Source organism: Watersipora subatra, chromosome 10 (assembly GCF_963576615.1).
Source record: "Watersipora subatra chromosome 10, tzWatSuba1.1, whole genome shotgun sequence".
Classification (NCBI taxonomy): domain Eukaryota; kingdom Metazoa; phylum Bryozoa; class Gymnolaemata; order Cheilostomatida; family Watersiporidae; genus Watersipora; species Watersipora subatra.
The window spans coordinates 56,345,878-56,486,610 of NC_088717.1; the positions used below are offsets into that span (position 1 = coordinate 56,345,878).

Genomic DNA, 140,733 nt, shown 5'->3' on the forward strand with positions numbered 1-140,733 from the left:
TTTGTGTGTTACACTCTATAATACTAGGTAAGTTAAACCATATGCTAAAGTATAACATCTGTACTATCTTGTTCTACTATCTAAATGTAATAATAAAATTATATTATAAAAGAGTCTTTAATAGTAAGTGTCATAGCCTGTAACTTTGAACAACTCTATGGATAAGATGGCAGTGTTTCAAGGTAAGTACATGTACAGAGAGGTTTGATCTCCTGACTTTCACCATGGTAGACCAACACTTTAACCTCTGCACCAATCAACTACTTGTTAGTATTTCAGTATAAACGTGCAGCTAATTATTCTCTATTCTTTATTTATATACTGGAATTTGTTGAAATAATTGGCTCATCAACAAATATTTCCACACAACTGGTCAGACTTTACGCAGTGAGACAAATCTACTGAAGGAAAACTTTCTTGTTTGCACCAAGGATATTATCCTAAATATACCAAATATAAACTTATATTTTGTATAAAATGTAGCACATATGTAGAAAAATTTATATAGTTTAATAGTACAGTTTTTTCATTGCATTGGCTTATTTAGTCAGAATAATTGTAATTTATTTTCTCCCAGCCCGGTCCACATGGATCGATGGGATTGAGAGAGTGTAATAGGACTGATTATTCCTTGATGATGAATGAGTCAAGGCATAGGTGACAAGAGTCCAATGGATTGTTGTGACCATGATTTGTGCATATGCGCGCAGATAATTCCTTGCAAAATGATGCACTCCGCGCAGATGGAATCGTCCATACATACAGAGTACCCAGTTCTTAATACACAATTGAGCAGTTTGTATCATTTTCACCAGAGAGCTGTATAAGGAAGGTTGTAGTTAGAGACCTGTATTAACTACCAGTATAGACAGTACAGCTTGTGTGTTACACTCTATAATATTGGGTGAGTTAAACCATATGCTAAAGTATAACATCTGTAGTATGTTGTTCTACTTTCTAAATGTAACAATAAAATTATATTATAAATGAGTCTTTAATAGTCAGTCTCATAGCCTGTAACTTTGCATAACTCTATGGAGAAGATTGCAGTGCTTCAAGGTAGGTACATGTACAGAGAGGTTTGATCTGCTGATTTTCACCATGGTAGACCAACGCTCTAACCTCTGCACCAATCAACTACTTTTTAACATTTCAGTATAAATGGGCAGCTACTTATTCTCTATACTATATGGGCACACATGATGATCTCTCACAGCACACTAGACTGTCAGAGAGTTAGTTATCAATAAAAGGCCTCTTTTTCAAACTTTTTCTATATTATTACTAGTATGCTGGTAGTCTCGTGTGCCATGAGAGACCATCATGTGTAATAACTATGTATACAATTAGTCTTCAACACAGCAAGGTGGTAGAGTGGTGCAGTTGGTGGTATGCCTGGCTGTTAATCGGTATATGTGAGTTCAACTCCAGTTTGAAGCAATCTTTTTATCACTCTTTGCATAGTTTTGGGCACACAGACAGACGGATGAACCCAGCTCTTATCGTAGTAAAGATTGGCCTTTATCCAGCATCTGTTCACTTTTTCTGCCGTAAAACACAAAAACTATATTTTTCCATAATTATTCTGTTATACCTGAATGTGCCTGTTTAGTGCAACTAGTTAGAATGTTGCTGTAGTAACATACACGAGTTCAAACCCTACATAAGGTAATTCGTTTTTCATATTGGTTCAATTATTCTGAGGTTTCAGAAGGTGACCAAAAGCTTTGTGTGTCATTTTACTTATCCTGCAAGGATTTCCATGTTGTGTTCACTAAAACAGGCCCAAGTTGCGCACTGAGTCAATGTATGCACGCACTAAGCAATATTTCAACTATATGTACAACTGCGTTAGAGTGTCATTTGGTGTTATTTTGGTTAGTGTCTTGCAGGATTTAGTAAATTTAAAAAATGTTATCATCCCAGGTTTATATAAAACTATTCTTAAATGAGTCTGCTTCTAAAACAGTGTTCTAGATTCACTGCTCTCAGAGGCTCATCAATATAGAGTATGAGAGTTGTCCTACCTTGTTAAAAAACTAGAAAAACTATTTTCTTATCATGGTCTGCTCAAAGTGTAGAACTACTATGATGTCATCATAGCATCATTCTCTTAGTCTTACTAGCAGAACAGGGGAGATAAGTCTAGTTTTCCAGATTCCACATTCCTAGTCATCATTTTAAGGCTCTAGGATTGTTAAATAAGGATGGATTCTCACTGCCATCTTTTCTAGAAGGTTCTTTAATTCAACCACTGAACACTGGTATATTGTAGCTTATATTGTACTCACTACAATCTCCTGTCTGTATCATCTAACATGTCATTAAGTATAGCTATAAACTCACCAACTCAATCTATTGCAGAGAGAGAGGCAAGTTTGACATTCATAAGAAAAAGGAACATTTATATTTGAATTTAGCTGCACCATGTGCTACATAAACAACCATCTGGTGAGTTTAATGCATGTACATGTACATTTGTGCATTATATGTGCACTAGTAATGTTCCAGGAATTGGGTCAACTCTGATGACAGATCTTACAGATCAGCAAGTTCTTCCAGTTAACACTTGAAGCTCATATAATCTGAGTTGTAATTAGTTAGTTGTAGCGATTACATTTTTCTTTACAATTTGCTAAATTTGAATGTATGTAATATGGATTTGCCAAGTACTTCTATAAGGTATGTGTGAGAGATCTGACAGCATTCCTAGAGCGGCGTAGATATCATGTAATATTGTCTTGACGAGTCATCACCTACCATTCCTCCTCATCTTCTGCTTTAGACTGAAGTAATGCTCTTTGATCCTGCAACTCCTGAAGATGACATAGATGAAGAAACAGTTGCCACTATACAGCAAGCGTCCGACACACCTGAAGATGATGAACCTTGGTTCATAGAATAAGTACAGCAACTTCAACAGAATTTGTTGTCTAGTGTCAATAAGATGATACACAGTAAAGATTATTAGCATTTTATAAAAATATCTCATTTTTTTTCATCATGCCATTACATCACATTTACCTATTTTACATTGGTACACTTTCTACTTAACAGAAAGTCCATTTTACATTGGTACACTTTCTATTTATCAGAAAGTCCATTTTACATTGATACACTTTCTATTTATTAGAAAGTCTATTTTACATTGATACACTTTCTATTAATCAGAAAGTCTATTTTACATTGGTACACTTTCTATTTATCGGAAAGTCTATTTTACATTGATACACTTTCTATTTATCAGAAAGTCATGGGAATTTTGGAAAACTCTGGAGACTGCTTTACGCTTATAAGGAGTTATTTTCTCCACATATGTAGGTGTAGACAATAAATTGTTCCCTTTCTTCATTAATCATCTATTATCCAAATCAAAGGTCATGAAATATCAGCTCATGTATATACCGTAAAACCTCTACATGTAACATTCAAATAGAGGTTTTACGGTATATTGGACTCATTACCTTTTATACATAACTATCTATCTGTATTTGTTGCGATCATTGTTATCATAACACATGAAATGATGATGTACAAATGTTTCCATGTTGTGTATTAACTGCGGTTTATACTATTAATGAATATAGTTATATGTCATATTTAACAACTCAGTTTTGTGTCATAGTTTTTATAACATTCCACTATAAAGTAAATATTCACATTTTGCTAGTCTGTTCTTTGACTAATGATAAATATCATGGTGAGTTTGTTGTTAATTTCACTTCACCACATTTCCTAGATATAAAACAAACAGTTATTGTACAATAAATATTCTTCTAAAAACAGCTCTATTAAATAAATATTCTACTAGAGGAAATAACCACCAACATTATGAAAAGAAAGATGGTTGAGCAACTCTTATCAACCATGCAGAGCTCTAATTTAAAGGTTAATTGACAGCATTTTAAATTTACATCTATTCATAAAAATATAACCATAATATTTTACTTCTCAGTTATGGTATCAATGTTGGTCCAATGAAGGGCATTTGAGACAAAAACACCTCCATTGCCAGCTCCAAGCTGTGACATCCAGCAGTCATTTTTTCATCAAATTATAGACTTATGGATTACAATGTCATTGCTGATGATTAGCTAATAGGAATGTGAGACAACCATTTCTACTGGTCACCATTTGTCAACATTATTCTCTATCTAGTGGCCAGGCTACATGGTTATGGTTACCCAACATGCTAGATAATGATGTCAGATTACAAAACTTCTGAAATGTCTTTACCGTATTTGAACATCCTACATTAATTTTCAAGTGGTGGTTATAGACTTATATCCATTACATGTGCACCTTATCCCGTGGGGTACACTAACCAAAAATTCTTCTTTCATACAAATGTCGCCATCTTTTTCATAATGCTGGCTTAAGTTATAATAACATCTCTTATTATAGTAAATACTAGATTAGCTTAAGTTATTGAAATTGAGTGGGTAAAGAAAATTAGCCAATTAAAAATAAATTATTTATGCAAAAACCTTTTGCATTGGACTTCATTTAGTTCAATAATATTACTAGCATAGTTGTATATGTTAATCAAACAACAATGATGTTGCTACACAGCACCAAGCAGCTACGATGGCACACTAATCTCCCCTTTACCACCGGCCTTCACCACCATGGTGATACACGCCCATCGCAGAACTCCATCACCAATCTCAGGGCAGTCCCCACTGCCAACTTGTACGCAACCAAATATGCAGCCTCGCTGCTATATAGTAGACCTCTATGTCTAGACCATCACACACAGGCTTCCTGTCAGCAATGGCATGGCCACGCAGTAGTTTAGCTCACTTTCTCTCCTCCCTGACGCTTCTCTCCCAAAATATCTGGTTCCCGCCCAATTATATAGAGAGACCTGTTAGATAGTACCTACTGCTTAGTTTTCCTATGAAAACCCAGCTTTTCAAAAACCCTGGCTTTCCATGAAAGTCAGCCAGTGCATTACCAGCTAATCACAGGAGAGACTTGGATACTCACATATTCCACAGTATATTTTTGCTGCTACAAGGCAGCACCATCACATGATGGCAGCACCATCACCGATATCATCATAAGTTTTGATTTTGGTCAAAAGTTTTTTATTTAGAAAAGGGAAAAATTGGGATGACCTTCACACATGAGAATGTCAAACTAAACATTTTTAGATGAGATCTCAGGCTAAGCAATCATAAGAATAATTTTTCATGTATGTAGACTACTTCCTGAAAGTATAAAGTAGTATTTGGTTGCTCAGTCTAAATCGCGCTTTCGTAAACTAATTAATTATGTTGATCTATTCCTAGAGAGGCACAGAAACCTACTAAAAAGGAGTTCAAGTGTTGATAACAAACAATTTCTTTTAATTTTAAAGCAAGCCAAGTAACATGTTTAGAAATACAGAATGTACAAGATTTGAAGCAATCTTGGAAGTTAATTACCTTAAGTGCGTCGATCTGTTTAATTTAAAAAAAACATGTTTTCTTTCCTCAAGTACTTTTGTTCCATACCTGTTCAGTGCAAAAATTAAATTAACATTACCTTTAGTGTTGTGGCGGCTCCCCTGTTTCACAACTTGTTATCAATGAAACAATGTACAAGATATTTCTACACTAGTCCCCTCAGCGACTCACTCTCAACTTTTATGAAATTTCCCCCTTCTGTTTATTACATGGAGTATACACTATTTTCTAATAATATTTTGATGTAGTCTATGATTTTAATCCGAAGATCTGCACTGTAAGTGTTTCTATGAAACTCAAACCACTTGTATCCCTCCGTAATTGGTCTTTAGCCATGTTTTGTGCGAAGAAAGGGATTTACGGATAATCCTGCTGATTAAATTAGGAATTACCTACTCATGAACCTGACTTGTATTCATATAGATTGTCATTTTTATCAGTCCAGTATATAAGCCTTGATGAGATAAAATAATGCATGCATTATGATTGGTATTAATATGTTAAATCATGAAAATTATTTTCATTTGTAACTCGCAGGGTTCTGAGCCAAAATATGCAACACAACCATGTTACAAGAGCCAACAATAACCACAACTTTATAGCAATTTGCTATCGTTTGTGATATCAATATCATTAGTCTCATAATTTTAAACACTGGGAGATGAATAACACTATCTGCAATTTTGTATTGTAAAAATTTCTTTGGCATTTGTTAGACCAAAGCTGCATATAAACTTGAAAAGTGACAACAAAAACATCCTTTATGCTGTTTATTTAATATATGTTGTATTGGTTTTACCCTTCTAATGCAATGAAAACTGGACCTAAGTCTAAACTGAATGCCAACACTTAGCTATATTATGCTTATTCATACTGGAGTTGTCTACCTCTAATTGCTGAAAAAAACAATTATATAAAATAGGCTTAGGAATACCTCTTCTGAACATAAAATGACTGAGAAAAGTGGAAGAGCTCATAGACCTAACCAAAGAATACTTTGCAACTATTTAAACAGACAAGGGTAAACAAAGGTTAAACTTGCAACATATTTTGTATCTGACAGGAAAGTTGAGTTTAAAAATGAATTTACACAAAATTTTAGTGGATTTTATCAGAAAGTATCGGTATATTTTATCATTTGTGACTGTTTTTGAAGTTGGAGGTGATCTGACAACCAGGATGTTTCAAGGTTGGAATTAACAAAACTTGATCACGATTAAAACAGGCAGAAGAATATGTACCAACTATATGAATAACTAGTGATATCACTAGTTGCTATTGTTGCCATAGTTAATATCGGCTAATGAGTTAAATTTTGTGCATTGCGCCTCTATTCTGTATAACTAAAGGCAACATAATCATTGTAGTCCTAATAGGCATTGAAATCCAGGAACTGTATCATTTAACGATTTGTAATTTCTGCTTATATGAAGTGAATGAAATATTTAAAGACTGCGATATGTAGCTTTGGCTTGATTTGAGCATTTTAACTGAGATTTACATGTACTTTTGTTGATTTTAATATTGAAACATTCTGGTAGTCAAATCATATCAAACACCAAAAACAATCACAAATAAATGAAAATACTGATACTTTCTGTTAGAATCTACTAAAATCTTTTGCAAGCTCATCTTAAAACATTCTCAATTCATATTAACTCTTTGAATAACGTGGTATACATTCGGAATTGCCTTCCTACACGAGCACTTGAAAGGAATACAACTCCTTATGAAAAGGTGAACAACAGAAAACCGGATCTTGGGCACAAGAAATTTTTTGCATATCTGGCCCCAGGCCTGTACTCAGTGGTTGCAAGTTGGGGCGGCTAATGTTAGGCGACTAGTTATAAAAACCTAGGGTGTGAAGGGGCGGTGTAAGTCCCCAACAGGTTTTTCTCATGTAGGGCCTCCAGCCGGGCCTCTCGTGTGAAGTTTTAAAAAATTTTATCAGAAACTATCAGCATTTTTCTATTTTTTGAGATTTGTTTGGTTTTAGGTGATGTGACTGACGAGACGTTTTTAAATTAAAATAGGCAAAACTTGACTGCAGTTAAAACGTTCAGAAAAAAACATCTTTTTCTTTTGAGCGTTTTAACAAAGATCAATTTTGCGGATTTTATTTTAAGTTCATTCGGAGGTTTTTACGCTTTCGATGGGACATGGCCAAGCAAGTGTTTGGTAAAACTTGATCTTTTGCAAACCTTTATAAAAGTCGTTAACAAGAATATTTTGCCGCTGATGATGATAATAATGACACCTAACAACTACTAAAAGTGGACGTTTGGATATTCTACAGCGATAAAAACTGTGTCCATAGCCGTTGGGCAAATAACTTTTCAAATAAATGATGTTGAGGTCGAGTTATCTGAAGCAATTTATCATTGCGTTGGAACTGAGTAAACCTTGTGTTTGAGATGAAATGTTACATTTTATCCGAGGGCGAGTTATTCGAGTTGGACTGTACTTAGCCGTGAAAAATTCCCAAAATCAAAAAGTTGGGGCGGCTCAGCCGGTCAACCGCCCCAGAGAATACGGGCCTGTGACTGGCCCATGCCCACATACCTGATCAACTGAGACGTAAACTTGATGGGAAAGCAAAATCAATGGTGTTTGTGGGGAAAAGTCTTAGGTCTAAAGCCTACAGACTCTACGATCCTATCAATAGGAAAGTAGAGGTAAGACGTGATGTCACCTTTGATGAAAGCAAACTCTGTTTACCAAATCAGTCTACAAAAACAAGTGTAGACAACTCTGAAGTGAGTTGTCCTTCACTATATCGCCAAAGCAATATACACTAAGTAAACATTACAATGCCCTAAATAGTACGCTAGTAAACAATACAATGCACTAAGCACTACACTAGTTAATATTACAACGTATGAAGCAGTACACTATTGCAATGCACAAAGCACTGAACTAGCTAATATTACAACGCATGAAGCAGTACACTATTGCAATGCACTAAGCAGTACACTACTGCTCAGTCTCTTTTTGCCTAGGTGAACGTCAATGTACGGCAGTACCAATATATAACTCAGTGATTGACACCCATGTTTAAGACAGCAGTTGCACTCATTTCCATGTTTTCTAGTCATACTCATGGCCAAAGGTTGGAAAGAAAATTCAAATCTAAAACCTGGGATTATAAAGGAAAATGTCAATATATAAATTTGTGAAATCCTCATGCAAAGTGAAAATGAGAAAATGGGTCTGGTAAAATGATCAGGCTGTTGATAGATGTGTAGTCTAGTATTTATTCATGAACTAGTCATCTATGAAAGGTGTTATGGTAGCAATGACTAACTTGCATTGCCGGTCTCCAGCAAACCAAGCAGATGAACATTAAAAAATGTTTAAAAATCAAGACCTTTGAGTAATCTTTAAGTAAAAAAGTAGTGAGGGAATATAGCGTAACAACAGAAATAGATTGATCATCGACAGGTAGCAGCAAGTAGGAATAGCAATAGTTATAGTTGATAATAGTGATAGTTGGTAATGTAGACTATTATCAGTAGATGGATATAGACCAGTAACAGCAGGTGGGTGCTGACAAGTGATAGTTGGTACTGTAGACTAGTATCAGGAGGTGGATATAGACAAGTAAGAGCAAGTGAGTGCTGACAGGTAATAGTTGGTGTTGTAGACGAGTATCAGGAGGTGTATATAGACAAGTAACAGCAAGTGAGTGCTGACAAGTGGTAGTTGGTAATGTAGACTAGTATCAGGAGGTGGACATAGACAAGTAACAGCAAGTGGGTGCTGACAAGTGATAGTTGGTAACGCCGACTAGCTTTAGTAAGCGGGTATAGGCAAGTAACAGCAAGTAAATGTAAATGACCAAATCCTGTCCAAGAATGCAAGCAAATGTGAACTAGCGATACAAGATTCAAGTAGGGTAACTTTGGCAGCATTATTACCTAGATTAAATGTAAAATTTGCGTACATCGATTTCAAAAATTACAACTAAGCTTTCTGAGTCTAATGTATATAGCTCCTAAATCAAAAATTGTAAATTCCATTTTAGACCATATAAATCTATCTATAGACAATGCAAAATATCTCTAGATGTTTTTACTTATTAAAGAAATTTTTTTGAAAACATTTCAAAAGGTTTTACAAAGGAAAAAAGTAGATCACACTATCATCTCACACCTATTGCCATAGTTGTAGTAAAACATTTGCACAACACCAAAAACATTTTATCAGATATACTTGCTGCACTTTCTAATAGATGCCCCGTTGAAACAGTAAGCAATTACCACAGAATAGTAACTCTACGCTTGGTTGTTGTTCAGTACATTATGTAGAAGATGTACGCTAGAAGAAACACATGCCGTCAATCTGGCAGCGGGCTTTGGCTGCCGATGCTAAGCAAGCCTCAAATAGGTTCACACTCTTTGGCAAGCTCATCTAACTTTGATCTACTTCTTGTGTGTTTACACCTTTACATTTGTTTTCAATGTATTCCTCTTTTATATTCTGCAAAATAGTGATCAATTGTTTTCCTTTTCATTTCTGGTTGGTTTAAGGCGCAGGGTTATGGAAAGCAGAGGTAAACCAACCATAGCCAATAGTACAGACTATTGGCTGGCACAAGCTATCTATGCAAAGCCACGAGCAAGAACAGGCATTCACGGAACACTGCATGCAGTCTGCTGCCATAAATGCTGTATGAAGCTATTGCACCCTTGCTACCATGAATGCTGTATGAAGCTATTGCACCCTTGTTACCATAAATGTTGCATGAAGCAATCGGACACTTGCTACCATAAATGTTGTATGAAACTATCACACCCTGGCTGATCAGAAACAATTTTTTTCTAAGCTTCTCAAAAATATCAGTGTTTAGGAATGACTTCAAAGAATACATTCACTTACCTTTGTTTGACATTTCTATTTACCTTTTTTGTACCCCAATATTTTTTGTTGGAAGCATTTTGATCAAGAGAAACCACAAAATTCTTTTTATCTACTTCATATTTACACTCTTTATTGCTCACTGAGTGACAACTAAATTGCCATGCAAGTTTACAGCAAGCTTCTAACACTATAGCAGCTTTTAAGTATAATAATGACAAAAACATTGTCCAAAAGAGCTTAACATTTCTAGTTTGACTTAAAATTAAGACATTTTGGTAGCTACTGAAATATGATTTCTTATTACTCAGGAAATTCAGTTCTTAATTTTAATGAAAAATGTATAATTTCATTGATATTGAAATTAAAGTGTGTTCTACTTGCGAGCTATGTGGCAGACAATGAGCACTTAAAAAGAGGGCATACTCAGATGCTCATGAAACAAGAAAATAATTATCTGACACTGAAACTAATATTCAACAATATATTCTTGTATTTATTAAATAAAATTACTGATATATTTGCGGATACCTAGACATTACATATTTACAAATACAACAAAAAACAATATATAATATATATTCATATCTTGTCACTTTCATATTATACAAATTGTATAGTAACTAATGTACATGGCAATAAAAATATTAAAAATAGATCATCCATACAAGCATTTATAGACTGAAAGTTGGCGCTATGTAGGAAGGACAATCCCTGATTCAACTTTGGGTTTCTTACTGCTAGCCTGTAAAAGAAAGGCATGGAAAGTGAAGGTAATTTAAACCAACTACGTTTTTACGCAAACACACCTTTTCACGCAAACACAATACAAATTTATATTGCTAGGTACATTATACCATAAGCTTAATAACATTATACAAATACTTGAATGTCTCATGACAGATTTGTGTGCAGATGCAAGCTTCTTTGATAGCAAATATTTCATAGAGGTACCAGTGGTACAAATTGACACTTGGTAGCTGAAAAGGGGAGCCACGGTAAGGAAATTCACTGCATGTTCAATAAAACTTTTACTCGAATTATTTTCAAAATATTTGTTTGGGCAAGTAGTTGCGGTAAGTTTAGCGATTAACAATAGAAGATGACTATGAAATATTAAGAGTTATCCTCTTTTTTCTAATTATGATTCACATAAAAGAGAAAACTCTCATAGATCATATTATTTGGCTAGCAATGGACAATTTTAAATTTTAAGCAACATATTTGTAATTCATTCGTTGAACTCTTGGTAAATCTTTTCTAAATAAACTATGTCTTGAGTATCCGGTGAGCAGATTGTAAACATCGCTAACAAAACAACGTACCTGTTAGTGTAAAACAATGTCTACAAACGATCAAGCATCGATAGTGATAGTAATACTATCGACTATAAACTGATCAAGAAACAACGAAGAAGGTTTTGCAAAAACAGTTACTGAAAGTACACAACACGCTCTGTTAAATGACAATTTAAGACATGAAACTTGATGTAGGATGAAAAAGCTTAAACAAACCTGCTGTAGGCGTGTCAAAAGTTTGTTGAACTCTTGATGAAAAAAGACAAAAACGAGCTCACAATCACGTCGAACGTTATGCTCAGGAGGGTTGTACTTGCAGCAGTTGGAGTGAATAAGAACCATGTCAGATCTGAAGCTTTCCAGGTTAGGGTAAGAGTTTGTCTGGTAAATGAAATGAAAAATGCGCATCAATTGCAGACATTTGATTTTATGCACTTTCTGAATGTATGACAACATCTATCAATTGTTTTGTTCACTTGGGTTTCACGCGACAGCATAAATGCTGGTACAATAATTTTATCAGCACAAAACTCTTTAAATGTAAAACTGGCCAGGAGGAATGCCATGAGAAAGAAAAGCAAGAACAATATTTGTACTTGACAAATCTTGGAGTGAAAACTCCGGGTTTCAACAGGACTTTTGATATTGGTTTCGGTGTAAAACATTTTACAGTAAAAATTATGAATGGGCAATCACTCATGGTAGCTAGAATCTTAGAAAATTAAAATTTTCATTAGCGAAAAGATACCTCATTGGGCCAGGCATAAAAGAATGACTGCTGTTGTAATAGAGTCCTTTAAAGAATCAAAACTTTAAAGTGTGTTTCCATGCAACAAAGGACGCCAGTGAGGTCCAATGAAGCAAACGTAGACAGTATAATCTAAATACGAATAATTATCTTGAAAATGTGGAACATTTTACCTGATAAAAGTAACAAAACCAATCCCATTCTGCTGCCATACAAGCACCCTGTTGTTAAACGAGAAACCCTGCTGTCACACAAGACATCTTGCTGTCATTCGAGACACTCCGATGTCACGCACGATACCTCTGCTGTCACATGTGACATTGCTGTCACATATGACACTGCTGTCATGCAAGACACCTGCTGTTACACGAGACACCCTCCTGTCACATGAGACACCCTGCTGTCACATGAGAAACCCTGCTGTCACATGAGACACCACGCTGTCACACAAGCACCCTACGTCACACAAGCACCCTGCTGTCACGCGAGACATCTTGCTCTTGCAAAAGAGACCCTGCTATCACACGGACGCCTTCTGTTACAGTACACTCTAACCACAAAACCTATTGAAGGGTGTTGTGATGGTTACAAAATCGCTGCAGCTGCAATGAATTCATTATAGTATAACTTGTGCTTGATGTTTTCACCCAAATTTATTAGAGTCGTTTACATTTTTGGCAATAAACTGATACTAGTAGACGAACAGACAAAATGGCAAACACTAGCAATTTTTCGCTTATATCCATGACTTTTATCAATAAAAACCATCAAGGCTGGAAAGACTACAGGACTAATTAAAAAAATATTTTGAATTATCATACTTACAAATACAGTGTGATTTGAAGTATCGATTTTTTATTTATATCATTCATTTTGCACTATTGTAAAGACAGAAACATTAAAATAAAGGCTGGTATTTGAATCCATAACAGTCTAGCAACTATGGAAGCTGTCTAGCAACTATGGAAACTGTCTAGCAACTATGGAAGCTGTCTAGCAACTATGGAAACTGTCTAGCAACTATGGAAGCTGTCTAGCAACTATGGATGCTGTCTAGCAACTATGGAAGCTGTCTAGCAACTATGGAAACTGTCTAGCAAGTATGGAAGCTGTCTAGCAACTATGGAAGCCGTCTAGCAACTATGGAAACTGTCTAGCAACTATGGAAACTGTCTAACAACTATGGAAGCTGTCTAGCAACTATGAAAACTGTCTAGCAACTATGGAAGCTGTCTAGCAACTACGGAAGCTGTCTAGCAACTATGGAAGCTGTCTAGCAACTATGGAAACTGTCTAGCAACTATGGAAGCTGTCTAGCAACTATGGAAACTGTCTAGCAACTATGGAAACTGTCTAGCAACTATGAAAGCTGTCTAGCAACTATGGAAGCTGTCTAGCAACTACGGAAGCTGTCTAGCAACTATGGAAGCTGTCTAGCAACTACGGAAGCTGTCTAGCAACTATGGAAGCTGTCTAGCAACTATGGAAGCTGTCTAGCAACTACGGAAGCTGTCTAGCAACTATGGAAGCTGTCTAGCAACTATGGAAGCTGTGTAGCAACTATGGAAGCTGTCTAGCAACTATGGAAGCTGTCTAGCAACTATGGAAGCTGTCTAGCAACTATGGAAGCAGTTTAGCAACTATGGATGCTGTCTAGTAACTATGGAAGCTGTCTAGCAACTATGAACGCTGTCTAGCAACTATGGAAGCTGTCTGGCAACTATGGAAGCTGTATAGCAACTATGGAAGCTGTCTAGCAAGTTTCATAGTTGCTACAATACAAAAGTTGCTAGACCATGATAACTTCTTATTACTTATCGCAGCCATAAAAAAGCATTGCAATATGTTAACCGAGTATAAATTTAACCATATCTAAACCGCGATTGAGCCTATCTCTACTATAGCCATAACGAAACCACAGACAAATTAGCTGGAGTAGCCTATAAAAGAGTACAAGGCTTGAGAGAAGGTCCTGTCCACACTTCACTCTTCAGTAGCCACCTTAAAACTTGTAAAGATACAATGATAAATAATACAATAAAGATAAAATGAGACGGGCATGTAGCCATACCTCTAATTTACGTTTTATTGTACCAAAGTCCATTGGCTGTGTGATGACATCAGAATAGCCTGGAGCCTCATCGTCTGAGACTGGTTTGAGGAACCAAGCGGCAGCGCCATGCTCTCCCTTATTACGGTTTGAGCCTCGGAAAATCATAACTCTCTTGAGCAAACTTGAAATATAGAAAATAACATAATCAATGGGGAGCATAGGGAGAGTTGATGAGAAAGCATGACGATAATAGCCAGATCGTAGAATGACTAAAGTACCCAGTGCATGTAAACTATGTTTCTCATACATCTCCAAAGCCTCACGGAGTACAGTTAAACCTCGAGATATGAAGTAAACCCCATTTACTGTTTGCTTCTTACGTAGAAAATGTTGAATGTTAGTGCAAAGAATTTTTTTATAGAAATCTATTGCATTTTGCTCAATTCTTTCTACACCCCAAAAGCAGTGTAGCAATAAACAGTTAGTTAATGACATAATACCTTCAAAGAAATCGTGTTTTAAAGCCAAAAATTAAACGTGAAAAACTAAATTATATGTAAGAAACCAAATGAATTAACAAATGAAAAACCACTTTTGTAGTCACCTCGCTTTTACACAAAAATAGGCAAAATGAAACATAGCCTTTGGTGATACAGGAGATGGATGGTGTGTAGGTAGAGGTCCCGAAAGAAATAGAAGGCTAGTTTAATTTAGAGTAAGGGAACTTTATTTACAGTGATATTCTTTATATATTTGACTTTCATCATTAATTGTGACAGTTAGCCTCTCAAATTTGACTTGTTTCCAGCTCTCTTCCTCATAATATCTACCAAACAGCTGAGTAAAGTTTATGGAAGGATGCTTGCTCATTCTTTATTATTTGTCATCTTAATTAAAGAAAATCATTGACTTCTTCCTTTTTGATACTTACCATACACAAGAGCCTATTGGAGACCAATGATGTTAAAACTAGTGCTGCACGACAAAACAATACGATTTGATGTGACGATATATTTCAGTGGATGATTTTATATTTGGTCAGTTTTCAAATCGATATGAATATCAAACCGTTATGTTATCAAAATATCGGCTCGTTTTATTTGGCAAAATTGGAGTTGTCTATTCTCCTTATTGTAAAGAGTGGACCACTCCTTTTTTATTTTCCAACCGATATTAACCAATATCTTTTCATCTTTTCCTAACGCTATATGTCAAAAGAAGACAACTCCAATGTTCGATATTTTTCGATATTCAATATATTTAGAGACCAAATAATCAAATTTACATGCAAAGATATCGTGCAGCACTAGTTAAAACTAAAAACTAAAAAAAAAATGTGTGTAGCAATTTTTAGTATTATTCTACCAACGTAATAGCAAACTACCTCAAAAAGATTTGCATGCCTACCTGTATGTACTGACTAACAAAACTGCAATGGTTCAATCAAATTTGGAGTAGTATGTTGAGATAAATATTTGGCGAAATTTTACTTCATGTCAAAATATTCTATGATGATGTGAACTATACGTACATCAAATGTTGGTGCACCGTGCAAGGCTTGCATGACGAGTGCTTTATCTGAGCATTGCATGACAGGTGCTTTATCTGAGCATTGCATGACAGGTGCACCGTGCAAGTCTCGCATGACAAGTGCTTCATCTGAGCATTGCATGAAAGGTACTTCATCTGAGCATTGCATGACGAGTGCTTAATTTGAGCACTACACAGCAAGTGCTCATTTGAGCCTTGCATGGCAGGTACATATTCTTAGATTTTCATTGCAAGTGCATCGCAATGATACCTATATGCGACCAAATTAATTGTTTTATAAATCTCAATAACATACAATGTTGTCATTGATAACAGCATTGCCAATGAAAACCTGAATAAAAGCGTAAACTTGAGTAACAGTTTATAGGGGGAGGGGGGTAATGCGATGAGTTGCCCTTAGGACTGTGTTCAGTATCTTCAGTCCCACTTTTTGTGAGACACGGTATTCCATGGGTGATGGCGTGAGACACGGTATTCCATGGGTGATGGCGTGAGACACGGTATTCCATGGGTGATGGCTTAGGAGATGCATGAGAATCAAGCTTAATGTCTATGGTTTTGTCAACAATTCCATGTTTGCCATGTGAAACAATATGACTAGAAGAGCCAGATGCATACACAATCTTTCTAATAAACAAAAATTCGTAATCACAAATTGTTCAGCATAAACCAAGAAGCAGATTGCAGGGATACAAATCAGGTGCTAGAAGAATGGATTAGGTGAATGCATGCATACAATAGCCGAGTTTTATTCTGATGTGTAACCCGTGTGCGCCCTGTAACCATCATCTAAAAAAAATCAAAGTCTATTCCAAACTACAGTTTCACACCTGCTAATAGCAACAATTTTCTATCCGGCTATCAGTCGAGAAAACCAGAAAGGGTTAAACAGCCTGTTGAGGAGCATGCAAAACAGCTCATAAAACAACTGGATGTTTCACTGTCTTGCTGTACTGCTCAATGTATAAGAGCTTACCCGAGGGCCGCCTTTGACCAGGAAGGCGACTGATCAGATCGTCGACGTCTTTTCCTCCCTCGTCTCACAACCTTCTCTGTACCTTGATTTATTAGGACTGCCTCATTCGTACTTTCATCTTCATCACTCTCTTCCCCTTGACTTGTCTGAGCAGAAATAATTACTATCTAACTCACTAACGTAAAGCATTGAAGTTAAAATGTTGTTAGCATAAACTTCAATAATTTTCTGCCAACATGGCAAGAGTTGATGTTTATTGCCCAACATCCAACTCTGTTGCGCAATATTGAGCATTGCAACAATGTTAAATTAACTGTCCAAATTTCACCAAGTTTTCTATGCCTATGAAGCATTGTGCTAGGGAACTAATAGATTTTAGCACGATAATGTACCAGTAGAAGACTATGTGAAGGCTTACCGGGCCATTAGAGAAGGAATGACCACTGTCAGCTAACCAATCCTCTGCATCTTCCTTTTCCTGAGAGCACTTGCTACCATTGAGAATAGGAGAAGAAATTTCAAATGAAGTGTTTGTGATTTCCAACTTTCCCTCTTGAGATGCACTTGAACTAAGATTTACTGTGGAGCAATCTGTTGTGATTAACACAGTTTCTTCAGATCCGTTAGATTTGGATTGATTAGAAACACCAGAGTTTATGACAGATGCACTGCTTGAAGTTGATTCCGAATCAACAGACAACATTGCTGACAATGAACGACTGCTTCGTGGCCGATACACTCGCTCAAAGTTACGCCTTGCAATTAATGGTGGAGAAGAGTCCGACAAAGAATCGTCCGATTTTGTGTCAACGGTAGAGTATGTAAAAAATTCATGAGGGTTTTCACCGACAGCTTTGCCATCTTCGCTAATAGTTGCATTATCTAAGCTTGAATGGCTAGGAGAACTGACTAAAGACGTAGGTTGTGTAACATTTTTGTCCTCAATTTCAGCATTATTTGATTTTGCTTGGGGTACGGCAAGTAATTCATGAGACACATTGGTGCCTTCGTCTAAATTTTTGGATATGACAGTCACTGCGGCTATATCATCGAAAACATTAGACACCAGAGCGATATCCTTACTAGTATCTGTCATGGTAGGAGAAGCCACACTGGTAGTGATATCAGCTGAAACAGCAACAGATGTTTGATCCTTTGCATCTATAATGGCAGTTTTTGCTGGTGAAGTCTCCTTTTCTTTTGATAGTGAAGTCGGTTCTTTTACTTCGGACAATCTCGTGAAAGGTGCATCGGTATGTTTTGGACTGTTACTTAGCTCGCTACTGCTACACCGCTCAGTGTTACATCTATCGATATCTTGAGAAGCACTGATCATGCTGTCTGGTTCATGCATAGGATTTTCATGGATACTACCTAAACCAGCTAGTGCTACTGTTTCTTGATCATCAGATACACAATAAGCAACTGTTAGTGTCTTATTAGTCCCGCTCTCCGATAGGTCACTACATCCAGGAGATGTTTGACATTGATCTTTGATTATGCAAGTCTCAAGTTGTGAGGATTTTATGTCTTTGTTTTCAGTAGTAGCACTGCTGTTAGAATTTTCCGAAAGCTTGTCTGCGCATTCGTCATTTTTTGAAGAATTCTCATACTCCGAATGAGTAATATGTTTGTTGGACTGTAATTCATTTTCTCTAGATACTGTTTCACATGACGAATTACTACCAGTACCATCAGACTCTATATTAGTCGCTATTGAAGGGCTTTCTACTCTAGCATGATTGTTGTGTTGTTGACATGCTGAATGATCTAACTTTTGAGTTTTATCATCGGAGATATCCATGTGTTGTGAAATCTCTTGATATACACCATCTACATTACATGAAGCAGATTTGACCTCAGAAACTGACTCAGCAGAACATTCTGGACTTGACATTGTTGAAGATGAAGTAATATGGCCTGCAGAAGAATCAGTAGCAGTGGTAAGCATTTCAGATAAATTTCCAACTTCTTCCTCCTGACACGATGATGCTAGAATTTGGCTTTTGTTATGCAATTGATTTAGTGATGTGTCCAATGTGCGAGATTCCGAATTCGATTCAATTGTCCGATTACTAGTGAACAAAGTACTGATTACACAGGGTTGCTCTGAGGCAGTTTCGTGCACGGATAATTCTGAATTTGGATCAACTGATGCTGAATTTGTCAGAAAACCTGGCTCAGGGGAAATTGCAGGCATTTCCAGACATGGCTTGGAATGTGGACTCAGACTGAGTTGCATGAGTTCTTCTGCATGAGAGCTTTGAGGAAATGAAAAAATAGCCGAAGACTGACTGACCTCAACGCTGACTGGAAGAATTTTTGTGGACACCTCTTCTAATAAAGTATGAATAGTTTTCATACTTGTAGTTGTCATGTGACATGATTGAGTTTGCAAGGAATCACTGCTCTTTGAATTTGAACACGTAGCCAACTCTTTAGCATCCACATTTATTATTGGGGTATGTGACACGTGGTCAGAAATCAATACACCTACAGAATTGGAGGAGAGGTCAGTGTGAGTTAGATCTGCTGTAACGGTACATATCTCAGTTTCTATGGAAATTTTGGCAGGATCTGCTTTTGAATCAATAGCAGCTGATTGTGATGCAGTCGACTGTGACAAATCTTCAGTGCTACATTCAATTGAATTGCTGGAAGGTATTGTGGCTAAATGTGCTGTTGTTTGAGCATTTACCGCTGCATCATCCTTAAGCTGAGTCGCCTCTGGAATGGTCGACTCAGCTGATGCTATGTTTTTATTCGTTTCAATCTCCCATGGTAGAATATTCGATCGAGGTGTTAACTAAAATAGACAAACTATTATAGAAATTTCATTTTCATAAAACCCAATTCTCATGAAATATTATTTGCAAAAAAATCAACATGAAGAAACTGATCCTGAAAAACATCCTGCAAAACAAAAATATTTTCATGTAACGCCGGTAAAAAATATGTGCCATACTTACCAACTTAGAGGACTTGCCCTTGGCAAGAAAATCTTTAGGTTCAAGCTTACTGGCCTTCAACAGATTCTGTCTAAATAATTCTGTGTCTGACTGGATATTGTTGATGTTACATATTTTATTTGACTCTTCGTGAATGGACTCCGCGGTGGTCGAATTTGACAGAATACTTTTCATCTCTTTTCCAGGGGGAAGTGCATTGCATTCGGTTGCAGCTAAAAATGGCTGGTGGGTGGAATTATTCTCGCTAAGTGAATCAGGTGACTCAAAGTCTGATGACGCTTCAACGATAAGTGACTGCACTGCCGATAATTCTACATCGGCAGCAATTGTAAGAGATTCATGTTCTGGAGGAGCAACTGCAACCTCAGCGCTAGTTTGCTCTTGTTGTAAAGAAGCTGCTACTTGAGCAAAGTTAAGCAGTGATGTTGAGATTGCCGAGTCTGTAGGTGTTTGTACCAAAGAGTCAACGAGCTCTGCGGACGGTTCTTTAACTGGTGTATTTGGCTGTCCTATGCCAGGGGGTAAGATGAGTATTTTAGTATCAATAAATGGTGGAGATGAGATGCTGCTCACACGAGGCTGAATATCAACATGTTTAGGGTTAGTCTGAGTGCTCGGTCGAGATTTTATAGTCAAATGGGGTCGGGTGACCGATGCTGAGCTATTTGTGAGCAGACTAGAGCCACTTGGTGTTACAGGTAAAATTCTAATAAGCTCTTTGCCCTTGGGTAATATAGCTTGGGTACCTTGAGGTGCAAGAGGAGCAGCAGTTATCGAATTAGATATGCATGCAGTGGGTGTGTGCTCCCTTGTTGTCTGCGCCAACATATTGGAAGCTTGGGCAATAAGCGTGGTGGCAGTGTCGATAACCGAATTTTCTTTTGATAACGGCAGAGCGTATGACGATGATACAACATTGGTGCTGATAGATGTGGATGTTGGTAGAAAAGGCAACTCCCCACTTAATATTGCTGCACCTGTCCAAACAATACATGTCGCAAATATTACGTAAGAAACAGGAGTATGGTACTACCAGACTTTCCTTCATAGAGTAATGATGAAGATACAAAAAGTGTTTTTAGGATATAGATTAGAAAATAACCTTGTGAAAGCTGATAAACTCCCGAAGTGTTATCACCTCGATTGCTACTCCAAATGGGTGGCTCTTCAATAGATGATGTGGGAGTGGTCACCGTAGAAGCAACCACTGGCTCATCTTCATCTATGAACTCGTATGGATCCAAGTTGATGTCAGCCTCAGCGAGGGCGCTTGAGAAAATATCTGCAAGTGGTAAAGACTAGAAAAGTTAATGTGATATTTACACTCCTGATGATATATTATTTACATGCTGTGCTGGACATTAATAAAAGCAGAGACAATTTTCAGAATGCGAACCGATTTTAGGAGGAGAAGTAGGAGAAAGAGCAGATGCGGAGCTGTTAACTGTATTTGTAGAGACAGCAATTGTGCTTGCTGTAGTGAACACATCGCCGGTTGACTGTAACCAAGTCGGAGTTGTTTTTCCACTGCACGTAGCTGTAAAACCATTGAAACATAGATGACAGAAAAGTGGTTTTTTATCGAATGCTAACAGGTTTTTCCTGCAAACTAGATTTAGCAGCCATTTGGAAACCTTTTACTCTTAAGCAAAGTTTTTCTATTTACTCCTTATTTCCTTCTTTTTCTATTCCATACGGTACTCTCTTCAACTCCAGACTCTTTTCTCAACCCCACCCCATATTTCCATCTCTACCCCACACTCCCAACCGCACCACATATTTCCATCTCTACCCCACACTCCCAACCCCACCACATATTTCCATCTCTACCCCACACTCCCAACCCACCCCATATTTCCATCTCTACCCCACAGTCCCAACCCCACCACATATTTCCATCTCTACCCCGCACTCCCAACCCCACTCAATATTTCCACATCTACCGCGCAGTCCCAACCTCGCTCCATATTTCCATCTCTACTCCATACTCCCAACCCTACTCCATATTTCCATTTTACCCGATACTCACACCTCCACCCCATGTTTCCATCTCTACCCTGCATTCCCAACCCCATATTTCCATCTCTACCCTGTGCTCCCATCTCTTCCCATCCTCATGCTATATTCTCGTTTCTACTTATACACCCTTCCAACATACACAATCACCACTTGATTTTCCCTGCCTTTCTAGCCCAAAACTAGCTTTAAGACCTTGTGGTACAAAATACTCTGAACTTAAAAAAATCCCTGTCTTTTTCCTACCGGAGGTGGTTAATGAAGATTGCAAAATTTTTGGTTTGTCTGAAGAAGATATGGGAGTGACTATGACTTGACTATGACTCCTGTTTCCTCCAGAAATAAAGGAAGTTCTTGGGAAGAAATCTGAGCTCTATAACAGAACACCGAATAAACAAATTTTCATGGTAAAACAAGACTATTAGAGTGGCAATGAAGAGTACAACAATTTAAGAAGTCGTCTGATCTTACCCTAAACCATTAAAACTTCTCCATCAGAAAACCGCACTCAATCGTCTGATTATAACAGAGAAAACTGTGATATTCAACTGCTTCAATAGACGCATACTTTGGCTTTAAGATATGAGCAGCTAGATATTGGCAAACTATGCCATATAGATACACTGATACAGTGTACAGATTCTTCAGCTTTTGAGACTCAACCAGTTCACTTGAAAGCTCCATACAGAAGTTATAAAATGCTATGAGCCTTACTGTTGTTGTTCTGGAACTACCACTTGATTAAAATACTCTCTAAACATTCCAGGTGCATTTTGGAAGTTCAGCATCGATAATTTTACGTCGACAACTACTTTTGTTGGTCATTTGAAAGAAAACTATAGAATGATTAAACTATTCCTAGCCTTATAACTGCGGTATCATTTTGCACTTCATAAAACCAAATTGTACTGACTTACTATGCCCACGTCTGTTGGCATGATGCGTCACAACTCTAAAACTGTAGCAATAGTCACCTTGACAAATCAATGCTGATGCAAGCAGTTTTAGTATTGAAAATACGCAGCAGGCGGAGGTTAACAGCTCTGAGAGGTTTACCAGCAAGAAAATATTTTTTAGACATTGACCACTTTTGATACTGGTGCACAGGTAAATTGAAGTGTCACTATAACATATTTATGGGGTGCACTAGCTAATTGACCAGCTCACCTTGATGTTGACAGCGACTGGGCTGGTAGGCAGAGCCTTAATAGTTGTAGGAATGCTCGTGCCAGTACTTGACTTCTCACCAGAGCTTCCATGCTTTTGTATGAAGCTAACAAACTCCTTATTGCCCATGACACCACCACTTGCAGATTTGATGGTCGCTGTCTGGCCAGCTTGTTGCACGATAACAACATTCCCTAAAAAAACAAATTAACGACTTACTAGGAAGGTAACACAAAACCAAAAGATTTGGCAGAACTCTCTGAAAATGACCCTTTAATACATTCAACACAGATTGCAGTGGGGAACAGACAAGGTAGCCTGCCTTTTCTCATGAATATTTTGGTGAGATGTATAGTGTGACCTCCTATACAATTTTAATCCATTCCTGGGATGGCATTGTATAGCAAAAGTGTCTTATGTAGGGGCACAGAAACCTATTGTAACTGTATAATGCAAACATACCCTGGTAAAAATTATCGATAGTTCATACAAGTACGGTACATATTAAAAATAAGTAACCAAATAGTACGTTAACTTTACTAACTATAGTTACCTACGGTAACTTAAGTGTATTTAGTGATTATGATCTGCAATAAAATGTAACATTACAATGTACAACGTGTATGTGCAGTAGCAGCAGTGCGTACCATAGGGAGTTCTTACCTTCGAGACAGACATAACATAAACTTTGAATTCAACTTAAATGAATTTAACATACTAAACACATACTTGAAGCTAAGTTTTAGTAAGTATTTTTAACTATCTTACTGAACTTTAATTTTTTCATCGCTAAAATTTTATCTCCTATTGGTTCTGGGTTCGTTATCACTGTAACTTTCAGCCGACCTCGTTAAAACCTTTTTCAACCTTTTGACCATTTAATGGCCATTGAAAGGAAAAATGAAGTTTTATTACTGTACCTTTGGAGTGATGTGACTTGAGCTGGTACATGTAGTGAGTAGAACAGAGGAGGCAAAAACGTATCAATGCTAATTATATTCCTGTACACTTGAACATAAATTTAATACGCAATAAAGAGGATTTGCGTTAGCAGGCTAAGAGAAGTTGTCTAATCTCTGACCCTATGTTCATAGGAATCGCAACTCCACCTTTGCTACTGGTTTTAAAGGGAAAATATTATCACTGCGTTTGAGGAATGCTTAACTGAGAGAAATCGGTCATCGTATCTCTTTCAGGCGTTATGGGATTTTTGAGACTTTGGGAAACAGCATATCGGCATCTTTTTTATTCCGACGTGATACAAGTAAGCATACCGACTGCCCAATTTGAATTTTATGCAAAATTATTGTTCAATTCGTATGGCGACATAGGATTCGTGTTGCGAGGACAAAAAATCCTCGTGTTTTAGTTCGTAAGACCAAAAAATTATATAACAGCAACATCCTCACCCGAGAGTGCCCTGTACTCTCACAAAATTGAAGCCAGACTTGCCCAGTTCCCACAATTCAGAAAATATAACAATGCTCGTATAAAAAGGAAAATATTCATACAAGATAACGTATCACATGTTATTTGACTAAAATATTTGGTATTTTCGACTAAAATGCAAACTTTGGCTCACAAATATTTGAATTAACCAGCGCAGCAGTTGATGGGTTTGAAAAGGTAATAAGTAGAGCTACCATAGTTACCGTGTTATGTACATGATTAAATCAGTGAGAGAGTTCGCCAACAGCCATTTAATCGCTCTCCATGCGATGAAAGCCAGTAATAAATGCCCTTTGTCATTTTCAATACGATATGGCATCGAGAGGTCTGCAGTCTGGTGATTATATACAAATGACTCTGCTTTATAACCCGATTTGAAAATGGCTGAGGAACCCTTTTAGAAAAAAACTGTTCCATAGATTCTAAGGGCTACAACGGCACAGAGGTCTCTTAGATCAGTGATATCATTGCATTGAATTATGAGTCATGTATAATCATTTAAATAACTTTTTATTCTTGTTTCGAATTAAAAACATCACATCAGAATTTATGTAAAGCAAAAACCCTTGAAATTACATCTGGGTTGCCTATAGGGGTTGGTAATTCTAAATAAAACTTCGCGATATGGAGATTTAATTCTTTGGTGGTGATTTTGAAAGTAGACAAGTTGAAAATTAACACCATTTGAAGAGATATCACCAATCGTATAAATGATATAGTCATGTAATGGCGATTTATCTCACACCTGATGATTTTCAGAGAGTGAGAGATACTGTAACTAAAACTCACTGGCCTCCTATTCTTATAATAAGCTCATCTCATGGCCTTCCACGCACGGGCATTCATGAAATGTTTCTAGTTATCACAAACACAAAACAGTTTCTTTTCAAATTAAAAAATACAAACATACATTAACACAAATTTACAAGACTTTTTACATAATAATATCGCGATATATCATGAATCGTATATAAATAGAGGATTTGCTATATCGTGATTCGATATTGCAACTTGGCAATGAGAAAGGCATATTCGATTGAAAGGCGTATTGGATGAGTAAGAGCGCTATTAATTAAAAGCTCACAAACGCACCTGACTTGCCGGTACTAGTTGTGATGGTGTGACTAGAAACAGGACTCGAGCTTGACTTTATAATAGGAGAAGTGAGCTTTTGACCAATGGCTTTCAGGCCTACAGCCTTCTGACCAGCTGAAGCATTAATAAGTTTGCTACCGGTGTGGATGCTGATGACTTTGTTGTTGTTGATGGCCACCGCACCTGCCCAAGAGCGAACAACACGATATTTAATAGCATAAATCGACTGATGATCCACCAATAAATAACTGAGGGCTAAACTGAGGAAATCCTGAGCTCACCGGTTCCTGGTCGGGTGATGACCGTGTGTTTGTTAGGAGAAGGACTGGCACTGCTCATTCCGACATTGGCTCCACTAGATGAGGTCACAACTACAATTGGAGTGCTGTTTGCGGTTGACGACCTCGGCAGCAGCTTGTTATTGCTTGATGTTATTATTTTCATAGCTGTAAAAAATAATTACTCCTTGGATGAAAGACAAGGCATCACATGCGATACATATGTGATACACATGTGATTCATGCGTATAAGGCAAGTTACGAACATGGAGTTAACAATAACCAACAAATGAAGGTTTAGGATGACTACCTTTAAACATTTTTCAAAAACAGAACAAATCTGAAGTTCTACATCAAGCATTACCACCCAATGACACTGGCAAGCCATTAGAAGAAAGGTTACTAAGTGCACATGCTTGCTGAAACAAACAACTTGCTGATGCAAGTACCTACTGCATCAAATATAAACTAATTCATCTCGAATGGACAAAGGTGCCGATAATGACCTTGAAGACAAATGACCCCTAGTATGCAAGACTAATCCATATGATTGATATCCTACCTCCCTCTTGCTTCACATGAACACCCGTTCGGGGAGAAGAAATGGAGTTCGTACTAGCAGGGATGACAACTCCATGTCTGCTCACTGTGATTGAAGACTTTATTCCGGAAGTCATGCGAGGAGTTGTGGTGAGAGTTGCTTTAGCCCTAGGCTTTTGTATTGTTAAACCCTGTTGGGTATGTATAGTAGGCCAACCGCTTGTTGAGACAGAGTCACTACTCGTAGAGGCCGGGTAGACAACGGAAGTACGAGTGTGAGATATAATGGGAGTTATAGACTTTACGATAGGTACTGTACTGTTGGCTGCCGTTTTCTTTACACACGCTGTCGATGCTGTAGTTACCGTTTGACCAGAACTTGATTGAACTAAAATGACCTAAAATATCAGAATAATAAAACCCTAGCTCAAAAAATGTCTAGAAAAAAAGTTCACTATAGAATATCAAATTGAAAGTTGTCTCCCCACAACAAGTACTGTATAAAAGACTTATGGAGCAAACATGAGTAAATCTTCTTGTTGCAGATGTAACAGATGGAGACACTGGCGAGATGGCTGAGTTGACTATCATTAGTGAGTCAAATAGCTACAACCTCTAAATATGCTTTGGAAAGTGGAACATTGAACCATTCCCCTTTTTGACTGGCTAAAAGAGATAGAGAGAGCTTTTGTGAAGATAATTTAAGCATCTGACTGAAGCAACCTTTATGATTTATTTTATTCATGTTTCAATATGAAAGGAATATAAAAGTGAGAGGATTTTGACAACAAAAATTATATTTTCATCTCTTACTGAATCTCTTGCAGCGTGAATTGTTAGTCTCTAGTTATCATATTGCATAGCACTTGGCACAATAGGCTAATACAAACGCTATCTATGCCTATTCTTTTATATTCGCCTTGTAGGAGTGTGCTTTTCTGGAGTTGTCTCACAGCCACCAAATAGATGTTAGTGAATGACATGAGCAAATGACTCCAACATGTTTTAATTGTCAATTTTCAAAGTAATATGTTAGTGGAGTTACTGTTGACTAACTAGTCCATTCTTTCCTCCTCAGCACAATGATAAAACACTCCATTAAGTTTCCAACACAACAAAAGTAATTTCTACTTTGACGCCAAATAAAAGTCAGATTAATGAGCATGTTCTGTGTTGATCACAAACAGCTATAGCAATCTGTATATCAAGTCTGCGACTTTATTTGGGATTCTGCCATTATTATCATGTAAGTTATGGGCACACAATTTTAGAAACATCAATTCAAAACTACATGCCAGATATTTCTTATGCAAACACCTCACAGGTGTCTTTATAAAATACATCTGCAAAATCGCCTTGCTTTGTTTTAAAAACTGATTTTTATCAAAAACGTAATAAACATTGCAAAGCCTACACTCTCATTCATGAGACTGACGTGACAAAAAACATGGCCTTCTACTGACTATTCCTTTATTAATTTAGTTTTTACATACAATTTAGGTTTGCAAATAATTTTTTTAGTTTTATATAACAAACTTGTTTTATTGCCATATAGAATTACTTGAACTGTCATTTTTTGAGCTCTGAAAAATTGCTACAGGAATGTTCTTATAGCAATGTATTCCTATAACAACCTTTGCTCTAAAATATATATGAAGGTTTCGGCATATAAAACATTGCATTCATTTCCTTGAAGTTTGACAACACAAGCCTCATGTTGACTGATAGGCACTGGATACTACGCTAAAACTATGAACTATCCCATTTCAAGTAGAATATAGAAAAGAGACAGACCTTCTGAGAAGTGGATGTGACACAGGAAGATGTCTTGTTGCTGAGGGTGAGTTTAAGGGGTGGTGGCTGGCCCCTTCCAACTATTTGCTTAGTTGTGGCTAACGTTGTATCAGTTGAAGCAAGCCGTCTTCTTTTAGTTCCAGTAATATCCTCGTCATCTTCTGTCCCAACATTCCCTGTTACAAAGTGATTCTGACATCTTAATTTTTGACAATAATAAAAGTTTGTTTAAACTCAATAAAGTATTGCTGTTACTTCTGGGTATTCGAGGACCAAAAATATTTTATTGAATTGAAACCAGAATAACCAGGTGAAAAATGGTAAAAACCTTCTCATGTTTAGCAAAACTATTCCTGCACAGCAACACATTCTAATGATGAATTGCTAAACACCATTTGAAACAATTTTATTTTGGAGTTATCTTTACTTGCAGTACGGCATGTTAACACAAAGCTACCTTACATTAAATAACCTGGCAAGCAAACTCCAGATCGGATAGCTGTCTTAATAAGCAACTATGAGCTTTTTAAACAGTATGACCATAAGCTACCTTTAATGTGAATAGATGTACCACTGGGCAGTATGACTACATTAGTGTTGGGGCTCTGCGCGCGGCTGTACTTGGTGACTGGTGCAGTGCTTGAGAGGTAGTTAGGAGAGCTCAAGCTGGGACTCAGAGCTGCTGGATTGACTGGAGGAGGGCTGAGGAGAGTACCAGAAGCTGTGAACTGCTCTCTATTGCCTGTCTGACTAGGTTGAGGAAGCATTGAATTCTTTTCCACCTGATTAGAGGAGATGCTCGGTGAAGTTATACTATGAAACTTTGAGATAAAATGAAAAAAATCTTTTAAACAAAACGCTGAACGAGCCTGAATTCACTTGAATGAATGATTCTCCCCCTTATGAAACACCAGCCATTTCTTTATTTACGATGAGCATCTTGTACTATAGAGTAAAACAGAGATAAAAATTATACCTGAGCAGTAACTGCTTGATTGCTTGTGGAAGTGAAGGCTGTATGCAATGCCAACCGCTGTGCAAGAGGGGCCAAACGACGCCCCTCAATGAGCCATTCATTGTCATGATTGGGGCCAACCATACTACAAAAGACTAGTATAGTGTAGAAAGCAGAATGAGTGCTAATTGATTTGCTTCAGGATTCGTAAAGAGTAACTCTGGCAAAAGAGATAAGCTATTTGCTACCATCAAAAATAATACCTATAATGACTAGCCAATTAAAACAATTCTGATAAATAAGGATCCGTATGTTTTTATTCATGTAAAAAAGACTAAAACTTACTGATAAGCGATGGTTGTGAATTTCTCATCATTCACACACCTCCTTAGTTCTGCTCTGTGCCTCTCTGTGGTTACACTGAAAGAATGTTGGTTGAAGCATAACATCTTAGCAAACCCAAATTATGAAAATGAAAACTTTTAAAAATAAACTATATACTAAATTACAAACGATAGAACACATGAGAGAAGTTCTTGATTAGACTGATTTAAATATAACAACAGCAAATGTATTAACAGATGCAAGAGCATAGATGGGTGATGACTCACCCTAACAATTGCCGCAGCTGCTGTAACAAAGATCTCTTCTCAGGAGTAAGATCGCCTTGAGCTCGAAATGTGGCCACAAGAGAAGAATAAGCTGAGATTTCTAAAGACCGGAGGGCTTTTCTCGCACTGTCTTCACTCATGTCCAGCACCCGTGGCCATGAAGTATCAGACATTTTCCTTGTGTACAAGTCTACACAAAATGTTGTTTTGATATTCGAAACCTCATTATCTATTCAAAGAGAACAACAGTCACATTAGTGTTAACAAGTATATTTAAACAAGCATATGTGGATAATTCACTAATCAGTTTTAGTTTAAATAGCAAATTTGATTGCACGCACAACGTTTCTGTAATATATTCATAGTTAACACATACTATGCACACATGAAACACTACTTACTGAATTGTTCAAAAGCGCACTACGACAATAAGCGTTCCAAGTGAGCAACAATGTTAGTAGTAATTTTGGGATTGACTATAAGCTCTCTAGTTCACCAGAAAGTTAGAAACGGGTTAACCAAAAAACTGTTGGTCTTTAAACAGATAGTTCGTGTTAAAAAAAGAAGTACAAACAATTTATCAGCGTAAACCATCAAATATGCCACATTTGGACGCCACGAGAGAATAAAACTGCAACAGATAATTCGCAATATTACCAAGAACAAAAATCTGACACATTATAGTTTTTAAGCAATGCATTTCTACTGTGCGCCTATGTTCCAATATACATAGTTGACAAGCAACGCACAGCTAATTACCATGTTTATGTGGTTTTTGTTGTGTGAAGATGAAATTCGGTGCTAAATTCCTATTTGTCGGCCATGTTGCAATGGCGCCCTCTAGAAAACAGTGGGAATCAAGCTAAAAGCTGTATAAGATCGAATTTATATACATCGAAGTAACTCAAAAATATATTTCAATTTTTTTTGTAAATAAACGTTAATATCATTGTTGCTTTTATATGTTTGTACCCTAACGACATTATTCTGTTAAATATCAAAATGACATTCTTAAGTAACAGGGAAATTAGTTTCCGGTTTCAGTTCAAGAAGCAGGTAAAATGCAACCTTAGTGCCTTCGAAGATCTGCATGTCTCAAGAAATTGAAAAATGAATACAACAAAAATGCTTATGATATAATATATTTTTAATCCAACCTTTTACGTTATCTAACGATATTCTTAGCAATCCGAAATGGTAGACACATGCATTGTTGATTGGTAAAGGAAATTTTGATATTGCCGTTGATGGTAATTAACAGGGTTGGAAAAAACCACGATTTTTATGAAAAAATCAGGGATTTTTGGTTTAAACCGGTTTTTATAATTTTACCAAGGTTTTTGCAATTTTAAGTCTAATTAACATAACTTACTATAGCTGCATGATTGAGTATTGAACATACATATGTGGAATCATCTGTTAGAGATGGTACTGTGGGAGTTGTTATTTGAAAAAATTTGAGGAAAAAATTTCAGAATGAGTCTTACATCAACCATGATCGATGAATCACAGAGCAGAAATCTTATCACATAAAGTGAATATTTTACATGTATACAGCTCTATGCATAAGTAGGAATTTTAATCCAAGTGATTACTCGTGTGCTAGTGTAGAGCAGAGCATAATGCAGATGCATTGCTAGGGTTTGGAGCAGTGGCAGTTGACTCAACTTATATCACCTGAATATTAGCATCGCTGTCTAAATTGGTGTTTTCAGCTTGACATTTTGCTACGTGAGCTTTAAGCCTATCTGCGTGACCTCGCGTTACAACAGCACACCTATTACGTTTTGCCTTAAAACCTTTGCCTTTTGCAGTCCGAGTGACAAACTGCCAAATGGGATCCTGTTTGCGAGGCATGTTGGAAATTTGACGCACAACTTTAACTTTTAAAAACACAAAAAACTTGATAAACTGAATTCGAACAATCCAACTACATTGGCTGGTGCCCAATAAATGAAATATTAGTTTGCAAACTTGAAGCTTTTGCCCAAAATGATTTTATTGTTTTAATTTCTAATTATAAGTAATCCTTTCTGGCTGGCCAGACTTGAGAAAGTGTTCATTCATTATTAGAGACGATGATTGGATTAGTATATTTTACATGGTTTTTATATTTCATCAGTAAAGAGATCATCATATCACTTGATAAAACCAATTGAAAATTAAATTCACTAATTCATTGTTGTGCTAGGATTTCATGTAGTTTCAACTTGAGCTCTGCCATCAATTTACTACTGTGTCCTAAATAAACTTCCACAGCTGATAATTACATATAATTGCATTTTTACCGCACATGAACCACTAGGAGCTTAAAATATTATGTTTTTCACAAAAAATAATGAAAAACCATAAAAACCGTTTTTTTCGGGCTGGTTTAAACCACTCGGTTTAAACCATTGGTTTAAACCGAGCCAACCCTGGTAATTAAACAGTGAAAATTTGGGGAAAAGGCTGATGCGTTAAAAACTAACTTATAATTATATACTCTAACTTGTTAGAATTATTATTATACATTGTTATCGGATTTAGCGTGTGCGAAAAAGAGGTTGGGAGCCAGACCTGCCAACCCTGGAGTGGGAAAGGAGTGAGAGTCTATTTTGGGGGCAATGAAAACGCGAGAATTTGACAAATGGAGTAAATTTTCATAGCGTATAAAAACACCACGGCGAAAGATAATATCTATAACTCCATATAGAGACCACATGTCATGGAGGTTATTGATGGATGAGAATGCCACAAATAGGCCTATACATAGTTGTTTATTAGTAGTAAGTATATGATTACTACTTGAAGATTGTGGCAAAAAAACAGGTTTGCTTGGGTAAAGGGAGCAATTGCGTGACACGGGCGTGAGATGCGTGAGGCATGGGGGCAATTGCGTAAGGCTCACACCCAATGCGTGAGAGTTGGTAGGTATGGTGGGAGCACCCTATCTTAGTAATTAAGGAGAGTGGTTCCAAATAAGAACTCTGTTTAGATGTGTTTACGTCTTTTCGTTATTTCTAACTTTATCTGCATGTGGTTAATACTTTTCAAAATATTAATTTTTTTAGTGAATGACGCCAAGAAGACTGATAAAACAGATTGGCTCTTATACATGGTGTATAAGTGTTTGCTCTTTGACGCATAATATAACCTATGCTATCACACTACACTGAAAGGTAAAAATACTTTATCTTGCAATTTTATTTGAACATTTCTACAGGACTATGGCAAATTGTCTTACTTCAGTAAGCTCGTTGTTCATAGTGTGTCAGACTTGTCTTGCAGATGACCTTTTTTTCATAAATTTTTTTTTAAAAGGTCATGGTTTAAGCATCAGTACGTTGTTATTGCAAACATAAATAATAAACCTTAGGATTCAGAGGAAATGGCAGCTATCACAAATTTCACACTACTTTTGATTAAGATCGGTATAACGTTAATAACAGTTGCAACAGCAAAATGTTTTACTTGCTCTGTATGTTCTTGCTTAGTACGCTTTGAAGTTTTACAGAAATGTGCTTCATGAAAATATTTATCGCTGCAAATCTTGCTTATGAACTTAGTTAATAATTGTTAGCAAAACCGAATCGTCAAATGAGCAATCAAGCTTGTTGTTTTCCCTATTTTTTCTAAGACTTGAGGTGTCTAGTTGGGCAGTCATATTTTACATGTGTTAAGCATAGAGGAACACATTTTCGGTTTTTGTCCAGTTCGCAGTCAACTCTCGCCACTAGATTTGATGGTGGCTACTTTCACTGAAACCGAAACAAAAATGATCACTAGACGGAATACATTTAAAACAAAGTTCTAGTGGTTCTCAACAGATCTCATATAAAATTTTAAGATGTTTAAAAATTTATCACAGAAGGGTAGGAATGCATCATGTATGAAATCAAGTAATTTTCATTGCATCCCAGTGGTGGCTTGGGCCAATGGTGAAATAGCGTCATGTCATGCATCTCTTTTGTCAGCAAAGATGTTGAGCATTCTCAAGCGGTTTCGGCCACAAAACTAACTGCATGACTGTCATGACTGCCGTGTCAATAAAACCACAAAATATTTGTTGAAATTATATAGGCACATTACCATTATTTTTTTAATGTTGTGTGTGCTATAAATTTCTTAAGTAGGTGCGTGTTATTTCTGGTAACAAACTGATCAGAAGCACTATTAAAAGTTGACTTGCAGAAAAATTTACATTACAATTATTTGGTATCAAAAAGTTCACCATGTCTTACACTGTTGTGTTGTAGGTTTACAATATGTGAAAATGTGATTACAAGCTCTTAAAAGCTCAAGAACAAACAATTAAAAAAATGGCCGTAGGTTGGAATCCCTTTATTTTGATGACGTACTCAACTCGACGTGGTTGTTGTTTTGACACCTGATGTTATCACATGATATGAAATGCCAATAAAAGGCTCAATATAAGTTGCGTAGCACTAGTTTATGACGAACACTTCGGGTTCTACTGGAAAGCCCTCATAAATATAGATGCTCGCTACTTTACAGTTTCGATTCAGCCAGGTCTAATCATCTAGTCGTAATCTGATCATGTGACCCATATTTCTTGCCAAATGACGCGAACAATTTCTGCAGCATTTTTCGACCATCACAGGTGACCAACAGGCTCTTCATGGTTATCAGAGAATGATATGCACCCCTCAAGCTAAGGTTAAAAAATTAAACTAATTTTATGCTAGGTTTTGCAATATCAGTGCTCAAAGTGACAGCATTACAATGATAATGAAATAGTCGCGCAAGGACAGTAATAGACATGGTTTTATTAAATGCGTGAAGTATATTTGTGAAAATATTTCGACGAATGAGATTGCATGAAAGTGTAAACAGGAGCACACTGTGTTCAACTATGTCCCATTTTAGCCGGTTTGAGAGTGATTCCAACCTACGACATTTTCGTGGATGGCTGGGATTACGTAAATGTTCGTTATTGAGCTTTTAAAAGCTTGTGATCACATTTCTACATATTTGGAACCTACAACATAGCAGAGTAAGACATGGTGAACCATTTGATACCAAATAACTGTAATGGGAATTTTGTTGCAAGTCAACCTTCAAGGTTATATATAGACAGGTATTACATGCTCTTAATCTCTGATCTGCTTTTTCTTTTTTGTGAATAAAACAAAAAGTCTTGCAGCCCAGTACTAATTTCTAAAACTCTCAATTGTTGCAGTTTAAAAAACTGCGTAGATACTGTGTAAATAAACAGTAGTTTGAAATAAATTTAGCTTCGAATGAAAAAACAATGAGAACAACATAAAGACAAAAATTTATGACCTTGAATAAAAATTAATGTACATTAGAATAAAACTCCCAATATTACTGGAATAAGCATTTCTGGAATAAGCAATATGTTCCTCTATAATTGCAACCTTATTCCCAGATTTTTCTATATCGGCCATAATCTCCATTTAACTTCCCCACCATGGTACCTTCATGATAAACAAGTGGCTTAGGTTTGAATACTTTTTGCCAAAATATTTTTAAGTATTAATGCAACCATTAAGTTTACATAAGTAAAATATGTAGTTCAGATTAACAAATGATTAAAATTATTTTACAGCATGACTACATATCTCAACAATAAATCTACTTACTTTTCTTTCGTCTAAGAATATACATTCAAACCTTTTTGAAAGATTAATTTGTTCCAAGATTCACTACAAATTCTAAAAGGATTGTAAGTTGGAGCAATTATTCCAATAAGAATGCAGTCAAACTTTGTCTGATGATTGGTCACCCTGAGCTAACAAATTCTCAATATAAAGATAAAATTTACGCAAATACCTGTAGTTAACTCAAGATTCGAAGTAATTTACAAAATATATCATCTGAACATTCTTTACAAATATGGTTTTTAAAATTAGTACATTTGTACACGTTCTGTTTTACTGGTTCGGTTATATGTTCTATTAATATTAAACAGTATTTTATACTGTTCACTGACTTCACTCGTAGTTGTAAAAAGACTAGTAAGAGTGTCAGTAGAAGTGTTGGAAAAGGAAGAAAGTCATGCTTTCCTAAAATACAATGTAAAAGCGAGTTATAAAAAAAACTTTGAATAAATTCTTTACAAATTCAACTAGCTGTATACTTCCATGAAGCAGAAAAAGGCTCCAACAAGTGAATTTGGAGAGCTTTTTAAATACATTTTAGATGATATAGAAACAGTTCCTATTAGAGTTGCCCCGATTTTGGTATCGGAATCGGTATCGGTGCCGATATGATTGTCAAGTATCTGAATCGGTATCGGCCGATCTTTTCTTAAAAAATCTGAACCTTCCGATACTTTTTACAGATCAACCATTTAGCAGAAAACTGTATTTTAGCCTGCTATACTAATAAAAAATCATCAGCTGTAAGCTTCTTACTTTTACTTAATGAATTTCAGGCCTGCCACACAATTTATTTCATGTCTATAGCCTGATCAACACAGCGAAGGAAACTTTTTAGCCAGAACGTAAACAAAAAGTGTGGTATTTCCCAATTACAGCGATAGGTTTTATTGCAAGCAATCACGAACAAGAAAACAAAAATGGGAAACAAGAACGCAGTTTAATATTTCTATTTACTAGCATTACGAAAGTAATTTAAACAGTCGACGCATAAAGTTATATATCACTCTCTTGATCCTGACGATACAATGGATCGTTTGTATTGTACAAAAAACGGTGACCCCAGTGGCGTATCGGTATGTAGCCTGTCCTCCAACATCTGTTGCAAGGGAATCCCCCTTCAGTACGCTTGGCTACATTGATAATGCCGGAAGAAAAGAGACGTCTTACTGAGATAATTGAATCACTAACGGTTTTTAAAAGAAACATTGATTTGCTCTAAACTTGTACAGGCACAGCAGTTCATCCAACAATAGAAGAGGGACTTCGTTATCACAGATAGAACTGTACCACTAACAATAATTACCTTTATTTACAAATTACAAGAAACATGGACTGTTTTGTTACTACATGTACGGTATGTCAGTATGTGAATGTGTATATATTTTTTTCCACAAATGCAAACAAATAAATACAATAATATTCATGTTTTCTTTGCATTATGTTTGTATTTGCATAATAAAATGAGCTACTATCTATGCAACACAAAAGATCTGAATCGGTATCTGAATCGGATTATTTTTCAATTAGGATCGGTATATCGGATCGGTATCTGAATCGGCTGGTGAATTTAGAATCGGGGCATCTCTAGTTCCTATACATCTACTGAATCCACAGATGGACCCACTTAGAAACTAGACAGAATACATGATCTCCATAAAATAAACCCTCATTACATTATCGATGAACGACTATAATAATCAACATTCAGATTAAAACCTAGTCTAACCATCTCCAAATAATATTCAATTTTCTTTAATAATTTTTTGTATTCCAGGCATATGGGATTTAGTAACCACCATGGATGTGACAGTGAGGAAGTTGGGAGTCACCTTCAGTCCCGCTGCTTTGGTCATTACCTACAGCGATGGCTTGTCTGTGCGGAGGAGAACGATTCCTGTTCGTAATATCTCAAAAAATAGCAACATCCAAGACTTAATGGCGGAGATGAGATCTCTCAGCAACCATCGCAGGTGCCAATGCTTAAGTATGCAACAGAGTTCATATTCAGCTCTGGGCAAACATGACTGTTGTGAATACTGTTTTTGTAGAATGTTGAAGAATCTCCCCACCATGAGACTCGCTAACATTTGCTATAGTTTGTTTTTAACATTTTTAGAATAACAAACACAAAATAGCTATATAAGCAAATTAGTTTATATTTTAGGCCAAATCGAGTTCAGATGAAATATTATACATATATATTATACTAGCGGAATGCCCGGCATTGCACGGGTATTAAAAACAGCTTATAAACAGGGGCAGCTAATGTAGTTGCCTGCCATTGGCAACTAGCCTGGCACATTACCAATGGCTAAGTTGAGCAAGATAGTATCCGTATTGCTAAGAGCTGTGAGAGCAGGCTTTAGTGACGTTGCGTATCATAATGCAGAATCGCTATGTGGATTGTAACCTAGATAACCACTCATATCTTCCAATGAATCTAATGCATCTAGCGTAGCTCAGTTGATTGGCTTATTGCCTGGTAAAAAGGAGGTTCCGAGAACAAATCTTCTCCTATACGGATTCCTCATTCTAAGATTTTAATTGCTGTAGATAGGCAGATCGAATAACATGCCATACACAAAGGCTGAGCTTTATTTATGTAGAAGAAAGACTAAACTACAACAACCATTACCTTGCTGCCTAAATTTGTTTGCAATCGGACAGACTAACAACTACGAATTTAATGAAATGCAAACCATCCTTTCAAGGTGCGCTGCATGTGTTAGTCCTTTTTTATGAGGCTTCGCGACCCGTTTCTAAGTGTGTTCCGCAGATTCATGGTTGAATATCAAGGTCTGCAGGCATGTAATCCATATTACAGATACTTAGACCAAATAAGCCATCTTCAGCTAATGAAAATGCTCACACTCATCAAAGACCATCTGAATGGCCTGTCCCTTGATGACAGTCTTGCGAAGAGCAAACGCTTGGACCATATCGACCCAAACGAGGACTTGAACACGGTAAGGATATTAATAACTGACTTCTGTATAATAACATTGTATGAGTTCTCCCTAAAGGTATGTAGTTATGTACACATTTAATACTTTGAAGCCTCACCTTGTATACACAAGCGAGTCCCCTAATCATAGATCGTATCAACAACATTCCTTTTACTGTGAAGGCTTTAAGGATAGCATAATTCCATTTTGACTGAATATCATTTTAAAGCTCCAACCTTGTAGAACTCAATAAAAAACAGAAATCTAGTCTGGTGAATAGTTTTTCACTCTTTCAAGGATGTGATGTTATAGAGGTAACTGTAGAAATATGGTTGATATACACTGGCCTGATAGTGTGTACACACTTTCTAATATGGTTGATATACACTAGCCTGATAGAGTGTACACACTTTCTCTGAGCAGAAAAACAAAGAGTTCTGGTGTAAAGCTCTTTGCTGAGGAGACAAGTTCAAGTTTTGTCTATTTTTGATCTTCATTACTAAGACTTTCAATCAGTATGTCATTAGAAACTTATGTCCTGTTGGCAGCCATTTTACATTTCTCTGTCGGTTGGAAGTACCCTCGGTATTTCTGCGATATTTCAAGAAATCATTATCCAATTGACTTCAAACTTCAGAATTATACAGCAAATGTGTACGACACAATGTGACCCAAATTTTGTAGTCGTATGTCGACTGGAAGAACATAAATTCATAGCCAATCTACGAAGCCAAGTTTACTTTGACATATGACTAGGCGGGAATACATTTTCCTGAAATATTCCAGGTTTTGCAGTGTTAACAATATGTTGAAAGAAATAAGATCTCTTACACACATATGTGGCTGACCAATTGTAGTACATATGCTGTCAAGATATTGGGAAGGTTAGCCCAATCTATTGTCTTGTTAGCACAGCCAGCTGCTACACTGATGCACTCTGTGTATAGATAACACAGCTAAATATTTACCATGCAGATCAGTGAAATGTCAATGTATGCACAATGTTGTAATTGAAACCTCTGTCCAGGCTGATGATGAAACCTTGGATCGGAAAAAGGCTGCTATGAATGAGTCATTTGTTAAGAACCAGAAGAAGGCTTCAGATGCTGATTTCAAGTACGACATTGAGGTTGACTTTGGAACTAATGATGCTGTAGAGACAGTTAATTGGAGTGACGAAGATGACGACTTTGGATTTTGAAAAGACCGAGACACCAACCATATCATCCCTCCGCTAAACCCTCCAATATATTGACCATGTTGTTCTAGTATTGACAAGCAAACAATCAACATATAATCTACTGCAACATTTTTTGAAATATTTAGATGTTTTAATGAATAGGTAGATATATATATATATATTACTAGCTGTGGTACGCATATGTAAATATATTAGTTATATTCTTACAACTTTAATATTTGCTAACGCCTGACTAACTAGCAGACTGATGACAAACTGGAGAATTTTATTCACAAATATTTGGTTTAAGCAGCATTTGTAAAATAAAAAGAAAAATATTTATAAAAAATAAGATGAATTATAATATTGGAAGCATAGATTTATGAAATGTAAGAGTTGAACAAATTAATGCAAAATTCCAAGAAAATCAAAATTCAATGACTAGAGAAAATGTATTAAGAAATTGTCAAAAACTGTTCAAAAGGTTTATGTTATTCTCTCACAGCTCATCTCATCCTCTCCTTGCACTTTGATTCCGTTGATATGTTAGTAATGTAGTGTAACCAGTAAACTATTTGATGGCCAGATAAGTTAAAGGCTGCTGTATAGTATCAAGTGCATCGCAGCCGTGTAAATCAAATGCTTTCAGCAGTCCAGATCATAGAAAAAACTCTCTAGTCACCTTAAGTTAGCTGGGATAACGATGCTGAGAAGAGTGAGACATCGGTGTACAAGAGGTCAGCCTAACCCAAAACCAAAATTAGACAGTTATGATAAGGAGAGCAGCTGCTACGCCCTGCGCTTGCCCTTTCAAAAATAAATAAGACCGCTATTATACATGAAAGGTACAAGGGAGATGCGCATACAGTAGCTATGTACTATACAGTAGCTATGTAGCATACAATAACTATGTAGTACACAGTAGCTATGTAGCAAGCAGTAGCTATGTAGCATACCGTATCATCAGATGTAAAGTAGTACTGAAGAAAGGAATCATGCTTGAATTAGCAATTCAGTAGGTTTCAATAAATGACCACGAGACTGTCATCACCCAATCTTAGCCTAAAAACTGTTGTAGTGTAGAAATGAAGGCTAAAATTAATGAGCAGAGACCGTGGTCTAGGAATGGAGACAAAAGCCTTGGAGTCAAGACAATAAACAAATGTGGAGACTAAGGAACCATCGGATTAAGAACTACGGATGAGCAAAGACTATAGACCAGGCGATGAGCCATTTGATAAAGGTTCAGTGATAGAGTCTAGTTGTTTGAGCAAGTGCTGCGGCACAAACTCGCGAAGCTGGCCGATGAGAGTCAAGTGTTTGACCCTTTCTAGTTCGAGCTGTCTCATCTGCTTTGTCAGCTTAGCATGGGACTGTTGGAGAGCTTCTATCATCGTCTCCTGTTAAAAACCATTAGACGAAGTCATACATGTAACACAATGGCAATGGGGGAATGAGTACCACCCTTCTATATCAAAACATGTAGAAAACTTAAAAATAATGTATCAGCACAAAATAACCTTACATGCGCTTCTACATGGTAGTAGCTACAATTACTGTACATGCGCTTAGACAACCTTGACATGCTTTCCATAGCAGCTGACATAAACAACACATTCATGCGAAACCTGTTAGTGATATATTGCAGACACTGTAACTGGATACCTGGTTGTGTAACTTGTATGTATGTGCATTCAGCTTGTCTGCCAACTGAGAGTTCTTCTCCCTCAACTTGTTGTTGACTGCCTCGAGCTTGCTCTGTATATCCTCACCTCCCTCGATAGATGCCATCGCATCTTCCTCCATAACATGGTACTCAACCTGGTAGGTGTAGAGCTGGTTGGCTAGATCTAGTGAATTTGCCTGAAACAGATGAATACCTGTCTAGGTTATTAGGGCCCTACATAACATGAAACTATTCTTAGCTGTGACCATCTCGAGCTTAAACCAAATCCTACTGGCTGACAGCTAAAACTTCTACCTACAATTCGGGTGAATATTTGATTACCGGTATAAACCCAAAAAAAAATGTTCAAAATTCCAAAACAATCCAGTTTAGTAATGGAAAATGAAGAAGTCAAATGCGATGTAATGAAATTGTAATAAAAACTGAAACTAAAATGTAAAAATAATAAGAACATATGAACTAAATTTAAACTTCACCAAGTCCACATATATATTTGAAGAAGTTAAACGATGCATCTCTTTCCCCACCTCTAACTCCAACCCTACACATTGCGGGACACGATGTGTGCACTTTTGCTTGAATGTCTAAAACGTTACATGAAAAAAATTATTTTTATTGATTATTAACTTATTAATGTAGTTTTTTACATATAATTTTTACATGGTTTTACATGCGCAAGAATTAATAAGGAGTTATTTGTGAAACGAATTAACGAACTACAGTGTATTCTCACAGAAATATTTGTTTCAACATACCACAGTTTTAGCATATGAACAAATCTTTGAATGACATAATTTTTTATAGAGATCTGTTGGATTGTACTAAAAACATGGATGACAACATTTGATATGTCTCACCTCCTGGAAGACTTGCTCCATTTCACACGAAGTCATAGCGGGCAGGGATGTCTTAAATACATTCATGACACCCTCAAAGCTATCGCTGGCCATTATTGCATCATGGTGGACAGAGACAAGGGAAAGAGCAATCTTGAACACAGCGGAGTAGCCCTCCATGAAGAGAAAATCTAGATGAACGACCCACAAAATGAAAAAATACCGGTGAGTGGAATGCTATCAAGCCACATGTGGTGTTCCAAATATAAATTTACATTCAGCTGTATTGGAGCCTGCTCTGTCGGCAACAGCTTGAGTTGCAATTGGCAGCAGCTCTGGCAGCGAACACTTTAATATTCTATTTTGTATCGTTTATTAAAAAGAAATATTTAGACTGATGAAGTTGAGTTGTAGAAAGCATTACTGAAGCGCGACTGTTTCACGAAACACTGATGACTGAGTCTAAGGAGAATATAGTGTAGCATTCTTCACTGTCAACACAAGCTGCCAGTACAACTATGGCTATGAAAAAATATGGTATCAGAGGCTATCTTTAGTAATTTTTTTTTAAATAAGATAATAATACACAGATAAAAATTCTACCACAATAAACTAAACTCATAACAAAATTATTATCTATGAGGACACCCTTAAGAGAACGTGGATTGTTTAGCAAACTGAAACGACAAGCAGCTTTAACAACTTAATAGGAAAGCATTGGTCTTCACTTTACTCCAGTCTTGTTTTAGTAAATAAGTAACTAGCAGGAATATCTATCAATATCTATATCTATCAATATGTATCAATATCTATCAACAGGCAAGAAACTCAAATATTTGTTCAAGACTGCATCGAAGAAAGCTTACTGTAATTTTAGAAAATTTTGTCACCATACATTTTACAGGCAGCTGACAAGTAGCTATGTTCTAAAAACAACCTAAGAACATCACCTTCTAGGTGTACAAACATGAGTTGAGAGGTGTACAAACATGAGTTAAATGATAATCAATCTTGGGTATTATTCTCCAACTCTAAATAGCTGTGTTTACATTACCAAATTAATACCTGCATTGGGCTACAGCCAAGGCGTTAACTCTTTCCATAGGTGATTTTTCGTTGGCTTAGCCGTAATTAATTTTAAAAAACTGCCATTTTGGACATAGGCCGATACTTTTTACCATAATTTCAGAAGTATTGATCCAATCGCCATGAAATAAAAATGAGAGTGATCAGTACATTTTTCCTACAAGATGAACTAGCTTTAAAAAGTTTAAATAGCGGTAACATTATTTTAAATTTTTTTCTAAAATTAGAAATAAAAAAATTACAAATTTGCCATGAAATTATTTTCTCAATTTTACTTTCCTTAGAAACAATAGCTACAACAATATTGCAGTCACCAGCTGAATCATCAGATTCACTGCTACTTTTACTATTACATGAAGACTCAGTTCCAATGAGATAAAATACTTGCAGAATCTTGTTGAGACGTACTTTCTTCACGATCGGCATCCGTCTTGTTGAAAATTTTTTACTGAATTAAGCAATTTTATTTTTCATAATTTCCAGTTTTGAAAAGAACATAATAATTGGTCCGGTGAAATGGAGTTTTTTTGTAAAAAGATAAATTATAGGTCTAACCCTAGTACATATCAAGCGATACCACTTTTTTCGAACAAGACATTGAGCGTGTCCACATATTTAATGAATGATCCCGCATGTCACTGAAGTGGCTTGCTGCAGCAAAATATTTGAAAGGCTGACTGATGCCAGTAGCTGTTACGGTAAGGGCGCATAGTGTGAAAGCTCCAAATAAAGCTTTACAATCATACAACAATACATGTAACTTGTATTTTACGAAGTTAAAACAAGAACCCATTGTATTCCAATCTTAGCTTCATAACTTCTAGTCTGGCAGCCGCTACAGCGCTGCCCTCACTGTGGTGAGCACGACAGTTGGTAAGCGGAGCTCAAGCTAACGACAATATAATTAGATTACTGGTTTAGCAGCTTTGGCCTGGTGAATAGAGAAACAGTATTAGAAGTAAATTATTAAGAGTAACACTTTTGTGCAAATGCTGTATCATTATTAGATTCTCAGATGCAGAAATGTAAGCTAGTCTCGAGTTTACATGAACTAAAGTAAGTATGAGAACTTACCAAATACACGAGAGACAAATCCTATAGTAAATTGCGAAGAGAACAGCGTAATAAACCAGGGAGCCGCATATAACATAGGAGTGACATCTACATCTTCGAGGTGGGCATACAGAGTAGGGTGTTTATCCCTGAAAATCACAACAGAATACAATATTGTAAAGCAAAGCTAAGAGGTATCAATGAGTATTTATCTGCAATTAAACTATGACAAGAGTGTTTTTCGTGTTTACTAAAGAATACTTCAATTTGGTGATTTATCTAAAACTGTTTGGATTTGACTCCACTTGTATGGTATTCAATCGGCGCCACTTAGAACAAAAATCATATGTCACATAAGTCTATGTAGGAAAACATCACAGACAGTGATTCTCACGTCCCTTGTTGGTACAATACTTCAGCAGGAAATGTAAAACTGAGTTGATCTGTTGATTTCTCAAATGTAAAACAATTATAAAAATATGGGTGAACATGTAGCCTACTGGTTTACAATGGCATTGTAGTAGGACTTGGTATAACCAATACAGGAATAATGAGATCACAATGCGATAGCTGCAAACCATTAAAAAGCGAATAACATTAATATGTTACTTTTTGATTAACGGTTGACAGCCAAAATAAAAGGTCTATATATACCTTGAAAAAGAAAATCAGAAAAATTTGTTTGTTAGATAGACACAGATGAAAAAAATATCTGCAAATTAAAACCAAACCTTCTGCGGTACAGATTTTTTATTCCTAGATTCTAATAGCTATAGCTGGACATATACATAAACTTGGAAAAATACATATAAATGTATATATACATAAGCATATATATATGCTTTGAAAGTACTCTTTACTATAATATGACTTTTCAGTCTGTCCGACGAGCGTTAGGAAAAAATATTGTACCGCACATGAATCAAAAACCCAGATGCTTGGATTCCCAAGCGCGCTACGTCTGCGCCACTCAACCACCTTTCCATATCTATGCATAATTGTGCACATAATTATTACACATAAATACCTCTCACGGCGCACGAGACTGCCAGCGTACTAGTTTCACATAAACGTGAGCCTATTGGTTTGATTATCCACAGGAGACCTTTTCGACATTAACTGGTATGTGATACACTGCTCCCTCAACCTCCAACTAATCTTGTATATGAGAACATATATGACTGTTACACTATAATTCAGACATGTTTTGACTGACCTCATGAGCCTTGCCAACTGATACATAGAAACCTGCAGGCCAGCCATGTTGGGCTTGTAAAGTTTACGTAGCCCGAGTTCATACATCAGGTGACAGAGAAGCTCAAATGATTCCTCCTCTTTTATCTGCAAAAATTTTTTTACATGCTCGTAAACAAATTCAGCAATATTACGTGATTTTACAGTAAGGAGTCGTTCTCTCAATTCAAACGGACTGAGCAGACTACTTCAACAATTTCAAAATAACTTTAACTATGCTTTCCAATTTGCAACTATTAACGTTTAATTAATTGCTATAGCAAGAATATGGAATAAATTATAATATAAACTTTTAGTATCAACAACATCCAAAATAAGCTGTTAAACACATAATCATGCGTGTTGTCTCAAAGCATTGCATTCATGACGAACTAAGTTAATCATGAACTAAGTTTCATGAAATTTTTAAGAAACTGACATCAGCTGATAATTGTCTTTATTGAACAACAGTTAAGATAATGCATTATGGACTGAGGTATGAGACGTTCAGTCGGTACTATATTTATTTATAACTTAAATAAATGCAGAAATAGTGCAGACAACTCCAATTGAACAAAAATAAATTGTTCATTGAAAGAATAAAAAATATATTTAATGAATTTTTTAATAGGTTTGACAAAATGAGATAATTTTGGTAACTAGATAAAAGTAAATATTGTTACATGATATTACCAATTTTCCTAAACTGAAAATCAGTTGCCTGGCAATTACCTAATTGCAAAAAAATATTAAGCATTTCGAACTGAGGTCAGCTGAAAAAGAGAACCCGGTAAATAATGAACATTGAAAACAAGGGTCAGAGGATAACAAACATTTAGGTATAAAATGTATAAACAAATATCAACCTTTAAACCTTTTGTATTTCTCACTCTACGGCACTTGTAAACAAAACAACCTGCTCAGCCTGTCATACTTACATGCATTAACAAAATGCCAGCTACAAAGCCAAGTCCCTGGCAGTAACCGACTTCAGTGTCAACCAATGAATAAGCTTTCAGAATATTGAACAGAGCGAGCTGCCCAGCTCCGAGTTGCATCTTAAAATAATCGTGCTGTGGGAAGGTGCGACCTGCAGAAGACGCAGCATCAAACAAGTTTTATTAACAGAACAATTGAATGAAAGTGAAATGACCAAGTCCTTAGCGAAATGACCTTAGCGAGAGAAGACGACCCAACTACAGATGAAACAAATGGGTCCGAGTCTTACAGCACTTCCAGTAGAAAGAAACAAAGACTTTCCTATTTTAAGCATATATCAAGTTATGTATGATCAACTCATATTCGTAGAGTCAAGCTAGCTTCGTATTAATTCAATTTATTTATTCTAATTTCTAGTTTTATTTAATTTATTTTAATTTCTAATTTTAATTTATAGTATTTCAATTTATTATGCAATGGTATGAGCCAGAGAACTTTTGTATGCCAGATCTAAATTTCCAAAATTACATTATTTAGGACTTATATTTTGTGGGATGACCATCCTAGTTTACTTGGCAGTAGTAGGCCTACTAGCCCAGGCTAGTGTTTCGCTTCATGAGCTATCAAACTTACGTTACAACGAAACTAGCTAGGGCTAGAGTTGTTTGTCAGCCTCTTTAGAGGGTAAAGTCCTGCAAGATGAATGACTGTAATCTAATGTCAAAACTAAGATATAGATCGTGGCACAAAGGTCATACCGAGGTCAATAAGTATAGCGTGCTGGTGGGGGGTTAGGCCTTGCAACAAATCCAGGTACTGGGGCATGTTCGAGGGTCTCTCCTCAGCATGATCGTGCAAACCCTTAATGCTGATGTTGTACTGCTTGGCCAGAAGTTTCCAGATTTCTCCCCTCCTCTGTCTCGGTACTCCTATAACATGCCCAAACCAATCAAAATGATAAAATCAAACAAACAGCCCTGTGTTATATAAAAAATTATTGCCTTATGATCTAATGAATTATGATGGTAGGGGACATGGGGAGACAAGCAATCATATGACTTGAATAATTCCAAATCAATGTCAAAATGAGAACTTAAATCAGTGCAGAAATTAAGGCAGCGAAAATCTGATGTTCAGACATAACATCGCAGAGACAAAGCAATCTATATGAGCAACCTAAACAGCTTTCGATTAACATTGCGTGTCCCAAATATAAATAAGATTATGAGACAGAACCTATGAACAAAATTATTGTTGGAATACAAACCAGTACTGTATTTAAAACCAAAGGGTAAGATATCAAGAAACAATTAAAACATGGAAATATTTCAGTATACGCATAACCTACATCAAAGAAATGTAACAGGATAATAAAAAAGTTTGAAAATATATAATTTTACAACAGAGGTAGTTTGAAAGTAAATGTTGTAGTGTATAACATGCATGAAGATTCTCTTTACAACTCAACTAGCAGTTAGTTTATCCTGGCAGCAATGCTAGCAGCAATGCTCGACATCAGATGGCAGCAGCACAGGCAGTCTAAACTTGCCAGACTCATCTTACTAATATGTTAGTCGACCGACATAGGGAGTTGTTAGCTCATTGCCTGGCTGTTTATATCCCCTAAATCCTATGTAGACCAATAGCGAATACCCACACCTCAACAGCCACCTACCATGTTTTACCATGTCCCGTAGACTAGCAGGACCTGAATAGAAGAGAGTAATGTAGAAGCACTGCATGCAGGTTATTGACAGGTGGTGTGAAGGTGTCAACAAGAGTGCAAGCAATCAGCTTACGAATATCAAAGAATTATAATTGATATTTTCAAATGACAATAAAATGCAAACTTGGCCTTTGAGTGTCTCCGATGAACAGTTGGAAACAATTGAGCGTCTTCGATTGAACAAATTGGAGTTCCAAAAAAAATTTCAAGTTCTTTTGCTGCAGATGTTGAAGAAAAGTTTGAATCTCAAATTTATGAGGCATTCGGTATACCTGATATAACACAAGCTCTTTTAATATATAGTTTATAATGTAAAATAAAGTAAAAGTTCTTTAAAAATGTCTTTTTAATCTTAGAATGAATTTAAATTGTTTACATTAGTTGTAATGGTAAATACTTTTTTGTAATTTGAATGCCATTTTTATTGCAGCTAAAGGTGCAACACAGATGTCAAAATGGTATATTGTGTAGATGGTATAGAAACTAATATATAAATATACCTGAATAAGTGACAACGGTTAGCAAGTAGCATACTCACACATGTTATTGCCAAATGTCAATTTGAAGGTGTACATTTATTAATGCCAGCAGATTTAGAGACTACCCTAAAAGTCAACTATTAACACACTAAAAGTCAACTATTGATACCCTAGAAGTCAACTATTGATACTTCAGAAGTCAACTATTGATACCCTAGAAGTAAACTAATGATACCTTAAAAGTTAACTATTGATACCTCAGAAATCAACTATTGATACCTCAAAAATAAACTATTGATACCTCAGAAATCAACTATTGATACCCTAGAAGTCAGCTAATGATACACTAGAAGTCAACTATTGATACCCTAGAAGTCAACTATTGATACCTCAGAAATCAACCATTGATATCCTAAAAGTCAACTATTGATACCCTAAAGGTCAACTATTGATACCCTAAAAGTCAACTAATAATAGCCTAGAAGTCAACTATTGATACCCTAGAAGTCAACTATTGATACCCTAGAAGTCAACTATCAATACCCTAAAAGTCAGCTATCAAGACCCTAGAAGTCAACTATTGATACCCTAGAAGTCAGCTAATGATACACTAGAAGTCAACTATTGATACCCTAGAAGTCAACTATTGATACCTCAGAAATCAACCATTGATATCCTAAAAGTCAACTATTGATACCCTAAAGGTCAACTATTGATACCCTAAAAGTCAACTAATGATACCTCAGAAGTCAACTATTGATACCCTAGAAGTCAACTATTGATACACTAGAAGTCAACTATTGATACACTAAAAGTCAATGATTCATACACTAGAAGTCAATGATTGATACCCTAGAAGTCAACTATTGATACCTCAGAAATCAACCATTGATATCCTAAAAGTCAACTATTGATACCCTAAAGGTCAACTATTGATACCCTAAAAGTCAACTAATGATACCTCAGAAGTCAACTATTGATACCCTAGAAGTCAACTATTGATACACTAGAAGTCAACTATTGATACACTAAAAGTCAACTATTGATACCCTAGAAGTCAACTATCAATACCCTAAAAGTCAGCTATCAATACCCTAGAAGTCAACTATTGATACCCTAGAAGTCAACTATTGATACACTAGAAGTCAACTATTGATACCTCAGAAGTCAACTATTGACACTCTAGAAGCGAGTCATTGTTTAGCTCAATGTTTACCAGATTGTAACATAAAGATTCCATCATCTATATAAATCTGAAAGTCCATCATTCAGTCCAGCTATACCTATTTTAATAGGTATAGCTTAATGAATCGCCTAATGAATCCAATGGATTCATTAGGCGATATGAGTGGTTATTTCAATTAAAATGCTCATAGAACTCTGCGTTACGCAATGTCACTAAAGCTTGCTTTCACGGCTTTTATTAGTAACTTTAGCAATATGGATAGTAGCTTACTTAAATTAGCCATTGGCAATGTGCCAGGCTAATGGCAAGTGGCAGGCAACTACATTACCTGCCACTGTTTATAAGCTGTTTTTAATAACCGTGCAACACCAAAAATTCATCTTGTATTTCCATAAGTACAACAATAATTCAGGCAAGTAATACTGTATATACGTTGAAACTGCATGTAGCCCTAAAGCAATGTTACTTTTACATTTTCAGCAGTTTGTGCTAGTGTAAACCAACTGCCACACAATTTAATCAAATGAGAAGGTCAGCAGAAAGAGGACGCAAGGGAACAAAGGTCTGCTTAACAAAATCAACAGTGTCAGCATGCAGTACGCAGCTGCAGGCAACTGGAAACGTTTCAGCCAAACTTGCTTGCTAAGAAGTTTCAACCAAATAAAACAGTACCAGCAGTAAGGCATGCATGACCTACCATCCTTGACAAGGTTCCAGAGATCAACTTTAGGCATTTGTTTGCTGCTTGAATCTGAAGTCTTCAGTTTGCTGAGAAGTGATCTCCACCTGTTGACCACATCTTCCCGGCACGGTGTCACGTCCTGGTAATCAAGTTGCGATCGTTTGTGTTTCATCATCTCTTCGTGTTCTGTGCAAAAATTATAATGAAAGATGGAATTTGCGATCACTATGCACTACTATGTAAACGGAGTAGTACAATGATAAACTACTATTGACAGAGTTCGTAGAGCTATGCAGAGTGCCGACACATTTTAAAATGGAAGCAAAATGTTAGCAATTCAGGTCAAAATTAACTTTAGAATGTTTAAAAATCAAAACTAACAATAGTTGGCATTGAGGTCTAATATAAAACACAACCATGTAAGGATTAACTAAAGCATTCAGCTAACTGCTACATATACAGTACGGAGACATATACAGTACAGAGACATATACAGTACAGAGACATATACAGTACAGAGACATATACAGTACGGAGACATATACAGTACAGAGACATGTACAGTACAGAGACATATACAGTACGGAGACATATACAGTACGGAGACATATACAGTACGGAGACATATACAGTACGGAGACATATACAGTACGGAGACATATACAGTACGGAGACATATACAGTAAAGAGACATGTACAGTACAGAGACATATACAGTACGGAGACATATACAGTACAGAGACATATACAGTACAGAGACATATACAGTACAGAGACATATACAGTACAGAGACATATACAGTACGGAGACATATACAGTACAGAGACATGTACAGTACAGAGACATATACAGTACAGAGACATATACAGTACGGAGACATATACAGTACGGAGACATATACAGTACGGAGACATATACAGTACAGAGACATATACAGTACAGAGACATATACAGTACAGAGACATATACAGTACAGAGACATATACAGTACAGAAACATATACAGTACATAGACATATACAGTAAAGAGACATATACAGTACAGAGACATATAAATGCTAAAGAAACTACAAAATATGACTAAGAAAAATATCTTAATTGAAGTCCTTAGCTGCCAGTAGACTTGACAAATAACAGCAAATATTTCCCAATTACCAGTGCTACTCATCATCCAATTTAATCTATCACTGTATCAATATAGGACAAAAATAGACCGGAACAGCGATAATTACATTAACAATAATGGCAAGAATATGTATAAAAATGTTTATTTCAACCCTCAGGACAGCTCGGCTGCCCAGCCTTGGCAGCTGGACATCCTTGGCAGCCAGACATACTTGGCAGCCAGACAGCCTTGGCAGCTGGACATCGTCCATAAAAGAATAGTAAAGAAAATGAGAATGCGGTTAAGTTTCCAAAATTTTCGGAAGGAACTTTGAGTAAAATATTGCTTTAATAAGGAACAATGTCCTTGCAAAAGTTTAAAAATTCCACTCTTGTCTTTAGTCATAGATCCACCAAAGATTGGCAAACAAGTTTAGCAGTAAATACATGAGCTAAAAGATAACACACTCTCACGGACCCTAATACTTTATTTCCTGAATATATCAAGGCTTGTGCGCTTGGCTGAAGATCCTCAAGTTTGAATCAACATCTTCGTATTTCCAATAAAACGTTTTAAAACATTACCAAAGGAAAATGTTTGTTCACTCTTTGTCCACTTATATTTGTCCAATTTTTGTTTAAAAATACTCATATTAATCCTCAAGCTTGCTTTTTACATATTTTATGCTTTCAGTTCCAACATTATTATATTAGTTAGACCACTCATTAGTTTTTTATTTTGTACACTGCTTTTTAGTTAGTTTACTTGCTGTAGTACCTTGTGGAAAACTTATTGTTAGATATGACTATTGATTACCACAATAAAGATTGCTCATAATAATAAAATGATAGAGACACAGACCATTAGCTGACTTTGAAATATGAAAGTAATTAGAGTTTTAATATCTATGTTATATAAGCTTTAAGAAACATAATAGAAAGTGTAAACATGTATAAGTGATAACAATCGAACCTGCCATTAGACAGAAGGCCAGTCAAAGAAGACTATAAGTTTAAATTGCATTTTAACACACATGTAAATCAAAAGATGAATAATTAGCTAGATTAACCATGTAATATAACAAGAACAATATAACAATATAATAAGAACTACAATCTATAAAAAAGTGCAATAAAGGTCCACATATTAGACTTTGTATTAAAGGAATAAGTTGCAGTGCGAACTGGTTAACACTTATGGCCTAGTTGCAAATGTTAGCACTGTTAGTCATAAAATTGGGTAAATTGTTATTTTTCATATGCATTAATTCATGATAAACAACCTTAGATGTGATATACTTAAGGTAAGATATTTAAATCAATATGCAATTACCTTTATATGTTCATAAATTTAGCTTAAAATTGTTTAATCTGGTTTAAGTTGTTGGAACAGCTAATAAATCTACAAGTAAAAAACTACAGAATTCTTAAACTGCTAGTAGAAATACTTACAGCTAGTAGTAATACTCACAGCTAGTAGTAACACTCACAGCTAGTAGTAATACTAACAGCTAGTAGTAATACTCACAGCTAGTAGTAATACTAACAGCTAGTAGTAATACTCACAGCTAGTAGTAATATCCACAGCTAGTAGTCACACTAAGGCTAGTAGTAACAATGGTGTTTGTGTTCACTGGTGCACTTCCTAGAAACATCTAGTGCAGAAACCCGAATACTGTAATACAATTAAAATGTCACTTTCCTCACCTCTGAGATTTTTGTTCTCTTTCTCCATGCGGTTGAGAATAATAGTCTGTTCAATGGCTGATCTCCACATGCCCCTCAGCTCTTCCTTCCCAGCAGTTCTTTTAACGGAGACATGTGCCAGCGCACTCTAGAAAACCATACAGTCGACATCTCTTAAGCGCTACAAGGTTGCCAATCTTCCATCGTTGTTTTTATTACATCCACAGACTTGTCTTTCGAATAGGAAAACGAAACTCCTAAGGCCGCTGACACAGTTCCAGCAACTGCCACCTGATTAACCTGTTTTTTCCATGTGGCTATATGTGAAAGCGAACTGATTTTTAAATATCTTACAAACATGTACACGCACCAAGCAATCCTAACCATAGAAGCTGCATTTGCTAGCTGGAATGATATTGATAGGTCATAAAAGCTTCTTATCGGTTCTCGAGGTTTACCGTAACTTTTATTATAATGTGACCATGACCTCATGAAGATTTAAATGGATGACTGAAAATTATCGCAACAAATAATATTATCCACATTCAAGGACAATGCTCGCTCATTTCTGTAAAGCTACAAAGGTCAGTTAATTTACAAATAGCTTGGGATAAAATTTCAAAGTGATAAAATAAAACAACTCATAAACCAATTAATATGTCAGACATGGGCTAACTAGGCCATAACTACTTACCCTTTTTGAATTGCTGTTTGGCGTAGAAACTACACTCTCGAATATATCCCTACGCCATGAACTCACTCTACGGTGCTTCTTCCTTTCCGAAATCGGCCCAGCTATCTCTGCCAGTTCATCATCAGCCTCGACAGCGTTAAACGCAGGCATACTTGCCTTTCGAGTCGCCAGGGCACTAGTAGTAGAGCAGAAAGTAATTGAACTTTTGATATATTAGTCTATCTTCCAGGTGCTCGCAACAAACGCAAAACAACAAATGACTCAAACAACCACAGCGATGTCATGGCCAGTTGCCAAGAATGAATGAACTGTACTTTCTACAAAATCTGATAAAATAAAAAAAAGCATGACATACCTCGATGCCCGAGTGCATCAATGAATGTGTGATGCACAACAGACAACCGTTGTAAAATGACTAGAGGTGTGTATCCGTGCGTGCGCGGCTCATCTGAGAGCTCTCTTAACAACCTATTATTACCTATGACCTATGACTGCAGCTAGGAGGCTAATATATCAGCCAGCTGTCAGACACTAACTAATGATGTCACAGTAACGTATGCATAACTTAAACACCCATTCACATATTTTCCCTATTGTAATCAGTATTGGGCTTGATGAGAGGCTGCAGTTTCAAACTTGAGAGATTCTTTAAATAAACTTTTGTTTTCCATGTTATATTTTAGAGAAATAAATTTACAAGGAAGAATAATTCAACTTTATAGTTCAATTACGGCTGAAGTTACAGACACGCGTGTGCCACTTTTAAACATCCTAGTCAGGGTATCAAACATACGATGAAACTTATAAATAATGAGCAACAGATTTTGAACCTCTTGGCACTGGGTCATTGCAGATGTAGGTTGAACACAGAGTTAATATACATATCTTTCCAAATGTAATACACTGAAAACATGTCAACATCACAAAACTTGTTTGTAACATTCTGTGACAGAGTGATGGATGTAGTAAAAATGGGAGCTAACCACAATGGATTGCTAAATTTCGAATCAGATTAACTTATTAAAACCCAGTACAGACGATGTCATGCATGCATGAGGCCAAGTAATGAATAATATACCAGCATACTGGATAGACGACACACCGTGGTGACTGCTATTACATAGAAATATGACAAGCCCACTGTAGGGTTGTGGTGTGAAAGACCCACCGTGAGGTTGTGATGTGACAGACCCACCGTGAGGTTGTGGTGTAGCAGACCCACCCACCGTGAGTTAGTGGTGTGACAGACCCACCTTAATATGTGCATTGTCAACAATTTACGCAAGTACCATCTTTCATAAACTGACAAATCTAAAGCTCCTTGCTACTTCTTACAGAAATAATAACATTATAACCCTTATTTTGATATTCTGTAAAGATATTGAATGCTACCTGCTTTTATCTGGACTAGAATTTCTCTCCCCTCGAATAGCTTCCTCTAGACTGTGACCCATGCTGCTCAGTTTCTGTAGTATGAAGTGCTTGTCGGGGTCGGTGGATGTAATCAAGTCTATCAGTAGGTAGAGAAACTATGCTATATGTACATGTATGTATGGTAGGGCACTCATGCGACAGCTCATACATAGTACCTCCTTCGCTTCGCCTTAAAAACTGATGAAGCTCTGCTTCTGAACACTCTCTAGATTATATACAGCGACCAAGGTTGGACGACGCTAAAAAAATTTGCCACCACTTTCCAACTTACAAATGTGTTGCTGCCAATCATACTTATTTAAAATGAAATTATAGCATAAAAAATGTAAATAATTTATTTATTAGTGGACAAAAATAATTTAATTAAATACTAATTATAATCCAAACGATTAATGGCCAAATAAATAAAATAATCTTTTCTTTTTGTGACTGTAAAACATTTAATACAAATATAAAAGTAATATTTTAGTACTTTTAATTGCCTAAAACATTGTGTACAACCATATTCAGAAGCCAATCGTTTCTCTAGAATTGTAAGAAATATTTGGAAAGAAACAATACTTTATTATATTACGCTATCTTTTTTATTTACAGATATAATCAAGTAGCCTATCCCATGTAGGTTTAGCCAATATACACTTGTAAATGTCCATCTCTCAAAAGCCTATGAGAATTTTGTAAATAAATGCATGACGATACTGCTAACTTGACATTATTATGGCAAACTTTCGACAGAACTCTGTCTATTAGTAACACCATGTCAGCGAATAAGTTATGCTAAGGCTATAAACGAGTGAAGCTCACCTGTACAAAGCTTAGAATCTATGTCGCCTACAGTACGTGATCTCGGTCTACCAATCGGACTAGACAATGTTTCCCCAACATTAAAGGAAACTTTTGCCACGGGAGATGGAGAAGGCGAGGGTATATCACTAGTTGCTATACCCTACAACGATATAATTATACAAACATTGCACTCATTTGATTGAACTACAATTTCATAAGTTATCATTCCTCCAACTCTGAACTAACATGTTTTAACAAATCAGAATAATATTAATTATAGTAATAGCAACAATAATAACAATAAGCATAGAAATAGTAACCAGATCTCGTGTGTCTTGAGACTAACATCTGCAAAAGTCCTAGAATGAATATTTTACGAATCAGTGCAGTTGTGAACATGCGAAGCAAATATCTGCAATAAGGAAACAGCATGAACACATGTTGACCATTCAAACGCAGATGAGACACATGCAATAACTGCATAGTTGAAGAGTTGTCCTCTCATTTGTATAATGTAATCCAGGAGCATGTAACTCCAATAAACATAAAACAACAGTCAAAGCTTGGACATGGTCACAGAACTAAGTTGATATTTATTAAAAACCTTAATTTATATATAACAATGAGCCTCATCTGAAGAAAGTGATAAAATTTTGTTAAAACACTATGTTGAACACGAAAAGTCTAACTTGATAAATGGAAAATTTTAAATAAATTTGTTAAACAATGTAGTATGCACGGTAGTTGGTTACTTGATTAAACTTAAATAAAAATGGTGTCCTCTAATTGTATTCTCTAACTTGAATTTCAACTTTATTCCACATTCCTATAATAAATTTTTTGGCTGGAATATGTATTATTAGGAACACACACAATGTGAGATCGCAGCTGATAGGTCAGTTTTGACGTCTATGTTTTGAATCTTACAGTATGAACTAGCGGAAGGATGTGAAGTCCTTGTAGCACTTTATAGCCACCAAACAGGAAGTATGAATATATCTGTGTTTTTAAATCAACATTGTCACTCATTACTCTAACATGATAGCTTACTGTCTGTGTTGTGTGAGCAAACCCTCAGCATGATATCTGCTTAGCTTAATGCAAGCAGAGGCTGAGCATGTTTTAAGACCATGTTGCATAAACAATAGCGCTAAGATCTTGGTTAGACATGTCTATGTTTAGTTGCGAAGAAAGTTTGACGACTGGAGACATGCCCAGTTGCAGGGCACAATTTAATGTTGGATGTAATTCCTGTCACTATCAGTAGCCTTTCTTGGGAATTAAACCCCAACCTGTAGTTTGAAGGTCAGTCGCCCTAGACCACTAGGCCACAGCTGGTTTCGACTAGCTTATGGCAGACTATGTAAATACATAACTATGTTGAACTTCTTACAAAACCTTCTGCTTTCAACAAAAAATTGAAATTCAACTAAGTTAAGTTCATTTACGAGTTGAAAATGTATGAAAGATGCATAAATCGGTGCAGATGCTAGCAGATAAAATAGTAAACCTACGGATAGATTGAGATCTGGAATAGCTGTATATTCAGGTGGTTTCCACTCGAGCTCTTGGCTACGACCCTAAAAACGATAACAGTCCTAGTACGATGAGACCAGAAGTGACACTGGGCTGTAAATACTGTTCCATACACAGCTATACTGAACAGACGCATCGGTTAATGTTCTCAAAGACGCTTTGCCTTGCTGAAATTAAAAGATGTCTGAGATTTTAGAACTGCTAGGACAATATGTAATCACTTGCAGCCATTAAGACTAATTAGGGAGAAAGAGCAAGCACCTCTGAAGAGGTTAGCTAGACAAATTAATCCAATGCTATAGTAGAACTGTTGATAAGAGAAAAGATACGCGACATAGCCTCATACCCCTGCATGTAAGTCTCCATTGTGTAACGATAGCTGCTACAACCCACTCATAGGTCTATCAAGCCCTGTTTACATTTCTACTGACATATAAACTTAGGTCAGTTAGTGCTCACTGTTGGTGTGATTTCAGGCAAAATGATTAGAAAAAGCAGCAACTCGCCTGATTATCTGTGGTAATTGGTAGTGCATTACTATGCAATACAAAAATCGCCACATATCAGATATAAGAAAAAAGGATTGATTACTATCAGTAAACTGTATCAGTATTTTACTCAATGTTACCATACATAGCATTTATTTATTGATGACCTTTGAATAACATCAGCTGAGTTCCCAACTAAGAATAAATTAATTCCCGTACAAACATGTCTGTGAATAAGACTGGTATTAAAAGCGAGTTGGTTTACATCCTTGAAAGATAATAATAATAATTAGTGATGAGACTCCTCAGAATAGAAGTAATTAATTAAAAATCAAATATGTTTTTCCATGCAATGATGAAAAAGTTTCTATTTTTGTAAGCTTGCATATAGAAATACAAATCCAAAAAATGTGAAAACTCCAAGAATTATCTAAAGTCATATCAAATAGAGCAAAAGCTGATTGGAAGACAAGTAAACAAGTGAGCAGTTGTAGTTGTCATACCTTGCCGAACATGTCAAACGCCAGTGCCTTCTTCGCTCTGTTTTTGAATGCGTTCAGCTTCGATTGTTTACTGTGCAATATGTTAAACTGAAAATAAACAAAGTGAAACAATCGAAAGCTGCAAAAAATGTATTCAACTTACACAAGCCTCGACCTGGTGCAATAAACCTCGACCTTGCTGCCAAAAATCTCGCAAAAGTTTCAATAACATGAAAGTGATGAGTAATTTCAAGTCATAGTTTCAGGTGCCAAAGATCTGAAGTTGTTCAAGAAACCAATCAACACTGTTGGCTCGATTTGTTGATATGAGTTATTATTAACCACTTAATACTAACAATTAATTACTCGAACATCAAAGATGAGAAACACATCTCGTCGTTTGATGTTCGAGCAAAGTAATCATTTTGTACAACTTGAAAACCAATTTTGACAGACAAATTATTCTCACTTGTATGTGTTTACTAAAATACTTTATATACAAGTTATACATAATCAGACCGAGTGAATAACTTGGCTACCCGCTGCAATCAGCGCAGAATACACTGTAACATAAGCTATGATTATCACGCAGCGCGTGTAGAAGAAAGATTTCTCCTTTTGAAAATCAGAGGAATTGCACGAGCTAGGAAGTAATTATAACAGAAGACAATTATACTGCTAGTTGAAAGCAGTTTTAAACCTTGTTTAATAACAACAATATCATTAATGTGATAAACAGTGTAATAGTCAAATCATTAAGGAAATTGTGTATTTCTTGAAAAGAAGATATAAGACTATAATGAGTGAACTAGGTGAGAGAGATTAAAGACATATGCATAATTATTACTTACTCGTGCGTACGTCTCTCTCCCTACCTGAGAATGTACGCACAGAATATTGATATAAAGCAAATACAACGCCGAACAGATAACGCTACAGGAAGAGCTATGTTCATGAGATGCGCACCTCTGTCTCCTTTCCATGCACATGGTCCATCTGCCTGAGCTCACACATGATCCTTAGCTTTGTCATAAGCACATCATTAGCCTCCTCGTACGACCGACATTGTTCACTCTTTACTTTGTTCATCAGGTCCGTATAGTCAATCAGTGGCAGGTTTAGTATATGCGTCTGAACACAATTGTAAGCGCTCTCAAAGTCCTTGACTGTAAGCGTATCAAGGCCATGTCAGCCATATGTAACAGTGACGTCAACCATACGTAACAGTGATGTCAACCATACGTAACAGTGATGTCAACCATACGTAACAGTGATGTCAACCATACGTAACAGTGATGTCAACCATACGTAAAAGTGATGTCAACCATACAAAACAGTGATGTCAACCATACGTAACAGTGATGTCAACCATACATAACAGTGATGTCAACCATATGTAACAGTGACGTCAATCATACGTAACAGTGACGTCAACCATACGTAACAGTGACATCAACTATACGTAACAGTGACGTCAACCATACGTAAAAGTGACGTCAACCATACGTAACAGTGATGTCAACCATACGTAACAGTGATGTCAACCATACGTAACAGTGATGTCAACCAGATGTAACAGTGATGTCAACCAGATGTAACAGTGATGTCAACCATATGTAACAGTGATGTCAACCATATGTAACATTGATGTCAACCGTATGTAACAAGTGATAAGAACTTTACATAATTGACAATGTTAACAATATGAAACAAGTAATATTAATCATATATATATAACAAGCGATGCTAACCATATATAACAGATGATGTTAATCATGTATAACAGGTGATGTTAATAAATGTATAACAGGTGATGTTAATCACATATAAGAGGCAGGGTGTTAACCATATATAGCAGGTGGTGCTAATCATATATAACAAGTGGTGTTAATCATATATAACTTTCAGTGATAACCATATATAACAGGTGATGTTAATCATGTGTAATAGTGATGTTAATCGTATATAACAGGTGATGTTATCCATATATAACAGGTGATGTTAATCATGTATAACATATGACTTTTATTGCATATAATGTGTGATGCTAGCAACACATACAAGGTTATGTTAGCCAGACATTAAATTGTGTTAACTAATTAGACGCCAACTAGATGGTGTGCGACATTTCCTATACAAAAATCTATGTTCACTGTAAATTACTACATGCCATAGACACATTGCTTTACATGGTCAGATGGCCACCATTATAATGGTTAAGAGATAATGAAAACTTATAAGAATGCATATGTATAATCTTTTTTCTTGGCAAAAAAGGAAAATGAAATCACAAGTTCCAGATGGATGATAGTACCCCAACCAAACAACAACCTTTGATTGTTAGTGTCACATCCGCAAGTCCCCAATAGACAACCAAAACCCATTGCGGGTTCTGCCTTTTATTAGAACCTATCATCTGTCTAACTATTTAACAACTCTGTCTGCTCTATTCATATCCCAAAAATATGGCTGAATGATTACCAATATTTTTTTAGTTTACGGCTCTTATGCTTAAACGAGTACTCCATGATCACAGGCTAGACATAAACGAGTACTCCATGATCACAGGCTAGACATAAACGAGTACTCCATGATCACAGGCTAGACATAAACGAGTACTCCATGATCACAGGCTAGACTTAAAACCATGTACCCCACATGAGAGTTTAAATATGAATAGAGGTAATCATCGAGTCATAGACACGGATACCTACTATATGAATAGAGGTAATCATCGAGTCATAGACACGGATACCTACTATATGAATAGAGGTAATCATCGAGTCATAGACACGGATACCTACTAGATGTGAGGTCTTCACATAGTTTATGGTACTGTTGCATAGGACAGTGTTCACAGCTTTGGAGCTCAAGGTTGCGCTTGTGTACGGCGCTAAATGCACTACGCAGTGTGTCCATCACCTCTGTTATCACGCTATCCGATGCGCACTGAAACGAGAGCAAAATAATCATCACATAGAAGAACAGAAATGATATCCAACAGAAAACTTGGAAATTGCTTGACCTAGAACAACCTGAGATACATGATTTGCATAATTTCACAGCCAAAATCAATTAGCTCCTCAAGTTGAACTTCCCCAAACTTCAAGGTTTTGCCACTAGCGAACGCTCAAGTTTTAAGCTTTTAACCTTCTAATGTTTTCTCCATTTACAAAGACACAACCTGATCATTCATGCATCATTGTACGCTAAATACTTTGATGAAAACATATTTTAGAACACTCGTGGTGCTCACCAGCCAGAACAGTCATATGACTAGTAGGCTGCGCTGTTTCAAATAAGGAAATATGCTACACGTCATTGCTACTTAGGCTATTGACCACATGTCATCATTTGTTGTGACAATGACCGAAAGATCAAATATTTGGTAGCTAAAATAATAAAAATATTGATGTTAGGCAATTTGGATAGTAAACAAGCGGTGAGTTGACTCACAACACCAAACTTCTATAAGAACAGATCTGTCTGTCTGTCTTTCTAGAACTTTCCTAATCAGTGGCACAGCAAGGAACTAACTTCTTTTTTTAAACAGCAGCGATGTTTCACCGTGTGAGCCACATCCTGCCAACTGGGCTCTGAACCTCGCTTGGCTAAGCTATTGCACACACGGAGCTTTCATTAATGATTTTTAACGATGTATTCTTAATAATTATCTTGATGAAAAAATAAAATTCAATTATCATCATCGCATAACGAAAAACCAGTGCCTCCAGAAAGAAAGCTTGGTGAAATATAGCTTACCTGGAAGATATACATGACATAATGGTCAGTCTTGCCCTCTTTTCTCGCTTTGCTGTCAGACGATATGAATCCAAAATGATCACTAAACTGTTTCCCCTGCAAACAGCAACCAAAGACCTAAGAGAGTAACAAGGGAGTGAAGTGGCTAGATATCAAATCTAACCCTATATTGCATGATAAAAAGAGCTCACCCCGAAAGGTTCTCAAACCTGCAACTGAAACTAGAAGAAACAATAATGCATAAGTCTTAATGACATATTACCTTTAGTATGTGAAACAAGAAATAGTGCAGGTGAAAACTGTGGTACGAAACCACCAGCAGAGCACCCTATCAGAAAGAACCAGCACTTTGAGCCACGACTAACATTGCGAGCATCTGCAAGAGATATTCTCACCTACCACTATTGTGTGATCACTTACCTGAGTACAATATGATATCTCTTTGTGCGTTTTCTCTAGTATAATTGACTTTTTATCAAGGCTTATTATGGAAGTCCTGTCATCATCTATCTATAAATACAACAGCCAAGTCTTAGCCGAAGGCCTGACACACAACTGCAACAGTTCATGTGCAAAAACAAGAAATATCAACAAATGAATAAACAAGAAGGTATGGAAAAGGAGTTCACATGTATGACAGATGCGTCTGAAGACAAGCTTACAGCTAGTGAAAAAAGTGCCATGGCGACAGTCGTTGTGAATGACAAGTAGAAGCTCTATAACGGATATATGTGACGATAGAACATAGCATCCCTTTCATGCTATGTTCTGTTACAGAGGTATTCAGTTATAGTCTCTTTTGAGAGTAGTTCACATTTTTCAGATCCTTTCATTCACATAAAAAACAACCTTTACATAATTGGGTTACTCTCTTACCTAAACCAACTCTTACATAATCCTGAGATATTATGATAAAATAGCCTTAGTTATTGTAGTATCAATAATAGTATAGGAGAAACAGAGAGTTTGGAGGCGAAAGATTTTAGATTTTTGTGCATCTCTTTGAGGATAAAAAACAAAGTTTGTCCGACATTTCAGTCATTCTCATTTTACACAAATTCACTAATAGAAAAATTGCTATCTACTTTAACAGTGAAGTTTTCTGCTCACAAAATTACATACACAAGAGGAAATTAGCAAAAAGAGAAGACAACCGAGCATGACTACGACCTTTACTGGTCAACACATCTTTTTCATTTTAGGATGTTAAGATGGCTAGTATTGCTACAGGAGTCTTACGACTTGCATTAAACTAAGGGTATGAAGGAGAAAGAATGTACTATCTAAGATCACTACTAATGCATGCCCGAATACCTGAAATAACATGGTCTTGTTAGTATCTTGTGTGCTAATGAGGGTGGATCTCCTGGTGTCCCCTCTTTCATCAACTTCATCGAACACATCAGAGGTTACAGAGTTAGCGCTGGCAAAAGAGCTATGTCTTGTGGCATAATCCTCACTGTCCGACACACCTGCCATAGATGATACATATGCATTTTATATTAAACGTATAAATTATTACTGTCATTATTATTTCCTGGTTTAAACATTTTTATTATTATTCTACTGATTACGGCCCTAAACGGGTGTGATATCAGCAATGATTGCCATAGAAGAGACTGAATATCTAGTTGATTCAAAGCTAAAAGAAAACTAGAAGAGTTATTATTTTATTTATGATATCGACTTGTGGAGTCGACTTTCTAAAGAACGGCGTCTCCACAAGTCACTATCATCACCAAATAGACTCGGACTTCATTTGCAGGTTCGGTAGTTGATCATTCAACGATGTCTCCAATTGTTGTCTTTGTTAGCAATTCTCTTCATTTTTGAGTAATATTTACTCATTGAAAGTTCATGAACCAAAGTTACTAACATCAGAGCAGAAAACACGCACAGTCAAACCTTGACATACAAAGTTAATCCATTCTGACAACTGCTTAGTTTGTCAATACCCGGTGGGTTTTCGCGAAAATATTCTGAAAAGAATTCATTGTTTTTTGTTCAATTCGTTCCACAGACCAAAAATATTTTGAAAATTCATTCGGATGTCGAGGCAATATTTGCTCAAGCTTTATGAGGTGTGCTGAAAACTTGCATGTCAAAGTTTGAGTGCAAAATGCTACACACAAAATATCAGCAATACAGCTAACAATGTTTATTGTCCATCCAAACTCATGATCAACTTTAAACAATATCAACACAGATTCACGTCTCAACAGCATTTTGGTTGTGCTACTCATTAACGACTATAGACCGGCCACAATACTTCATGGTTGATAATTATATTTATAACAAGTACATGAAACAAATATGTAATGTAATAAGAATTGAATGTTAGGCATGGGCATTTTGCTAAATTGTTCCAGAAACTAAACTTCTAATATTTTCAAAACAGATTATTTAGACATTTTAGTTTATTCCATTTAAAAAATTTGAAGCAATGTCCTTCTACCATCAATAGCTGATTTAATATTTCATGTAGCAAGGTAAAAAAACATCTAATTTGTGACAAAAAACAGCCAGCAAAGTTTGAAACTGCCTATGAATCAGAAGGAACTTTTTAAGAACTAAAGAAAATGGATTATCAATTAAGGTCACACTTGAGAGGAGAAACCAGTAAAGTATCCAATATTTGATTGGTTATTAGTCAATTGAACATGATGGAGGAAACAACTCCTACTATATGGGAATATAGCGGGTAAGGAAGAAATTTGTTGAGTATGCCTGAGCGTAAAAGTGTAAACCTGTGAGCTATTGTAAATGCTACATGTAAAGATGGCATTTGATCCACTTACAACATATTGTAATTCATTTGACGGGCATGGTACCAAAACCATGACCGGTATGTTCGGTATAGAAATGAATGTATATGCGCATCCTGTCAGGCTTTATACACCCAGATCTATAACAGTAGGTTTAAGAGAAAAGACTGAGAAAGGGATTGAGTATACACTATCTAGCTGCGTTATAGAGCCGATGGAAAATCCTACAGATTGGTGTTCAGGGTTACCTATTGTACCTGAGTCAGGCAGTAAGATAAAAGCGTGTGTTGATCCTATGAACTTGAATAAGGGAGAATATCTGATATGTTATGTGAATTGTCTAACGGAGTAATGCTTTGGAGGTTACAAAGGTAGATGCTAATTTTTAGTTTTGTCCAGCTAGATCCTCAGTGTAAAGAGTTGACAACTCCCACAACCCATAGAAAATGCTCTGCCTTGGTTGTTTGTTGTATGGTATTTCATTAGCTTAAGAATATTTCCAAAGAATCATGAAAAATATTTCGAAAAGCTTAAAAGGTCCCATATGTGGTCCCATTACGGTAAGAATGCTAGCAAACATTGGTTACAGCTGACAAACTATTACAGTAGAAATCTCTGGGGCGGAGGCAGTGTCAGTGAGGCTTGTGGGTTCTGATAGAAGAGTGGTTCGAATTACTTGTATCTATAGAAAGCCTTCATCGGATATGGGTATGTTCTTGGCAGACCTGGACAGGTATTTGGCAATTTGCGGTGGTCGCGGTGGCAGCGGGATTAGTCATATTATCACGGGTGACCTTAACATCGATACTCTAAAATCAAGCTCATCTGACTATTTGGATATCATACACCAATATAATTTTTCTAGCATTATCTCTATTCCTACTCGTGTTACTAATACCTCTCAAACTTGCATTGACCATATTTTGATCAACTTCTCTGCCCCCAACTTAATGTGTGGAACCATTCTTTAGGATACCTCAGATCATATGCCCATTTTTGCAGTTTTTGATAATATTTTTAGCACTAATGAAAATATGCTTTTTACTAAGCGATGTTATAGAAATTATGACAGAATGCAGCAAACTTTAGGTAATGTGGATTGGAACCTCCTTGATTAACATTGCCTAGACCCTGACACTGCTTACAATAATTTTGAAGACAAAATTTTGGAAATCTTTAATCATTTTGCTCCAGTAAAAGAATTTACCATGTCTAAAATGAAAACATTTAAAAATCTGTGGATTAACCAAGCGCTTCTAAAAGAAATACGAAAAAAATGTGCTATTTCAAAAGCATAAAAATTACCCCTTTAGCCCGTTATTAAAACCTACAGTGGTGTGCATAAACTTGGAATCACATTGTTTTGTTCACTCTATATCGAATGGATCTTCCATTTGCTTTCTATTTTCCCGCCAATTATGATGCCATGCCAGATATTATATATCAATCTGATCAGCAGAAGATGTGCTTTCAAACAATGCATTGATTGATTTAACACAATCATTTCTGAGTGATTTATCTTAATCTTATTAAACAGATTAGCAATTTTATCTGGTCTTGTACGTAATCTGGTTATAACAGGTTAGCACAAACCTTCCCAGCTGAGAAAGTTTACTGCTTGTCAAATTTCAAAGAAAGTGAAATATCCTAAATCCCATCATGATAGCATTTCAGTTATGCAATTTGCTGACTGTTGCATATTTAAAGCAGGACACTTGAAGTCTTATTCATTCTCAGTTTAACTTTGAACTCAGTTTGACTTTGAACTTTACCATGCCTAAAGTGTTATCTACAGAGAGAAGAGCCATCATTCTGCACCTTCACAAACAGCAAAAGACCCAAAGACAGATAGCTGCGAAAGTTGGTTGTTCTCAGAAGGCAGTCTACACAGCAATCAAGACTTGGACCTCCAATGGCAGTCTTAAACCCACCTACTCTGCTGGACGACCCAAGAAGACGACTATCCGTGAAGATCGGTACCTGGTACGAAGATCCCTCGCTGACAGACATCTGAACAGTACTCAACTTTGTAAGGAGATCAAGGACAACAGAGATATTGAGATTCACCCCAGTACAGTGCGAAGAAGACTGCTTGCAAATGGTTTGAAAGGCTGCAAGGCGCAAGCCCTTAGTTTCTGAGAAACAGCGAAATGCTAAACAGAAACAGAGAAAATACTAATGCTCAGCTCAAGACACCTTACCAGTCCTGAAGACCAACAATAACCCAACGGCCCTTTTCAAGGCCACCAATTTGTATAAGAGTTTGTTTGTATCCTATTTTATCAATTTTCACTAACAACATTCATAGCCTGCAATAAGTCTGCCTTTCGGTAGATCCACCCCCAGCGATAAAAATCTGAGAATATTTTCGAATATTTGGCATCATCTTGTTCTTCAGAATTTTCCCTTTCAAATGATATATATATTGATGGGGTTGAGGCACTTAACCCCAAAGAATTTCTTAGACAACAGCATATAAACATACATATTTGAAGATTTAACTGGTGATTCCAAGTTTATGCACACCACTGTAGCTATATTAAACAACGAAATAAAGTGTCTAGCTTAATAAGACAAGCTAAAACTGACTATTACACTCAATTAGTAAATGATTTGACTGGTAATCCTAGAAAGCTATGGAAAGCTATTAATGAGGCTTGTGGACGCAAAAATAGCTGTCATTCGACTATTGAAAAGCTTATAGATAATGATAAACACACCCTTTGTGAACCCTTAGATATAGCAAATTCTTTTAACACTTTCTTTACTGAAATAGGGCCAAATCTAGCTAAGAAAATTCCATCCTGTCCGAGCTATCCATACTCTGAGCAAACGCAACATAAACCATTTACTTTCCATCTAATGGATGCTGACTTGGTTGCCAAACTCTTAAAAAATTTAAATTAGCACAAAGCTGAAGGTATCGATGGAATTCCTGCGAGGTTAGTTAGGGATAGCGCGGACTTCATTGCCGCTCCTTTAGCGCACATAATAAATCAATCTATCCTGGCTAGTTCAGTGCCTTCTAAAACGAAATGTGCCAAAGTTTTACCTATATATAAAAACAAAGGTAGTAAATCCAGTCTAACTAATTATCGCCCTATTTCCATACTCCCAATTTTTTCAAAAGTGTTCGAATCAGTATTAAACACCCAGCTACAATTGCACATTCAAGAAGAAAATATAGTATCTAGCTCCCAATATGGTTTCCAATCAAACAAATGTACTCGCCATGCTTTAATAGAATTTGTGAACAATGCATTTGCAGCGCTGAACTCCAGCTTGGTGATTATTGGTATATTTATAGACTTTTCGAAGGCATTTGATACCCTTGACCATACAATCCTCTTGCATAAACTTCAAAACCTAAACTTTGAATACAACTTTATTGATCTAATAAAACACTACCTAACTAATAGAACACAATGTGTAAATGTAAACAAAGTCACATCTCAGTCTCTGAACATTACCTGTGGGGTACCCCAGGGATCTATCTTGGGTCCTACCTTATTCCTCCTCTATATCAATGACTTAGTTCAAAGCGCAAATTCTTTTGAAACAATTCTGTTTGCAGACGATACCACTTTATTTTTTGAGAGTAACAATCTAAATAGAGACATGGCTCAAATCAACCTGAACCCAGAAAAGTTAAAATTTTGGTGTTTTGCTAATAAACTGACGTTAAATGTAGATAAAACCAATTATATGATAATTAAAAATCCCCAAAACAGATTTCAATTAAACGAAGTGGCTTATTTAAATGACAGACAACTGAATTACTCAGATAATGTTAAATTTCTTGGAATTATCATTGATAGCTCACTAAGCTGGAAAGACCATATTGACAGCCTCCGTTCAAAACTTAGACAAAGCTTAGGTCTGATTTATATAGCATCAGAATTATTACCTAGAAATGTTTTGATTTTGCTTTACAACAGTCTGATCAACAGTAAAATTATCTATTGTATTGAGGCTTGGAGAAATGCACCACGGAGTCACCTAAATAAAATTTTGGTAATTCAAAATCGACTATTGAGAGTAATTTTTAATAAACCCCCCACCTATCATACTTCTGATCTTTACAAAAAAGCAAATATTCTACCTATTCATGAATTATATCTTTTACGTATTTGCACACTGGCTCAATCTGAATTTAAAAGCTATATTAAATCTAAGCCGGATCCACCTGATACTAGAAACTCTCAATTTTCTCTTCCCTTGCCACCTTCGACCTCCGTTGTTGGCCACAGGCGTTGCGCTTACCAGCTGGCGGCTGCCTGGAACGGACTGCCGGTCGGATTAAGGTGGATTGGAAATCACGCTGTTTTTCGAACTTCTCTGAAACAATGGCTCCTTGACTCTCTGACATAGCTTTTTTTGCACTAAATGAACTTTTGTTTTTGTTGACTGTCTACCCGGGCTCTGCACCTCGACTAGCTACGCTATTGTGCATGTGGGCCCTCATTAAATATAGATTGATTTTTCTATTATGTTTTTTTGATTCTTTGATGAAAATACAAACAAACGTTTGCGTAAAACATTAGAAAGAATCGAACAGTTTGGTACACTGATATATCTATCATATACCGGTATATCTTACATTGAGATATATTTGATATATTATATATGTATTACATGTATATATGTATTACATATGATATATCTTATACACACATAAATAATATATACATCATATATATGTAGATATATGACATATATATATATACAGTCAAACATGGATAACTCGAACTTCACGGGACCGAGCGAAAGTGTTCGAATTATCAGAGCGTTCAAGTTATCAGAGCACTGTCACAAGTCCATGTATTTACTTATTTATTAGTAGATACATGTACATATACAAACTATAATATAAATCAAAAGCACAAATGGCTTGTTTCAAATTAAATGCTTCTAATGTAAAGTTTAAAACGTTTTTATCAAAAAGTATAGAGATTTTTCTATCACTTGAGATTGGTTTGTTGTTTGAGGTGATGTTATTGTCAGGACGTTTTTTAGATTGACATTGGCAAAACTTGACCGTTGTTGAAATGCTCAAAAGAAAAGACATCTTTTTCTTTTGAGCGTTTTACCCACGATCAATTTTGCCGATTTTTCTTGAAGTTTATGCCAAGATTACCTCACTTTACCTTGCTTCCGAAGGGCGATCGCTAAGCGGATGTTTGGTATAAATCAAATTTCGCCAAACCTTTAGAAAAGTCGTTGACAAAAATATTTTGCCGATGGTGGTAATAACGACGCTTATGAATTACAAAAAGTTGAGGTTTACCTCTATGGCTTGGAATAAAGTGATTTTCTAAAGCGATAACAACCGTTTCGGTAGCCATTGGGAAAAAAACAGTTCGAGTTAACAGTGTTGAGTTCGAGTTATCTATAGCAATTTATCATTACGTGGGAACGGACCAAAGAAACCATTCGAATTAACCATGTGTTCGGGCTATCCGTGGGCCAGTTATCCATGTTTGACTGTATATTATATTTACATCATATATATGTACATATATGTCATATATGTATAATATATATACATCATATATATGTATGTACATGTATATGTGGGTGTGATATTTCTTACAAAAAGCCCCGAAAGTTCTATTTTGGACTCTGTTCAACAAAGTAAAAAATCAGCATGTTTGTACTTGTCAGGAATCTTACAGCGCATGGATTGTTATCATATAGAGCATACAGCAAGATATCATTATCTACTCATGTTCACTTTTAGCAGCCTGATAAAAGTGCGAATTGAAATACTGAGTAAGATGGCCTGGTATACAGTAACTTTTCCATGAACCTTGGTCTAAATTATCAAAGTATCTAGTTACATTTACATGGAATAGATAAGATTATAGAAGCCTCCTAAATGCATGCCTCCTAAATGCATACAAAACTGACATTGGCAGTCATTCTCCTCACCCTATTTGATATGCAATGTAGATGACCTCCTAGCATAACTAGAACTGGGAAAAGACACATAAAAACAAAAAAATAAACCAAAGAAATAGTGAAAGAATGAGACAGAAAATTAAAATGAGAGCTGAAAAGAGGAACAAAACACGAAAAAGTGTACCAAGAAATGCCAGAGCGAAAGTAAAAAAAGAGCCTCGCATACCGCTATCGATGGTGGTAAGATTGTCTTCACTCCTGATGCTGCTAGCAGCGGAGTGACTGCTGCCGCTGTCATGGCGATCCCTTTCATCCCCCTCACTCAGTCTCCGCCCCCTTTTCTCATCTGCTGCCTGCTGAGCTCCATCTGTAGTATCTGAAGTAACAACGCTGTCTTTCCCTCCGTCACTAGAGTGACGCAAGCGTGGGTTCTTCACTTGTAAATGGGAACCTTTCTTGAGACTCTGCAACAAGCGGGTAACATGGAAACAATTAGTAATAACTACATTTAACCAGCAGCCAATCGGATTCATGGCAGCTCATCATCTATTGGCTCAGGTGGTCAGGTCATAGAAATATTCAGACAGGATAGGTAGATATTTATAAAGATGTGTGATGTTGTCTATTTGCAATTGAATTTCCCTTCTAAAAACATCATATTAAAAACTCACATAATTCTTTGACTATTTGTCCGCAAAGTTATTCGATACAAAAAGATAACCAATTGAAACATTCTAATTAATTCGAAGTATCGAGGACATAATAATCTTTACTATAATAAGAGCTGTCTGTCTGTCCAAAGTCACGCTTAGAGGCTAGAAAAGAGATTACATTGAACGAGATTCAAACTTGCGACCTTAAGCTTGGTAGACCGACACTCCGCCACATGCAGCAATCGACAACCTTGCTGCATTACAGAATATTTGTGCAGCTGGTTATTACACCTGATGACGATTCGCACCAGACCGCCAGGGTACTAGTGTTAGCAATGATAGCTGAAAGCTACAGATGACTGATCCGCATTGCAATCATCCAAACTGTTTACAATGATGTTGTCGAAGCAAAAGGTGGGTGCTTGCGTGTCCTTTAGTGACATGAAGCCTCTTCCTTTCGTGTGCTAAATAGCGGAAAGTTGAAACCATGACAAATCGACCAATCATTATTTCTTCTACCAAACCATTCAGCAAGTCCTTTGACATGAAGAATATGTATGAATATACTGCTTGGATGACTATCTTGAAGGAACTAAGACATGCTCTACCCATATACATATGTAAGACTCTCGACCCCCTATAGTATAGGTGAAGCATGGCTTAGTTCCTTGATGATAGTAATCCAGACAGTGTATTCATACATATGTATACTAAAAATTATAAATTCATATTCCTCATATATATAGTTATGATTCTCCAGCAACACGCACCATTCAGTATCTGAATTAGATATAATAACAGCTTGATTACCTCATGACCAATGAGATGAGCGTGCCTCTTGAGTAACCATCTATCAAGGAATTCTCCAGACTTGGATTTTTCTGTCAAAGGTATATGTCCTTGGTACCTTACCTACAACAGCAGGTGATGCTAACAAGAAATTAATTAGACATCCAAATAAAAGACAAAATGTCTGCAATGGTAAGAATTTCAACCCTAATTACAAAACCTCGGCTGACTAAAACTCAAACTGGTTAAAAATAGAAAAACCAAACTAAAAAACTATGCCTAGTACATCACATGTGCACATCCTTTTGCTAATAACCACTGCCAACTCCCAAATAAGAATACATATGATTAACGCTAAGCTTGGTGCATGAAATATTCATTTCTTTCCGCTAATTGCGGCAGCCAAATGTCTGATAAGAATACAAATGGTTAACACCATGCCTAGTGATGAAATATGTACATGTATTTGTTATTGCTAATCGCATCAGCCGATTGACAAATGATAAACTTAGTACTGGGAAATGATAACATTCGAGTTAAAACATGCAAACACTACCATTATAAGTCCGTGTAATATTTTTATATCACCCGTTGAAAATACTTCGCTAACGTAATCGGTGGATGTTACAAACGAAGAAAAGAGTGGTAAATACGACTAAGTGCTGCTCAGATAAGCGCACATTCAAGAGAGTTAGAGAAAGGTGCGCGAAAAGGTTGAGCTATAGATGGCTATAGATACCAGTTTGATAATGTTTGTTAGCGGTTGTTTGGTCACTGTCAGGGAGATTATCTCCGAATGTCTACAGACCGACGATAATCTGCCTTGTTGATTGCGTAACGTCTCTACTGTGTGACTGAGAAACAACAGTTTTTTCAATGGAGAGGGGATATAGGTTAATCCGAGTACATATATTCCTGAAGGGAAGAGTTAGCAACTCCTGACAACATACTCATCTATCAAGGCACTCTAGTGTAATTCCAGCAAAATAACTCTAAATTTAAAACTCCAACATGAGAACTGATGTTTAGAAATGCTCAATTCATGATGTTACTTCTATAAACTCTTGCAAAAGTTTTGAGTGTAATAAAGGAACACGGCCGCTGGATGCGGAAAAAATTTTTTTTGAGCAGTATTAGCAAAATAGCCCTAACACAAAAGCAGAGCACGATACTATTACATGTTTGGTAGATTTGGGACCTGCGCTTGTGAATGACGAGTCAATGTTCTAGAAAGCTATTCACTGCAACTCTGTGCGAAGTCGCAGGCCATCAACAGAGCTTAATTTCATTTCTGAACATTTTCAAGCTTATTATGCCTTTAAAAGCTCTTTGAACAGTTATGTAGATAACGCTAGTCTCTGTATTATGTAAAAAAAAAACTTTAACTGAAGTCCATGAAACAAAACTAGCTAAATTATGTTACCTTCTATCAAAGAAAGCAATAGCTAAATTGATTGGTTTGACAAATAATGGCAGCCAGGCTTGCCAGTACGAGCTGCACTATGCTTTTTAACAACATCCTTGACCTTACTGAAAAACAGATTTTCGCAGAGTTTGCTAAATGAACTGGAGACAAGTGCGGGTAGTTTTAGAATTGCGCCTCACTGTTGTAAGTTAAAATTGGCTGACTAATGGTCAGCCCTTGCCAAAGTTCTACGCATCTGCAACTTTTCTAGGCCATGTCAGCTAACAGCTGATATGAAAGTGAGTTAAACATCACTGATATGGTAGCAATCGGATAACGCACAGTAGGTACAACTTGTTCATTATGTTTGTACAAACAAAGTACCTCGGAGTACACTTGGCTTATTCTGACCGATGCCGTTAGGAATAGCAACCTATAATGTGGATGCTTGGTTGAAACAGCACATTGTTTCCATGTAAATGTGGAGAGTGAAAGGGTAGATTGACGCAGGCTGATTGAGATCCTGCAAGCCAACTCATACAGATTGGCCAGTAGTTGGATTTAGAACTTCCTCTTGAGAGGTAGCGAGTTCATGCGCTTGTAAAAACAACCGTTTCAACTAAAATGTTCAGACATTGTTGCTTGCTTAAGAAAGATTACCCTAGGACACTTATGTTTCGCTAGTATTTAGTTTCGTGAGTAGCTCGCAGACTAAAATTTCGGAGCAACTTAATTTCGCAGCTCTGATGAGTGTGAAAATATAGTGATGTGAAAATAAATGCAGTGGAACAAACATAATTAGATTCCTCAGGTTCAGTTCACCGATAAAAAAAAATTTCAATTTGCGACTAGGTTGTAATTGTGAACCGCAGGTAGAATGGTGTGGGCAAGGTCGATAATGCAATTTGATCGCTTGCTGCCATTTGTTTCTCGGACTATCAACAGGCCCGTTTTCACTGGGGCAGCTAGCTGGCCGGCTGAGCCGCCCCAACTTTTTGGGAATTTTTTACGGTAAGTGCAGTCCAACTCGGATAACTCGCCCTTGGATAAAATGTAACATTTCATCTCAAACACAAGGTCAACTCAAACGGATTTGTTTGGTCAATTCCAACGCAATGATAAATTCCTTCAGATAACTCGACCTCAACATCATTTATTCGAAAAGTTATTTGCCCAACGGCCATGGACACTGTATTTATCGCTGTGGAATATCACTTCATTCCAGGCCATAGAGACAAACCTCAACTTCTAGTAGTTCTTAGGCATCATTATTATCATCATCAGAGGCAAAATATTTTTGTTAATGACTTTTATAAAGGTTTGCAGAAGATTAAGTTTCATCAAACACCCGCTTGGCCATGTCCCATCGAAAATGTAAAAGCCTCCGAATGAACTTAAAATAAAATCCGCAAAATTGATCTTTGTTAAAACGCTCAAAAGAAAAAGATGTCTTTTTCTGAGCATTTTAACTGCGGTCATGTTTTGCCTATTTTAATTTAAAAACGTCTCGTCAGTCACATCACTTAAAACAAAACAAATCTCAAAAAATTACAAGTTATTGAAGAGGTGTCAGTGGTGAATCCAAACCTTTCCAGAGCCATGCTGCTTGTGTAGTACTGCGAGTGTCAGTGCATGTGTCTTATTTTCTTTCAACACACGGTGCTCACTGCATTGATTGATGTCCCCAGCAAACGATAATCTACTAATTCGTGTGCATTGACATCAAATTCCTATCGTTATAAATCATTCTTAATGGGAAAATAATCATAATTAATTGCAAAATAATAACGTAATAAATTTTGATAGTCAAATTATTTTGTTGGTTTATATTTTAACGATGCTATAGTGGTCGTTAGAAACGTTAAAATAAATGTCGTTATAAAATTCCATTCTACAGTATCAATGAACAAAGCTATTTAGTTTCGCTTTTTCGCTCGTTTGTTATGATAGTTTAGTTTCGCACATGAAACTTTCGCGAAAGGATGACACCGCGAAAACGCGAAAGTTAGATGACGCGAATACATAAGTGTCCTAGGGTATTGCGTTTAATGAAAACGAGCAAACCAAATCACGATAGCATACGATTGCAACTTTGAGGGTTGCTTCTCATGAGACAAAGGAATTATTAAAGACCTTAGAAGAACTAAGCTGGAAGCTTAAAAGGAGGATACAACGAACAAGGCTAACCAAGGATTAGAGAGGTACATTTATGTACCATTTGATGAAATATTCTATTGCGGTATTTAAACTAGCCCAGTTTCCTTAAACGTAAAAGAATAGATTGTATGGGCGCTTGACACTCTCCCATCGAAGTGAGAACAGCATTAGCCAATACTCAGCTAAACAAAACTGTTGAATGACAAGAATGCAACTTATTTATTAATGTCTAAAATGACAAAAAGGGGTACGAAAAAAGTACGGATTTACCAAACAGAAATTTGCAAACCAGCAATGGAAATTAGGTGATGGACGGGAGAAGGAAGACCAGGATTTAGCGATAAAAAACCGACTGACGAGAGATAGAAGAGAGAAGACAAACCTCATATGTAGACATATTATTGTTGTTACTGCTGCAGCTCAGACTCCTGCTGTTATGAGTTGAATAGCCGTCGAAAGATCCCTGGTGTAACATATCTCTAATTTACTCGATATATTGCGTGAAAAAGGTGACAATACCACAATTTCTGTGAAGTCTCGAGAAGAGGAAAGCGAGTTCGTGTGAGCTGTAAGCTCAGAAGGAAACTTATCGGAACATGTGCTCGTTTACAAGATGAGATAATCTCTGCCTCTTCGAGTCAGAGATTACCAAATGTCCCACTAGAAGAAAATATCAGCTGCCGCGTGTTGAATAATCAAATGAAATTTATTGTTATGCCAATTAGAAATCTGGTTGTATCTAGCGGATCAACTTTTCATGCATTTAAAACTCGGAAAGCATTTCCAATAAGATAATGAACGACTATTCAGAGTTTCTTTAGAGTCGGCCTATTTCTACAGTCTCAGCCAGATTGCGCTAGGTTTAAATTGTTTGACTTATTATTTGAGTTTTGAACAACTTGAAAAATCTTAGAGAAAATCTAATGCGCTGTCCCAGCAAAGACGAAAAGTAAAACCTGGTATGCTACAGTAAAGTATTTCTAAATTTAAAACTTTATACATGTATAGCAACTATAATTCAGTGGTTTTTTAATTAAATAAATCATTGTTAAAAATATACTACAGCCTGCATAAGCCAAATAAAAACTTGCAATTAATTTAATTAATACTGCCACTTAAAAACCATTCCATCAATTTTCTTAAAGCTATTATCCAAAACGTTATCTCCCAGTGACTTTACCACATTTTCTTTTGTAGGAGATTATGTTGTGTAATACAGAGTACATAACGGAGACAAGCTATAGCGTAGCACAGCAAATATTTCGGTCAGTGTCATTGTAAAGCCCTCTAGAACTGATGTTGCCGCTCTAGAGCCAACGGAAGCATAATTTATATCATTAGCCAGTAGGACTGTAAGTCACGAGTGAGGCAGAGAATAGAAAGACTTATTTACTGCCAAAAAGAACAAAAAAGGAACAATAATAGTTTTTTAAAATTGACACTGACTTCAATTTATTAAAAAGTTGAATGAATATTAGCTTGCTGCTAATCACGACTCTTTTCTTCACACAAGCAACTGCACTGGACTGCCAGACAGTTGACTGGGTTGTGCCAGCAGACTGGCAAGCAGAAACAGGAAAAAGTCAAGCAATCGCGAGGTGAGTGTAATTATCAGAGTCTAGTTTAATATTTTAGAGAAATAATTTAATGTAAACAGTTTTACATGATAAAAGGCAGTCAGTATCTAGCAGAATTATATGGCCCCATCACCCGACACCCAATTGTTCAATCAACGCTGACAGAATTCAAACCAACTGGCATTTACACAAACGCTCAGCCTATCTGAACAACGGCACCGAGGGCAACAACAACTGTGACACAAACAGCTCATTACCTCTGTTCTGATTGGACATTGGTCCAGCAGACATCTTTGCTAGCCTTTAAATCCCGAACTTACAAGACTAGTGACATAAACATATATAATCAGCCTTCTATATATTGCCTCAAGTATGCAAATCAGCCTCACGCAAAGACCATTACATATCATCTACATGTGATTTTGTAATCAGAAAACACGGAGAGATGACAGCTCCGAATGGAAAAATAGACCAACTTTATTCTCACCGATATGCATAGCAAGACTTTTTGAAATTTTATGGTATACTTTGCTTTAATTTTTTAGGGTAGAGTTGAAAAATAAAATCCTGAATTTTTTGTTATTCACTTTTGCAAGAATTCATTTGTGAACAAAAAAAGAAAGAAAATAAAATAAGGCTACTCTTTTATTCACCCTTAATAGGGTTAAGTTATTGTAGAATACACGGTGGTGTTACTGTAGAATACACGGTGGTGTTACTGTAGAATACACGGTGGTGTTACTGTAGATTACACGATGGTGTTACTGTAGATTACATGATGGTGTTACTGTAGAATACAAAATGGTTGTGTTATAGAAGACCATATACATGTAGTTCAAAAATGATCTTTACTATGAAATTTAAAGGAAGACCAACAGTCACAGAGTCAACAGATTTTACAAAAAATGGAGAGCAGAACAAATATGTTCAATCAGAAGTAATTCTTTCTCACAATAATGTTCAAGTATTATCAATCGATACACTTCTACAGTAACACAGGCTATCAAAACACAGGCTTCTACAGTAACACAGGCTATCAAAGCTGTATTCTTAAACACACAATCCTAAAAGAATTAAGTACCGTGGTTTGTCATCACAAGTACCGTGGTTTGTCATCACAAGCAAATTAAATTGCTGTTGAAATAATGGTAAAGTCAGCAAAATGGCACAATAAGGGTTATTATTGATTTTAGAGTTTTAGGTTTGTGTGTTTTAGGTTGAATAGGTTTGTTGAAGGTTGATCATGCAAAGAATTTCCATTTAATTGCACTGCAAATATTATGAAACTTTGATTTTTAAAATTTCTGCTATATAATCTGATATGAAGTGGGTATTGTGTATGTAGCAGTAAAATACATCATTTGAATGCTCCATCATGTAAATGACAGACAGAGGATGACAAATCTAAATTTGGACTTAATTTAATCTTAATAATAATTAAATTAAATTCTAAATTTTGAAATATATCAAAATATAACAAGGTTATTGCTATATTTAACTTCTCTACAATTTTCATGTTATATTTCATTAAGACCATCACTAAGGCATACAAATTGTTTCATAAATTCGATGAAAACAAAATATATATTTCAAACTCTTCTGCACCAATTCCTATGTTACTAAAATATGTATCAGTATATTATTATTTTTATGTTATTATATGTACTACTATTTCACCATCAGTGGTTAGGTACTAGTACTCCATGTACAGCTCAGCTTACCTCAAACATCTTAGTTGATTGAAGTTTTCTGTTGAATTGTGGTCGACTCGTTGTCTTAGCAGCCCCCTGGATCCGATTAAATATGTCCACTACCTGACAAGAATACTCAACACTCAAAACCTGTACATTTGGCAGCAGAATGTGAGTAAATTGCATCATAAAATAATTTTTGTCAAAATCACCTAATGCAAGTTTGGGGCAGTCACACTGATCAACGAGACATAATCAGCTGAAATATCCCGGTAAGCAGAAGATACAACAGCAGCACTGACATTGCACTTTTAATAGCAGGCGCATGATAGAGAGGAGCTCAGTATGATATATAGCGAGCATTCTGCTGTACCCACAGCAAAAATATGGCAAATACTAATAACTAGGAGTCAAGCTGCCAGCGACAGCTATGCATAAAAGATTTTGAAGCCACTGATTGCATTTACATTAATTCAGTGTTCATATCTTCTTCTATCTTCTATCTATAAATATATTTCGCAAAGTTTGTCATCATTGTACATGTCCAGCTATAGCTATTAAAATCTTAGAATAAAGAATCCGTATCGAAGAAAATGTGATCTTGAAACCTCCCCTTCGCAAGTCCGATGCCATACTATTTTAGCCAAACAAGCTTGATAGAAACGTTAGGCGATATATGTCGCTAAACGGTAGCAAAGACGCTACTCTTTCGGTCACGACCCAAAGTCATTGCGTTACGTCATGAGAAACCGTAGCTCTTATTAGTAAGCTTACTCAAATTATCAATTGGCAATGCGTCAGGCTAATAACAAGTGGCAGACCACTCTCATGTCCTCTCACTGTTTATAAGCTGATTTTTAATACCCAGGCAACGCCGGGTAGCACAGCTAGTTGCTTTAAAAAAGAACATTGTGTAATGATGTCTTATTCAACCTATCACAATTGACAACACGGTGAAGCCAATGAGAATGCTGCACTCACATACATGGATTCACAGCTAACAAGTTAGCAATTAGAAGCAATATATTTTACTTAATTTTACTTAATGACTTGACTCTCAAGTCAAGACAAGATTCTAAAACTGTGTACAAGCATTTGAAGCTGAACGGAAACATTCAAGGTCAATGATTGTTCAACACTGACAAACAGCGGCTAAGAAGAAACAGTCATTGGATCTGTGACATCACAATGACAGTTTCTATAGTTTTCCGAATCGCGGAGTAAACAAGCTTAAAAATATGTGAAATTATCAGTGTGTAAGCTCAATATTGTCCTAATTAAACACTTTCACGTCGTGTTGGATAGGATCTAGGAACTCTTATCTAAGGTTAATGAACAATGACTTAGTTTGATATCAGGCCTCGACCCTCATCTATTTCTCACTCACTGATCGTTACGTTATTACAGCCATTCATGAGACTAAAGCACTTGCAACACTATGTCATTGATGGATTGGAAAGTGATGTTCTCTTGCTGTGATTACTGTCATTCATGAGACTAAAGCACTTGCAACACTATGTCATTGATGGATTGGAAAGTTATGTTCTCTTGCTGTGATTACAGTGATTCTTGAACACTCGCAGCACTATGTCATTTTGGACTGAAAAGTTATGCTTCACTCGCTGTGCATGCATTATCAGTCTTATGCAAACACAGACATAAGCGCTTAAATTCATAAAAAGAATATATAATTTGACAATACTATGCATGTTGACAGTAAAGATGAAAGATGCACAGCATATACAATGGCTGATATATGCAAGTAGTCACACTCTCATACAGTTTAAGCCGGTTCCATAAACTATGCAAAAACAATCTTATGTAACACTCATCTCCTTAAATGATTGGTACAGCAGCGCTAAAATAACAGCATTCAGCGCTTACATACTTGACAACAACACGGTTCCTCTTTTATGTGTACATAACACGAGTATGCCAGCTGGAGTAGCATGAAGGTACGAGTGATATACATGTATAGGGTGAAATAGTTCACACCCCTTAGCGACCCTAAATCTTTATACCTTCTTATGGCTCGAAACTCTGAACTGTTGCGTTATGCCTATACAGTGATTCAACTCATCATTGTTCATGATTAATTGGGACTGGCAATCTGACAAAAGCGAAAACAAGTGACATGGAAACTAATCTTTAGTGTCACTGTTTCATTATTTGCAAGCATTTTTGTCTTTTTTTAAGGTTTACTTGCAATAAAGTTCACATTACAGTTATTTGGTATCAAAAAATTCACCATGTCTTACTCTGCTGTGTTGTAGGTGCAAAATATATGGAAATGTGATTACAAGCTCTTAAAAGCTCAAAAACGAACAGTTAATTGCCGCCATCACGAAACTGCCGTAGATTAGAATCCCTTTCCAAAACGACTCAAATGGGACGTAATTGAACAAGATGGCTTCTGTTTACATTTTCATGCAGCCTCATTCGTCGAAATATTTTCAGAAATATACTTCAAGCATTCAATTAAACCATGTCAATTGTCCTTACGTGTCTATTTCATCATCATTGTAATGCTGTCATTTTGAGCAGGGATATCTCAAAACCTACCGTAAAAATTTGTTCAATTTTTAACCTTAGTTCGAAGGAGTGCTTATTATCTCCTGATAAACATGACGAGCCAGTTGGTCACCTGTGATAGTCGGAAAATGCTGCAGAAATTATTTGCGCTATTTGGCAAGAAGTATGGGTCACATGATCAGATTACAACAAGATGATCAGACCAGGTTGAAACGAAACTGTAAAGTAGTGAGCATCTATATTTGATATGGGCTTTCCAGTAGAACCCAAGGTGTTTGTCATAAACTAGTGCTATGAGACATATTATATTACGCCTTTTATTGGCCTTTAAACAAATGACAACAAATGTGTGTCAAACAAATAACAACAATGTTTGAGTACATCATCGAAATAAAGAGATTCCAAATTGCAGCGTTTTTGTAATGGCTGCGATTAACTGTTCGTTTTTGAGCTTGTAATCGCATTTCCACATATTTGGCACCTACAACGCAGCAGAGTAAGACATGGTGAATCTTTTGATACCCAGTAACTGTAATGTGAATTTTGTTGCGAGCCACCCTTTGAGTTCATCAGATGATTTTGAGAGTTGAGGATGGTTGAGAGGCAGGAAAAAGGGTGTCAGAAGCACTTTGCTGTTTTATACCTCACCAAATTAAAAAGGAAACATCAAACCATTGCGACTGTTATAACAACGATACTCGTCAAAGGATCTCACTGGGCTAAAGTGAGATCCTTCCGCGAGAAATTTATGTACTCTAGTTTTTCAATTTCTTTAATTTTTTAGTTAATATTTTTACCCCATGATGTACCGAAGTCGTGAAAGCTAAACCATGAAGTAGTGAGAGAACACTCTAAATATATAGTGTTGAGCAAAACCATAATCTAGGGCAGCTATGGCCAAATGGCGGATCTAGATCCGAATGTGGATCTTTGTAGTTTTTTTGTGGATCTTTCAAGATAGCTTTTTAAAAATATTTTTGATGTTTTTTTTAATTTTGTCATAAAAAGATTTTTTAAAACTTCTCTTAGAATTTTTGTAAACGCATTGTTTTCAGCAATGAATTTTGTGAAAAAAAAACAATCATAGAATACGACTTACAAATACTCCTTTTCATGAATTCTAAGATGTGCTGTCAGTAGCATGAACAGGCTTTTTGATAGTATTATGAAATCAAAGCCCACTCATCATTTTTCTCACTGATATCAGACATATTTATTACAGCACATTCATTCAGTGACTTCTAGTCAAATTATGTATACAATCAAAGTTTTTTAAAATCGTATTTGACACTTTGTTGCAAGATGTACACAAATAAAATAGTTGCATGTTTATGTATGATAAAAAAGAAAAATGCAGATCTTCAGCTTAGTGTGGATCTTTCATTTGTCAGATTTGGCTGTAGCGGATCATGGCCAAAATCATTTGGCCATCCCTGATCTAGGGCATAACATCCCTAAGAAAACCAGGAGTGTTCTTATCTGATATTCTAAACTGCACACATGTATCGCTCGAAGCTGCAGCTGTTAGTTTTTTCATTCAACAAACTTGAGCGATTTATTAAAAATATGGTTTGAACTTATTAGCGAGCCAAAGCAAGAGATTGGACATTATTACTAGCCAAACAACAGCTCAGTCAGATCCTGACATGCAACCTCAGAGATACATGCTGTTAATACCAGTTTCACTCGTCACATAGGACCGGCCATTTAATGTAAAAATGAAACTGGCAGCACTTACCTTTCCCTCAAACAGCTGCAGCCCCGTAATTCACCTTAATCCTCTTTTAGCACTCAATCACACACAAACAATCTAACAGCTCATGTTCTTCATCAAATTTATGTAGAGACACTTACTTTGTCTTCATCCGTGCATGCAAACGCAAACATAACAAAAGGTGCATCAAATCCATTTCTCTGAAGGTAGAAAAGACATTTCCTGTCACGCTGACATCGAGAGAACTTAGATATCGTGTGAACGTTATGCTCCATGATGACATCGCTCGAGTCCGTCTGTGAGATAAACCTGGCATGCGCGTCTGTTATGATAAGAACACCTTTTTTGTTGACATTCTTCTTTCGTTTAATGTCGACAAGCACCCAACGCAGCATTTTATCCGTGACCCTCCTATCGAGAGTTGTGTTCCCTACAAAAGTAATGGTGCATCATAACAGTAATTCCTACAATACAGATTAGATAAATAACCTTTAAAAGAAATGTGGCCACTGTAAAGTCTACAAATTTTACGAAAACCATTTCAGAAGGATTAACTAGGTTTTATTAATAACTAACTTCTTTCCCATGTCATCATTCGCCGTGCAGGCAATGACAAACACAATTTTTTTCTCATTATCGCTGTGCAGCCGTCTGTCTACTTTATGTTAATGGTAATAGATTATTATGGTACAATTTTTTCTATGTAAGGCTTTGTAGAACTGTTAACATGGACTAATATTTGAGACACGTTCGAGACAGACTAATATTTGAGGATGCATTTTTATTTAATAAAATGTTTCAGGTACATAATGCCACAGTACTAGAGTCTCTCATAGCTATGACTACTCTACTGTAATTATGACTAATCGGCTGTAGTTTTGTTTTTATCAAAATCTGTTTAAATATTACAATAAAATCTCACGCAAAATCTCCGGCTTTAGCTGCAAGACAAATACAAAAAAATGTAACTGTAGCATTGTCGCTATTACACTTATGCCGTGTATTGCACAGGCAGCAGTAAAAATACCTAGTCGGCAGCGCTTGAATGTACCATCACCAAAAGGAAGGACCAAGGGAGGTAGATCTGACAAAAAACCAAGTATCAAAAAGTTATTACCGGAGAAAGCTGGTAAGATTCTCATGTCACACCTACTTTAGGTAACTGCTGCAACAGCTGTAGTGAGAAGACAATAAGACAATAAAACCTCCGACAATTTAAAACTCAGCATGCAATTCCAAAGATAATTAGGTGTGAAGTGTGCACATGAGGCATTCTATATAAAACACTTACAAAATTATATAAAGGTTGACAAATCTAAATATCAGCCTATTGATGAAGTAAAATCCTTCAATAAAAACATTAGGTTGGTAGTGTATAGGGGATGGTGCAAAGCCAGTGATGATAACATCTAATTGCTTATCACAATACGATTGCTGACAAAGCAAGTTAGCGCTTTTGGGTATAGCTCCAGCTTAGGAGTTGTATTTCCACGTTTGAACTTTGATCAAGCAACTCATAACCCCATATAAAGGATTATTAGTTTGTATTCTTTGTCTTACATGCGGTGGGGCATTTTTTATCTAGAGTGTGGTAAAATGATTTCAAAGAGACAAACAACGTTTGTCCAAAGTTCAGAAGCAAACGTATGAAACTTATATACAGCTCTTAGGTGATGAAACGCAGCTCAATAAACAGACAACGGTTGCCATTAGCAACCTAACACAATCTGTACAACTCACTCTCAGTCATGGTGCTAAGAGACTAACAGACAGACACTACCAAACTTGTTTAGAAGCATAGCTGAATGAACATCTAGCTGCTTACCTATGTACAAAAGTTTATACTGTGAGGGCTTGACACTTGGCTTGATATTGCCTAGAACTGCCGTCTCTCCAAGCGCTGGGTTCATTTGAAAAGCTGGCTGACTCTGAGACTTACTGTAGCGAGCTGTAGTGACAGTGCGCGCTGATCCCGACATCGCGTCTACACTATGCTGCTTCACTGCAGCACCATATTGATTATATACATATGAATACAATAATATTGATAGTCAAGTCTTACTCTAGTCATCACTCTGGGAACAAACACAAAATTAAACGGAAACTGAGCATGGTTGGTGTTATCTTATCATTTGAAGGGCCCTAATCACACACCATCATGGGGAGTGGCTCCTGTGGTGAGCTTCAATTTTTGAGAACAGGAACACTCCCCTATGTTATTTAAATAGTGAATTATCATGCATAGTATGACAAACCAATGAAATGCTACTATTAGTCTTTAGAATTGTTCTCTCAACAATGCAAAATTGTTTAAGATAATAACAACTTCAGATGCGATTCACCATCTTCTAAATTATTGGCTATAAGAATTGATAACAAAATTGTAACTGAAGTGTGTCAGTCTGTCTTCACAATAAATGTCATTGTCTCATTAGGTTAACTGTAATGAGTAAAACTTTATGACATGATTACAGTCAAGCCTCTATTTGAACGCCACTTTTATTTGAACGCCACCTTTAATAGAACGCTGCTATAGGAAAAGGGTTACAAAATACAGCGCCGTGGCATTCAAGTAGAGGTTTTACAGTACTCGCATCAATTGCTGCCGTAGTAAACTAAGCTTATCTTAGGCGGTGAAAGTTGTAAATATTCATCTATGTGCATATTTGCTTTTGTCTCTAAGATAAACCTGAAACATGAAGCATCTTAAGGGATTATTAATAAGCTCAGATTGTGTTAACACTGCAGTATACAATCAAAAACTATCAACAAGAAAGATGAGGATTCCTGTATAGCTTACATTTTAAAGGTTGGTAAGACTGAGCCATGATTCTGTTGGTGTTGTCTACCGGGCTGGAGATGCACCCTCACATCCTAATCTTACACTTGAGCTATAAAAATTCATTTGTTTATACAAACATTGCAGATATTTCAGAGCAAAGACTTGGCAGAGAATATTCTACAAAATGATTCCTAATGTAGTTGAACCATAACTAGCAGTAACAGACTGTTTTACCTGGAAATCGTGTCCACAACAAAGAGATGCACGACTTTAGTTGCAAATAACATTTCACAGTGAAAATATTCCTTACAGGCTCTTAACAGCAGTTCTGTACTAAATGTACATGGAAGCAACTGAAGCTTTCTCAATTTTAATGACCCCCCAATAAAAAGATAAGAAATCAGGTAATGATTGAGCATACATCTGTGCTGATACAGCACTCAGTTAACACGTTAGCGGTACTTTTATTACAGGAATAGAGTGTGAAAATCTCTTCAAATGCATACCAAATCCATGATGAGAACTCTACAGAACAGCAAAGGTGCCTGACAATTCAGCCAAATTTAATCATTAAGTTGAAATACCATCTTACATAATCAGCTAATTCTGTGTTTAAAAGGTAAAATGACCTCTTTTATACTGGAACAGTGTTATAGTGATGCGAGTCTAGTCTGCAAGCCTGTTAAATACAAAGAGAGAAGCACCAAAAATGTATACATAAAATAATGTAACCTGGCCAGATATCGAATATATTCTCTGACATCAGCAAACTAGTGGACAGGCATACTTGCTTCAGCACAATTATTAGCTAACATGATGCTGATCTTCATCGATGATATAGACAAAACAAAAATTGTTGAAACTTGTTCTTTGTACAGCTTTATTGCCAAAATAACTTCCTCTGTGCATAGCTACAGTTACATCATATTTTTTGTCAGAAGTTTATTTACTAATATTATGCAAGTTCTTGACAAACAAAATTATCACTCCGTAAAGGTTACATTTATTCTTGCCATCTGCAACTTTATTTCGTCATGGTTTTCGATTTGATTTTAATTTTATTTGCGGCTTAAACTTTTCACTATTTTAATATTTTGTGTTGATTTTTGCAGTTGATTCAGAGGCTAAACAGAGTCAATTGCTAACGCCTTAGAAATAAATAAAATGCATTACACAACTGACAGGTACCTTGCTGAAAAAACAATAAGCATGATGCTCGGTTGATGACCGTACCAATAAAACTATTGCATGTATATTAACAAATATGAAGAGATTACACCAAGAGCTTGTTCCGAAAGATTAAAAATCCATAACTTGTTGCTAAGTTTTAGAATGTAAGTGGTATGACATCATTACTATCCTTCATCCTACGTAAGGTACTCCTTTGCACAATAAAAGCCGAGTTTGGCTGTGAAAGATAGCGGTAATAAAGTGACCGTAGCATGGCATGTCTTCAGAGCAAACTGTTCAGTATGGTGGATAGGAGGTAATTGAGCACTGTGTTAAGACCACATCGGGTTAGCAGCAGATGAGGCAGACGTAAGAAACCGCTGCCTAGTTATAGTCTTGCATGCGAATGTCATGAAAAATGACATTCTTAAATATTTGAACGGATGGTTAATTACCAATGATTGTGGTATATTTTGAGACTCAAGTTTTTGTGTGGCAGCAATGTTGTTTAGCAGTCCGCAACTAAAAACCCAGGACCTATCCATATAAGCAGAGATATAAATGTACAAGGGCAGTCGACTCCAAATAGCAAATCAGCTGAGCATAGTCAAGCAGCTTATGTATGAAGTGTTATATCATTGGAGATCTGAGATAAATATCAGACATAGACCAGTGTGTACTGAATGGTTGGCTCGAGTCATATAATATATGACAGTGAGGCAAGATAGATGCGGTAACTTAACTGATGGTGACAAATCAACCAAGCAAACCCAGAAAGAGGTGACACTCGGTTGCAGAGAACCAACTGACTATGGTTACTGTAAGTGAAAAAAAGGAGTGAAGTCATCTTCTGGTAAATTAAGCCATAGTTTTGGCTATGCGTATTTATCCTGACCAATAAAGAGCGATAAACGGTGTTGCCAAAACTTGTCAACTTTACAAACATATTGAACTAGCTTCCATTATAAGATCCGCTGCTTGTGAGGATAAATGAGGTTAACAGGTGTGGTAAGTTTAGCTAAAAACATATGCTTGACACTATTTGTGACTTAAGTAGGCTAGTAGTGTTAATGTTGATGAAGGTTGAAAATGTGGAACAAACAAATGCATCGCTGAATTTAACAGTTTAAAAGAAAACCATCTTTTATTATTACGCTCCAATAGCAACAAAACTAGACACTTTCTATACAACTAGAACAGTACATGATTTGTTAAAAAATGCATATATTCGTCTGCAAGCATAATTCTATGAAATAAATCATTGCTAGTTCAAAAAAAGTCTACAACAGACGGTGTTCTAGTATAAAAAGACATCCAACGGTGCCAATTTTGTACCAGTTACACCTGAGTCTCAAAAAACATATATCTACCTACATTGTATATCAATTTACTTATGATAATCACCGCAAGATCTAGAAACTTGAAGATGCCAAACCCAAAAGAGCCAACTATGGCAATAAGTACAAACAATGTATTGTCACTAAACTCATCTTAGATAATGTTATCGAGATCTACGAACAAAATTAATGTGTCGCTAATCCAAATGCTAAAGAGCAACAAATAGAAGAGTTTCTCAAATAGGCTTTTGCAAGCATCCATGCTCTGTGGTGAATACCAGAAATGAGTAGTGGTACAAATAGAGACATTTAATAAGATATATATGAGTATGCAATTAACGAGAACATTGTTTAGTGACACCAACAGTTCGTCTGAAAATAGTTCAGACAGCATGTTTAATGATGATCAGAGAGCTAGAAAGCATGCCAAATGATTGACGGATTGAAGTTGCATCAAAAAATAAATTTAAATGCTAAAAGTGTTTTGCCTAATATCTCCCAATAGGGAGATTTTTTGTCTGTTAAGTGTGTCACTGCAACTCTATTCATCAACGACTTAGTAGTAATTAATTCGACATTTACTTAGTATTTATACTTAAACGCTGACTACACAATAATTGCAAGCACTTTAAAATAATTAAAGCAAATAGCAAAAGAAATTTTTTTCAAGAGTGCAGTAGTTGGAACTACAACCATTATATAGCAGAAACAATGTAGAATGAAGTTTTGACATTAAAAATGAAGCGTTATTTATGCTACGGTTACGCTTTGGTTATAGCTTTGTACTGCTACGATGTTTAGCTAGTTTTCTCTTTGTATTGGCTGAGCTTAAGTGCTTGTTATTAGAGCGCAGTCATTGGTCGTTTCCTATTATGTTAGTGATGAGCATTAGTGAAGTAACACCAAAAGAAGACTTCGAAACAACATCAGCTAAAACACTTTCTTATTACACATTTATAACAAGTTAGTACCTAGCTTTGATAAAGATTCACCAACGATGTGTTGCAAGATGCACAATAACCTTCAATTTACTCCTCTCTAATTCCTCACACTAGGCATCTAAACTATTAGGAAGCCTTGCAGTGAAAATTTCCCTATAATTCGTCAAGATTCGGCCGAGCGTAGCATAGAGTTACAAAATTTGTTCTAGCCAGCAATTTTCAGCAACTTTTGCGATTGTGGTAGCGTATAATTCACTATTCTGGCGTTCTTTTATTGTAGTTTTGTTCCTTGTAAGAACCAAACCTACATTTTCGATGACAGTTTTAACTTTTTTCAACTTTACAGCTGGTTTGAAGCGTGCTGATGAATTACGAAAATTGATGGCTCGCGCTAGAACACTCGCGGAACCTCTGCTGTCATTCATGCTTCTTTATTGTATTACTGATTTGCACTATATACTTGTATACAGAAGTAAAGTATTTTCTTAATGATATATCAGTGGTTCATTCAGTGAAGATGGCAAGAGCCAGTGTATATATTTCCCGTTTTTAGACAATCAAATCAGTCAAACTCATCTAGAGGAACTAAATGCTGCTTACATTTAAGTTTTTTTCTGTAGAGGGCTGTTTATTCTACCAACTATTATACATTTGTTAATTCAAATTCAAATCTTCTCTCTGCTTGCAAGACTAGACTTCTCAATTTAGTAAATATTTATTTTGCTAAATTATGTTATATTAAGGGAAGATCAAGACGTTTGAGCATTTGAAAAAACAAATCAATGTTGGTCGTAGTGATTAAGGCATGCAGTTTAAGAATTTATGCTGTACGTTCTTAACGGTTATGGGTAAGTAGAAATTCTTGTGACGAAATAAGATCGATGTGTTGCAGCTAGCACTGACAACTGTCATGAATTGCTTAGTGTTTGTTTATGCTTGGTTTTTGTCAGTTTGTTTTGGGTTTTCATAATACACAGCAACATATGACAAGTAACTAAAGAGTTCCTCAAACCTTTTTTAAAAGACTTCTGCTAAAAATTTGAAACCAAAAGATAACCACAAGTGGAACCCGGGCCTCCTATCAACTTCACTTATGTGAACAGAAGTGTAGTTAATGCGTTAATTATGGAATAATGATAAAGCCTGTTACATTTTTTCGTGTCTTGAGAACGTAGCCTTAACATAACCCCTATTGCAAAACTCCCATCACAAAATCACACTAGACCTGGTAGGAGTAGACAAACTTGTTTTAACACAAAAAACTCTTCAGACTCCCTTGAACATTTCTGTCTCTCTAATACCAAGGCCAGGTGTTTTACCCTTAACAACCTTTTTCTTAGTTTGATGTAAAGAAGTCCCTACCTTCAACATTGGATTATTTTTTTAATTTTTCAATGAGTTAATCTAATTCTCTTAGTAGGCGTCTACTTCTCATTTTTGTAAACTAACTACTAATAGTTGCACTATTCCTCAAATTTATCTAAAACAGTGTCATGAACTTCATGGTCTTTTTCTATATCTATCTTTTTTTATACTTTTTGTGTTTCATCATCAGCTGTATAAAATAGAGGAATTAAGCTGTAATCGTCGTACAGCTGCGTTACCAAGAAGGCTGAGGTGGGCTTGCAGGCTGAAGTGCCATCACAAGATCAAATACACCATACAAGTTTGTAAATAACCAATGCCATTTATATCAACATTTAAAGGTCTTTTTCAGACACAGTAAGCTCTCTAGGGAGACTTAACTCTTTCGCTACCGTAAGCCGATGTATCGGCTTTCGCTGTAATATAAGTACAGAGTGTAGGCTGATGTATCGGCTTATCAATAAGGCTTCACTTTTCTTTTCATTATTAAGCCTACACATTAGCTAGACCAATCAAATTTTTGGTTCCAACGAAACACTCTTGATGCCAGTCACGTGCAACCAATCGAAAATCTTTTTGATAAGCAGTTCCATTCCTGATCATTTTTCAAAACGGGAAAACCTAATTGTTATCGTCATGGCAATAATAAACTCCCCGTGCTTTCAACACAAAAAAAGCATCAGAAATTTTGTGAGAGTGTAATTCACTAAATAATTTTATACTTGTCTTATAGAGAATTTTCTCCGAATAAGATGCATTTTACAGTAAAACAATATCTGCCTTGATTCTCGAGATATTGCGTAAATACTAGCGGTATATCGATTCGAAAATTCGTTTGAGTTAATTTGGTCAGAACAGCGAAGTTAATGCGGTAGTGAAAGACTTAATGCAAATTTATAACAAATATAAAGAGCACGCACTTGGGTGATTAACAATTCAACTGAGAGGCACAGAAAGTGAACATAAAGAAAAATGCGCAATTACTGCTACTGTCTCATGACTCACTGTAACTGAGAGCATAAAAGTTGCCATTTCAAAGCATTTACTATATGGCAAACGATCCTCTGGTAAGAAAATCTGTAGCTTTCAACTGTGTTAAAGTTGCAAAAACTGACAAGTTACATAGGCAGTGCCTCATGTAGACATTTGCTGTAGCTGAACGCACTGGCACCGTTAAATGACACGTTGACTTAATAACTCTGACCAATGGATTGACCAATGAGAATTGGCTTTATATGTAGTTGTGCTAAGGTGATGAAATCTGTGTCAAGTTTTTTATTACTTTTATTGAACCATCGTCTAGTTATTATCTATTTTATTCTTTTATGTATAATCAATAATTTGGGATGACAACACAATTCATCACTGTATAGCTTAAAGGTTGACTTGCAACAAAATTCACATTACAGTTATTTGGTATCAAAAGATTCACCATGTCTTACTCTGTTGTGTTGTAAATGCCAAATATGTGGAAATGTGATTACAAGCTCTTAAAAGCTCAAAAACGAAAAGCCGCCGTAGATTGGAATCTTATTATTTCTCTGACGTAGTCATGACAGTTTGGTTATTGTCTTGTCATGTGATGTTCTCACGTGAATTGAAAGGCCAATATAAAGCTCGATATAAAACTTATCATAGCACTAATTTACGACAAACACTTCGGGTTTTACCGAAGATCCCGTATCAAATATAGATGCTCGCTACTTTACAGTTTTGTTTCGGTCTGGCCTAATCGGCAAGTTGTAATCTGATCATGTGACCCAATACTTCGCAAATAATTTTTACAGCACTTTTCAATTATCACAGGTGACCAACAGGCTCGTCTTGATTATCAGACAATGATATGTACTCCTTCGAGGTAAGGTTAAAAATTAAATTAATTTTTACGGTAAGTTATAGGATATCACTGCTAAAAGTGACAGCATTACAATGATTCTCAAACAGACGCGTAAGAACAATAGACATGGTTTTATTGAATGCGTGAAGTATATTTGTGAAAATATTTCGACGAATAAGGCTGCATGAAAGTGTAAACAGAAACCATCTCCCACAACTACGTCACATTTGAGCCGTTTTGGAAAGAGAATCCAAACTACGGCGGTCTTGCGTGGCTGCGATTAATTGTTCGTTTTTTAGCTTTTATTAGGAGCTTGTAATCACATTCCCACATATTTGGCACCTACAACACAACAGAGTAAGATATGGTGAATCTTTTGATACCAAATAACTGTAATGTGAATTTTGTTGCAAGTCAACCTTTAAGCCAACTACACAAATAGTTATGGGCACTTATGATCACATCTCTTAATAAAATACATCAGCTAGTACATACAGTCGCAGTCATTTAATGCATGCATAACTTTGTCAATTGGCTAAACATAAAAAAAACAAGATTCATCACAAGCTTTGTTGGTATTAGGTTTCTTGCAATAGAGACATGTACGGTAATCACAGTTGGGCTCAATAAAATGCAATATATAATATATATTTTGTATTTTATATATACAATATATAGTTGAAAAAATGACAGAAGTGCTGAATCGTAAATACAACACCCATTACAAACTTGTTTGTCATTCAAGTTAAGGAATTCTGTTCAACCAAACTTAGATTAGGCTGTTGGTTTTTAGACACGCATATTTCATTTGATAAGACAAACTGTCCTTTAGCGTATATACTCTTTTCCTTTAGTGCATCAGCATTAAAATTCACGTATTTTGTCAGTATACGCATGCCTAATGGACATTTACTTTGACGTGCAGAAGTTACATTGTAAGCATTAAATATTGAAGGCTTAAGTTCCAAAGACACCATGACTTAAGTTCCAAATACACCATGGCTTACATTCCAAATACACCATGACTTAGGTTCCAAATACACCATGACTTAGGTTCCAAATACACCATGACTTAGGTTCCAAATACACCATGACTTAGGTTCCAAATACACCATGGCTTAAGTTTCAAAGACACCACGGCTTAAGTTCCAAATACGCCATGACTTAAGTTCTAAATACACCATGACTTAAGTTCTAAATACACCATGGCTTAAGTTTCAAAGACACCATGACCTAAGTTCCAAATACATCATTGCTTAGGTTCCAAATACACCATGACTTGAGTTCCAAATACACCATGGCTTAAGTTCCAAAGACACCATGGCTGAAGTTCCAAATATGTCATGACTTAGGTTCTAAATACACCATGGCTTAAGTTCCAAAGACCCAATGGCTTAAGTTCCAAATACACCATGATTTAAGTTCTAAATACACCATGACTTAAGTTCCAAATACATCATGGCTTAAGTTCCAAATACACTATGACTTAAGTTCTAAATACACCATGGCTTAAGTTCCAAATACATCATGGCTTAAGTTCCAAATACGCCATGGCTTAAGTTCTAAATACACCATGGCTTAAGTTCCAAAGACACCATGGCTTAAGTTCCAAAGACACCATGGCTTAAGTTCCAAAGACACCATGGCTTATGTTCCAAATACCCCATGACTTAAGTTCTAAATACGCCATGGCTTAAGTTCCAAAGACGCCATGACTTAAGTTCTAAATACACTATGACTTAAGTTCCAAATATGCCATGACTTAAGTTCTAAATACACCATGGCAAGGATGACTATTGAAGGCATACCGGTTCTTTCCCTCAGATGTTCATCTACATCAGATGTTTTAGTTTGGATAAAAATAACCTTTATTCCATTTTTTACGAAGATGTATTATGCTCAAGAATACGGAATTATTTTCTCTGTAAAATCTGGATTAGAACTTCTCATAGGGCATGCGATCAGTTATTAGGCCAAGAATAACAGCAGTTTATTCAGGGCTTTATGTTTGATAAGTACCCACCATGTTTAAGCGATCTAAATTACTAAAGATATATAGACCATGTGTATAAGTAGCGCGTATGTATTCTGCGTTATCATTGGTGATTGTAAATCATATTGACACTGTTTAGATGCTAAGATATGGCTGATGCTGCCCAGAAAGTGCCAAGCTCTATTGAATGCTCAGCACAACCCACAGATGTTTGTTTTCATCCTGGGAAAGCTGCAGTAGCAGTAGGAGATATTAGTGGTAATGTTACACTGTAAGTTCTTTTTCTATATGTCTATTTGCAAACTTAGTGCTGGTTTAAGTTAATTTTATAATACTGTATTTTTTTAATACTTTGGGCTCTAGCAAGTTAGGTCAATAGACATTTATAAAGCTCGGGAATTTATAGTGAATGAAACTCATGTATTTATGAATATGGCTAGCATGTTTTATTGCTTCATTTTGTTGTGTAGTCTGTATCCGTGTTCACGGTTGTCCGGTTGGTAGGACACTGGATCTCTAATCGGCAGACCATTGGTCTAAACCACAGCCAGTGCTGTTTGAGAACAGCTTTTTGCAAGTTTCCAATCATCTAACATATTTAAACTTTCAGGTATCAAGGGTGAATTTCAGTCTGGCATGTCTAAGATTTGTCCCTCGAATGTTGTTTTGTGTAGCATTTTTTGTGCTCGCTTTAAAGTTTTAAATAATGATAACTAATAGTTCCCACTCTCACTTCCCACTCTCACCAGCGTCAGCTTATTATCTTTTAGCATTAGCCGATACTTATACTGTAAACATGTAAACTTTATTAATATATATATTATAAGTTATATATATTACAAATTATTTATATTTTGAATTATATGTATTGTAAATTATATATTATGAATTATATATACATGTATAATATAAATTTCATATACATGTATAATATAAATTTCATACATAATAACAGGTTATCTTTTAGCATTAGCCGATACTCATACTGTAAACATGAAAAGTTTATTAATATGTATATATTATAAGTTATATATACTACAAATTATATATATTTTAAATAATATATTATAAATTATATATTATAAATTATTTGTAAATGTATATTATAAATTTCATATATAGCAACTATATTATATATAAGTATGCTCAGTGCTATAATCTTCCCCTTTAGTTTCATTATAATTTATTGTGTATAGACTGAAAACATGGTCTAGTAAATGGCCGGCATTAAGTAAGCGGATAGAATTTCAATCTGCAGCTACAGCTATGATGAAAAAAGAGAGGATACTGTTGTGCACAAACTTCGGTCCTTGGAGAACCACAGAAAGGCCATCAGATGCGTCAGGGTCACACCAGATGGCAGCCATTTGTATTCAGCAGGCAAAGACAAGTGCTGGTGTCGTGTCAACCTTGAGACTGGCGCTCTTGACGTAAAGCAGTCAAAGGCTCATGAGTAAGTCAGATATATAACTAGAGGGTAACTAGTCCATTCAGACTTGTCATTCCTTTCAGTTTGGTTTTTCTCATCGCACCGTCTGCTTCTATACTCATTAACTTGCTTCCTCAGAACATCAAAGAATATAAGGTTGATATGGTAGCTGCCCTACCCGTTTGCAGTTTTGTTTATTCACCTTCAGGAGTGCCATATATAGTGTGGAGTCTGTAGACCAGAATGTCATGATCTCAGGCGATGAAGATGGAGTGGTAAAGATGTGGGACATGAGAAGGCAAGTGTTTTCATTTAATTTATTTTAAATTTCGATAGTTTACTGAATCAATGTTTCTGACACATCGTGTATGCATTTATTATGACACAGAGATAGATTGTACTTTCTGGCCCATATAAATATTGGGATGTTTGAATTTCTACAACTTTTGTAAAGATTATTGGCTAATCGTAACATACAATAGGTAGATGCTTATTGGAAAACAAGTGTTCCGTCCAAAACTCTTCAAAACCGCCAAAACGTCTAGCAGCTTTTTTATGACAACAATGATGGCTTCAAGTACAAATTTTAGTTGTATCGTAATAATGCTCTGGAGCCCACACATTTTGTACCATCTCATATATGGCAAGTATAAGCTTGAATAATGCTATAGAGTTTATTTCACTCGTTCAGGCACAAGTAAATGCTTAAAAGTTACTTGTTGATATTGTTAACATACACGTGTTAACATACATCTGTTAACATGCATGTGTTAACATAGATAAGTAGTCTTCACGTTTTGTCATGATGTTTGCAAAGCAGTTAACTTACTTCTAATCTTCTTTTTTAATCCTTACAAAGCAGTTTCTAATAATTCAGAAAATTTTTGCTCATGTCAAGGACAAACCCGGATTATTCTCGTTACTGCTATGTAAGCCAACCATTAAATAGGCTAGCTAAAAGCTTTATGCTATTAAATGTATTATTACTAAGGCACTTTTGATATTGAGCATATTTATGAAAACCTGTCAAGTTATATCATAATCATTAGTCAATAAAATCAGTCTTACTACTGGTTTTAAATTATAGTGCGTTGTTAATCAATCATAATTTTCTTTGGTAGGAAGTTTCATTTCCTTGCAAGCCACTGTCGATCATTGCAAGCCGTTTCACATTGCTATTGCATCATTTTGAGGTTCAACAAAGTTCGTTCATATCCATCCTTAATTTGTTGTATGTAAGTAAAATATTATGAAACAAAAAATCGAAAGTCAAGCATTTCTCCTACCCGAGGTAGATGTGCATATGTTATACAGCCGAGTCTTCAACATTCTACTGTATGCACAGATATGAACATTTGTGCAAACAGCAGTAAAATGTGTTGCATTACCATTTGAATGGAATTATAGTGCACTGAAAGCTGACTAAAAGCTGAGAGGCATACACGATGGGAACACTTGTTAGCATATGTAAACACTTTTTGTTGCGCATCTGATAATACATACAAGATGCATGTTGATACTACTGCCTTTGTATACCTACTAGTTGATACTACTGCCTTTGTATACCTACTAGTTGAATGTCCGGCGTTGCACGATAATAAAAAATGGTTTTGCACAGAAAATTTATTTTTAATCAACATACATCTGTTCAAGATGTAAAACAGTTTATAAACAGTGGTAAGTAAAATCTGGTTCCCATATACGTCGCAAAGCATCAGCGACCGCACCGCAGGCTGTTAGCGGTCAAATGGGAACCTACACGCTGGGTACCGCCGGTAGTTGCCGGCAGCAACGCAATAATTTAGCGCTGTTCAAGTTTTGCAAAAGGCCGCAGGCAAAACCTTCCCGAAATGCACTGTACAGGTGAAGGTCACGATTATAGAAACAGCATGGCCAGCGAACATTTTACTTGATTACACGATTATGTTTAGCGACACAGCTTATATGTGAACAGATGCCGACGAGCCTAACGTCGCAAGTGTTTTGCTGCGCAAGTTACCACCGGATTCTCGCAATCGATGTGGGAACCAGGCTTAATGTAATTGCCATCGGCTAAGTTTTTGACCAAATGAATTTGGGTAACGTTAGCTAGTCTATATCCTTACTATAATAAGAGCCGTGCTTATAATTCTGCATATAATTGTTACATTATGCCTCAAGATCTCTCATGCAATCATGATCCTCAAGCATGCTAGTAGCAGCCAATAGTATCTTTGCAAGGACCTCAAGCATGTATATGTTAACCGGTGGAATAAGTATGTGCACAATTATTTCATAGTATGGCAAGTAAGCCATGTGATGTAGTGGATAGAAATGCTTGTTTTCACAACTGGTGTTTTGAGTTCAATTCCATTATGAAGCAGTTTTTTCGTTCCTAAAACTATCGCTATGACTGGACATGCAAACCACCGACACTCACATTCATATATATATACTAGCTGTGCTACCCGGCGTTGCCCGGGTAATAAAAAAGTCATTGGTCAGAAAATTGATTTGTATTTAACATATAACAACATTTGCCATTCTAACTTTTAAATTACATATCACGAGAAAAGTGTTTTGTGTAATTGAAATAAATTACGAGAGAAATTAAAAACAACTGTAAAGGTTTTCAAACTTTGTCAAACAACTTTTAAACTTTATATCATGAGGAAAATGTTTCGTGCAGGTCAAATAAAATTAAAAAAATAAAACGACTATAAAAAAGTTTAGGTGTAAATTTGAAATAATTGGCAATTAATAGCTAAATTAAGTCAGATTTGCTATGATTACAATAAAAAATGATTTGGTAATGATACAATTAATACGAACTGAGAAAACAAAATAAAAATCCTTAATATATAGAATTAATAATAGCAATTCTTGCATAGAAGTGTGTGTGTATAAAAAAGGTTACTGTTCCAGCAGAAGCTATCAAAACTTTAAATACGACGATACCTGTACCTTTCGACATTGGTACAAATGTAAAAATGCAATATCGGACTGTCTTTGTCTGATTGAACTGTGAGAGAATGTAGAGGCTCTTTTCACAGAGACGATATAACTGTCCGCGTGAGAAGAATTGGCTGTGACCCCAGATATAGTAATTGAACTTTACAAAAAATATTTACCAGGGGCTTCATAGCGCGTGGCCGCATTGGAAAAGTAATCAGCGGGCGCTGTAGCCATAGTTGGAATAACAGATCCACGGACAGACATACTTTGAGAAATATATATACCCTAGGACACTGATGTATTCGCGGCATCTAACTTTCGCGTTTTCGCGGCAACAGCCTCTCGCGAAACTAAACTATCGTAACGAACGAGCGAAAACGCGAAAATAAATGGCTTTGTTCATTGATATTCACAATAAAATCGTCATATTAGAAATGCAGGCAATTTTCGTGTGTGGTTGGCTCATTGGGCAAGTTTTGCTAAACTCATTATAGCTGATACACCGACTGAGCAGCTTGGCAAAACAAATTAAGATAATAAGTTTTTTTTGGAAAAGCCTAGACAAATGAAGAAGATGATGATATTACCCTACAGGATGAATTTATTCGCGGAGTTATAATTCGCGAAAATTGTCTTTTCATGCATATTCGCGGATGAATTTATTCGCGGTTGAAAACTGCCACTCTCTAGGAAAAGTTAACTCTATTGCGGCTAGTAATAGATATTCCTACGCATGCGCACACCGCGTGTTCCGGTTTATATTTAGCTTACAATTGCGGGGCGATCATGCTATTCCACGGTAAACAATTTTTGCTGCGTCCAGAGGTTTTCACGAATATTCATCGCTTTGGAGGCCTTTGATAAGCCAACAACTTGTGGTAAGTAATGAGTTTTTTTACATTTACTAAATTAGTTAAATTTTACTTTGGTTCTTCGGTAAAACGCAATACTAATTTTTTCCATCCCTACTGCTTCATTATTTGTTTTAGTGTGAGAGAGAGATTTTTCATCATACACCGAAGAACAATGATTGCAAGGGTGGTAGATGTCATTCTTAGAAGATCACCAATCATTCAGGGAGGTCTGGAAATTGAGGTTGAAGTGACCGCAGCTACTTACGAGAAGAATATATCTGTTTTTAAAAAAGGAACGAAAACGCCTTTACGAGCACAAATCTTTGGCCAGCTGGCAGAACTTTGCAATAGTAAGCCACGAGGAGGGTTCTGATGATAACTTCCTTACCAGCCATGTAGTAGCGAGAGAATCGCCTTCAACACATACCCAAGACAGCGACAGAGCTGCTATTACCAAAATAACTAGTCAGAAAGCACCATTACACGCTAGTATTCACATATCACGAGTACCAGTTTAATTTCATTGCTAGACAACCGCCATATGGACTAAACTGTTTATATTTACTCCATTCATCTTTTGTAAAATTTTATTTGTATTTGAAACATTTTATTTGTACACTCAAGTTTGTAATAAATTATAATATATCTATACATGAAATAAAATATATAATTTAATCATGTTTGCTACAGCGATATCAAAGAGTTGTTGTCGATGAAGAGGTCTAGGTTGACTCGTTGCCTCTCTGCCAATATTCCTGCCTTGATGAATATTATTACTACATGTACTTGTGTCTAGTTTTCGTAGTCAATCTGCAATAAACACAAAAAAGAAAAAATATTAACGAGTGTTGAGGAAGTACAAAAACAATAGCTGAAGTATTTGATGAAAGCGATCAGTTTTTAAACAAAAGAATTAACTAATGCAGTTGATTATAGAAAAACGTATCTGCACTGCAAATCAAATACATACCATAATGTTCAGATCAGAATCATGATCGTCCTTGACTTCGGTATTAGAAATTGATGGAGTTGATTCTAATGTAAAAAGACTAGGAGAGCTTTTTTGCTATGCTGAAGCCATGCCGAATAACTTGTAAAAACCTTGAATAATTTTGTAAAGTTTGACGCAGTAGCAATAAAGCTCGAAGGCTGGCGATGATTTTAAAGAAGTTTTGGAACTCGGCTACGTTTAGTACTTCTGCCTCGCGGCTATTTTCGCGATGACGCCATTCTGCATATCGTGTGACAACCTCGAATAATTTTGTAAATAAATGTGATGCATTGCCAATGGTGTTAGCTCAAAGCTCAGGCAATGATTTTGAAAATGTTTTGGAACTCAATTACGTTTAGTATTTACATTAAAAACTAGGCTAGCGACTAGTTTTAAATTTGATGCAGTAGTTATTCTCTCTTGTGATTAAAAATAGAACTAATTATTCACTGAATTTAATAATTCGCGGGATTGACTGTTCGCGAAATCGCGAATTTTTATGACCAACGAATATTTTCATCCTGTAGGGTAGTTTAGTCATTGAATTTGTAACTGATGAGGATGACAGTCTGGTAGGGAAAGTCATAAAATTGAATAATAATTATTGTGGTGATGAATTTTATTACCAACCAAAAGCAATAACAACCCGGGGCCATGGCCACTGCGGCACCGCATGCTATAAATACTTGAATTCTAATATTGGTACAACATCAGTCACTGCGGCAGGGACCTTGACGTTATTGATAGTCCAGGAGACAAACTGCAGCAAGCGATCAAATTGCATTATTGATCTCGCCTACACATTTCTACCTGCGGTTCACAAATACAAACTACCGTACTTTTCGGACGATTAGCCGCTACTTTTTTCTGATGATTTGAGCCATGCGGCTTATAGGTAGGCCTACAAGGGTGCGGCTAATCACTGTGGCTTATTCTGTGGTTTTTTCCTTCACCGCTAGGGCGCACTAACGGGAATCTCCAATTAGTGCACTTCTAGTTGTGAAAGAAATACAATGCTCACGGTACTGTCCCGTTAGGCACTAAGTTAAAAAGCGTCGGATAATACGAAACTGTGCCATTCTGCACTGTTCCGTTTTAAATGGCAAAGTTGCTGCCACGTTAAAAAGCACAGTCCTTAGTTCTGCGGCCTATAGTAAGGTGCGGCTTATGTATTGTTTTATTATCGTTTTTGGAAAATAAAGCGCATGCAGCTTCTATAGAGGTGCGGTTTATAGTCCAAACAGTACGGTAGTCCCAAATTGAAAAATATTTCGTACCAGTGAACTGGACCTGAGGAATCTAATGTTTGTTCCACTGCATTTATTTTCACATCACTATATTTTCGCACTCATCAGAGCTGTGAAATTAAGTTCCAGCGAAATTTTACTCTGTATGCTACTCACGAAACTAAATACTGGCGAAATATAAGTGTCCTAGGGTATATAGATAGACTGAGAGTGTTCACTTAAACATGCCTTCAATGTCACTGTTCATATTGCAGAATGCCTACACCTGTTATGGAACTGAAGGAGAATGATGAGTATATAAGTGACATGGTCTGTCATGAGAATAAAAAACATCTTCTAGTTACCAGGTTGGCTCTTGGTTTAGTTCTTTTAACTGTACTGTGCCTGTATTGTTCATTGTGTACCTCTATTGCTCACTGTGTACCGCTATTGCTCACTGTGTACCTCTGTTGCTCACTGTGTACCTCTGTTGCTCACTGTGTACCTCTATTGCTCACTGTGTACCTCTATTGCTCACTGTGTACCTCTATTGCTCATCGTGTACCTGTATTACTCACTGTATACCTGTATTGCTCACTGTGTACCTCTATTGCTCACTGTGTACCGCTATTGCTCACTGTGTACCTCTGTTGCTCACTGTGTACCTCTGTTGCTCACTGTGTACCTCTATTGCTCACTGTGTACCTCTATTGCTCACTGTGTACCTCTATTGCTCATCGTGTACCTGTATTGCTCATCGTGTACCTCTATTGCTCATCGTGTACCTCTATTGCTCATCGTGTACCTGTATTGCTCATCGTGTACCTCTATTGCTCATCGTGTACCTGTATTGCTCATCGTGTACCTATATTGCTCATCGTGTACCTGTATTGCTCATCGTGTACCTGTATTGCTCATCGTGTACCTGTAGTGGTCATCGTGTACCTGTATTGCTCACTGTGTACCTGTATTGCTCACTGTGTACCTCTATTGCTCACTGTGTACCTGTATTGCTCATCGTGTACCTGTATTGCTCATCGTGTACCTCTATTGCTCATCGTGTACCTCTATTGCTCATCGTGTACCTCTGTTGCTCACTGTGTACCTCTGTTGCTCACTGTGTACCTCTATTGCTCACTGTGTACCTCTATTGCTCACTGTGTACCTCTATTGCTCATCGTGTACCTGTATTACTCACTGTATACCTGTATTGCTCATCGTGTACCTCTATTGCTCACTGTGTACCGCTATTGCTCACTGTGTACCTCTGTTGCTCACTGTGTACCTCTGTTGCTCACTGTGTACCTCTATTGCTCACTGTGTACCTCTATTGCTCACTGTGTACCTCTATTGCTCATCGTGTACCTGTATTGCTCATCGTGTACCTCTATTGCTCATCGTGTACCTCTATTGCTCATCGTGTACCTCTATTGCTCATCGTGTACCTCTATTGCTCATCGTGTACCTGTATTGCTCATCGTGTACCTATATTGCTCATCGTGTACCTGTATTGCTCATCGTGTACCTGTATTGCTCATCGTGTACCTGTAGTGGTCATCGTGTACCTGTATTGCTCACTGTGTACCTGTATTGCTCACTGTGTACCTCTATTGCTCACTGTGTACCTGTATTGCTCACTGTGTACCTGTATTGCTCATCGTGTACCTGTATTGCTCATCGTGTACCTCTATTGCTCATCGTGTACCTCTATTGCTCATCCTGTACCTCTATTGCTCATCCTGTACCTCTATTGCTCATCGTGCACCTGTAGTGCTGATCGTGTACCTGTATTGCTCACTGTGTACCTGTAGTGCTCACTGTGTACCTCGATTGCTCATCGTGTACCTCTATTGCTCATCGTGTACTTGTATTGCTCATCGTGTATCTGTATTACTCACTGCATACCTGTATTGCTCACTGTGTACCTCTATTGCTCATCGTGTACCTCTATTGCTCATCGTGTACCTCTGTTGCTCATCGTGTACCTGTATTGCTCATCGTGTACCTCTATTGCTCATCGTGTACCTCTATTGCTCATCGTGTACCTCTATTGCTCATCGTGTACCTCTATTGCTCATTGTGTACCTCTATTGCTCATCGTGTACCTCTATTGCTCATCGTGTACCTGTTTTGCTCATTGTGTACCTGTATTGCTCATTGTGTACCTGGTATTGCCTACTGTAAAGCGGTATTGCTCATTGGGCTACGATATTGCTCATTGGGTGGTGGTATTACCCATTGGATGGTGGAATTACTCACTGTGTGATGGCATTTTTCATTATTTTATGGTTTTTAATGACTCTGGTAATTTTTTCACTATATTTAGTAACTGCTACAATGTGAATTCACATGTACAATAGCAACAGCAAGTCTATGAAGTTGAAAAGTTAAGAAAACTTCTCATGTTGGCTAACAGCAACTGATCTGAAAGACCAGAATAGAACTTGTTTTTGTTCTTATCGGTAACTCAAGGAGTTGTTTTTCTTTGTTGTGCTCCATTTCGTTTCATCACTGAGCCGTTTACTTTTCGCTGCACCGCTGACATCACATCCTATAATCTGTAGTGGGGACGGCACTCTCAGCTGTGTCAACATTAAAAACAGAAAGTTGGAGCTGCAGTCGGAATTGTTTGAATCGGAGTTGTTGTCTATAGCAATAATGAAGGTATGATAACTCTATTGTTTCATTCATACCTTTATAAACTTCAAGTTGTTTTCTACAGCAATAATGAAGGTATGATAACTTTATTGTTTCATTCATACCTTTATAAACATGGAGTTGTTGTCTATAGCAATAATGAAGGTATTATAACTCTTGTTTCATTCATACCTTTATAAACATCAAGTTGTTGTCTATAGCAATAATGAAGGTATTATAACTCTATTATTTCATTCATACCTTTATAAACTTGGAGTTGTTTTATATAGCAATAATGAAGATATTATAACTCTATTGTTTCATTCATACCTTTATAAACTTGGAGTTGTTGTCTATAGCAACAATGAAGGTGTTATAACTCTATTGTTTCATTCATACCTTTATAAACTTGTAGTTGCCTTTTACGTGTCTCTGTCATCAACATGTTATCTACACAGTAATGGCTCTATTGATTAGAGGGTGAGCCATGAACGAATTTAAATAAAAATATTTAGCCATCACGGAATGAGTTCATTATATGGCATGTGGTCCGTACTAATAGCTTATTAGCATTAGTCATTTATAACTTTGTTAGATCAATAAAATTTACATACTGACTGCCAACAAGCTCTACCTGACTCAGTTATCTCAGCTGATCGTCTACCTCTATCGCAACAAGAGCTACTGTAATTGTGCAACAAACATCAGGTTTACATGAGTAGGGTACCCTAGGACACTTATGTATTCGCGTCATCGAACTTTCGCATTTTCGCGGTGTCATCCTCTCGCGAAAATTTCATGAGCGAAACTAAACTATCATAACGAACGTGCAAAAACGCGAAGTTAAATAGCTTTGTTCATTGATCTCCACAATAAAATCGTCATATTAGAAATGCAGGCAATTTTCGTCTGTGGTTGGGCTCAATGGGAAATTTCTGGTAAACTCATTATAGCTAATACACCGACTGAGCAGCATGGCAAAGCAAATTAAGATGATAACAGTTTAGTCACCGAATTTGTAACTGATGAGGATGAAAGTCTGGTAGGTGAAGTCGTAAAATTGAAGAATAATTATTGTAATGATGAATTTTATTACCAACCAAAAACAATATCAACCCTCATCAGGTCCAACCACATTATCTCTTTCACTGCCAACCATGTACAAATTAGCTATCGGCCTAGTGCCAGCCATTTTACCGACATTGCCGATATCGCTTCATCATATGTATACAGTATTTTTTCAAGTTCAATATCTAGAACATTTTTGTTTCATATTTTATTTTGCCAACATTTTAACCAATATTGCTATGCAAAAAATCAATGTATCTCTACTTGTGCACGATGATAAAGCTATGTGAAGCTATGATCGATCCGAAGCTAAAACGATCTTCCACAATGTTCCTTACTCTTACAAAACTATTACTTTCACCACTGTCAGAGACAGTGCTGCTACTTGAATTATCTGTATAATCACGAATATCTAATTCTTAGTTAGCTATAATGTCATCAACGACTAATTACGTTCCTGTTTTATGGCTCGCGCGCGGGAGTTAATGAACCCACAGAAAAATGTTCGTTTTTAGATTAGAAATTCTCAGATGTTTAAAATTGCTTTGTTGTTTTAGGCTGATTTTATAGAGAAATCTTCGGACAACACAGTCAATTTCATAAAACTCTTAAAGAACGTGGGTTATGTGGTCAATGAATTATAAAATCAGGTTACCACGCAATTGCTAAGAAAGTCCAAAAATGCGTTTACGGCAATGGCCCCTAGAAGACGCATAAATGCGTTTATGGCAGCGAAAGGGTTATACAGTTCTGGTTGTGAAGTTGGTTGTTACGTATCTATTTTCTTCTTCTTGAGATTCGAGTGTGAAAGTCACGGCGGGAGGGACCTAGACGTCATTGATAGTCCAAGAAACAAATGGCAGCAATTGATCAAATTGAATTATCTATCTCACCCACACATTTCAACATGCGGTTTACAAATACGAACTATTCCATAATTGAATTTTTTTTCTTATTAGTGAACTGAACCTGAGGAATGTAATCTGTTTTTTCCACTGCATTTATTTTCACATCACTATATTTTTGCACTCATCAGAGCCGCGAAATTAAGTTGCAGCGAAATTTTACTCTGTGTGCTACTCACGAAACTAAATACTAGCGAAAGAAAAGTGTCCTAGGGTACTTCTACTAGTGCAGAAATACCCATACTCCGCTAGCAAAGAGTCTACTACTAAAACTACTCATATAAATCATAGAACCTAGAGGTTTTTGAAACTGTAAATCATTTCTAGACATAAAGTTATCATTGACTGAGTAGCTCTATTGAGAGCTTTTGAAAAAAATAGGACATATTTTTACCAAACAGTTTTGTGCGAGAAGGTGGAGCATTTTCGCATTGCCATATTACATACACTTGATGAAATGTTAGTGTACACATCAGTTATCTAGTGTAATTGGACCTCTTGTGTGTCTACCAGTTTACCTTAGGTTGGACTGTTCTGTATCAACTACATGACACCTGTATGACAATGATTAAACTTTCACCTCCCTTAGGGATTTGAAGGACTTTACCCTCTTCCCTGTTTTTTCTCATACTGCTGAGTTATCAGCCAACTTCCCTCCCATCAAAATGTTTGACGACATTTTTAACATGTTTCAACTGTATAAGTGAACTATTATATTCATATTTATTATTTATATTATCTATTTGTAGAATAATAGCAAAGTAGTCTGTGGAGATGGAGATGGTAGCCTTCAAATCTTTAACTGGGGCGAGTGGGGTAACATCAGTGACAGGTACCCAGGCCATCCCTCGAGTATAGACTGCATGCTTCCTTTGAGCGATGATATCATGTGTACAGGTTGCATGGATGGCAAACTCAGGTGATGTTATTTGTAAAGGAAGGGGTGTAGAGTGCCCTGCTTTTACTCATTTACTGCTAGATTTCATGCTAATGCTTATATCCTGCTATTATTTCATAATTTTATACTGGCTCATGAATCCGATCAAACTGAGCAGTGAGCAAGCTTGAGAAAGACAAAGAAGATAACAGTTTTCAAGTTATCAGTCCTGAATTTTCTCTCACACCTTGTTATATCAAAGTGGTACTGTTTACCCTTTGCTGAGCTGAGTCATCCTCAGCCATTGTAAGCTGACTATGCAGAACTGTGTTACATTCATGACCCTGACAAGATAGATTGTACTAGACATGAAATTGAAAGATTGGGTGATTATGTTTATACATTGAGGGTGTTGGATTGACAATAGCACAGAGTGTCATTATCAGGATATTCTTGTCTTATCAGGATGTTCCTGCCTTATCAGGATGTTCTTGCCTTATCTGGATATTCTTGCCTTATCAGGATATTCGTGTCTTATCAGGATGTTCTTGCCTTATCAGGATGTTCTTGCCTTATCAGGATATTGCCACTTGGTGTGCTCATGCGTATATCATATTTATTAAAAAAATTTCATTAACCATTACTCCAAATTAAAACATACAGGTTGGGCCAAGAATAATTTAAAAAAAATACAGATATTATGTTGTCTCACCTATTAGCCTTTTGTGAAAATGGTTAAGGGGCAAATAACTTTGATGAGTTTTACTCATCTGCGCACAAGCTGTTAAGCAGGTCGATTACGAACATGAAGTGTTGTTGTTATAGTCATGTGACAAACATGAAGTATTGTTGTCATAGTCGTGTCACTTGTGTTTCGTTTAACTTAGTATAAGACTTTGTCTGCTATCAGAAACTTGAAGAATTTTGTTCAAGTTAATCTAATATTTGTCATATTATGGGTGGGTTGTCATGTCACCTTATTCTTTGGTTGCACATTGTTAAGGACCTTTAGTTTATTGCATGACACTGTTTATCAATACGTGTGACATTATTCACCTTCTGCACAGCTCAAATGTTCCCAAAGTTTTAATGGTTGAATTTAAGTTGTTTTTATCATACTCGGTTGAAGATTACAATAAAAGCGCTTAAAAATTGTTCCATTCTTAGCTGCCCTAAAAAATATGAAACCAACCTAGTTTTTTATTATGTTTTATTTTATGCGTAATACATATTACGTTTAATGTATTAAATAAAAGTGTGCAGATCTCAAAATTTCAACAAACCATCCTAAAGGGTAGACCAAGGGAGGCAAATCCGTAATTGGTTTCACAATTTTACTCATATCAAATCTCATTTAGTGTTGCTGATAAATTCTGTGCCAGTAAACAGGGTCACTTCTTATGCTTGTGAGACTGGATACAAAATTAAGTTTATTTAAATTTCGTTGGAAATTTATTATGGAAAGGCTAATTCATACACATTTTTAGGTTTTAACCTCAATGTGACCTATATTTGCAGGAGTAAGAGCGTGTAGCTTTTCCATACGCTTCTTTATAACACTGAATATGTTACAGGTTGGTCCACATCCTCCCTAATTGCATTGAGCGCACGCTGGGCACCCATGGAGACCTGCCAGTCCAGAGTCTCTCTCTCAGCCATGATGCGTCTCTTATAGCCTCATGCTCTCATGATGAATACATCAGGTTCTGGGCGACGCCTCAGCTGGAAAACATTGAAGTAGGATCTCATAGCAAAAGAAAAGGCAAAAAAGTTGGAAAAAATGAACGTTTAAAGGAAAAGAAAGAGTTCTTTTCTGATTTATAGCAGATTTTAATATTCCTTAAAATGGCACTTTATTTATGCCTGGTTTTTGATACTGGGAAGGCTGATAGAAGGTGACATCCGCTATAAAATCAGTGGAAAGTTAGTGAAATGACAACATGTGACGGGTACCTGCATGTGCATGGCACATTTCAGACAACTTCTTGTCATTACCCTTGTTAGGTTTGTTTATTATAAACCTATCTAGACTGTTTGGATGCATTAGCTTGCTTTACACCAAGTTTTGGTGATGACAAAGAATTTGTTGTTGTATTTCTGGAGCTGCTAAAAACGCTGAAGGTTGCTGCCCGTATTTGCTGATCATACGATGTAACATTGGTGCATATACACCTGAGATTTTCTCAGGCCTGTTTAAATAGATCTCATTCTGTCACAAATATATGGGTCTAGTAGGTCGCGTTCTTGCTGTTTTGTTAGTGAATATCAATTCCTCGGGTGTTCAAAAACAGAAAATGGCCTGTACTAGCCTCTGAGTTATATAAACATACTATAGTCTCACGATTTAGTAAAAATATAGTAGCTTCAGAAGTCTACCAGCATCCCATAGCCTCAGAAGTCTGTGAACATACCATAATCTCAGGAGTCCATAGATATACAATAACCTCAGATCTCTACAAAGACGTTGGGCTCACAATCTAAAAACTATTTTAAAATGTCAGCAATCCCATTTGCTATGTTTATGTAACCTCTGTGTATATACTAGCACAGATCTATGATCGAAATTCCCAGCAATCTCAGCCATGTAGATCAGTTCTCATACCAGAGCTTCTGAGAACAACCCTTCTCTTATCATTATTCTTATCCAGTCATTCTTATCAAGACCTGCCTATCTAATCACTCTATTGTCTGTTATATCTATAATTGTATGCTTCTTGTTGCATAATTCCTTCTCCAAGGCTGTTCATTTGAGTGTTTTAGTATTTCCTCGTGACATAAGGGGTAGAGTGAGACTTCACCAAGGTTATGGGTTTACCTACACTTTTGCTTTTCGTGAGTACATTGTTTCTATTCTTGTCTGTCGCTGTTTTATGTTAGTATATGTATATGCATAGAGACAGGAGAGCATTCTTACAATCATAATTGTTGGTCTGTTGACCGGCTCTAACTTGAGGTCAACACAACATAGGCTAAATATCAACTAGCTAAACTAAATATAACATATATCGACTAACTAGAATATAAACATATATAATATATAGAGTAAATATAACACAAGTTTGCCAGAATAGAATAACTTTCATGGATTAGTCAGTCACCATTAACACTTGGTCCATGTAACATTTTAAACACTTACCAAATCATAATTGTTCCAATGTTTTCGACAAGAAATACAAATGGTAATATTTTCAACTTTTATATTACTGTTGAACACTGAAACTGTTACTATGAACAATTATGATTTGATTAGTACTGGAGATGTTTCAAAGCCCAAGTATTAATGGTGACGGCCAAGTCCACGAGTTATGCTATTCTAGCAAGCTTTTGTTATATTTACTTTATATATTATATATATAATACTTATATTTTAGTAGTCCCATATATAATGGTGAAGCTGTTTAGAATCTAAAAAGCTTCACCATTGCATTACCTGTTACCTTTCATAGTCTGAAGTGTCTGTGCCACAGCATGGGCGATCAACCAACTCAGTTTAAAAAGTACTTGGTTGATTGTTGCCTAAACCTTAAAAAGCCTTACTCTCTTTGTCACAAGGCTTTTTACACACAAGTATCTCTTCTGCAGATCGCTTGCACAGGTAAATGCGTCTATGATTTGGCTAGGGAGATTTACAAAGCTGTAATTCTCCCAGAAACTGATTTACTAATCATCTAAAATCTTGCAGACTTCATCCCTCTGAGTATTATTTGGTTGCATGTCTTTAAAGCGTTTCTACCATCAGAGAAATGTGAGAGTAAATTTAACATGATGTCTCAAGTTTATATAAATGTGATAACAACTTGGTCATATTGATTAGACAACTCCTCTGCTGCTAACCACACTCAAGCTGTTGCAGAATTCGCTTATTAAATAATGATACCAACATTTCTTACATAACATTCAAGTTAATTATGTAATTTTATATTTGAATCATGGCATCATATGAGAAACTGGAGATCTCTGAATCACACATGGGTTTGAAATGACTCATATTATTATACTGAAGCTATAAAAAGACTAGTAACTCAGAAATATCTTGACTGGTTCAATCACTCGATTCAAAACACTTGTATGATAACTCTGTGCATGCTAGACTCTTCTCCTTGAACATTGGTAAGTCTCCTTGAACATTGGTAAGTCTTCTTGAACATTGGTAACTTTTTCTGATAGATAGTGGATGCTCATGCTCCTGCTGTTGATTCGATAATGCATGACATGACAGCACTGTTACATGTATAGTTTATAGACATTACGAAGATAAGCGGAGATAACTAGAATCACTCTTTGTTTTTATAGTCCAAGCGCTACATAGAATTGTACATGAGTTAAAAAACTTGTCACTAGAGATTTAATTTTTCTTGAGGTAGGAATATTTCACTAGTTTTAATAGTTTTTTTAGCAGGAGACTTGACTACTTTTCTAGTGTTTGAAAAAAAACTTGCCAATTTTTTAAAATTAATAATTTATAATATGACAAAACAACCGGACAAAACAAAAATGCTATATAGTAAGTTCTTTTAAAACAGTATGACATTAAAACGCCGTTACAATTTGTAACTTTAAAGATTATTTGGGCAGCAGTAGCAAAAAGGTGGTCTGGTATAAGTGCTAGGAATATATTTTCTCTAAAGCACTTGTTCTACTAGCTTGCATCAAAGAAGCTCAAGGATAAGCGGTTAGACTGAATGTCGTTAAGAAGTCAGTTCCAAATTCTTTGCAATAACCGCTTCAAGAAGTAACTGGGAGATCTGACAATCTCTATCGCAGCTGTCTATGGTGGCATGCTGTCAAGCCTTGCGCTGCTGCCTTCGTGCTTAGTGACAACTCTAGTTGATAGTATTCCCGTCACTCAAATTTTTTCTTGAGTTGCTCTGTTTTTGTGTACTTTGCAGCCAAGCTTCACTGATACGACTAAACAGGTCTTACATGTATATAGTATCTGGCTTATTGACTGACATGACTAAACAGGGATTTTGTAGTAACAGGCTTGTTGATTGACATGACTAAGCAGGTTATTTATGGTAGCAGGCTTGTTGACTGTCATGGCTAAGCAGGTGTTCTATAGTAACAGGCTTGTTGACTGACATGACTAAGCAGGTCTGCTATAGTAACAGGCCTGTTGGCTGACATGACTAAGCAGGTCATCTATAGGAATAGGCTTGAATGACATGACTGACAGACATGACTGAATAGTATCAGGCTTTGCATGAAGTTTTAAAACAGCAAGTTCAAGACTATGCAGTGCATGACTATTGTTTATAACAATTACCATATTTAATTGAAAGGTTTGCTCTATTCAGCTGTCACAGATTTAGCAGAACAGGGCATCTTCTCTGAATTTTACGCTATCTCTACTTGTTTGGCATATCCAAAGCCATTGGGAATTTATCTCTAGCTTTCAGCACAATGATAAAATTACTTGTGTTATTGCAGTTATAGATAATTTAAAGGCTACTTTCATGTTACAATGCAGGCTGTCAGTTCAAGTTATGAACATTATTTATGGCATCTTGTTGCCATAATTTGTAGAGTAAATATTTTTTGTTTTTTGCTTGGGTAAGCTTTGCCCAACATTTACAGCAACGTTTTTATTTTTCACATGTATTTCTTTTAGTTTATAAATATTTTGAAAAATAATCTACAAAGCATAAACACTGCTACAATAGTTGATTCTAGAAACTATTAAGGAAAATGATGACCCAAGCTATTATTAATTACATTTAGAGGTTGTCTTCTCTCTGGATATACAAGTGAATGACAGAAATCTACATTTCCTCAGGTTGGACAATCAGGATGAGCTGGTTCCTGGGCTAATCAAAATTGTAAGAGCGATACATTAAAAAGTATATATGCACTTTGATCACCATAAGTTCAAATATTATATATGCCTACATGTAACAAAGTAATTCATGGTATGTATTTATAGATAAATACACTGTATTTATAAAATTTTCAAACATTTATTTGAAAAGTTTGACTTTCCAAATAAATTTTTATCTGGAAAGTCAAAAGTTTTTATTTAAGTTTAGTCATTGAATTACGTTTGAACATAAACGTTGGATAGCCAACTATTTATACTCATACATCTGTATCTGAGAGTTTGTAAGACGACATGCTAACATTGCAGGCAGCAGCGAGTAGTGAGAGTTTGTAATACGCACATTCTAACATTGCAGGCAGCAGCGAGTAGTGAGAGTCGGTTTGTCATTTGCTTCTACAGAATTCCGTTTCAGCACTACAGCAATGATGATGTCATCTCACAAGAGCTGTGTGCAAGCGATGGTAACCTGTCTAGCTTAGAGGTCTACTTTGGAAATGAGGACCGTAACGTGGTATCAGATATGTAAGTAAACAGCATGATGATTTTTGTCAAATTAGTTAAAACAAAACTCACACAAATCGACTAACACGTAGCTGTTCCTCCAACTCAAAATAACACGCATGTCAACAACTTGTGATGAACTAGTCATGTGACCAGTGCCATTTAAAGTGGCTGAGTTTAATGGGAAGTATGAATTTTCTTAGCTCATTGTGCTTGCTAAATTTTATGTACGAAGGTAGCAGGTAAATGTACACCCTAGACCTTTGATTTGAAGCAGTGAGTGGGAAATTACATTTCTTCTAAAAGTTTCAATTAAAGTCAGGATATATGTATAAAGAAGTGTTTCATTAGTAATATATTGGTTTGTGTTGTAGATTTTGCCTAGGAGATATAGAGCCAAGGGAAGGGCTGTATATCCCAATCACCAGCAATACCTCCAACAGCATTAAGGTTATTTTACCTTTCTCTAGGGGAGACTTGCCTAGCATTTCATTTGCTTATCAACTTGATGGTGAGTGTTTTATGAACTTCATTCACAAGCATATGCTGAATTGATACGTACTAGCTTTAGGGTCTATATTTTACTTGGAATATTTAGAAGCATTTGCTCACTTTGGTTGACTGAGGGAGACTGACCTTATTTGTACTATTGACGACCTCCTGAGCCAAGCCCAGTAAATTACTTGTTAATAAACAACCCCTGGGTAAACCCATGTACACTAAACTAGCCACTTAAAGAACTTACATAAACTTTAGTAGATTTTATCAGAAAGTATCAGTATTTTTCTATCATTTGTGATTATTTTTGATGTTTGAGGTGATCTGACTACCAGGATGTTTCTAGGTTAAAATCAACAAAACTTGATCACGGTTAAAGCGCTCAGAAGAAAAATACGTGCAAAATGACGTCATCAGTTGTTATCGTTGGTATCAGCTATTTGTTGCGTTTAAGTTGAGGTGTTACTATTCCATCAGTCTCTTTGCAATTATGGACATCGTAATCACACTTTCGTTTGATCTGAGTGTTTTAACAGCGATCAAGTTTTAACTATTGTAATTTTGAAACATCCTGGTAGTCAGATCACCCCAAACATAAAAACAATCTTAAATGATAAAAAAATTACTAATAGTTTTTGATAAAATTTGCTAAAAATTTTGTGAAAGGACACCTTTAAAGTAGGGAGTAGAGTATATGCAGAAGATATAGTATTACTTACATGTATGTGAGCTAAACATGACATTGCGTGGCATGTTTATACACAACATGTTATTATGAATGTAAAAAGACAAAACATACCTTCATGTTTGCATGTATCAATATGGCGTATACCTATTAGTCTGCATGTACAACGTGTCAACAAGCGTACATAAGACGTACTTGTGAATTTGTATACAAAAAACATAACTATCTGTGCACAAGGAATGCCAACGCATTTGCATGTATAAATATTTTCATTGCCCAAAACACATCAGTGTTTATTTACAAAGCATTACTATGCTAGCACAAAACATGCCACTACGATTTCAAGCGCATGTACACATGATGTAGATAATAAAACAATCAAACTACAGGAGTGTAACACAGTGGGCCAAACAGCCAGTAGTTAGAAATTGGATTGAACTGTCAATGTTTTGATGCTGCTAGTCTCACAGTTAGCAAGTTTACAAGTCATCTCCTGCCATCAAAATGTTGACCTATCATATTGCTGTTTTGTGAACACTTTATAACCAACTTTGATGTTGCCATTTTCGTCGATTATATCTTTCATCTGTTTCAACTGATTATTGGGCACTGCAAAACACCTTGACCTTGATAATTTCTTAGTCTTCCAACTATTTGAAACATGATCATACTTTGCAGTAACATGTAGCCTTCTAGGGGAGCTAAAAGATACATCATTATGACCTGACTACACACTCAGCTGCTCATGTTGTCTATTGCAGATAGCTGTCAGTTGAAGCAATGTTCGTCTGAATCTATCTGCCAGGTGACTGCTTATTAACAATCTAGTGATAACTGCTTCAACAACAGCTGTCTTTGTCATTACATGTAGATAATTATAGGAGTTTTCTACTCTTTACACTAGGTTATCCGGTGCAGCAGGTACCTAATAGACCTGAGGTTTCATGAAAATGTATAATGATCTTAATGCATAGATTTAGACTAAAACTATTTGGAAACTTTTCAAAAGTTCTATTAGTGAATGTGCACTATTACTAAAATAGAGAGGACAACTTCTTAATGTTACTAAAACAAAGAGAACAACTTCTTAGTAGTAAAATAAATAGGATAACTTCTTATTGTTACTGAAATAAAAATGACAGTGCCTTAATTTTAGAGGAAGAAAATGGACAATGTTTTAATATTACTGAAATAAAAAGGAAGACTTTCTTAATGATACTGAGATGAAAGGGATAACTTTTTATTGTTAACAAAATAAAGAGAACAACGTGTCGATGTTAACAAAATAAAAAGAACACCGTTTTATCTATATTTGCAAAGAATGAGATGTCATGCTGAGTTTTAGCACACAATTCTCACTGCAATTACTATGATAACATTATCCTTTGCTAAACTAAAGTTCAAAGGTTATTTTGTAACAATCTTCTGTATGCAGCCTTAAAACTCATGAGTTAAGCTGTTGCTAGTTTGAAACAATCGACACAAGCCCTCAATTATATGCTGTAGCTTTGGAAGCCTGACATAGCAAGATGTTTATGCCCTCCACATAAAACTGGAGATCGGTGTGAAAGAACATTAGCCTGCAGTGACAGCCCTTGTGTTCACGGGAAATGTATTTCAACTGACTCGGACTTTGCATGTCTGTGTGCGACAGGCTACATTGGTGAGAATATGACCGCTTATTTGAGCTAGCTCTGAGAGGTCGGTGAGGTAGCGACGACGGAATTTGCATATGTATGGTGCGCTATGTTTGCCATATTGACATATGTGTAGCTTTTTCTGTTATATCAGCAGGATTAAGTATGCTATACTGGTATAGTTCCTTATGCTATATCAGCATGGTTAGCTATGCTATGTTTGTATAGCTCCTTATCCTATATCAGCATGGTTAATTTTGCTATATTCATGCAGTTTCTTATGCCTGATCGATGTAGGATTTTGCCAACTTGATACTGTCTCTGTACCAGAATTAATGTAGTGACATAGTTCCTTATGCCATATGGTTATTGTTAACTTTTCTACCTTTTGATAGCTTATTTATACACGTACTATACAGACTGGGTCTTTGTTTTATGTGAATTATAATAGTATCTATGATGCTATTATAATTTACATGAAACAATACTACAACAGTATTCAGCTCACATGCTTTCAACAATTAAACACTACTAAACACACTAAAAAACATAATCAGGTGTCATCTACATCTATATGTCTTATATTTTACCTTACGTGGAGATAAATGCTGCATTACTGCATTTGCTGGACTTTGAAGTATCCATTTCTTTTCTGTATCTTGGTACTAGAGGTAAGTTTTGCAAAGTGATCAAACGGGTGATCTTAATTGTCTCCCATGTGCAGCATTAGTAGTAACTTGCTGTCTCACCGACTCAGTGAGCTCAATTTTTTTACCACAAACAGGCACTAATGGTAGATGGTGAGAAGGTCTGATAGCAGTTTCATGTTCTTCAACTCTTAACAAAGGCTAGACGAAAGTTGAGGCATTATATTTGTTTGTTCAGTTTATTTTACACTAAAAGATTTGATTATTTTAAATATGGCTGATAATGTTTGAAATTTTGGTAAAGCTAAATGAGTGGTTACCTACAGGTAAAACCTGTGAGACTCCTGTAAAAACAAATCGGCTTCCCTGCACAGACTCGCTCTGTGGAGGAAAAGAGTATAAAGGAGTCTGTGACATGAACTGGGATATTGATAGACAGTTGTGTTCTTGTAACCATGGCTACTGGGGAGATTACTGTGAGAAGAACTCCTGTGACTATCTCAACTACTGCTCAGCAGGTATAGATATAATACCGCAAATAGTAAGCTTGGGTATCTTTGTGGAAGATTCATTGATCTATAAAAGATAGGCTTCAGAAAAAGTGTTTTGGGTTAGTTTTAAATTTTTGTTGAAGCAGAACTTCTGAAATGGAAACATTATAACTTTAACTACAGTATTGGAACATGTTATTTTGCCATTATTATAGTTATAACACACAGAATTACACATAAGAATTGTTAAAGTCCAATAACCTATCTTACAATCAATGTCCAACTGTGCTGTTGTTTTAGGCTCTTTGTGTGTAACCAGCAACTCTTCACTTTCATACAGCTGTGTTTGTCCTCCATCGTATAAGGGTGTCTTCTGTAATGAGCCGCTAACTTATGTGTCCGCACAACAATGTAGAAACAGCTGCACCCATGGCAAGTGTCAACAGGTGTCTCACAGTCAGGTAAGAGTAATGTCAGGTGTCTACCAGTAGCTAGTACATGCAATAACAAGAATAAAGGTAATCTATATAATACTCATTGCTTTGAACTAAAATTCAAGTACAACAAATTGTCTAGTAGTACTACTGGTAATCCTAGTAGTACTACTGGTACTGCTAGTACTACTACTACTACTACTAGTAGTAGTAGTAGTAGTACTACTAGTAGTAGTAGTACTACTACTAGTAGTACTGCTACTAGCTACCACTCTTAAGAGCAATGGTATCTGCAAGAGCAGATATTTTTTCAAAAATACTTATTAAAAAAACTGGTAAAGGCTGCCGCAGCGATATACTTTAATCAAAAAAATTTAGACGGTAAATACATTCTTAAAGGAGTTGTCCTCTCATAATAATAAGCTGCAAGGGCTCATCTATGGCTTTTCACTAAGCGCATCGTCCACGGTAGAGTGGAAAATCAAAACAATAAATAGTTGACTCTACACAACTTAATTTGCATAGCCAAACTTTTAACAATTGCAAATCTTTAAAGTTTTGCGTAGCAGAGTTAAATGCTCAAAAATTAAGTTTTTGTGGTAAAATTTAACAAAAACATCAGTTTGACTCGCTACAAATAAATTACTAACATGGATATAGAATGGTATACACAACGTTTGCTGTAAAATGCAGTTTTGTTTGGCCATAATTGTGCTAATGTTACATAAATAAATTTTAGTGTTTGTCATCGGTATGTTCAATTATAGCGATAAAGTTTTAGGAATGAAAAAATCCCTTTGCATCGGAATTCAACTCATAACCTCCAGTTCTGCAGACATGCGTACTATCCATCAGACCACGCAGCCAACTGGCAGTACCAATGAATAACCGTGCACGTATTCATTCCACCGGTTAAAATATGCTCACCTAAAGCGCTTGCGAAAATACTATTGATTGCTACAAGCACGCTTGAAGATCATGATTGTGTGAGAGATTATGACACATAAAGATTACAAGCTGGCTTCATGGCTTTTTATATAGTAAAGATTTGGAATGGCTTAATTCACTCAAATTCATTGGGTAAAGAAACTTAGCCAGTCGCAGCTACACTACCTGCCACTGTTTATAAGCTGTTTTTTATTACAACACTATTTGCTAGTGTTTCATAAATCCTATTCACCCAACAATTACACTCTCAAAGGTCTTGTACGATATACACCACAAATCTTTGCATGAACATTGCAGCTTTGTTTTGATGTAGTACAGCCAGCTTTATTGGAGGTTACTGCTATATGTGATTGGTAGTGCTGAGAAAGATTGTTTTAGGAAGTTGAGTGCCGTTGCAATGAGGGTTACTTTGGCACATACTGCAATGAAGTGATCACCGATGGTTCTGTTCTAAAATCAGACTATAATGCCTGTAGAGGAGGTACCATCTGCCCCACCTATACACAGTGTATAAAAGGTACTCTGTATTGTATCCTGTTATTGTGACAAGCTTTTTCAGTTGTTATGCTTGGGTTACTACCCTAATTTCCGCTGAAGGGTTTTCACTCAGTTAATCATTTTATGAAAATGCTAAGCGATAATGGTAAAAAATACTGCACACACTTTAAGCATTCATTTGTTGTAGATCTTCCATCTAGCTACCGCTGTAGGTCTCCTTCTGGAACAATAGTGAAAAAGTCACAATGCTATTTAAAGCCATGTGGTCCAGGCACTTGCGTTGAGTTGACAGGAGAGTGTAATTGCCCTAATAATTACCAAGGTATGGTTATACATTGCAGTGATCATAAGAGAAAGTATTGCCCTGCATGATCAGTTTCTTTTTAAAGCTGTTGCTGTGAGAAGAGGTCCGGTAATTCCAGTACTCTCAACTTTTTAGGCTCACACTGCCAGTACCCAGTGTCAGACAACTCCACAGCATCCATCACTCCTGGCTACCTGCAAAAATGTGTCAAACTCAATTGTCAACAGCATGGAGTGTGCAAAATTGATGAAACTGGTAATGCTATCTGTAAGTGTAATGCTATGCATAGAGGAAGCAGATGTCAGTACAGGCTAGGAGGAGCATGTCTCGCCATCTCTCCTTGTCAGAATGGAGGTTCTTGCATAGACACAGGTATATCATAGACACAGGTATATCATAGACAAGTGTATAGCATCAACATAAGTATGCATTAGGTATGAGCATGAAAAGGCTGAGGTATTCTATAAACACAGACTTGCTAAAAACACAGGTATTTCAATCAATGTACATTTAAACAGCAGCTTTACTTTAATATTTTTGGGTATGGTAACAATAAACTAGTGAAAGTTACAATAATGTATTATATAGCTAAACCTGTACATAATATAACAGCAAAAAATCAAAGATGCTTTTTGTACACTTGGGAGAATCTGTAAGTTACATAGGAAACAATGAGTTTTAGAAAGTCAAAAACTGTTATTTGTTTAACTTAGTAAAATAAATATGGTAGAAATATAATTAAATTTTGTGGTCACTGAGAGAATTGAATAAAGACTGTAAATATGTGTTATCTAGTTTTATTTCAGTTATCTATAAAGGTCATGGCTTGAACTTTACTGGTTAGTACTGAATGGTTACCACTTCACTGCTAATAGAGCTTTTACATCTAAATCTTTTACTTGATCTGTTTTATACTAAAATCTTTTGTCCGGTGCGTGTCTAACAAACAAGGCTCGTGGCTAATTTTTATACAATAACTAAGTGGAGACAATCACTAACATTTAGTTCAAATTGATAAATTTCGAATGAACCTTTTACAGGCACAAGTTCTCTGTAGTAGATCTGAGTTGTTCAAACTGTCACATTTTTCATTAAGTACCATATTTAGCATAACTTTGCTTTCATTAAACTCATCAGACTCAAATATTCAGAGTCAGTTTAGGCTCTTCAAAACTGTGTGTTTGTTGGAAAGACAATGTCACTGTCACATGAGAAGGTAACCAGAGACAGTAGATCATTACATAGCAAGTGTTGAAATACCTGCACTATAATCATTTTCCAGGTGACTATTCCTTCAGATGTGAGTGCTTGACAGGCTGGCAGGGTAAAACATGCACTTTGAGTAGCTCATTGTGCCTTAGCAAGCCATGTACCCATGGAGCCACGTGCAAGGAGAATGGCTCTTCATACGTGTAGGTTGTCTGTGTGCTGTCATGTCTGTACGCTATTATGTACTGTATATGTTCTATCATATCTGTGTGCTATCATGTATGCATTCTACTGTTTCATTATGTTATCATATCTCTGTGCTATCATGTATGCATTCTACTGCATCATTATGTTATCATATCTGTGTGCTATCATGTATGCATTCTACTGTATCATTAGGTTATCATATCTGTGTGTTATCATGTATACATTCTACTGTATCATTATGTTATCATATCTCTGTGCTATCATGTATGCATTCTACTGTATTATTATGTTATCATCTGTGTATGCAATGATATTCGTATACTTTATAGTAGTATATTATAAATAGTATAGTAGTATAGTCTATAACAGTATAGTAGTACAGTATATAGTAGTATAATAGTAGTACAGTATATAATAGTACAGTATATAGTAGTATAGTATATAATAATATAGTATATAATAATATAGTATAGTATATAATATATAGTAGTATAGTATATAATAGTATAGTAGTATAGTATATAATAGTATAGTAGTATAGTATATGATAGTATAGTAGTATAGTATATAATAGTATAGTAGTATAGTATATAATAGTATAGTATATAATAGTAATAGTATAGTGTATAATATATAGTAGTATAGTGTATAATAGTATAGTAGTGCAGAATATAATTGTATAGTATGATATTCGTGTACTATTATATATCTGCACATAAAGACAGCTTTAAGAACCGTCTTGTTATTTAGCCATTCTGTAAGGCTAGTCTCGTGCAGCAATGTGTATAGACAGACAGCAGGTAGAGCTGATGCACTAGTTATAAATACTATTTACTAAAGGCTAAAAGTCGTCAGTCTAGTTTCTCTTCATTGTGCTGATTGATTTCAGCTAATATAGTTAATTTAATAGAAGCATTGCTGCTACAGTCACCTGCTTTCAGGTGTCAATGTCTTCCCTGGTACTCTGGACAACACTGTGAGCAACTTATGCTAACCCCGGTAAGTTGATGTCTGTTGATATATATAAATCTGCATCTCTTTTGCACAAACCTTCCTCAGGCCTACGCAGTTCGCTGAGAGCAGATTTCATTTGCTACAGACACCTGAAAATACTTGCACACCCTCAACATGCATGCATGATGGAAAGTGCATTGAAGGGTCAACTTTCAGCTGTCTTTGTCACAAAGGATGGCATGGCAAGAGGTGTGAGCTCTGGACAAACGCTTGCCATACGGCTACTCGATGTGAGAATGGAGACTGTAGAAGCGTTCTTCCTGAGATTGATTCAAGGTTTACCTATCACAAGTCATTCAGTTCTTCAGTAACTTAGTTTTACTTCCTCAGTTTCCTGTTGTTTGTGTTAGTCAAGCCTTGTCACCTTTAGTCAAGCCTTGTCACATTTAGTCAAGCCTTGTCACCTTTAGTCAAGCCTTGTCACCTTTAGTCAAGCCTTGTGACCTTTAATCAAGCCTTGTCACCTTTAGTCAAGCCTTGTCACCTTTAGTCAAGCCTTGTCACCTTTAGTCAAGCCTTGTCACCTTTAGTCAAGCCTTGTCACCTTTAGTCAAGCCTTGTCACCTTTAGTCAAGCCTTGTCACCTTTAGTCAAGCCTTGTCACCTTTAGTCAAGCCTTGTCACCTTTAGTCAAGCCTTGTCACTTTTAGTCAAGCCTTCTGACCTTTAGTTAAGCCTTGTGACCTTTAGTCAAGCCTTGTCACCTTTAGTCAAGCCTTGTCACCTTTAGTCAAGCCCTGTCACCTTTAGTCAAGCCTTGTCACCTTTAGTTAAGCCTTGTCACCTTTAGTCAAGCCTTGTCACCTTTAGTCAAGCCTTGTCACCTTTAGTCAAGCCTTGTGACCTTTAGTCAAGCCTTGTCACCTTTAGTCAAGCCTTGTCACCTTTAGTCAAGCCTTGTCACCTTTAGTCAAGCCTTGTCACCTTTAGTCAAGCCTTGTCACCTTTACTCAAGCCTTGTCACCTTTAGTCAAGCTTTGTCACCTTTAGTCAAGCCTTGTCACCTTTAGTCAAGCCTTGTCACCTTTATTCAAGCCTTGTCACCTTTAGTCAAGCCTGGTCACATTTAGTCAAGCCTTGTCACCTTTAGTCAAGCCTTGTCACCTTTAGTCAAGCCTTGTCACCTTTAGTCAAGCCTTGTCACCTTTAGTCAAGCCTTGTCACCTTTAGTCAAGCCTTGTCACCTTTAGTCAAGCCTTGTCACCTTTAGTCAAGCCTTGTCACCTTTAGTCAAGCCTTGTCACCTTTAGTCAAGCCTTGTCACCTTTAGTCAAGCCTTGTCACCTTTAGTCAAGCCTTGTCACCTTTAGTCAAGCCTTGTCACCTTTAGTCAAGCCTTGTCACCTTTAGTCAAGCCTTGTCACCTTTAGTCAAGCCTTGTCACCTTTAGTCAAGCCTTGTCACCTTTAGTCAAGCCTTGTCATCTTTAGTCAAGCCTTGTCACCTTTAGTCAAGCCTTGTCACCTTTACTCAAGCCTTGTCACCTTTAGTCAAGCTTTGTCACCTTTAGTCAAGCCTTGTCACCTTTAGTCAAGCCTTGTCACCTTTATTCAAGCCTTGTCACCTTTAGTTAAGCCTTGTCACCTTTAGTCAAGCCCTGTCACCTTTAGTCAAGCCTTGTCACCTTTAGTTAAGCCTTGTCACCTTTAGTCAAGCCTTGTCACCTTTAGTCAAGCCTTGTCACCTTTAGTCAAGCCCTGTCACCTTTAGTCAAGCCTTGTCACCTTTAGTCAAGCCTTGTCACCTTTAGTCAAGCCTTGTCACCTTTAGTCAAGCCTTGTCACCTTTAGTCAAGCCCTGTCACCTTTAGTCAAGCCTTGTCACCTTTAGTCAAGCCTTGTCACCTTTAGTCAAGCCTTCTGACCTTTAGTTAAGCCTTGTGACCTTTATTCAAGCCTTGTGACCTTTATTCAAGCCTTGTCACCTTTAGTCAAGCCTTGTCACCTTTAATCAAGCCTTGTCACCTTTAGTCAAGCCTTGTCACCTTTAGTCAAGCCTTGTCACCTTTAGTCAAACCTTGTCACCTTTAGTCAAGCCTTGTCACCTTTAGTCAAACCTTGTCACCTTTAGTCAAACCTTGTCACCTTTAGTCAAACCTTGTCACCTTTAGTCAAGCCTTGTCACCTTTAATCAAGCCTTGTCACCTTTAGTCAAGCCTTGTCACCTTTAGTCAAGCCTTGTCACCTTTAGTCAAACCTTGTCACCTTTAGTCAAGCCTTGTCACCTTTAGTCAAACCTTGTCACCTTTAGTCAAACCTTGTCACCTTTAGTCAAGCATCGCCTGCCATTTCAGTATTCATCTTTAGGTTTCTGTGCATTCAACACATATTGCTAACAATGCAATACTTGGACATTGCAAAAAAGCTATTATTAAAATACTATAGAAATGTGGAAGAGAACTATAGTTTTTATATTTTGTGCTGTTTTGAACTCGCTAAATGTTTTGCTCGCAATGTTCGTATACTGCATATATAAATAAACCGAGATACTACCCACGTAATTTTATTAGAGACTATGAAATTCATGTAGATTTTGAATGACAAATGATATTAATGGGATCGCTTTAATTAGCTTTTAAAAGACATGCGTTGAGCTACCCGCTATTATGTCAGTCTGCCAGTACATTAAATGTAACCCTTTAAATTTTTATTGCATTTTCATACCGCTGTTTTAAGAAATACAAAAGTGAAACTGTAAGGTTGCACAAAAAACAATCACATATCAATCATTACTAACTCTTTGTGTTTGACCCTATTTATAGAACCTATGTTTGTGACTGCTACTATGGATGGGAGGGGTCCAAGTGTAGACAACCTGTAGATTTCTGCAACAGAGACAAGCCTTGCGAGAATAACTCCACCTGTTCACTGCTTGAGGTATGTTTGCTTATCTCCCTATCACCTTGATGCACTTTGACTTTGTCCTTCCTGTAGGCTACATATGTTTTGATGGAACAACTTTAGTAACATTAACATGATGATTATGAAGTTAGATTCAACCTCATAGTATCTGTGTACAGAGTTGGTTTATGAGCAGCCATTGTTCTCTGTACTCAAGGAAGTGATTTGCTATAAGATGCTTGGATGGGTCAGAACAGACTAATGGATGCTCATAGTTAATCATCTATTATGTGAAAACCCTGTAGGCCGAATGATTACCTTTTTGATTTTTTTGTATAATAAAAGCTCCAGTGTTAATCTATTCTGTCTAGCTACTAGCATAAGCTAGGTAAAACAGAATAGTAGCTCAAAACTTCTAGGTTTTTTAAGAAACTCTCCGCATTCTTAGTTCTCGGTCAATTCAGTAAACCTTGGTAAGACAACTCTTAAACACAAAACAGTTTTGACATCATCAAGCTTGCATTTTAATCACAACTAGTGCATAGCAGTACTGGAAGATGCGCTCAGTAGACAATATTACTAACTCTAGTTGTCATCTTGAACCTATGGCACAACAGTAGTTGCTTCACTTGTATGTGCTGATCTCCTGGTGATGGATAAATACCCAAAATATACTAGGAGAGTAGGCTAGAGATTACAATATGGGCAGTTTCTAGAAAGAACTAGACTTTGTGAGTTAGTACTTTACTATGCCTAGATTCTACCATTAGAAAAAAACAATAAAAATAGCAATTAAAGTGCTGTTATACCCTCATTTAATAAAAAGGTGAATTGATGGTTTTTAACGTTTCAACAGTACACCATATTTACAATTTAATACTGCTTCAGGTTGAAATGATACTCTCTGTTTCTATATATAAATAAATTTCAAAGTTTCTCATCTGTCTAGCGATAGGGAGTAAAATCTAGCAAAGAAAAAGCCGTAAGGCACTAGAATTCAACTCCCAATGATTGCAACCGCAAGTTCGTAAACACACTCCCCTAACCACAAGGCTAAGCCGTTCTTAATTTTTTTTAGTGGGAATGAGGATGCGCTTTTTATTATTAATTAATATTACTTCTGCATTTGTTTTGCTTTTCAAAAATTTCTAAAAACCATTTTAAAATTCATTACCTATTTTTTAATTTGCAATTTTCAAATGTAACATTTCAATTTCCAATGTCTCATTACCAGCTTCAATTTCTGGTTCTATCTGCGATCGCTGAAAACTATTAAATTTAAACTTTTACACATGGACTGTTTTATTATCTCGAGTAGGAATTGCATTTACATTCTCTCTCCGTTTGGTCAGACAAAGCATCCGACAAAAACGGTCTGATATCTCATTTTTACGTTTGTACCGGTATCGAGAGGTACCGGGATCATCGTATTCAAAAGAGAAGAATAGCTCTGGTTACAACAGTAACCTTTTTATACACACACTTCTATGTAATCATTGTTATTATTAATTCAACATATTCATTATTTTACTTTGTTTTTTTCAGTTTGTATTAATTGTATCAATATCAATTAATTTTTCATTGTAGTCATTGTAATAAAACAGACTATCTAGCCACTATTTGCTAATTATTTCAGGTTCAACGCCTTCACAGTTGTTTTATTTTTCTCCTAATTTATTTGCACTGCACAAAACACTTTTTTCATGATATGAAGTTTAAAAATTAAAAAAGTAAATGTTATATATATTAAAAAGAAATTTTCTTTCCAAAGACTTTTTTATTACCAGGGCAACGCCGGGCATTCAGTAGTATATTTATATTGTTTATATTTAGGAAGGTGGTTACCAGTGCAACTGTAACACTGGGTTAACTGGTAAAAACTGCTCTACTGTGAAAGATTATTGTACTGATGCCAAGTGTGTTGCTGCCTACACAGAGTCATGCCATAACCTAGACTCAGGCTACAAATGCATTTGTAAACCAGGTACGTGTGCCACGTAACTTGATTGTTTGTCTACCTATTTCTCTATTCATGACAGCAGGTAAAAGTAGAAGCACGCTTATACGAACATAAAAATACTGAGCCTGTGCAAGTTCAGAACTAGAAAACATACACAAAAACTGAACAGCAGTGAGGACTACAGGTGGCATATTTATTGTGCTTTACCTGGTTGGTTCCTGTATGAATATGGTTGAATAGGTAAGATGGAGGATTACTGTAGACACTGTTTCTGATTTGGTATTCTCAATTGTACTTTTTTACCTTATATATACACAGGCAGGTTCAAGTTTTTGTTGAGATTATGGCTAGAAGCATGGTAATAAGAATTAAAGGTTCACAGAAAAGATGGTACTACATTAAGCAATCCTGTCTCAAGGTATCTTACATTGCGGTAGAGCCAATCCTGTGTTGCTGTTGAACAGGATATGAGGGTGAAAACTGTTCTACAGTTTCTCGTGGATGTCAATCCAGTCCATGCCTCAACTCTGGTACCTGTGTGCAAAACTTAGACAGCTTCAAATGCATCTGTCCACAACTTTTTAATGGTGACAGGTAAGAGCAGGTGATAGGTAAGAGCAGGTGACAGGTAAGAACAGGTGAGAGATAAGAACAGGTGACAGGTAAGAACCCATGCGGGCAGCTTTCTTATTTGCTATGAAAATTAATTGTTTTCCTGGAAAGAGAAGCCGTAGAACTGTTACTGAAGTGAAACTTATTTTTTACATGGTGTTTATATCTAATATATTATGTTGTAAAATGTGCATTCAGTTAAATGGTATAATACAAATTAAGATTGTGCATTGAGCTTATATCATTTCACTACATTACTAATAATATCAATCAAATGATTGTATCAACTTACACTATGTTTTTAATGTTGTCTTGAATTGTACCGCATTATATTATGTTATATTTTCATAAATTTTATTACACCATAACATATACATTGCACGCATGCTCCCTCTCAGTTATAGAACAGAGATACCGCTAAAACAAATCCAGTTCCAAATTTAATTAAGCTGTTAGATAACAATGATATTGTTAAGGTTATTAAAAGTAATAATTGTTATAATACATGTAAATCATCTTATTATGAGTGAGTGCTGGTATTGTGCAGCTACATAGCTTGAAATGCATAATTCTTTTACCAACTTTTACAACGAACCTAATTGAAACACAGTTTTTATTTCAATCTCATTTACATCATTTTGTTTTCAAACAGCTCAGTTCTTGTTTTGGTGACATTTTATGTCTACTGCAGACGTTTTTGTTTTAAATATGATCAAGTGTATGCTATACTTTAAATAAGAATTAAAATAATCTCCCATGCCTGAGCATCAACAGATACACAGTATTGCACGGCTACTGTTCATATGTAACACTCTTTCTATTGTTTGCTTTGAATAACAAGTAGAGATCTAAAGACAATTACCTTGCTTAGTGATAATCACACCATTCATGCTGAATTCTACGCCTCTATGCAAGAAAACAAAATGATTTTAAACAGTTTAAAATACATGCTGTTACTAGGACTGAACTCTTTGTATTCAGATGTGAGAAGCAGGTGGTCGGGTGTGTCTATGATGGAGCCGTAAAGAGGATAGGAGAGGAATGGTCTGTTGACTGTAATAAGTGCAGTTGTGATCCTGATATGAAGCCTGTGTGCACAAACCTGTGGTGTGGATGGGATCTCTGTACCGCTGACTCTATCTCCCTTAAATCAGGTTAGGTTAATACGAGTCTTCCATGCCTCAACCTTAAACATGATCGTACACAAAATTTTAGTAGAGTGCATCAGAAAGTATCAATATTTTTTATCATTCATAATTGTTTTTGATGTTTGAGATGATCTGATCGGATGTTTCAAGATTAAAAGCCACAAAATTGATTTCCTGGGTTATGCTCAGGACTTAAATCTAGTCGACTACTTTGTAATGTTCTAACATTTTACCAAGTACTGATTACAGTGATTTCGTAATTGGCTAAAATGTGTGTAGCTAATTTACAGATGAATGCAAAACGTGCACTGTTCCAACCTGCATAAATAGCAATTGTTCTATATCGGAGTTATGCTATGATGGGGCTTCTTGGATCATGGGATGTCATGAAGATGAGTGCATAAACCTGACGGTGACTATTAATGCTGAACTGCTGCCGGAAGGATCCAATGAAGAACAATTATGCCAGGTTATAATTTTAAACTCAATTTCTTAATTGTTATAATACAAGGCCTACAGTTTACAAATTAGACAAAAAATAATTTAAAAGCATGTAGCATTTATTAAAGTAAAGATTGGGTGTAGTTTTCACTAATATGAAATCATATTTGTCAGACTATATTTAATTGAGCAATTAATTGCAAAGTTGGATTGTAACAGTAAATAAAAGTTGTTTTCTCTATCCTTATTTGTTAATTGCTAGTGCAGACAACTCCTGGCTTGAAGTTTATTTGCCCCCCTAACCTGTAAAAGCAAATTGTATTATTTTTTAAATATTTAGCTAGCATAAACCTTACCTTATATAGTGTTTGTTATGTTATGTGTTAATATAAAATAGTGTACACACTATATTATCTTAACTTATCCTATAGTATGAAAGATACATGTATGTTATACTATAACATACTAAATTATTTTATATTATATTAGAAGTTATATTATATTGTAATGATTTAAACTTATTTTATGCTATATTACATTATAAAATATTATATTGCTTTATGTTATAGAATAAATAATATTATTTTATGGTTTGTTATTATAATTATTACTATTATAATATAGTACATGAAATGTTAATAACCTTTTCGCTTGTTATTTCATACCGTAAGATAATGCAGTTCACAGCTCATTGCTATTACAACTAATAGTTCTTACGCTAAGTATTTACTACGACTTACAGATACTAAGAAAGATGGTTCTGTCAGAGAAGGAAAAGTTACAAACTACAGGTTCTCCTATCAGGATGGAATGCAAATGGGCTGAAAACTTAGGACACGCTAACTTGGCTATAGTGAGCTGAGTGATAAATGCTTGAAGTTGCCTCACCTTTTGACAGTTGAAGCTTTGCTTTGTTTACACCGTGATTATCTTCCCAAGCTTTCCTTTGTATCTATCCATCCGCTATCCCTATCCCAGAAGCCTCTGTTTCTGCTCTCATGTTCATTACTTGACTCATAATGCAATAAACTTGATGACTTGTATTACTATGTACGCAAAGCATGAGCTGATGCCAGCGCTTCATCTCCCTGCTGGCTGTTAGTGTTATCTACATGCTGATTTATATATATATAACTGTATATAATAATTAATATAAATAATAATATTGATATATATATAATAATATACATTATTATATTACTATAAATATGCTGACTTTTATAGTGCTGTCGTATAAATGGAATGCTTTTAATAGGTAGCTCGAGGGAATCCTAAGGTAGTTCAGACTGTACGAGGGATAGTTGATAGGCTGACAGATGAAGCTGGTCTGCTTACAAGTATAAATGAAATAGAAAAGCCGGACCAGTCGAAAGAAAACCAAACAAATGGTAAACTTTTAATATATGAATGGGAATCTTCTGTTTGTGTAACGCTGACGAATTAGTAACCTGAAGGAGGATATTTCCGTACTGCAATCGTGTAGCTACCTGCTATTTGATAGTACCAGTCCATTACTTTGTTTAGTGAACCTTTAAGCTTTATGTTCCAGTGAGAAACCTGCTGGTGCCATGTATAGTTGGGGGTGTAGTGCTGCTGGCAGCTATCATCTGTGCAACAATCATCATTAAATCACGAAATCGTGGTCAATTCAGAATTCGGGATGTTTCTCAGAAGCATTCTAAGGACTCAAAACCACCAGCTGAAGTCTACAATCCGGCTTACAGGTAAACAATTCTCATATTATTCCAGCTAAAGCCTTTGTAAACGGGTAGCCAAATCACTTGAAGATGCTTTTTGAATGGCGGAGGATTTAAGTTCAGCAGAGGTTAAGTTTATTGGCTTACTTTAGTTCTTCATTAGGAAGCAAGAAACTACAGTGAGCCCAATATTAATATTAGTTTTTATGGTCATGGGTGGAAAACTGTAAACACATGACATCAGAAGCCAATAATGCAGCAATCATTCTCTTTGTTCATTTAATCATAGAAACTTGAGTGAACCGCATCATCAAATCTTGATTTTAGTCTGTAAAGTCTTGAAACCTCTCTCCAAGGCTGATTAAACTTTTCTATCTCTCTGATTTATGTTTCTCTTTGTAATATCATTGTACTAAAGCCTAAGATTTCCCTACTTGTGTCTGCTCTCTTGCTCGCTCACAGACGAGTTCATGGAAGACAAAGAGGCACTATTTTACAAACATGTCTGAACATCACTGAGTTATCAGAGGCAGAGAGTAGCCCAACTCACTTTGAAACATCTGTGTTGCTACCCACATCTATCTAAGAGATGGTCATTATTTACCAAAGTTCGTGTACTAAATTCTACCATGGATAAGTTCTAGTGTAAGTATGTACTCATTCGGGTCTCCATCATGGCTGCCCAGCAATAAAAACTCGAGCACCTGTAATCAGAGTGAATACAGGACAACTAAATATGATAATAGCTTGTTATCACTAAATGAAATCAGTCTAGACAGCGAGCTAGATTAGTTTACCCAGGACAATGAAATAATTACATGATTGTTGTGACAGTACAAAGCTAAGTTGCGTGTTAGGATTCTTAGAAAATTTAAAGAACAGATCACACATTGTAAATATGAAGTCTTCTCACTCATAGATGATATACTACACAAGTATCTGCTTTTACAATGATAAAAATGATAAAGTACCACTAAGTGTAGGATACCAGTAAAATAAGATTATAAGAAACCAGAACTTTTGTGGTGGCATAGAATCTTTATGGATTATCATAGATACGTTCTGATTGATTTTATGATGTGTTTTTTTACAGTAACCATAAATACTATAGTAAAAGCCAAGAATATAATAACAATAAGTGGGTGTTCGGGATTCTGACTGACTATGAGACCTACAAAGTTTTACCACCAAAACTCAAATTCACAAACCACATGACACACATGTTGCAATCTAGTTACAACAATAGAAATTTCCATATGTATTCACATGTATCCATTAGTTCTTCAAATCCTACTTATTCAATGTTTACATTTGACTTCCCAAACAACTATAAAACAGTACAATATAAGCCATGTTCATCTACCAACATTCAAAGCACGACTAGCTGCAGTGAGTTTTACGGAACAAATGTTGCATCATCCGCAGGGTTGCGCTCTGGCAGTTTGCCAGCACACGTGTACTTTTATTTTAATTGTCGCCCATACTTTGGGTCATTTGCAATGAAGTCAAATCTCAGTTCAGTTCATTAAGATTTGAGTTCAGTTAACGCATAATAAACTTTAGTAATACCATTTAAAGTAGCAAAAACATAAAAATTACTTCCACTCTAACAATTTTAAGATAGCACTGCCTAGATGTATAGATATTAAAAGTTCATGCATCGGCTAATCTGATATTACTGATCAGTGATCAGATGTAAAAGACGTGTCTGGGCCTTGAGAGCTCACACACCTGCAAGAGCTGTCGTTGAGTGCGATGTGCTGCTGTTTACTGTCTGTTTAACAAAATAGGTGAAATGACTCAAATTTGGCAAAATAGCAAAATCACTTATTATTAGTATGTGTTGAATAAGGGGCATCGCTTGAGAATTACCGGATGAATCCGTAGTCTTTACTATAATATGTGCCTTGTCCGTCTCTCTGTCCGAAGTGATGCTAAGATTGTTCGAGAAAAAACGCATTGCTAGGGAATCCAACCTGGATATTCAAAGTTGCAGCCAAGTGCACCATCATCTGCACCACCAAACCATTTTTCTACATCTAAGAATAATTGTGCACAAAGTATTACACATGATGATCTCTCATAGCACACAGGATGGCCGGCTCACAAGTTAACAATAGATGATGACTGTTGAGTTGTTACCAGGTCAACAGCTAACTACTATATCGCTACACTTTGCTTGCTACTAGTCACTGTGAGCCCAAACACAGTGAATCAAACTCATTGCTAATGTTATGTAGGGCAAGAGGGTGTGAAATCTCTGAGGACCAGGCACCTGCTACGAGAGAGCCTGCTGATGATGAGTTCATAAACAACGATCCATCAGCCAGCTCGCCTGTGTGAGTTCCACAAACATGTTATTTTGAGCAAGCATGCCGGGTCTACATACAGTACTCAGGCTGAAATTTTAAATGGGGAAATCTTTACATTGCATTACTGTTCGCTTTTCTAGTAGTTTTTAACCTGAGTTCAATCGAACCCCCAGGGGTGTGGTGAGTCAGCCTCAAGGGTTCGGTCAAGGTCTCCCAAAGGCAACAGTAGAAGTCACACTGATTTGCAAGGTCATGTTTTTATGAAAAGATATATAATTTGTTGTTAGCTCATGCATTGTAATGATTTTGTTGTTTGAACACAGCGATGTTAATGTGCAGTTCATTTTGTGCAAAACATCAAAACATATACCTGTCTTAAATGTGGAAAAGAATCATATTTTACCTTTCAATGAAGCAGGGCTTAGTAAAAGTGCATATAAAACTATTGGAGTTTAGTTTGTCCAACAAGTTTAAGAACCACTACTCTATATATTTTATTAGTTTGTGAATTTGTAATATTGGATATTCATTATGTTATTCATTTATACAACTATATACAATTATGTAGTTTATGTAACACACTGTATGTAATTTACAGTATGTATGCTTATAAAGATAGTACTACAGAGATTAAAGCTATTACTACAGAGATTAAAGCTATTACTACAGAGATTAAAGCTAGTACTACAGAGATTAAAGCTAGTACTACAGAGATTAAAGCTAGTACTACAGAAATTAAAGCTATATACTAATAAATACCAGTACTGGTAATCTATATACACCGTAAAACCGTAATTGAGCGCCACCTCCTTTTGACCACCGCTATAGAGAAAGGATTGAAAAATAGAGTGTCATGGCGTTCAATGAGAGGTTTTACAGTAACAGTAGAACCACTACTGATAATTAAACAAGCATTATTCTTGCAGTTTTCTACTGAGTAGCATAAAAGCCACAATGCCTTTTCATGCTTAATTAGAACAATGGTACAACTGGCGGACTTTTCTGTCACCACCTACCACAACTTTACTGAAAGATTGCATTTATAGAGCTACAGCTGTAGTTATTTATACCACTGTTTGTAGCTATTACTATTAGTAAAGTGCTAACATAGAATAAGCAAATACTGGAAGCATTCAATGAATTAATATATAATAAAATAAAAGCAAGGAGAAATGATTTTTTCTTGCAAATCTTTTGTTAAGTGACTTAATTTCTCAGGCACTGACTAGTGAGTAAAAGAAGTTTCAATAAAATATATGTTAATATTAGGAGCAAGATATTAGTATATTTACCAAAGTAATTAACAAGAACTATAACAACGGAATTTAAGATCAGGTTCAGGAAAGTATCTTAACTAGCTAGAGTAGGTATAACAGAATTTTTTATTCTAGTTCTTGAGAGATGTGAGACTTGATTGATACGACAGTCTGCAGCTTTTTCGTTCATCATAAAATTATATAAATATCTTCATAAAGCAAATAAGGCATGCATATCTTGATTGGTCGATAGCCCAAATGTGTTGCATAAATAGCTAGCCATCATTGGAGAAAAAGTTTAACTTTGAGCAAGTTATTAAATTTTTGCTTTGTAATTCCAAGATAGTTCAAATACAAAAGGATGTCTGTGAAGATCGCAATACCTATCTATTTTTGTTGTTGCTGCCAGGTATGCTGTAATCAGGTCCTCGCCTCCAACACAAATGGGAGTAGAAGGCAAAGGCAATGATGATGGTGCACGGCGAAGGACTCCCAGTAACAGAGGCACCAAAGAGAGTCAACTAAGCAGTGGTTTAAGTATTGACATAAAGAGCCTGTTAGAGGAACCGTCAGTTGAGCCCGTGGAGAGGCAAGTGCCCTTTCGTTCAGGTTTGTATCTTTCTTTTACTACCGTATGAGCAGAATGAGAAACGAGTAGCCCTAAGACTTAATTTCATGTTATCGAGCATTATGTGTTATGGTGTACACGGCTTAAGTTCTGTTTGTAGTTATAAATAGCTTTTTCAGCACTAAAATCACTCAAGCATTGGTAATCGTCTGTTGGCATATGATGAAGGATAAATATACAGTACTACTGAATGCCCTGCATTGCTCGGGTAATAAAATAATTACCCTATGAATTGGATTTACTGAAGCTAGGAACGTAAGCTAAGCTAAATTTTTACTGTAGTAAGAGCTGTGAAGCCAGCTTGACATTTCGCGTAATGGTGTTACACGTAGCGACGTTACATGTAACGACGTTACACGTAACGACGTACACGTATCGTCAAGCTGGCCAATAGTATTTTCGTAAACGCTGTATAAGTATGTACACAATGATTCTTTAGTATGGCAATGACCACTAAGTGTAGTGGTTTAGCATGTCTGTCTGAAACCTTGGGAGTTGTGAGTTTAAATCCAGTGCGAAGTAAGTTTTTTGTTCCTAGATTTTCATTGCCATAACTGGACACAGGGTTTTACACAAAGTCAAAACGGCAAAAAGACAAACACTAAGACTTTTATACATAGACTAGATGTGCCTCCCAGTGTTGCCCGGGTGTTAAAAATCAGCTTATAAACTAAGTAAGCTAGTAAGCTAGCAAGCATGCTAATTCTAAGCTAGTAAGCTAGTAACTCCAGTAAGCTAGTTAATAGGTGCTAGGCTTCTAATGGTGGTAGGCCATGACATTGCGTCATCATTGTTGTCCAACTACAGCTATTCTAATAATACATGTAGCTATAGCCGGAATGACAGACAGACGACAGACATACTTTGAGAAATATATATATATAGATATAGATACTAGCTACTTTTAAGCTTATCTAAAATGATGCTTTCATCATTGTGCATTTGGCACTAGACGCACAGCATAAAATTCTCACTGTTGTAACTCTATGAGCTCAGCTCATCATAATAATTTAGTGTACCATTACCTTTACAGTGAGCCACTATGATACGCCTTGCAACAACCTTCCAGTCACTGGTGATGTTAGCTCTTCCTTTACAGTTCCTAATAATACCAACTCTCCCCAAAGGTATTTAAAGAAACCAAGTGGTACAAATTAGTTGTACAGGGCTGTACTTGTATTTTTCAGTTGTACTGGGCTGTGCTTGTACTCTTCAGTCGTACTGGGCTGTAATTGTACTCTTCAGCTGTACTGGGCTGTACTTGTACTCTTCAGCTGTACTGGGCTATACTTGTACTCTTCAGTTGTACTGGGCTGTACTTGTACACTTCAGTAGTACTGGGCTTTACCTGTACTCTTCAGTTGTACTGGACTGTAGTTGTACTCTTCAGCTGTACTGGGCTATACTTGTACTTTTCAGTTGCACTGAGCTGCACTTGTACACTTCAGTAGTACTGGGCTTTACCTGTACTCTTCAGCTGCACTGGGCTGTACTTGTACTCTTCAGCTGTACTGGACTGTACTTGTACTTTTCAGCTGTACTGGGCTATACTTGTACATTTCAGTTGCACTGAGCTGTACTTGTACTCTTCAGCTGTACTGGGCTATACTTGTACTTTTCAGTTGCACTGAGCTGTACTTGTACTCTTCAGCTGTACTGGGCTATACTTGTACTTTTCAGTTGCACCGAGCTGTACTTGTACTCTTCAGCTGTACTGGGATATACTTGTACTTTTCAGTTGCACTGAGCTGTACTCGTATTCTTCAGCTGTTCTGGGCTATACTTGTACTCTTCAGCTGTACTGAGCTGTAATTGTACACTTCAGTGCAACTAAGTTACAGTTATATCTCCCAGATCAGCCACCTAGGGTACATTTATAGCAAGCGGTCAAATAACCCGAGTCTGAGACTCTAAAAACATTATGGCATATATATACATGTACATATATAGTGCATATTGAATACTTCTGTTTAGGCAGCGGAGAAGTCACTATGATGTTCCTCTGTCTCTCAAGGTTTCCATTCCTACTATCACTCTATCTCTTTCTACGCCAGACACCCAACTATCTCAAGCTGTGTCTACAAGTACAGATGCTAGTGCAGGATCATTGCCTCCTCCTGAAACAATATTTATTCCACGATAAATTAGCAGTTTTTTTTATTAGAAACTGCAACCCACTTGATTTATGCATTATAGCCTGGTATCCATGCATCAACAGATTATGCGGGCGCAATACTTGATTTACATGAACCTCGTATACTGACCTACCTGTAAGTCTTTGGCAACATATGTATATTTACAATTATTGCTATGAGGCTTAATTTCCATCTCGATACAATTGTGGATTCTCATCTGATTTTGTGATGAAAAAGGTAGTTGTCTTCTTTTAGAATGTTGCTACTGTACTACCCAGAGGTTATTTATATACATTAAAATAGACATTGGTAAGATAATTCACAATTCCAACTGAATATGTAGTAACAGAGTTACCCGCGACGTGTAGGAACCTTTCATATCATTCAATGCACTTGAGTTACTACAATCTAAATGAATACTTCTTCTGGTTTAAAGTACCTGGTGAATTAATGTTTATCATACACTAGAGGTAAGCTCGGGGATACCCTACATTCCTTTCATTTTCAAACTGATAGGCTAAGTACTTGTAGCAGCCTGATGGAAGGCACGGAACATACACATGTGAAGTTGGCCATAAAATGTGGAATAGTGGACTAACAGACAGACACACAATGACAAAATGGGTTTTATTAATGGAAATTCTAAATAAATTGCATGAAAAGTGACCAGATGATCTTCATCCAAAGATAATAGTAAATAAGACAACTCTGAATGACCTTGACCTGTTTGACTGTCCCACATGCTTGTTCATTGGTTGCTGGAAAACCCGCGGTGTAATAATTGTATTAAAAATTTAGGTCGCTGAATACTAGCCTTCTTCACACTTTTAAATTCTACGTTAAAGACACTAGCCTCTACCACTGGTTTTCCAGTCGTGCTCGGATCATTCAATGTGATTGGCTAATAGGCATTAACAACTTTTATCTAAGGTGCAATTAGGAAAAGTCTAGAAGGTTGAGTAATTGACTTAAAAAAGTGAAAGCATGGTTGTGCAGGGTTGGAAAAAACTACGGTTTTTATGGTTTAAAAAAAACCAGAAAAACCAGGTTTTTTGGTTTAAACCGGTTTTTATGGTTTAAACCGGTTTTTATGGTTTTTACAATTTTACCATGGTTTTTGCAATTTTAAGTCGAATTAACATCACTTACTATAGCTGCATGATTGAGTATTGAACATACATATGTGGAATCATCTGTTAAAGATGGTACTGTGGGAGTTGTTACGAGAAAAAAGAGTGAAAACATGAAAATTCCAGAATGAGTATAAATCAAACGTGTTCGATGTAATACAGAGCAGAAATCTTATCACATAAAGTGAATATTTTACATACAGCTCTATGTATAAGTAGGAACTTTAATCCCAGTGATTAGTCGTGTGGTAATGTAGAGCAGAGCATAATGCAGATGCATTGTGAGTGTTTGGAGCAGTGGCAGATGACTCAACTTCTATCACCTGAATATTAGCATCACTGTCTAAATTGGTGTTTTCAGCTTGACATTTTGCTACGTGAGCTTTAAGCCTATCTGCGTGACCTCGCGTTACGACAGCACACCTATTACGTTTTGCCTTAAAACCTTTGCCTTTCAAAACACAACAAACTTGATAAACTGAATTCTAACAATCCAACTACTTTGGCTTGTGCCCAATAAATGAAATATTAGTTTGCAAACTTAAAGCTTTTGCCCAAAAGGATTTTACTGTTTTAATTTTTAATTATAAGTAATCCTTTTTCACTGGCCAGACTTGAGAGAGTATTTATTCATTATTAGAGACGATGATTGGATTAGTATATTTTACATAGTTTTTATATTTCATCAGTAAAGAGATCATCATATCACTTGATAAAACCAATTAAAAATTAAATTCACTAATTCATTGTTGCGCTAGGATTTCATGTAGTTTCAACTTGAGCTCTGCCATCAATTTATTACTGTGTCCTAAATAAACTTCCACAGCTGATAATTTCATATAATTGCATTTCTACCGCACATGAACCACTAGGAGCTTAAAATATTATGTTTTTCACACAAAAAATAATGAAAAAACCATAAAAACCGGTTTTTTTCGGGCTGGTTTAAACCGGGTTTAAACCACTCGGTTTAAACCATTTCAACCCTGTGGTTGTGTGTACAAAAGTATGGCTAATCAATGAACTTATTCTATAGATAGTTATACTAGTGCGTTGTTGAAATCTCTACTTATAGGAGTACACAGCCGGAGTACAGAGTCGGGGTACAGAGTCGGGGTACACAGTCATAGTACACAGTCGGGGTACACAGTCGGGGTACACAGTCGGAGTACACAGTCGGGGTACACAGTCGGGGTACGCAGTTGGGGTACGCAGTCAGAGTACGCATTCGGGGTACACAGTCAGGGTACACAGTCGGGGTACACAGTCGGGGTACACAGTCGGGGTACACAGTCAGGGTACACAGTCGGAGTACACATCGGAGTACGCAGTCGGGGTACACAGTCGGAGTACACTGTCGGGGTACACAGTCGGGGTACACAGTCGAGGTACACAGTTGGTGTACACAGTCGGGGTACACAGTCGGAGTACACAGTCGGGGTACACAGTCGGGGTACACAGTCGGGGTACACAGTCGGGGTGCATGCAAGGTATTTTTTATAGTTGCATATTTTGTATAATTGTAAAATAAATTAGGAACCTTTTGCTCTGATTACTCTACATGAGAGTACGTGATAACCAAGTAGAGAAGGGTAGGCTGACAATGCATGAGCGCATGCATGGTGGTGCACCATAAAACTGCTTAGCCTTTGATCTTCGTAAATATTTTTAGGATTTTTGGTTACAAATAATACACTAAAGGTAATGTAACTGGT

At 36.3% G+C, this 140,733-nt stretch overlaps 4 protein-coding genes across 4 annotated transcripts; 2 read left to right on the forward strand and 2 right to left on the reverse strand.

Annotated features, from left to right (window-relative positions):
- Positions 1 to 10,790: 10,790 nt before the first annotated feature.
- On the reverse strand, positions 10,791 to 29,980 carry LOC137407237 (streptococcal hemagglutinin-like). Its single transcript, XM_068093843.1, has 17 exons — positions 29,808 to 29,980; positions 29,218 to 29,341; positions 28,792 to 29,023; positions 28,242 to 28,417; positions 26,470 to 26,845; positions 25,911 to 26,075; positions 25,627 to 25,812; positions 23,086 to 23,279; positions 22,165 to 22,291; positions 21,299 to 21,439; positions 21,005 to 21,184; positions 19,903 to 20,879; positions 17,352 to 19,739; positions 16,934 to 17,079; positions 14,425 to 14,587; positions 11,822 to 11,986; positions 10,791 to 11,052 (listed from the first exon to the last, which is right to left on the reverse strand). The coding sequence occupies exons 1-17, from the start codon at positions 29,978 to 29,980 to the stop codon at positions 11,002 to 11,004; spliced, it is 5,964 nt and encodes a 1,987-aa protein (XP_067949944.1). The 3' UTR covers positions 10,791 to 11,001.
- An 846-nt stretch (positions 29,981 to 30,826) lies between these two features.
- Positions 30,827 to 40,738, forward strand: LOC137405826 (centrosomal protein of 19 kDa-like). Its single transcript, XM_068092243.1, has 5 exons — positions 30,827 to 30,863; positions 32,861 to 32,968; positions 37,209 to 37,404; positions 38,259 to 38,400; positions 39,407 to 40,738. Exons 3-5 carry the CDS (start codon positions 37,232 to 37,234, stop codon positions 39,578 to 39,580), a joined length of 489 nt encoding a protein of 162 aa, XP_067948344.1. The 5' UTR covers positions 30,827 to 30,863; positions 32,861 to 32,968; positions 37,209 to 37,231; the 3' UTR covers positions 39,581 to 40,738.
- On the reverse strand, positions 39,829 to 94,744 carry LOC137407238 (TBC1 domain family member 4-like). The gene is made up of 26 exons (XM_068093844.1): positions 94,717 to 94,744; positions 85,448 to 85,624; positions 83,763 to 84,052; positions 79,407 to 79,499; positions 72,568 to 72,669; positions 71,331 to 71,568; positions 63,753 to 63,910; positions 62,859 to 62,948; positions 62,439 to 62,534; positions 61,481 to 61,625; positions 59,643 to 59,842; positions 58,698 to 58,784; positions 57,685 to 57,750; positions 56,189 to 56,330; positions 55,343 to 55,460; positions 53,951 to 54,125; positions 53,278 to 53,404; positions 50,482 to 50,652; positions 48,069 to 48,101; positions 47,152 to 47,322; positions 46,393 to 46,544; positions 45,438 to 45,562; positions 44,243 to 44,370; positions 42,104 to 42,273; positions 41,225 to 41,422; positions 39,829 to 40,959 (listed from the first exon to the last, which is right to left on the reverse strand). The coding sequence occupies exons 1-26, from the start codon at positions 94,742 to 94,744 to the stop codon at positions 40,771 to 40,773; spliced, it is 3,669 nt and encodes a 1,222-aa protein (XP_067949945.1). The 3' UTR covers positions 39,829 to 40,770.
- Positions 94,745 to 95,190: 446 nt separating this feature from the next.
- Positions 95,191 to 110,272, forward strand: LOC137405989 (WD repeat-containing protein 55-like). The gene is made up of 7 exons (XM_068092482.1): positions 95,191 to 95,318; positions 96,306 to 96,500; positions 96,685 to 96,774; positions 102,757 to 102,849; positions 105,046 to 105,145; positions 107,841 to 108,010; positions 109,543 to 110,272. Exons 1-7 carry the CDS (start codon positions 95,197 to 95,199, stop codon positions 109,790 to 109,792), a joined length of 1,020 nt encoding a protein of 339 aa, XP_067948583.1. The 5' UTR covers positions 95,191 to 95,196; the 3' UTR covers positions 109,793 to 110,272.
- The last annotated feature ends 30,461 nt before the right edge of the window (positions 110,273 to 140,733 follow it).

Coding starts and splice junctions, on each gene's coding strand:
- LOC137407237 (XM_068093843.1), bottom strand. CDS start 29,980: ATGTCTGATACTTCATGGCCACGGGTGCTGGACATGAGTGAAGACAGT. Junction 21,185..21,298: donor TACTTCTCCTCCTAAAATCG/GTTCGCATTCTG, acceptor TACCACTTGCAG/ATATTTTCTCAAGCGCCCTC. Junction 11,987..14,424: donor CAATAAAACGTAAATTAGAG/GTATGGCTACAT, acceptor TTCATTTACCAG/ACAAACTCTTACCCTAACCT.
- LOC137405826 (XM_068092243.1), top strand. CDS start 37,232: ATGGATGTGACAGTGAGGAAGTTGGGAGTCACCTTCAGTCCCGCTGCT. Junction 37,405..38,258: donor TCTCTCAGCAACCATCGCAG/GTGCCAATGCTT, acceptor TCCATATTACAG/ATACTTAGACCAAATAAGCC. Junction 38,401..39,406: donor CAAACGAGGACTTGAACACG/GTAAGGATATTA, acceptor ACCTCTGTCCAG/GCTGATGATGAAACCTTGGA.
- LOC137407238 (XM_068093844.1), bottom strand. CDS start 94,744: ATGGCGTATTTAGAACTTAAGTCATGGG. Junction 84,053..85,447: donor GTATAAACTTTTGTACATAG/GTAAGCAGCTAG, acceptor TTACTTTTGTAG/GGAACACAACTCTCGATAGG. Junction 48,102..50,481: donor CTGGAACCTTGTCAAGGATG/GTAGGTCATGCA, acceptor TCTTCTATTCAG/GTCCTGCTAGTCTACGGGAC.
- LOC137405989 (XM_068092482.1), top strand. CDS start 95,197: ATGGCTGATGCTGCCCAGAAAGTGCCAAGCTCTATTGAATGCTCAGCA. Junction 95,319..96,305: donor ATTAGTGGTAATGTTACACT/GTAAGTTCTTTT, acceptor TTCAATCTGCAG/CTACAGCTATGATGAAAAAA. Junction 102,850..105,045: donor AAACATCTTCTAGTTACCAG/GTTGGCTCTTGG, acceptor TATAATCTGTAG/TGGGGACGGCACTCTCAGCT.